Genomic DNA, 144,179 nt, shown 5'->3' with positions numbered 1-144,179 from the left:
GATTTTTTTTTTTAAGAATTAAAAACTTAAAATAAAACATGCTTAAAAGACTAGTACTCTTGCAATATTTTATTCATTTAACAAAATGACACCTCTTTGCTCTGAATTATTGCATCAAAATCTGGAGACAATGTGCTGCAGTAATCTTGAGTATGCTGTTCAGGTGTTGTTCAGGTGTGTATCTGTAAATTGCAAACCTACTTTTGAGTTATTGACATTCATTACAGAAATCTCATGGTAAATGCTTTGACCCTAAGACCCAGAGGAAAACATGAAATGGCTGGGCTTTGCGAGCTTTTGTACATAAATTGCTTCATGTTCTAGTCAGCTAATGGGGAAAACAGCAGCTTTGCTCTGTAGCTCCTGGATGATTGAACAAGCCTGGCAAAGCGAGCTGTGAAATAGAAGGAAGCAAGAGGATAAAGAAGCAAATGGCAGTAAATTGCTTGCAGGCCTGAGAGGAACCTTCCAAGGGCCAGATCTGGCCAATGGGCCATAGATTTGACACCCCTGGCTTAGAGGGACCACTGGTGATATGCATGTGTGGATAAGCCTGCATGCCAGATCAAACAGCAAAAGAACTTGCAAGTCACCTTACACTCTCTCATACACAATGCTTTTCGAAAGAATTAGTTCACATTTAATTAAAGGTCACCAAGTGATGTACCTACATTGCAACACCAATACTTAGTTTAACAAAGAAAATAAAAACAAAGTTTTATTTATTTGAACTTTTGTTTAAGGCAGCGATGTATGATTACAATTTTTCTACTTGCCATTGCTTTTACTGTTTCCTACAACTGGGCTGTTTTGTGGCTTTAATGTCTCTGTTGCTTGCTTGGTAGACTTTTGTAAAACAACTTAAGCCACCATACATGGTGGAAAAAGCAGGACACAGATATTTTAATAAATAAAATACTTAAGAGTCAAAATGATTTGATAGCACTACAAGCGGCTGACTTTTAATATCACAACCAAATTATGGCAACCCCATAAGCTTCTCAAGACAGAAGACATTCAGGCATGGTAATAACACTAGACTATTTCGGTAGTCTCCCATCCATATACTGACCACAGCTGACCCTGCTTAGTTTCCAAGAGCAGATGAGACTGAGTCAGCCTGGGCCATCCACATGATTGCCCCCTCTGGGCTGGGAAACACCTGGAGATTTGGGAGGTGAAGCCTGAGGAGGGTGGGATTTGGGGAGGGGGCCTCATCAGGGTATAATGCCATAGAGTCCACCCTGCAAAGCAGCCATTTTCTCCAGAGGAACTAATTTCAGTTGTAATAGCAGGAAGTCTTCAGGCCTAGCTATCCAATACTTGTGAAGTCAGTTCAACAGACTAAATGGGCTGGCCTGGCAAAATGATTCCTTCAAATACTTGGATAAATTCTAGCTAATTTTTTCTAAAACAGACCATTGGGATAGACTCACAAAATAATTTGACGGTCCAGCAGGGGATTGTCATAACATGGGTCAGTGACAGAACACATGATTGCACACATAAATTCTAGGTCCAATCCCTGGCATCTCCTGTTGCAAGATGTTGAAAAGACCTTTCTCTGTCTGAGACTCTGGCAAGGTGTTGCCAGTGAAAGCAGGTAGCCAAACAACATCTGGCCCATTTCAGATTTTCATCCAAACCTCAAGCAGCCTAAGAATTTTGCTCCATGGTATTGCCATGAAGCCGTGATTTCTTTGATGCAAGCTCTGCCCATGGTGGACATAATCTGTGATTTGATGGTAAGCATGGGGTGACCCAATGCAAAACTATGATGATCCAGGAGGATCTGTGCTTCAAACAGCACCACCCCAAGGGTGTGTGGTGCCACAGACAGGTGGCCCACCACCGCCCCCCACCCTACGCCCCCCCTGCAGTGCTGCAACACAGCACCACACTCCATTGCACCCACCCCCATGCTGCGAGGCAGCACCCCTTCCCTTTGCTCCCCCCCCCACGCGCATTCACAGCCCGCCACACCTGGACTCTTTCGGGCCATGAATCTTATCTTTAGAATGACGAGGCTGAGCAGGAGCCAAGCCTTCACTTCAGCTCCGTCGTTCTAAAGATAAGATTCACACCGCATCGGGCCCGGCAGAGCCCAGGTGTGGCGGGCTTTGAACATGCTGGTGGGGGAGGGAAGGGGTTGCCGCCAGTCTCGCTGCATGGCGCACTGTGATCGTGGCAGCGGGACGGCAAAGGGAAGGGAAAGGAAGGGTGGGTGGGTGGCAGTGAGGGGGATGCGAAGGGAAGGGAAAGGGGGCAGGCAGCGGTGATGGCAGGTGGCAGTAGCAGGGAGGCAAACTAGGCACTTGCCTGGGACATCTGGAGGGGGGAGCCCAATTTGGCACCCCCACCCTCCCAGTGCCCTAGGTAACCACCTAGTTTGCCTAGTGGGCGAGCTGGTCCTGGCTTCAAAACCATGTTTTGACTCCATGGTGTTGCCATGGATCCATGATTTCTGAGGTGTATGGTTTGCCCATGGACATAATATGTGATTTGAAAGTGAGGTTGGGGTGACCCAATGCAAAAATCATGAGGATCCATGCTTTGGAACCTTATTTTTGCTCCATGGTGTTGCCTGAAGCTGTGGATCCATGATTTTTTGAGTGCAAGCTCTGCCCATGGACATGATATAAGATCTGATGTTGAGCTTGAGGGGATCCAAAGCAAAAATCATAAGGATCCATGAGGTGCTGCCTAAGACATGGTCTACACCATGATGGTGTTTTAAATTCATTTCAGTGTAAAGATCATATGACTTCATGAGGATCCATGCTTTGGAATAATGTTTTTGTTGCATGTCACCAGAATCCATGGAGGCATGATTTCTGTGGTGTCAGCTGTAGCTGTATACATAATGTGTGATTTGATGCTGAATTTGGGATGATCTGATGCAACATGAGAATCTATGAGGATCTGCGGTTTGGAACCATGTTTTTGCAGCATGGCATTGCCACAAAGCCATGGCTGTGTGATTTTTGTGGTGCAAGCTGTGGCCCTGGACATAATATGTGATTTGATGGTGATATTGGGGGGACCCAATGCAAAAACTGTGAGAATCCATATGGATCTGTGCTTTGGATTCATATTTTTGCTCTGTTATGGTGCCATGAATCTGTGGATGCATGATTTTTGTGGTGCTGCTGATAGTCTAGCTCTAGCACATGCCCTACAGTGTGCTGGTTTTATTTCACTTCAGCAAAAAAATTATATGAATTCATGAGGATCCGTGGTTTGGAACTGTGTTTTTGCTGCAAGGCATTGCCACGAATCCATGGAGGTGTGATTTCTGTGGTGCTGCTTATAGTCTCAGACAAGATCTACAGTATGATGGTGGTTTTATTTCATTTCAATGTAAAAATCATATGAATTAATGAGGATCTGTGTAGATCCAAATATTACTCCCCTCCCATGGGACAACTACCATACCCAGATGTGATCCTCAAGCAAAAAAATAATCTGCCCATCCCTGGAGAAGGCAATGTGAGTTTGAAGAAACAACAGGCCTCATATTGGCAGCTTCGTATATTCATCTGCAAGACTTATTTACAACACCCATTAAGAACAGCACTTGATAAAAGTCAACTGCTATTAAACCGTTGCAGCTGCAAGCAAAGAAATAAGACAATTTTCACATAACCCACCACTGAAAGGATTAGAACTAATTTATATATTTGTCTCTTATTTTCTCCAGCAAAGCAGAACTCAGAACAGCTTACAAAACCAAAAAAACAACAGCAGTTTAAAATTACAATACATCCAACCCTAATGAAAAGCAGCAAGGAGGTGCTGAGCACGTGTAAGCCCATGGTGGAATGTTCTTTTCCCTGCCCTTCGCCAAGCAGCTAGTCAAAAAGCACAGAAGTAAAACTACCACCCAAACCCGACACAGCCGATTCATTTTAGCACAGCTGTACAGAAGCGTCCTTTTGCATCGCAAAAACAGCAAAAGCAGGACAAAAATTCCTACTTGCGAAGAATGATCTATGTAACACAACAGCTGGTTCTGAAAAGTTAAGAGCCCTCAGGATTCTGAATTCAATATGTGTTCCTGTATACACTTCGAGGGAAACGACCAAGCGAAAGAAAATAGCAGCAGGTCATCCTAACCCATGGGCTTCCGAGAGGCACACCTGGGTCAACTTCTGGCACAGCCGGTTTGCGGCAAACCTGCTCTTTATACCACGCTATTTTAATCGCTCTCCCGCATTGGCCGTTCGGGCTACATGACGGCACAATCGCGCCCAGGGCAAAGTTCCAGGCCTTCCCCTGCTACTGAAACTAGGCGGGGGAGAGGCGGTCATCGAGCACAGGCGGAACTGGAACTGGGAGGCGCTGCTGCCAACGCACCACTTCCCGGGACCCTGCCCTTATGGCTGAGAGTGGGGTGCGGCAGGCCCCCACAGCAGAGTTTCCGATGTTACACAAGGATCCGGGGTTCCCTCCTCCCTCCCCCCGCAAAATTGTCGCAGCTGTCACCGCCTTGTTGATCAAAGAGTTTACCGGAAGAGATAGAAGGAACGTCTGTCTTTGGCTTTAGTTAGAGAATAGTTATTCTTGCTCTATATAGCACAGCAAGGGGTTTTTTTTCCTTGCAAACAGCCGCACGAAGCCTTTACTGGACAGGAGAGCGGGGAAACAGATTTTGATTACCAGAGGTAACGAGCCTGGGGGCTTGAAATCACCAAATCTAGACTCAAGCAGATATTTGATCACCATTTCCTATCTAAAACAATATTTTATCTGCGCAACTAGGCTAACTTCATTGGTGAGCATCAATAACGGCTCCCTCTTGCCGTGTTGCTTCGTATACCTGCACTCTAATAGCCCCCTTTAGTTGTACTTCTCGTTTTCCTGAAACTGCCACTGCCTTCTCCCTCCTCCACGGTTGTCGTACTTATACGTTGTTGACTCTGAAGAGGAGTCCTGCTGCTCCTTTTGTGTTCTGCAAAGCAATACATAGCACGCTGTTGGCTAAATATTAAATGCATAGCCATTACAACCTTCACACGTCGGTATAAGTTTTTCCCCTTACGCCCCTAAAATGGCAGCATGTGCAGGGGCGTCAAACATGCGGCCCGGGGGCCGTATCAGACCCCCGAACTACTATCATTTGCTTCCCTCTCCCATGCATCCTTCTACATAACAGCTTGCTTTGTAAGGCTTGCTCAATTGCATGGGAGCTACAGATCAAAACCTCTATTTTCTCCATTAGCTAAGGCTCCTTCCTTGAGGAGGAATGGGGCAGGCAGAGCTTTCTCAATCCCACAGCAGAGCCAAGGCTCTCTTCCTTCTATTGACTGAGGCTCCTCCCCCTCCTGGTCCCCTGGGGAAGGAAGGAAAGAGTCAGAGTTTCCTTTGCCCAGTTCAGTTCCCTGGATCCCATTGGAGAAATACAAAGAAAGCACCTTTAAGAGCAACAAGTTCTCAAGGTTTAAGCATGTTTTATTTTAAGGGTTTTTTTAAAAAAAAAAACTTTAATTGTGTTTGTGTCCTTTATAAAGTTTATGCTACCTAATCTTAAATAGGTACACACATGGCATGGCCGGGGCTGACAAGGTCTGGCCCTCATAACAAAGGAGTTCAACTCCCCTGGTCTATAGATTATAATGTCATTATGAGGTAGGCTGAGACAGGCCCCACATATTTTACATCTGAGGAAATTGTCCGTTGTCTAGCTTTTCTTCATAGAATTTACACCAGGTTTTTCTTTCAGACAAACTGAAAGGATTGGATTTATGAGGAGGAAAAACAGGCTGTGAAGTGGATGTAATTTAAACCTCTGAGGAGCCAAGCCAATCCCTTTCAGCTACTGTGCCTTTAACTGCTGCAAGATGGGAGGGGGTCTGCAGTAGCAATGGAAGAAGCCAGAAATCTTTGTATGCCCTAAAAGACAGAAGAACTTGTTTCAAATCCAAACGTAATACAATTCCCTCCCTTGATCACTCTTGTCCTCAAAGAGAGCCAGCATATTGCAGTGGTTAAAGTGTCAGACTAGGATGTCAGAAACCCAGGTTCAAATACTTTGCCATGGAAGATTGCTGGGTGACCTTGGGCTAGTCACAAGCTCTCAGTGAGCTACCTCACAGATTTGTTGTTTGGGTAAAATGGAGGACAGGAGAATGATGGAAGCTGCTTTAGGTCCTGCTAGGGAGAAAAGTGGGATATAATGATATTTTTTTGCCTTTTAAAATTTACTGCAGCACATCCACAAAATTTATAAATTAACATACAACACAGATTATATACACATTTTAACTATATACACATTTTAAAATATATATCTGTTGGAATTTACAGATTATACCAACTGCAGCCTCAATACAGTACAAAATAGGAGGCCAACATCTGGCCATGTTTGGGGCCAGGTTTTTTCTAACCAGAAATAAAACAGCCTAGCCACCCCTAGAATTTTAATAAGTGGTAATCAGCTGGCAAGGTTTTTAATGGCATTATCACCTTGTAACCGCTGTAAATCAGGGATGGCTTCAGAAATGGTATATTCAGTGTTGCTTTTAAGACATGTTACAGAAATGTCTTAAAATACAAAACAGGGAGAGGGGATTGATCAAGCTAATTTATAAAATATGCTTTAACTCAATGTTTTGATAGCTGTTGCTAACCAACCTTGTATAGAACTTTTTTGTTTACCTTTTGTACCATGAGTCATAGCTAACTCCTCCACAGTTGTGTACCTCAGACTAGGTGTGTCATAAGGAGGCCATGAATAACCCATTTGTTTTAGATTACCACAGCCTCTTGTGCTATCAGGTGAGGAGGAATCTTTATCATTTTCTCTGTCCTTCCCTATGTGGTGGTAAAAGCCATCAAATCACAGCTGACTTATGGTGACCCCATAGAATTTTCAAGGCAAGAGACATTCAGAGGTGGTTTGTCATTGCCTGCCTCTATGTCATGATCCTGATGTTCCTTGGAGGTCTCCCATCCAAACTCTAGCCAGGGCTAACCCTGCTTTGTTTCTGAGATCAGGCGAGAATGAGTTATCCTGGGCTATCCAGGTCAGGGCACATCCTTCTCCACAGCTACACACGTTTTCCTGGTGGCTCTATTTGCTGTTTTAAAAAGCACCTCCCCTAGGAAGAAAACTAGATTAAAAAACAAAATACCTTTATAAATGCTGGAAATTGCTTGGGCACTGAATGTGAGATGTGTTCCTCCTTATTCTCACTGTGATGTCATGAACGCTGTCTGGTGAGAATCCCTGCAGTGTGACTGAAATGCAATGAAGATAGTTTTAGAGAGTAGCCATGTTTGCCTACTGTAGAACAGCTAGCAAATCTTGTTGGTCTCTAAGTTACTTCTGCACTTGAATCTAGCTGAAATAAGAATGGAAAGGGGTTATATTTAACCTTCAAATTGCATTAGATAAACTGCAGAGAGAACTCTTCATGAATCTCAGGAAAATAAACAGGAACCTACTAAGAGGTTTACTAATCTTATAAAAATCATTTGGGCTTTGTTTGAAATCACTCAGATGCTTTGCCATGGTGAAGTTCAGTGGGAGCTCTATAAGGAATAATCTTCACCCAGGGCTGGCCCTAGACTGTCTGGCACCCTAGGTAAAGCTAATTTCTGGTGCCCCCCTTTGCAGTGATAATGCCACCGAGTCACATGAGGGCACCCAATTTGGCACCCCCAGAAGGCCAGTGCCCTAGGCAATCCCCTAGTTTGCCTAGTGGCAGGGCCAGCCCCGTTTTTACCATACATTAAATCAGAGTTGTCTTAAAAGAAAGGATCATACAAACATACTTTGATATTCCTTTGTGAATTTGAAACCATTGCAGAGGAGGTATATATTGTGCAGTCTTTTTAGGTCTGTTAGAAAGGAAGAACTTGTGGCTCAGTCCCCTCACCCCTTGTGCTAGCAATATTTCTATATTAGCTTATTTACCGAGTACATGGGAAAAACTGGATTCTTTAAGTGTAGAATGGAGCTGCCTGCAGAAGAACAAATAATTGCTAAAGGAGAAGCAAGAAGTATTAGCTCTTACAGGCAGAAGCAAAGGGATGGCTTAAAATAAAAGGTAAATAAAAGTAGTATTAATGATGATGCCCATGTTGGCTTGTGAAAGGATGTACTCATATGCTTTAACAGAAGTTCCTGACTTTTTAATTAGTGGAGACCATATGTTTCTGTCCACTGCATAACAAGCAGAAATTAGAAACCATTCCCAGCATGAAGTAGACAAAGTTTCATCTGCTGCTTTCTGCTTGCTCCATGGCTGCTAAAGGCTAGGGAGTGGTACTCCACAAAGGAGATGGCAGCACTTAGGAACATTAGTAAAAAATATGGGAGTGCATAATATTGACCAAAGAAAGGGAAGATTTCAGTTTAACTCAGCCATTTGGCATTCCACTTGTAATGTGATCTTAATATTAAGATGTTGGAATGAAATTTGGTAGATGCATTTGGGGCACAATCCCATGTTTTGGGTTTGACTGAATATCAACTTAGTCCTGACAAAGGGTGTTTGACAAATGTGTGGAAGACAGTTGTATCACTGACTATTAGCCATGATTATTGAATTGAGGCTCTGAGTTCAAAGGCATTCTGCTTCTGTTAGGAAGTAGCCAGGAGGTAAAGGCTGTTGCCAACAGGCCCTGCTTGTAGTTTTACCTGTTGCTACTGAATGGTTGCTTTTGGAAATGAGGAGATTGACTATGGCATGATCCTATACTTATATAATCTTCTTATGATGTATGCATGCACCAAAATGAGGTAGCAGAATCCATAGACGATAGGATGAAATGAACTACAGTATGAAGTACAGTGTTAATTAAGCAGGGAAACTGACTGCCTAGAGTGGTGGCGAGTTCCCCCTTGAGATACTTCAAGCAACGGCTGGACAAACACTTGACAGGGATGCTCTAGGCTGATCCTGCAGTGAACAGGGAGTTGAACTAAATGGCCTGAATGGTCCTTTCCAACTCTACTATTCTAAGACTCTATGTAATAGAAAGATTACCAAATGCTGTCCTATGCTTCAAAAAACCTTCTCGGCACATAAAAACCTAACACAGCTTCACATTTTAAATTGCTCCCCTATGGCCAGAAATAAAAACTCTTACAGAGCAATCCTAAATAAAACTACACCCTTCTAAATCTATTGAAGCTGATGGGCTTAGAGGGGCATAACCCTTTTGAGGATCGTCCTGCTCAAATACTAGCAGGCAGTAGGCCTGAACTATAATTTTTCTCCTGGATGTATTAATTTTTTGATTTCCACTTCTTAATGTATGGCAGTATTCAATAATGGCACCTGTAGAGTTGCCAGCTCAGGGTTAGGCAATACCTGGAGGTATTGAGGATGGAGCCAGAGGAGGGGATGGTTTGGAGTATAATGCCATAAAGTCCACCTTCCAAAGCTGCCATTTTCTCCAAGTGAAGTTGTCTCTATTACCTGGAGACCAGTTGTAATTCTGGGAGATCTCTAGCCACCACTTAGAGCAGGGATGTCAAACATACAGTTCGAATCAGACCCCTGGAGGGCTCCTATCAGGCCCCCGAGCAACTGGCTGTCATCTGCTTCCATCTCCCTATCTTCCTTCTGCATAACAGCTTGCTTTGCAAGGCTTGCACAATTTTACAGGAGCTACAGAGCAAACCCTCTATTTTCTCCATTGGCTGAGGCTCCTCCCTTGGGGAGAAAAGGGGGAGGAATAGCTTGCTTTGCCGGGCTCTCTTAATTGCACAGAGCTACTGAGCCAAGTCTCTTTTCCTTCTGTTGACTGAGCCCCCCCCCCCCAGACCCCTGGGGAAGGAAGGAAAGAGCCAGAGCTTCCTTTGCGCAGTTCCCTGGATTCCATGGGAGAAATATAAAGAAAACATCTTTAAGACCAATGAGTGCTAACATTTTAAGCATGTTTTAAGTTTTTAAACATATATGTGTGTGTGTTCTTTGTAAAATTTGTATCTCTGCTACCTAATTTTAAATAAGTATATACATGGTCCAGCCCAACCTGGCTCAGCCCAACCTGACATGGCTCGGCCTAACAAGGTTTCATTTATGTCAGTTCCATCCCTCATAACAAATGAGTTTGACACCCCTGACCTAGAGGTTGGCAACCCTAGGTGTCTCCCACCTGAAGTCTGAAGAGAGACAGTTTTTAATGTCTGTATTCTAACACATAATTCAGTTGTGTGCATGTAGTGCAGCCTATCCTGACCAGACTTTGGACACTGGGATGGAGTTGATACACAAGTTTAGGGCAACAGTCTTTGTTTCCACAATGAATCCTAGTTTAATCCCCACACTTGCTTCGAGGAATCAAGAAAGATACAAAAGACAACACAGTGTGACATCTGCCTTGAAGACATAGCTATCAGAAAGGAGGTTGACAAACCCACAGCCATACTAGATTTAAAGATGGACAAGAAATATGCCAAGTACAATACAACTTTTATTTATTTATTATTGCCATCTTATAGATGGCAACAGTGTAGAATTTTGAATGACAAATGCTTGCATATTTTATAACATGGCTTCACTTTTTGGCTTCAGAAAAAATATTGTTTTAAATTTTCTGTTGTTACCTCCTTGTGTCTAAAATTAAAGACAGGCTTTCAAAAATGGTCCTCATGAGAGCAGAAAGGTGAGATATAAATTTTGTAAAAAATAAATCAATGGATATATTTTAAAGAAATCTATCCCAGTAGAGCTCATGGAGGCTTGGGAGACACCATGCAACATTTCAGGGACATACAACAGCTTGACCTCCACACCCATTTTTAAGAGGATGGGGAGCAAATGAGGCCTCTCAAACGACATTGATTTATTGTTAAGCCTTTTTTATCTTGGGATCTCATTTTTCCATCCTCAGAAGCCCTCTGGCTTCAGGGAAATTGGATCACTAAGTCTTTACAGCATTCAAGGAAAAGAACCAGAAAGCTAGATGTTGCAACTTCTCTGTTTCGGTAGCACTGCCCCTGCTTACACCAGGCCTAAATTTAGCAAGCTTCCAGTATCAGGCAACAAACAGTATCTCTTTTGGGTAGGTGTATTCTTGAACCTACCTCTCATTTAGTACTTTACTCATAGTGCACAAAGGTTAATTATCTAGAACTGGAAACACCTATTGAGAAATGAATGTGCAACTCCCAATGTGATCTAATGCAATGTACATTTCAGGATAGTATTTTGCACTATCAATCCTTTCCTTTTCTCCGCTAGATTTGATTCTAGTAGCATCTTAAAGACCATCAAAATTTGGGTGTGTAAGCTTTCGAAAGTCAAAGCTCCTTTTGTCAGATATGAGACATAGCTAATGAAAGGAGCTTTGTACTATATAATGCTTATGCTTCCCAAAATCTTTTTGGTCTCTGAGGTGCTACTGGACTCCAATCTACCTGTTCTGCAGACCAACATGGCTGCCTTCTGAAATGTCCTTTTCTCTGCTTTGCTGAAAGGTGATTACATGCTGAATGTGATAGAGTAACAATATAGAATGTACTTATTTCATTCTTTGTACTTAAAGTGCCATCAAGTCACAGCTGACTTGCAGCAACCCCAATGAGGAGCTTGCAAGGCAAGTGAGAAGTAGAGGTGGTTTGCTATTGCTTTCCTCTGCACAGCCTTTCTTGGTGGTCTTCTTTCCATGTACCAACAATGCTTAGCTTCCAAGATCTGATGAGATCAGGATATACCATGCTGCCTTCCCTACCCATCATTTCACTACTTCTTGGTTTAATCTTTCTGACTCATTTGTTAATTTAAATGATTAGGGGGCGGGGGTGGATAGGCACCAAAATTAATTAGCCATCTTAGTTTCAAATTTTAAAATATTTTCTCTTAATCATTACTCATGTTCAGAATCTTTTACACTTAGCTTTTTTAATTATTATTTTTATGAGTAAAAAAAAATTCCTCCCAACTATTTGGATGAATCTTTTTTTGCCCCTTGGCGAAAGAATCCTCCCTATGAAATTGAAAGCTAATAAAATACCGAAATTATACTTTATTGTTCTTAAAGGTGCCATTGGTTCAAACCTTGTTCTTGTGTCCTTGGGCGGTGAAAGAGAGCAAATACTTTGCACTTTTCTGTTGGCTGTTCCCTTTGTCCACTTTTCTCCACCCTCTGGCCCCTCAACCTGGCAATGGGTTCCCCCCCCACCTCACTGGTCTTACACCTGGATGATTTGATCCTGCTCTAGTTTTTCTCCCTTGCCAAATTTGTGCCTTCCTAGAGCTGGTAACTTAGTGATGGATGGGGACATTAGGGTTCCCAGCTTTGGGTTAGAAAATACCTGGAGATTTTTGGAATGTTGCCTGGGAAGGGTGGTCTTTGGTGAGGGACCTCAGCAGGGTATAATGCCATACAGTCCACCCTCCAAAGCAGTCATTTTCTCCAGGAGAACTGGTCTTGGTCATCTAGATACCAATTGTAATAGCTGTGGTTGGCAACCATAGGGGACATAGACATTCCCCATAGTAATTGTATGTTTCCCTTATGGTGGAAATAGCATCAGTGGGCAAATAAGATTACAAAAATGGCATGAAGGGAAGGAGCTAACCTGTCTCCCTCTACCTCCCTCCACCGCATTGTGGCCCCAATCTGAATCACAATTTATACCAAGTAGAAAAATAGAAGATGATTTAAGTTCAGTTTTTGAGGTTATAAATGAGTCTTCCCTTTCACACACCAGATTACAGTACACAAATCAAACACAGAGTTTCAAAAAAGTATAAATATGCTACGTAAAACATTTTAGTTCCACTGACTTCAGACAAAGGATTTATGCTTACTTTTACAAGGCTATACCTCCATACAAACCCACGAGTACTCATATACGCAAGGTCAGGTTGCAGGGGCAAAACATTAAATTATTATGTACTTTATAAACATAAAATAAGTGGCACTTCCTTTTCCCAAAGGCAGTCTATAAAAAATAATTATGCCACAAGGGAACTCCTGTGTCTTTATATTATCAGATGAGTGAAGTAAGGCTCCAGTTTAACTTGTAGAATATTGTAAGTTTGTAATTTTATATTTTATTGCAAATTGTATCCCACCCTTCCTTCAAGGAAATCAAGCAGCACACATAATATATTTCCAATTCTGCTTTCACAACAACCATGTGAAGTAGGTTGGGTTCAGTACAATGACCTGCCCAAAGTTACCTAAAGAATTAGTGGGAATTGAAACTGTGCCTCCCAAGTCTTACTACACTTAATGAAGACAAACCAATAAACCTTGGAATGAATGCAATTACTTTATTAATAAGATATAAAAGCAACTATTTCATAACTAACGACTTCATCGTATTGCTATAAATTAGATCTCTATAGATCTAAAGTCCTGTCCTTTCCTCAATTCCCAGATTTTTCAACAGAGATGTCACCAGAAAATAATACTAAAATTCTTTGTCACTTCTGTGCTGTTTTCTGGCAATCACCAGTTCGTATTTGTTTCCTTCTTATTTTCTGTTCCTTTGTGCCTATTTCACAAATTAGTTGCCTGCAGGCAGTACCTGTCTATGTTTTTATTTCTATGCATAGTAAATTCTGGGTCCTCTGGAAACAAACATATTATTATTAATAATAGTAATCTCTCCCCTTTCCCAAGATATACTGGAATATTTTAATGTCAGCATCATGTTTCCATGAAGTGTTCTGAGGATACCATACAAAGATTCTACTGTGAAAAATGTGCATGTGCATGTACACACACACACACTCTATACAGGGGAGGAGGAGGGGTCACAGCTCAGTGGTAGAGGACACGTTATGTGTGGTAGTTCCCAGGTCCACATGGTGTGAAGCCACCATGGTATAATGGTCAGTGTCTGACAAAGATCTAGGAGACCTAGTTTCAAATTTCCATGCTGTTATGGGTGACTGGGTGACCTTAGGACAGTCATACTCCCTCAGCCTAATCTAACTCACAGAGTCCAACTCCAGCATCTTTGGCCAAACAATTTCAGGAAACAGGTTCTGGGGAAAGACCCTGCCCTGTTTAAGACTTCAGAGAGTTAGTAACAGCCAGAATAAAGCAACACTAAGCTACATGAACCAATGGCCTAAATTAGTGAAAGGCAGGTTAATACATGCTCAGGGATTTGAAATGGTTTAGCATAGCCTGATTTTGTCAGATCCCATAAGCTAAACTGGGTCAGTACTTGGATGGGAGACCACCAATGAAGCCTTTGCAGAGGAAGGCAATAGCAAACCACATGGATGACTCCTTGGACTCACTGGTATGATGGTTTTGAATGGCAGACCAGCTCTGCTTAATCACTTGCCTTTAAAACTTTATGAAGTAGCCCTAAGTTGGCTGCAACTTGATGCCATTTCACACATACACACATGTATAGGCAGACAGGCTTGACAAACAGGCATCTTGACAGACAGACATCTCTGGGCTCAATCCTTGACCTCTGATTTCTGCCTAAGGGGGAATAAACTTCAAAGACATCTTGTTTATTGCATCTTCTGCATTTATATGGAACTTGCATTTTTATTTAACCAGTATGTCACCAACATGTGAAGGCATTAATTGATTCAAATTATGTTCTGCAATGCCTTGTTTGGAATAATACATGGCAGCAGATGGAAAGAGAAAATCAGGACATAGCTGAGAAGCATTCAGATGTGCATTCCCTTGATCAGCTAATCCATGTGATCAGGACTTAATCAGCTGTTTCACAGGATCTCTAGTAAGCAGAGAGAATGCAATTGTCAAGGGCTTATGTTCTCTGCAAAGATCTTCAGGTGACAGTAGGCAGCTGCTATATTTCAGCCCAACAAGGAGCTATATGCTTGCAGTTACCCACACTGATAGATGCCCTTTAAAAGTTATTCATTAATATAAACAAAAATGTTAGAAAACGAATGGAAGCACTTCACACCTCTACTACCAACTGATAAGATAAATGCTTCAGTGACATAGATGACTCCTTGGACTCACTGGTCTGATACTTTTGAATGAAATGGTACAAACTCCCAATGTCTACTCAGAGCTTGGAAAATCTGAATTTTATTACAGAAAGTTTAAGATGTCAGTCACTGGACTGACTGGTCAACAGGAATGCAAACTTGAGACAATTTTTCTTACTCTCTCAGCTTAAAAGCTAGCTTTGTTTTTTTCTAGCAACAAGCACAATCAGTGAAAGATATCTATACCTGCTCTGAAGTTTCATTGCTAGCTTAATAAGAGTGCACACCAAAGAAACCAGCCCTATTGTGGGTGTTATTCTCAATATTTTCCTTCCATGAATCTGCCAATCACCCTTCCTCCTTTTTCCTATGTAACAGAACATGCCCTTATACTTATTTACAGCCAGTCCTTTCATTTCAACTGTGATAGTACCTATCATTCTCACATGGCTAGGGCCAAGCTAGACAAGATGGAAGCAGCCACATTTATTCATTCATTATCATCTCTGTTAATATATAAAGGTAGGAGTGTAGGTCTATTTAACATGAACATAACAGCCCTTCTGAATTAGTCCTAGTAATCCATCTAGCCCAGCATCCTGTCTCACACAGTGGTCAAACCAGTTGCCCTGCAAGGCCAGCAAGGTACAGAGACCAAGGCCTTCCTCTGATGTTGCCTCCTATCACTGGTATTCAGAGGATTCCTGCCTCTGCCACTTTAGTTATTGAGAAGAGGCACTGAAAAATGGAAAGAAGAATGTGAGGGAGGGGCTGAATTGTTCCCCAACTCACTTTCCAGGCACCCATCCCTACAACATCCCTCATAGCATGGGTCAATTCTACTATTGGCCAGACCAATAGAAAAAGGGAATTCTGAGGAGAGTTCATCTTGCCTTACCAGCACTCTGTTTTTGATGTTAAAATCAGGCCCCTTCTCTCCTCCTGAATGGGGTTGATATGTGAGTGAAAAAATATAGCTGTCAGCAGCACATCTACTTTGGCAGTTAGGTGCCTCACTGTCTGCAGAGGCCAAATGGCAGAGATACTTGTCAACATTTCCTATGATACCTTGGCAAAAAAACAAATGCTCATCTGAAGCAACAACCTCTCGGGATAAGGAGCCTCTTTGTTTATTCATTATGGTCTCATTCATGAAGACTTTTCCATCATGGATGGCTGCTGCTGAGAATTCAGCTATCTAGTCTTGAAATAGTGTAAAATACTGGAGAGAGAAAAGCTGAGCTTAGATGTTGGTATGTAGGTAGGCATCTCAGATTTCATTCTGAACAACATGAGCAAGAAAATGAATTGCCAGAAACGGGCTGCTGTAGGATTGCCTAATCTGGGTTGGAAATCCTGGAGATTCTAGGGGTGAAGGCTGGGGAGGACCATAAAATGCACCTTCCCTTCCAAAGTAGCCATTTTCTTCAGGGAAACTGATATCTGTAACCTAGAGTCCAGTTGTTGTAAGTCCAGCAGTTCTCTAGCCCCCACCAGGAAACTAGCAATCCTAGCTGGGATGGGCATCCTCAGGTCTCCTTTGTAGGAGGTCTTTATGGCCTCAGTACTGGGAGAGAAGAGGTTAAACTCACACTGTATCCTTTCTCTCCCACAGTGGGCCTCTCCACAGTCTAGCAGGGAGAGTCCTGGCATATCCTCCTTGGCCTTTAGCTGACTCTCTTTTCAAAAGACTTACTGGAGCCCCACTCAACCAGGAAGTCCTGTGGGAGTGAATATTCCTGCAAGATTGGGGGGGGGGATTTATCCCTTGCAGGGAATTCCCCTGGGTCATCTAGATTCACATGGCTTTACTGGTGGGACATGACTGCTCTCTTTTTGAAGAGCTGTCACTTAGAGGAGGGCAGGGAGCTGTTCCTGTTGGCAGCAGAGGACTTGCAAGAATAGGTTTAAATTAAGGATGGGAAGGTATTGGCTAGATATTAGGAAAATCTTTCAGTAATTCTTGCTCAACAGTGGAATCAGCTACCTATGAACATATGAAGCTGCCTTATACTGAATCAGACCCTTGGTCCATCAAAGTCAGTATTGTCTACTCAGACTGGCAGCGGCTCTCCAGGGTCTCAAGCTGAGGTTTTTCACACCTATTTGCCTGGACCCTTTTTTGGAGATGCCAGGGATTGAACCTGGGACCTTCTGCTTCCCAAGCAGATGCTCTACCACTGAGCCACCGTCCTTCCCCCCTAGGGAGGTGAAGAGCTCCCCCTCACTGGCAGTCTTTAAGAAGTGGCTGACCAAACACTTGTCAGGGATGATTTAGGCCAGTGTTTCCCGTTTGCAGGGTCATGACCTGGTACTGGGCCACAGAAGCCTCACTACCGGGTCACAAGAAAAGCCAAAGCTAGCCCGCCACCAGCAAAGCTAGCTCCGCCACATCTCTGTGTTGTACAGAGAGGAGCTGGGCTGCCTCTCCTTCCTTCTCCCCCGCTCCCAGTGTTTGAGAGAAAAGCTAGCATCCACTGGCACTTTAGACCCATGAAGTGTTCTTCAAGGTATGAGCTTTCATGTGCCTTGCAGTATGTTCTTTTGGAGAGATTTCCCCGGGAGGCCTGGGCGGCAAAGAAGGCTGTGTGCGTTTTTTTCAGCTGGAAGAGGCGGGGAGTGGGCATTCCAGTAGCTTTTTTTTTTTACCAAACGAACCCTGGGCACAATTTTTGCTGACTGGGGTTAACTGGGGTTAGCTTTTTTTTCCTTTGCCCCCCCCCCCTTTTTCTTTCTTTCCCTGAAGTGATGCTCTGTCTGTATTCTTGGTGCTGGGGGGTGGGGAAAGCAACAGTGGGAGGGCTTCTAGTGCCCTGGCCCTACTGGTGGACATTCTGGTGCTTTTGGGACATTGTATGAGGGAATTTTGGACTGGATAGTCCACTGACCTGATCCAACATGGCTCCTCTTATGTTTATGTTCTTTCTTTCCATGTCTTTCTTTTACTTTACTTTCTTTCCCTTTCTTTCTTTCCTTCCATTTTTGCTGGATGAAACCTCTGTTCATCATACTGTTGTTGCAGACATAGGAGCTCTGCCAATGAAAAGTTGGCACCCCCTGTTGTAGCCAGGTGGCCTTCTATGAGATTTCTGTGTGAGTGAGTGAGAATAAGAGGTGTGGGGCAGAAAGAGAATATTGGAGATTACTGCGGTATATCCCAACAACACTGGAAGAGATGGTACTATGAACTTGGCACCATTTTACTGGTCCTGCTTTTAACAGTTGTCTGACACCAAAATTAAACTCCTCCTGTAGATATTAAAAAGGATGAAAGTAGTTCACTTGGCTAAGTATCTGCACAACAGGTTGCTTTTAAAGGCATAGGAAACACGGCCAGTAAAAAGCTGCAAGCCCCTCATAAATATCCTTTTTGGAATAACTGCAGAAAAGCTTGTATGAACTTCATATAACTTGAAATTAATTCATTAATTGCAGTACAATTCTCTGCTACCTTTCACAGCAATTTCACAATGTTTCAACCAAAGAAAAGTATGAAAAATAGCTGTCAAAAGATTTTCTTGAAACCAAGCAACCTTGGTTGTAGCTTGAGGCAGGGTTCCAGTAGTAGCAGCTGAAGGAAGGGCCTACTAAATGTGTCAGCATATTTTGAGGTAGAGCAACTGCCAGGGCCCAGTGTGGGTGGTACAATGCTGGCATTCCTGATGGCAATGGCAACAGCACTCCCAATTGCATACACTGGCCAGTGCTGTTGAGGAAGGGATGTGTAGGTGATGCAGGCAACTGAACATGGGCATTAGGAGTGCTTGCAAGCTTGGGAAAAATACACAAACAGATAGGTGCATGCAGATGTGGGGGTGAAAAGAGAGGACCGCCCACTTTCCACCCCCATTTTGGCTCAGCATGAGTTTCAGAGAGATTTTTCTTAAAATGAATTTACTTCCAAAGAAGAGGCAGGTTTGGGGGAGTGCCCTGGAAGTGACATCACAGGAAAAGGTGGAGTTTTGGTTCAGTGTGCCCCAGAAGTGACATCACTTGGTCCTTGACACCACAGGAAATGACATAATTTCTGTCTCCCGGCTCCACCCCCAAAGTCTCCTGGCTCCACCCCTCAAATTTTAGTGGGCCACGAAGGAGAAGTGTAAAAATAACCAGGCCATGGGAAAGAAAAGTTTGGGAAACCCTGCTCTAGGCTGATCCTGCACTGAGCGAGGGGTTGGACTAGATGGCCTGTATGGTCCCTTCCAACTCTATGATTCTACTGGTACTGCTGGCCTTTAGAGCACTGTTGCTGTTCCAAGGCTGCCAGCTTCTCTTTGGAGACCAGCAGGGCAGAACCATGTCACTGAACCTGCTGTTGGTCTTGGTAAGTTCCGAGGTGGGCTCCCCAGCCCTAGATACACATATACATTATTACCAGTGGAATATCCTTTATGTTCAAAATTTAAATATTCCCTGCCTAGCTAGTATCTCCATCTGTTTCACATGTTACAGGCTTCTTGGCAAATGGCCTAGTATGGCCCAAGGTATCCTTCCAAGGGTACAATACAACTTTTCTTGTCAGTGCTGCGTGTTCAGTATATTGGAGGATTCAAAGCATATGGAAGGAGGCTTGTTATGGCCCAGGGGACATCCTTTGACCTGTGATTACTGGTGTGTTGATGTCACCTCAGAATGCTGGAGGCCTAGAAACATATACATTGAAGCTTATGTGTGCTAAGTGAACCATGGGATCCATTCTGGAATTTTGATTAAATACAATAGATACATTTCGCTTTCTACCACAGTTTTATTAGAAAAGTTGTTCTAAGACCAGAAAATTGTTGTTACACAGTTCATATTAGTTACTGCCTTTGTCAACCTCAACAGTTAAGCAGATTGGTTTGGGAGGAGGTAGCCCTTCAAATAATGTGAACTGAAGCCATCTGGGGTTTTAAAGGTCAAAAACAGCCCTGAGAATTTAGCCTAGAAGCAAACTGAGAATCCTGTGCAGCAGAAAGAGAACAGGCTGTACGTGTTCATTATGACAAGTTCCAGTAAGGCCCTCAGATGCAGTAGTTTATACCAGCTGATTCTTCAGAACGTGTTAAAGTGCAGCCTTTATGTACAGCATATTGCAATATATTGCTCTTTTCCCTTTTTGCTCAGTAGCTGGCAGTCATTGTCTTGCTCAACATCAGGGATGCCCTTTTTGTAATCAGTGGCTTTAATTACAAGTCACATTAATTTTTACTTTTTACAGAATTGGTGTTTTGTGGAAACCAAGCTGATCCACATTAAAGACTAAACTGGGCATACACTTGGTGGTAGTAGAAAGTGCCATCAATTTGCAGCCAATTTATGGGAACCCTCTAGGGCAGGGGTGTCGAACTTATTTGTTATGAGGGCTGAATCTGACATAAATGAGACCTTGTCAGGCTGGACCTTATCAGGCCAGGCCATGTGTATGCGCATTTAAGATTAGGTAGCAGAGATATAAACTTTATAAAGGACATAGACACGCACAATTAAATAAAGCATGCTTAAAACATTAGCACTCGTTGATCATAAAGTTTCTTTCTTTGTATTTCTCCCATGGGATCCAGGAAATTGGGCAAAGGAAGCTTTGGCTCTTTCTTTCCTTCTCTAGGGGACCAGGAGAGGGAGGAGCCTCAGCCAACAGAAGGAAGAGAGGCTTGACTCAGTAGCTCTGGTGTGCAATTGAGAGAGTCTGGCAAAGCAAGCTATCCCTCCTCCCTCCCCAAGGGAGGAGCCTCAGCTAATGGAGAAAATAGAGGTTTTGCTCTGAAGCTCCTGTGCGATTGAGCAAGTCTTGCAAAGCAAGCTGTTATGCAGAAGGAAGCTAGTGAGAGAGAGAAGGAAGCAGATGACAGCCAGTTGCTGGGGGAGGGGTGATAGGAGCCCTCTGGGGGCCTGATTCGCCCCCCAGGCTGCATGTTTGACACCTGTGCTCTAGGCAAGAGATGAACAGAGGTGGTTTGCTGTTGGAGCATGCACTTAGCAAGGTATAAAGAAAGAAGTGAAAAAACTCCTGTCATTATCTGAATTAGTTGCCCCTATGCTTGGGGTGAATTAGAGTAGGAGGCAGGACACATGAAGCACATGAACACATAAAGCGGCCTTATACTGAATCAGACTATTGGTCCATCAAGCTGATGGACTATTGGTCCATCAAGCTGATGGACTATTGGTCCATCAAGGTCAGTATTGTTCTACTCAAACTGGCAGCAGCTCTCCAGGCTCTCCAGGAGAGGTCTTTCACATTATTTTCTACATCATCCTTTAAACAAGAGAAGCTGGGGATCGAACTTGAGACCTTCTGCATGCCAAGTGGATGCTCTACCACTGAACCATGGTTCATTCCCAATAAGGAATAAGTCTGTTAATGTTTTTAAACTGAAGATACGATGGATATCATTTAGTTTCTAGAAGGGCCAACGTGACATTATCTATACAAGCTTCTGGTGATGACAGCAGTTAAAATTTCTGTTTGGAGTTCATGCATAGAACAAAGTTAGTGAAGTGAACTCTTCATCAAGGGCTGTTTAACTGGCAACTACATTTGATCTGATTGCTGAATGCCGTAATGAATGCATTCATTCTATGGGTCAGCAATCATATGCATGCTAAGTAAGGAGCAAGTGGGGCTTTCAGTGTGCATTCAGTGGGGCTAAGTACAAGCATAGAATTGAGCTAAGAGTCTCCTAAAAATTTCACTCTGGTAATTGCAATATTATGCCTGCTTACCCAGGAACTATCCATGGACGACTAGTAGATACTATGCAATGAATCTCGTTCTACATTAATTTTACTGAATGTTGCCAGAAAGACCTGATGTGAAGGAGAGAGATGTGATGTGCATACATCATTTGGAATTAGGGCCTCAGTGCTCAGTTTGTAAAATGGATAGCAATAAGTGACCTATCAGATGAGCCACTCTGAGAACAAACCACGTATTGCCTCCCATTGAGAAGAGTGCAACTGGGAAATCTGTGGACAGCACTGGGGAACTTTTGTTTTGTCTCCCTGAATAGCAGCATATTGTGGTTAAAACAATTTTATTTGGTAACATATGGTAACAAATTATATTTCTTGTATCATTAATAACTTCTTTTATCTATCCCATATATTACTTTCTACCCACCCCTCCCCCCATTACTTGACCCCCGCCAGTGTTACTTACTTAAAGTACTAATGTTTATAGGTACCCTTAACTAATAAAAACAAAAAATAATATTCTTTTTTTTAAGACTTAATCATTATCAAAAATTGTCCAATGTCCTTTTATTTTTCACTCTTTTTCTACATATCTTCTGAACTTTTTCCACTCCATCTTAAAAACTTCTAAATCATAGTCTCTTAAAATTCTTGCTAATTTGTCCATTTCACTCCATGTCATAACTTTTACAATCCAATCCCATTTCTCTGGTATTTTTTCTTGCTTCCACAACTGTGCATATGATGTCCTAGTAGCTGAAAGCAAGTACCAGATTATAGTTCTATCTTCTTTTGAAATTTTTTCCATTTGTAATCCCAACAGAAAAGTCTCTGCAACTTTCTTAAATTTATATCCCAAGATCCTAGAAATTTCTTGAATCATCTGCCAATACTTTTTTGCTCTTTCACAAGTCCACCACATATGGTAGAAAGAACCTTCATGTTTTTTACATTTCCAACATCTGTCTGGCATCTTATTATTCATCTTTGCCAATTTCTTAGGAGTCATATACCATCTATACATCATTTAAAAACAGTTCTCTTTAATACTATGACACGTCGAAAGCTTCATAGAGTTCTTCCACAAATATTCCCAAGTTTCCATCTGTATTTCTTTATTTACATTAATTGCCCACTTAATCATTTGAGATTTCACTACTTCATCTTCCGTAGACCATTTTAAAAGTAATTTATATAATTAATTTTTCGTTGTCTCCAAGCAGAACTTTTTTCATTTCTGTTTGCTCTTTTCTTATTCCTTCAGTTTTAATGTCATTCTCCACCAAGCTCTTTATTTGTTGCATTTGAAACCAATCATATTTATTATTCAGCTCTTCAGCAGTTTTCAATTCTATTTTGCCACTTTGCATTTTTAATAGTTGATTATATGACAAACACTTTTCTTCACCCGTTTCAGCTGTTATTTTTATCACTTCGGCTGGCACTATCCATAACAATTTTCTCTCATCTCCAGATTTCTTATATTTCATCCATGTATTTAGCAAGCTGTTTCTTATATAATGGTGAGAGAAAAAGCCGTCTATCTTTTTTCCCCCATAATACATATAAGCGTGCCAGCCAAATTTATTTCCATGACCTTCCAACGCTAAGAGTTTTTTGTTTAACAACATTATCCATTCTTTTATCCATACTAAGCAAACTGCTTCATGATATAATTTTAAGTCTGGTAATTGAAATCTGCCTCTCTCTTTTGCATCTGTTAAAATTTTCATTTTAATTCTTGGTTTCTTCCCCGCCCACACAAACGCTGAAATTTTTCTTTGCCATCTATTAAATTGTTTACTGTCTTTCACAATCGGAATAGTTTGAAACAAATACATTATTCTTGGTAGAATATTCATTTTAATTATGGCTATTCTACCCAACAGTGACAAATTAAGTTTACTTCACTTTAACATATTTTCATCCATTTTACGCCATAGCTTCTCATAATTATTTTTGAACAAATCAATATTCTTCATTGTTATCTCCACACCCAGATATTTTACCTTGGAGGTAACTTAACAGCCAATTAGTCTCTGCAATTCTTGTTGCTTATTTATTTGTTAGAATGTTGTTTGTGGATTTTAGCTCTGCTTTTAATACAATATCACCCCATAGATTGTTGTTTAAGCTTAAGGATTTGAAGCTGTCGGACTCTATATGTGAGTGGATTTTGAACTTTTTATCAGGTCGTTCACAAAGGGTTAAAATGGACGGATATACTTCTTCCGTGAAGATCTTAAACACTGGCACTCCCCAGGGATGTGTCTTGAGTCCACTTCTTTTCACTATTTACACGCCTGATTGTGTTTCTAGTAGTCTGAGCAATAAAATCATTAAGTATGCAGATGATACAACGTTAGTGGGACTCATCTCTGAGAATGATGAGTCTGCGTATAGGAGGGAAGTTCATCAGCTGTCCCTCTGGAGTAAAGCAAATAATCTTATTTTTAATGTAAATAAGACGAAGGAAATTATAGTGGATTATAGGAAGAGTAGTCTGGACATTCAGCCGTTGTTTATTGATGGGGTTATGGTAGAACAGGTGACAGAATGGAAGTTTTTGGGAATTACTATGAAACAGGATCTAACATGGGGAGCAAATACTTTAGCTCTAGAGAAAAAGGCCCAGCAATGACTATACTATTTAAGACTCTTAAGATCACAACAACTGTCAGGGAGTCTGCTGGTTGCCCTTTATCGTAGTTCCATTGAGAGCATTTTATCTTATTGCCTCTGTGTGTGGTTTGGGAGCTGCACGGAAGCAGAGAGAAGGGTGCTCCAAAGAGTGATGGTGAGAGCACAGAAGATTTGCGGATGTTCTCTCCCCTCATTGGTGGATCTGTATGATATGGGATGTAGAAGGAAGATACAAATGATCTTAAGGGACCCTTCACATCCGGGCCACTTGCTATTTGAGATTTTACTGTCAGGTAGGCGATATAGAGTGTTGAAGGCAAAGACAAATAGATTCAAGGGCAGCTTCTATCCAAGTGCCGTGGTTAAGCTAAATGCAGGGTTATGAATGGTTATGTGTTTTTAGATGCATTTAAATGGTCTATGTATATGTCCTTTTGTGGGTGTTGATATGTTGGTATGTTTGTGGAAGAGCACCTCATTTCATTGCTCTCATTTTCTTTTTTGAGAACAATGACAATAAATTATCTATCTATTTATTTACATATTTTTACATAGAAGTTTTGATTTTTCTTTATTAATACAAAGTTCTGCCAACTCCCCATATTCTTGTATTTTGGCTAACAACAAAGGTGTGTCTTGTATGGAGTTTTCATTTATAAACATTATATCATCTGCAAATCCTTTTACTTTTAATCCTTCTATTTCTTTATCTTCTTGAATTTGCATCAGTAATATTTCAAGATTCATTATAAACAACAGTGGGGAAAGTGGACAACCTTGTCTTATACCTTTACTAATTATCATGTCTTCTGTAAGATCAGCATTTATACATAGCCTTGCACGTTGTTCAGTATATATTGCTTTTATCATTCTTATAAAGCTTTCTCCCAGCTCCATTTTCTCCATTACTGCAAACATAAGATCCCAATTTAAATTGTCAAATGCTTTCCTTGCGTCCGCAAAGAATAATGCTACTTCCTTTTCTGGATGTCTTTCATAATATTCTACAATATTTACAACAGTTCTGATATTGTCTCTTATTTGCCTTTTGGGAAGAAACCCCACTTGATCTTCCTTTATAAAATTTATCAAATATTGTTTAAACCGTTATGCCAAAATTCTTGTATATATTTTATAGTCATTATTTAATAATGGAATTGGTCTATATTTTTTTACGTTCGTAACATCTCTATCTTCCTTTGGAATCAACAAAATAACAGCTTCCTTCCACATATTTGCTATTTTCCCTTTTGTTCTTATCATATTCATCAATTTCTGAAGTTTCGGGATTAACTCCTCTTTGAGGGTTTTAAAAAATTTAGCTGTATATCCATCTGGCCCAGGTGCTTTTCCATTTTTCATTGCATTAATTGCTGCTTCAATTTCTATTTTTTCAATTGGATTGTTCAAAACTTTTCGCATATTTTCTGCTAAGGATGCTATTTTTATCTTTTGTATCCATCTTTTCTTTCCTTATTTTAACACCTTTAAATAACTTGGCATAATACTTAAAGAATTCTCTTTTTATTCCTTCTTGATCTACCACCTCTCTTCCATCCACCACAATTTTATTAATAATTTTACTTTCTCTCTTTTTCTTCAGTTGCCAGGCCAAATATTTTCCGGGTTTGTTTGCTCCCTCAAAAGATTTCTGCTGCAATCTTTTCAGATTCCATTCCAGTTCTTTATTTAACAAATGTCTCATTTATGTTTGTAATATTGTAATCTCCCTTATAATTTTCTTTTTCCCTGGCCTTTTTCTCAGTTCTTCTTTTTTCTTTATTTCATTTTGAATGTCCAGCATCTGTTTTCCTTTTGCCCTCTTATCTTTGTTATTCCTCTCATTAGTGCTTTATAAGCATCCTAGACCATCTGAAATTCTATAGCCTCTTTATCGTTTATTTGGAAGAAAGCTTTAGTTTCATTTTCTAGAGATGTCACTATTTCTTTATTTTGTAGCAAATCTTCATTCAATCTCCATCTTCTCAACTTCTTAGACAATTTTGTAATCTACATTATTGGGTTATGGTCAGCTCCAATTTTAGGTAAAATCTCTATTTTCTTTGTTATAAGGCCTAAGTCTTTAGTGCCCTACAACATGTCAATTCTGGAAAAAGTTTTATGTCTTGCTGAAAAAAAGGTATAGTCCCACACTTCATGATTACATTTCCTCCATATATCCTCCAAATTTTCTTGTTTGACCAATTCAAAAAAAGACTTTGGCAATTTTCCTTCCTTATTTTTTTTTTTTTACCCCCAGACCTATCCAGTGTGTTCTTAATTGTTCCATTAAAGTCCCCCATTATCAAAACTTGGTCATAAGTCAGTTCATCAAATTGTTGTGTAATGTCTTTTAAAAAAGCATCCTCTGCACCATTTGGTGCATACAGTCCCAATAACGGGTTTTTTGCATTTAATATTATTTCTACCGCTACAAATCTTCCATCTTTATCTTTAAACACTAATTTCGGCTCCAATTCTTGTTTAATATAAAAATCACTCCCCTTTTCTTCTGTTCAACCAATAAATAAAATTCTAGTCCCAGTTGTTTATTCCATAAAATTTGTAATCCTTTTGTTTGATATGCACTTCTTGTAAACAAACTATATTACAATTTTGCTTTTTAATCCAATGAAACGTTGCCTTTCTTTTTGTGGTGAATTTAGTCCATTTACATTCCAAGATAATAATTTGTAATCCATCATGGTGCAAATTCTTTATGTTCTTCATAAAACCTACGCAGTTCCCGTGTGCTTGTAATTGTAATCCTTTTTCTTTGCACCTCAAAGCTCAGCCCTTCAGGTATTATCCATCTATACCTCATTTCATTTCCTGTAGTTTTTCTGTCAACTTTTTGTATGCTTTTCTGTCATTTATCACTTGTCTTGGCAATTCTTTCATGATTCTTACTCTGCTGCTCCCACTATCAATGTCTTTTCAAAATTTTTATTCAAGATTTTTCCCACCATATCTTTTGTCATATATCTTATAACCACATCTCTTGGTAGATTATTTTTCTTGGCATATAGTGAGTTCACTCTATACATATAGTCATACATGCTTCTAGTTCCTTCAGGATCTTCCTCCAAAAATTCTACAATTATTATTATATATCCTTTCAAATCAGTCTCTTCATCCTCAGGTACTCCTCTCAGACGTATCTGGGTTTCCATCAATTTGCAGTCATGAATTGCCACCTTTTCTTGCATTTTTAGCAAGGTTGAATCATGTACTTTCACTCTCCCTTCCACCTCTTGCACTTTCTTTGATGTTACCACAGTCTCATTTCTGAGATCTATATCTTTCCTTACCTCTTCAATGTCTTTTCTGATTTTTTTTTTTTTAGAAGCAGTTATCATGTCTCTTACCCCTTTCATCATCCTGGTTTCCATTGCTTCTAATTGCTCTTGCATTTTCTCCATTGAGGCAGTCCTTGCACAGGTTAACTTATGCTCTGACATTTAAAAAAACACCAAAAAGTTTGACTCCAAATTAAATTTAAACTATCAGGTTTGATAGAGTAAGGCTTGCCCTTTTCAATAAGTCTAATTTCGCCATCCTCAGAGTCTCCTGGGCTCAGATATTAATTTTTAAAGTTTTTATTTCTTCCAAAATGTTGGTCGCGACTTTCTGCTTCCCTTTAAAAAAAATTTCCTTCAAAAGGCTTCTAAAATAATTATCAGCAATAATGTCCAATAGTATTTACCTTATAATTGTCACCTCTGTCAGCTTCACCAATTTTTAATGTCCCGAACACTTTAAAAACTTTGTTTAAATTTTGACCTCCTAGCAATGGCCGCCAATGTTTTTCTATGATATTATAGTCCTAGAGTAGGCTAGCTGCTTCAATGATTTCCCTTTTCCATTCGACACTTCCTGCTTTTCTTGCCACCAAATCCTGTTTTCACTGGTAAAAAGATCTCACGGTGTTTGACGTATTTCCTGTGTTGACTGTGAGAGCTGCAAATCTGTGACGATGGGGCTTTTTCACCAAAACCGCAAGTAGACAAAACAATAAATTCCTTTCCACTTTTTAGCACTGTCCTTTAAATTTACAAAGTTCAAATTTCACCCCTTCTCCCCTTCTTCTTCCAAGCTTTCTGAATCTCTATTTCCCATCTTCTGATTTTATTTTGTTTAACTTTAAATAGTCCCGGAATGAAGATAAGTCATCAGTACCTTTTTCTGCAGTTATCCAGATCCAACACCGGTCTTATATAGCTTTAGATGTTTAGCAGTCTCAAAAAAGGTTAGGATCCTGTCGAGCTTATGTCAAATAAATGACTCTGGAAACTTCTGCAGATGATGAATATGCAACTCATCTCCGGAGACCCCTCAAAGCCTCAAAGGAGCCCCCCCCCCCCAGGACTCCCTTTTAGCCAAGATAAATCTCCTCAGTTTCCTGTGCATATCTTGGACTGATCTCTGACTGAGAAAAGTAGGCAGTAGGCATTAAATTGCCCTCCACTACCCCAAACAGAAGCCCCAGCCTGCTCCCCTTCTGAGAAGCAATTCAGCTTGGCATATTCCAACCCCGGAAGTCCCCTGAATAGCAGCATATTGAAGTGTGACACAAATTAAGAAACTTGTTTCCTTTTTTAAAAGAGAAAAAGAAAACAGCTTGAGGTTTGTGTTGGGGTAACAGCTGTTTAGAAAAGCAAACCACCATGACTCCTGCATACACAATCCCTTCTATGTGTGACTAAGAGTGCACTGGATCAGGGCCAAAGACTATCAAGCATGTTAGACATTTTAAAAGTACAATATGAATAATTCATAATTATTGAAGGCTTCAGCTAAATGTTTCCTTTTCTTTGTGGTGGTAGTTGAACTGATTGCCAACTTGGCACCGTTTACAAAAGCTGCTTTTCACTGGGATTGTATTTAAATACATCCTAAGTTTTGAAAGCTAATAGATAAAAGAGAGGCCTTTTCTCCTTTCATTCTCCATCTGGTTGCTTATATTCAACCCCGACACACTTCCAGTCACTATCATTTATGGCATTTATTGCTTTGATATTAGGACTTTCAAACATTCCCAAAGAAAGCTTTCCCATCCTGATCACACAGCAGCCATCAGCCAGCCTCTCACAGATGAGACTCCTTTGACTGGGCAGCAGACAAATGACTGCTGTCTTTTCACACACCTGAAAGTGAGCCAGTCACTAATAGCAACTCTGAGAAGGACCAAGCAAGGCCCCTGGTGAGAGTTAAGGGATCCTGTTTCCAAAGTCAGAAGAGGCAAGGCAGTTTTCAGCCTACTCAGCTCATCTGAATCTATGCCAAAGGGAATGTGTGCACGGGATGTCTTTGAAGGGGTGTTTTTTTAAAAACATTGCTTTAAATATTTTAATTATTTTCCATGCATATTTTACATTTTATTTTACCATTATCCACTTTAGGTCAGGAAAAAGATGTGCATATAAATATTTTATCAAATTTCACAAGGAAAATAAAGGAAGGAACAGCAAGATCATTGCTTATAGTAATCTGAATGCAAGCTTCAGAATATTTTTTACACAGAAGTGATTCCAGCATAGGAAATGTGTAATGTTGAAGTGGCCCTCAACCCTATCATAGATTAGAGACACAGCTCTTCTACCCACATCTTCCTCCAGCTGCTGCTTTCAGAGTTTCCTTTTGAGGTCTTAGAGGCCTAGGCTACCCAAACAAAAGAAAATAAGGCAGCAAAAAGTGAGGCAATAGAATGGACAGCACTGTGACTGGTTCCAATTTGGAATGTTCTTCCATGTGAATGGAAACAGAAAACTGAAATAGCAGTTAGGATTATTCCATCCTAGCCATTTGCCTTGTTCCTCATTTGCTCTAAAGTGGTACAATCCATTCTGCTATCTCAGCTCTTGACCATCACATTTTGCCACATGTATGGATTAAGCCAGAACAAAAACCTCAGCAGCAGTTCTCTTCCACTAGCAATGAATCATTTCAAGGGTCATGGGCATCCATTGTAGGAATGCTGTAAAATTCAGAGAGAATGCATTCAACAATGTCAGTTAATGTTACTCAGTTTGATGGCTGCAATCAAGGTGAGTTGATCACTAGACTTCCTGGGTTTGGTGGCGAACTGCTCAAACAACTTGTGAACAAGTTTGTGGCTGCATACTAGTTGCTTGCTAGTGCCTAATTGCTTGCACACATAAAAGCAGCCAATCAGAGCAGCCCTTGCTCATGACACAACTGTGTTACTGCTCCATTTGTAAATCTATGCTACCACATATTCAAGTGACTAGAACCCTGTAGCCAGCCTTGACTTCCTGACTTGTGTACCTATATAATACACATATTGCAAACATACATTTGTTGTGTATATACCTTACAATTTTGTAGAACAGTTTGCTCTCCATTACAGGGATTGCACAGCAGGTTCTTGCTCAGAACAATGAGGTAAGATGTGCTGGCTTTAAAACATCCTTTTCTCTTTTTGGGGTGCTTCTCACTGCTGAATTTTGCCAGTGGTTTATATGTTGACTGATGTTTTTGATTGTGGAACAAAGCAGTGTGCAACAATGACTTGGATAGGAACAGAGCCCCATCACGCCATATGACCACATGCATGCTTGAACTTCAATCATGCTATATTGTCCTGTCCTGGGATGGAGCATAGAAACCCTCTGAACAGCTGAGAATGAGTTGTCAAACAAATCACAGAAAAAAACTGGCTACCTGATCAGGACATGATTCAAACTGGCTGGTGTTAAAGCATCCCTAATCCGTAGTCTGATAACCTAGGTGTAATCATAAGCAGCTGTATAAACATAAGCTACTATTTGGCTTGAATGTCAGATGACAGGGTGCCAAAAATGACAGATAGTTTTCATCAAGTTGGTTGCAAATTTTCTACTCTGATTAAGTAAATCTGGTTCATATGAAAGTACCAAGGAAATGAATACAGTGATAACAAGTCTTCTCAATTCTTTTTATTCATCCATGGCCTCAAAGGACCAGCCTGGCAGAGAGAAGGAAAAGGAGGATTACATTAATGAATAGCTATCTGGCAATGAAGTATCAAACAAACAAAAGTAATAATTTTTCTGCGAAGTCTTTGTAATTTTGCTTCATTCATGCAACTTTACAATGTAGCAATATTTTCAAAGAGCATCAGTGGTGAAATAAATATGCATGGAATAAAATAGTTTCTGACTGTTTATTTATCTGGCATGTCTTTAATAATTAAATGTGACAAAATCTTAATATGGAGACTGGAACTCAATCCGCTACTATGACATTCGAATTAATATGACAGTAAACGTGATGTATTGCAGTGGTCATCAACCTGTTGGCGGATCACAGAGACCCACCTTATGGGTCAGAATCCCCTGTAGAAGAGCCATTTTAGGCTGCTTTTTGGAAAAATCAGCTTCTAGTATACATGAGTACATTGCAAAGGCACCATATCCCTTGCTTCCTTTTGCATGCATACCAGAACAGTGAGGCAAGCTCACCCAGGAATTCCTTTTTGTAAATGCAAGTTTAGAGATTCTGACTCTTGCTCTTTTTTGGTCATGTCTTTAACTGCTTTGAGTGCATGACAGCAACATGGTACAAAAATACTTTAAATAAATAAATGTGACTGTGATGCCATGCAACTCCCTGTCACAAACTCAGTGGGTCACATGCTACTGTTTTGGCAGTTAAAAGCTGGGTCCCATACTTGCAAATGTTGAAGAACACTAGTGCAGTGGTCAGAATTATGTTAAAGTTGGAGCAACCAACTGATAGCCTACCAAGCTAAACACTTCCACGAGCCATGTGCGGAATAACGCAGGCTGATTATCTCAGTTTGCATTCACAGGCTGAGCAGGCTTGAACTAGACCTATATGATTTGAATTCCCTGCTCACCAGGGAAAGTCACTAGGTGATGTAAAGGTAAAATGGGATATAAATATGATATGTAATAGTACAAGTATACATACCTCAGAAGATATCTATACGGCGGGCCTTTTCTCCTTTCAGTTCAAGCACTTTAGCACAAAGCCAATAATTTGAGAAAAAGATGCCCAAAGAGAAACAAGGGAACATATTGTGCCAGCAGCACAAAACAGGCTGTGGGGGAGCACTCTTTGTGCTCATTATGAGTTAGATCCAGTCTAAAGTGGCAATTTCCACCAATTCCCTCTTCCCACTGCAGGCCTCCCTTCATGACATTCTTCAGGGTCCCCTCTCCCATAGGAGCAGCATTTTGTGGGGATCCGTGGGCTGTAGTGGGAGAGGGGAGGCAGGAAAGTTCCATTGTGCTATTGGAAAATTTAGTCTGGATCCAACCCTATTAATTCTTTCTGCTCTGCAGATGAATTTAATAGGACAGCTTCAGTTGAGGAGGAGTATTTCTTTGGCAGATTATGCTACAATTATACACATGTGTATATCCAGTCCCAGAAAAGAAAAAGCAATGGCACTCCTCACACTGAGAGCCACCACACATCCTGGCAAATGAAAGTTGTTCTTAGTAACGCTTGAAGAACATTTGCACATCCAAAAAATACATGGCAAGCATGCAACTGGGCTGAGGCCCAGTATGGGTAGTCTTTCATAATTTCATACATGCAAATACCCTTCAAACAATACAGAAAAAAGATGCAGCTGGATGGTAATGCAAATAGAAGAAACTTATGCTACTGTACATTAAGGTAAAGATAAAAGTAAGCGGCCCCGTGGCGCAGAGTGGTAAAGCAGAAGTACTGCAGTGCTGTGGGTCTGAACTCTTTGCTCATGACCAGAGTTCGATTTCGGCGGAAGCTGGATTCAGGTAGCTGGCTCTAGGTTGACTCAGCCTTCCATCCTTCCGAGGTCGGTAGAATGAGTACCCAGCTTGCTGGGGGAAAGTGTAGATGACTGGGGAAGGCAATGGCAAACCACCCCGTAAAACGTCTGCCATGAAAATGTTGTGAAAGCAATGTCACCGCAAGGTCAAAAATGACTGGTGCTTGCACAGGGGACTACCTTTTGGAAATGAAAGGTCCCCTGTGCAAGTACCAGTCGTTTTCGACTCTGCGGTGACGTTGCTTTCACAACGTTTCCATGGCAGACTTTTTATGGGGTGGTTTGCCATTGTCTTCCCCAGTCATCTACACTTTCCCCCAGCAAGCTGGGTACTCATTCTACCAACCTCGGAAGGATAGAAGGCTGAGTCAACCTGGAGCCAGCTACCTGAACCAGCTTCTGCTGGGATCAAACTCAGGCCATGAGCAGAGTACTCCGACTGCAGGTTTCCCCTGATATTTCTCCTATGAAATGGACTATCTAGAGCCTTAGAGAAAAGTAGGATTTATACATCACTCTTCAGAGTGGCTTACAATCACCTTCCCTTCTCTTCCCACACCCTGTGAGGTAGATGGAGCTGAGAAAACTGAGAGAACAGTTCTGAGAGAACTGTAACTGACCCAAGGTCACACCAGCAGCTGCATGTGGAGGAGTAGGGAATCAAAACTGGTTCTCCAGATTAGAGTCCGTCGCTCTTAACCACTACATCAATCTGTGGGTGCATTCACAATATACTAAATAATAATGCATTTTGCAACTGGATTTTTACTGTGTAAGAGTTGCAAAAATCCAGTTGCAAAACACATTACTTCATGTAATGTGAATGCACCCTGTGTCTAGCCCCTTTCAGTCTGGAGGGATAAGGAAAAAGGCATACTTTTAAAAAAGAGAGAGAGAGAGCTGGGAAGTCAGAGACCTGATAGATACATTGTTGTAATGTTATAACAATTCTCAGTTACTGATTTAAACAAAAGTCCACCAGTTTGTGGTAGGTGGCCACAGGGACTGGAACAGGGAAAATGGTTGTCATGTGGGCAGGACTGAGAAGATCTGAAATTTCTCTCAGTCACAAAGCAGCTAACAAGGCTTTGCTGAGGTCTTTCCCAATACTATAGAGCAAAGCAGCCACAGGAAAGATTGGAGAACAGCCAGGGGAAACTCTGGGAAATCCACAAATTGACTTCAGTGTTGTGGGGACACAGTGGGGCAGTGGCGGACTGGCCAGGGAGTCAACTTGTCCAATGGCAAGTGGGCCCCTAATGAAGTGGGCCTCTTTAAACATTAGACAACATGTTTAAAATGTTTATTTCCTTTTAGTAGCTTGGAAATAACAGAAGTTCCAATATTATTACTGTAATGCAACTAAAATTTACATTGTATTTAGGGTTACTTACCAGCCTCCAGGTGGGCCCTGGGGATCTCCTGCTTTTACAAGTGATCTCCAGCTGGCAGAGATCAGCTCCCCTGGAGAAAATGCAATCTGTATTTACATTTAATATCTACTGCATACTGCCAGTAAAATGTACAATATATGTACACTGTAATTACATATACACACACACATTTATTTCGCAAAAGTTTTAATTGTACCCTTTTCCCACATGTATTTTTTGAAAATTTTATTTATTTCTTATAAAAATTAAATGATAGCCTTATAGGTGGCCCCCTTTGTCTCTTGGCAACTAATATTTTTAGACCCAGTCCACCACTGCAGTGGGGAAGGGCCCACTTCCCAACAGTGCTGAACCCAGAGCATATAATCTGTATAGAAATTGTCATGACTTCTTCCCTCTCCTGGAACTGCATAACTGTTTGTTCCTGTCCAACTTCATCACTGGCAGTAGTAGCAAGGATTGTAATCTGGTTTAGGAGGCAAAGAATGTAATCTTAAACAGATTTACATCCTAATAAAGCTATTGACTTCAATGGATTTTGAATTGTGTAACTCTGTTCAGGATGGCACTGTGAGAGTGCCTTTAAATTTAACAACTGCATTGCACACATAAGTCAGTGTAGTTTTATGCTAGGGAAAAATCTTCATTTGCAGATTTTCACCTGCTACTGTGTTGTGAAAGGAACAAGTGTATTTTTGTCCATTTTTTTTTAAGTCACAACCGTGGCCACAACATTTCAAGTAATTTGGGTGGCATGGGAAACAATGTGGGCATAACAGTAAGAATACCTTTATAAGGACCAACCAAAAATCACAACAGTGTGCATGCAGACTTTTAAATTCACCAGAAACAGTGGCTATGAAAACAACAACAGAACTTTAGGTGATATCTTCTTAATCAATTATCGCTTCTTGAGATTTGGGACCAGAGCTGAAGGCAGTGTTGTTATATAATTTATTTTACTACCCCCATATGATCCCCCTCCCGCCCAGTGGACAGGATTACCCACATTTTTTTCTTTCTCAATCCAAACCAAATTTGTTTAGTCTTTGGCCAGGTATCTGTACTGATTGTAACTTCAGATTTATTTGGTTGTTTTGTTCTCCCGGAGACTCCAGTTGCTAACGCAACGTGATCGTTGCACCCTCAGACGCCCTGCGAAGTAATTTCCAGGCGGGAAATTTTCCTGTGGAAATCACACAGGGTGGGAACCTAGAAAACAATCCAGACGAGGCTAGTCCTGCCCCAGTCGAGGGAGAGAGAGAAAGGCTAAAATTGTTCTTTCCCCCCAAGCAGTTAAGCCACTCTTAGCCCAGAGACCTATCCCTTTTCAATCACAGAGCTTCGCTACCTGGAACTCTCACCTTCTGTAAGCCTTTGGGGTCCGCCTCCTTCCCAGGTAAGCAGCCAAGCTGAGCCCTCGCCAGCAGGAAGGCACGGCCTCCGCGCCTCACTGGCTTGCTTTACGCGGGGGAGGCGGGGTGGAGGACAAGGCTAGAGTCCCGTGGCGCTTGCCCATTCCACAGTCAGCCATATTGCGGCCATCGGGGAAGGGCAGGCAGCGACGCCCACAGGACCAGAGAGCGGCTGGGGTCGACGCGCGGAGCTGCTACCGTTGCTTTGCTCTGCCGGACCCGAGGAACGCGCCAGCTAGGTAAGGGCTGTAGTCAAATCCCCGCAACCCTCGCCTCCGAAAGCTGGCGGGGACATCCAGAAAGCTCGGGCGGGACCCAGTGGCGCGAAGTTGCTCCGTGCTGCAGCGGTAGACGTGGCTTTGGCAACAGGTGTAGTGGAGGGTGTGAATGGTGCCCAGCTCTTTTCTTTGAAGAAGGGACTTGACTTGAGCACGTTCCTATAGAAGCAAGCTTTTTTATGTTCTCCCAGTGCAGCCAGAGAGGTGCGTTGCTTAGCACTGTAGTTTTAAGCAAGCTTTAGGCTTTCACAGGCTAACTTAAAGCGAAGTTCCCTGCCCTTTAATAGGCCCGATCCTTACCCAAAAAAGCGAGTTCCACTCCGCTCAGTTTGTTCCAAGTAAGTGTGTGGAGGATTTCAGTTTGGTAGCTTAATGCAGATTTGCTTACAAGGTAATCCTCCTAAATTTAGTGTGGTCGTCTTTTTATTATTCATTTTGGAAAACACCTGCTGAAGATTACTGAAGGTGGCTATACCCCTCTAGCAGTCCGAGTGGCGAAAGGGCGATTTCCCTTTTCGTGCGCTTGGCTACGAGTGGAGGGAGCCCGAAGCCACACAAAAGGTTGCAAAAGGGGAGCTGGGTGGTGGGAATGGACTAGGGGCTAATTAAGGCAGAGTAGCCATCTTGCGTGTGTGGCTTCGCGAGAGGGGTCTTCCCTCGGCAGTTTATTCGAAGGGCACAGGAAGCTTGCGATAGTTCCTGTCTGAGAATGAAAGATTGTATCAGACCTATCGGGAGAAACTATTTTGCACTTCTTAAGCTTCAAGGCGAGCCGAAACAATCGTTGCCTTCTTTGAAACAGTGAAGTTATCCCTCTGCCGTCTTCTGTGCTTTGTAGAATTTGCCAGTTTGCGGCTCGCTTCTTATCTAGAGTAATCTCATCAAAGTCTCATGGTTCTCTATCCGGGTAATAACGATTCTGTAGTAGTCACCGATATTCCGGGGGGTTCTCACTAGTGATTCTTAGAACACCCTCCCTCGCAGCCTCGTCCGTGATGTTACTTGGTTTGTGTATAGCTGTGAGATGACTCCCCCCTTCCTTCCCTTAAAAATTGAAATTATAGTTGTTCCTGTGGGCGTGGCAAGCCAAATAACCTTCTATACTTGGACTTAAAAAAAAAACCTGGGCGAGGCTGCCGGTTTTATGTTTTCTGTAAAGCTGTGGCGTTACTAAGTAATGATTGGTCATGAATGAATCATTCCTGCTTACTTAACCTTCTTTTTAATCTTTAAAACTCCTCTACCGTGCCCCTGTCTTAGTTAGTTATTACACAAATGTTAAACTAGTTGGGTTTTTTTTTCTGTTCAGGCTTCTCGAAGGAAAGAAAGAACACCAAAGGTTACTGCATGAATATTTGCTTTTGGACCAACAGAAACTCTTTGAGAATCAAAAATGCCAAAGCCAGTAAGTGATTTTCACCCCAACCCCATGACCTAGTTAAGAAAAAAATATATAGAATCATTGTAGAAACTGGGGGAACTCTAATTTGCAAATCTCAATCTTAACATTACCCAATTATTCTTCTGTAACAATGTCTGGATAGCAAAGATTTAATTGGGATTTTAACCTGCCATTTCCATCTTTCTGTTTATAAAACTCTAATATAGTTGCACATCTCTCCTCTACCAAAGACTTCAGCTTTTTCATGTGTTATGGTATGTGTAAGACTAAACAAGCTGAGTTTAAATGTGGCAACTGTTCTTTCCAATGTTTTTATAAGTTTCCATGTTTGTGTACTCTGACTTTTCTCTGGTTTGAATGCCCGCTGAATTTAGTTCTAAGTTGTCATTTTTCTGCTGTATTCAATGTCATGTTCAATCTAAAGCATGCTTAGTAGGTTTTCTGTCCCATTTAAGGGCTCCTATTTCCTAGAAAGCTTATTAGGACCCAGTCTTATTATCTTCATGTTTTGTAATTAACAGCTGTGGCTTTTCAGATATGCCTTGGGTAAGGCATGGCATCTCATCCTGTTAAAGCGTTTTGATTAGAATCATTGCTGGGGTCCCCTTTGAGTTCAGACCTTGGACTGTGTGTTCACACTGAACAGTGCTGTTTTGAATTACTTTTCACAGGTCACATGGAGATGAAAAGAATTTGCTTCTCTTGCAGAACTGGTATCTAAGAAGTGGTTTAATAATGAGCTTGAGTTGCAGATGGATGGCAGAGTTCAGTAGTATGATAAAAGGGAGTTCCTTCTAGAATGATACTAAACTGTTAATCAACAGCATTTGTGCTCAGTAAATGGGATATACCTGATGAATAAGTTATATCTAACTGCACAGAGAGGTCAATTGAGCATGTGGAATGTTCACAAATTCAGCTATATCTCTGTGAATGCTATACAAGTTCTTCATTGTAGTATGAAAAGCTCCACAAAGCACTGTATCAGTTATTGGGTGCCATATATGGTGAATTTTAAGGATCTCTGGCCCTCTTTAAGCTTTTCATCTTGTTCTCCTTGACCACCTCCTTAGCTATTTTAAAGCATTGTGTGTGAGAGAACTGAGAACTTAGAAAAATTGCTGTAATAAGGTACTGGTATTGCTCAAAATGGTGGACAGGGATTTTTTGAGCTAATGAACTTTTCTGTACTTGGAGTTTTTTCCGTGTTCTTGGAGAGCAAGTCCTCCTGAGCTTGGTGGCATGTACTTGTGAGTAAAAAGCATAGTGATTGGCACTACCAGTGCAATCCTAAACAGAGTTTCACCCTTCTAAGGGTTAGGCTAGACATGATAGTGTCCTTTGGCAACCAGGAGGATGCCACCACTATTTTAAATGATTTAAAATACTATGAGGACCAGATCCTGATCTGGCTTGTAGTGTGTCTCTCTTGTGCCCCCCTCACCACATGTCTTTTCAAGTGTCAAAACAGCTAGAGAGAGCAGCTGTTTTGGTACTTGATAAGGCATTGGGGGGGGGACAAGAGTGCCTCAGCCCACCATTCTATAGGCATGATTAGAATCAGGCCCTCACAGCATTTTTAAAGCACTTTAAAATGGTGACCATGAGGACACCATCATGTCTAGTTTTACTCTATGCCTGTTGAAGGTAGTGGATTTTGAAGGCTATAACTCTGCTTAGGTTTGCATTGTGAAAGTACTGGAGCCTTGTGCAGCTGGGATGTGGAAGCCCAGGGTGCTTAGAGGATTTAAAAGAGGGTCACATTTCTGTGAGAAAATTGAAGAAGAGAAAGTTGCAGTTCAAGATGCCATGTAAATTAAGTGCAGAAGTTTGTTTTTCTAAATAATTATGTAAAAAGATTATTTTCCCTAAAAACCGGTGGATGCTAATATTTTCTGTATATTTGATAGTATGCAGAAGACTGTAATGATATGCTTAGACTGATCTTTCCTCTCCCCCACAAAAAAGCTAAGTACATTTTGTGCTAAGTATTTACTGCCTCCAGTCTAGTTCTAGAAACATTGTTTCTGTTTTATTTGCTCACAGACAGTCCCCTTACTAAACTGGGCCTGTTCCATATTTTCTTGAATCTGAATGGGTTTAGTGAAAAATGTGTAAGTGTTCAGAGGGAAGTTCCAAATGTGAGCTCTCCTCTTTCCAAGGGGAGTGACTTCCACAAAATGCTGGAGAGATCCATCTTCTGCAGTTAGTTGTTTAACCAAGAACCAGTTATGTAATTTTGAACATCCTTTACAGGGCTAGCAGGTGTAGGTTAGAATGGTGTGCAGAATGTGTAGTAGCTGTTAGTTGTGGACCTTTTAGGGCTGTATAGCTGCACAGGTATGACTGGTTGGACCATGTGCCTCTGTGAATAACTAAAGCTGTAACTTGGGGAAAGGGAAGTTAATAAATATGTTCCTCAGTTGCTGATGACTTGAGTTGCCACCCTTGAAGAACCAGAGGTTGTTTAATTATATGTGCATGTGTGTGGTGAATACATTTCTGCTTAAGGCTAACTTGTGCTGCATTTTGATTAAATATGGTGGCCTGGAAACTGAATTTGCCAGTCTCTGAATCTTGTTTTGTTATGATACTGACATGTTAAACAATGGTTCCAAGGCATAAACTGTGTCATAGTCTTCAATTTTCTTGTCCTTGGAGCAGACCTCTGACAGAAGTTATGATTCCAATTTGATAGTTGGTGGACTGAAGTTGAGACAGTGAGCTTGCCCAGGGACATTCATTCAGTCTGCAGACGAGCAGGGCTTTTAATTGGTGTGCGCTCTTCATGACTCACCTTCAGATTGTAGAGAAGGCATTTTTACTTTCATCCTGTACATATTTATCCCACCCTTCCTTCAAGGATCTCAGAGTGGTGTATATGGTTCTCCATTCCTACTTTTATCCTCACATTACCCCTTTTAGGTAGATTGGTTAGGTTAAGAGGCAATGACTGGCCCAAGGTCACTCAGTTAGCTTAATGGTAGATGTGGGAGTTGAAACCAGATTCTAATCTGACATTTTGAGCACAGCTCCACATTGGGTCTTCCTTCCTGGTTTGTTGCACCAAGAGCAAAACAGGAATACTTGTTTTCAAGATCTGCCTCCAACACAAAGTATGCTTTCCCAGTGCTCCCCCAGTTTACTAGTGGATTTAATATCCATATCAGTCTTTTCAGCCTCCACTGCCGTAACTTGGCTTTAATCAGTCTCAAGTACGCCTATCGTGACTTTGGCTTCTTCCCTCGTGCTGTTGTTTTTTGCACCTTTGATATTACTGCAGTAATGCAAAAGGCCCTCTTTTTCTAATGCTTTCTACACCTTTCAATAAAAGCTTCGTGGATCAGTGAGGTGGATTTGGCAATCAAGCTCTGTAATATCGCCCATTCTCAATATGACCTCCTACATTCCAGTTAGTTACACAGAAATGTTCTGTTGGTTGAGGAAAAGTTCTTTCATCTCATCAACAAAAGCTGCTTACAATGATGTTCATAAATGTATCTGAACTGGGCTTGTCAGCTGGCACCAGAGCAATACCTAGCAGAGGTGAATGTGTTCCTCTTTCTTGTGCTGCTGACAAATGTCAGAGGGCCAAAATGCTGACTTACAGTGACTTGAGCCATGTGATTAGGCCAGGGATTTATAGATTCTGTTTCTACTAGTACAGGGCATGTTCTGCTTTCTACATAATCAGCATTTAAGTAGCTCTTTGGCTGGTAATAGTTACTAGGAAAGGAGATGAAGAATCCTATGGGGATTACCTGGCTTAAACATATATTCCTCACATACTGATTTCAGAAGAAAAGAGACTAGTTTTGCAATCCTCTAGCCTTGCCTTCCAGTCCTGCCTTCTCCCATTCCATTCCTGGTGTGGTTGAAAGAGAGGCGTATGATCATTGGCAGTGTATTGTGGTACATAAAATGCTATAGTTGCAGCACTAGAATCACATTGTACTCTTTAAAGTATTTTATGGTTATCCCAGCTTTGGTCCTGTGATATTGGTTGCTGTCTTTGGTTTATGGCTGGCGGAACAGAGGCTGCAAGCGACTTGCCTAATAGATTCAGTGAACCTGCGCTGTCAACAAGACCAAGCTTGCACCAACTAATTTAAATAAAATGTGAGTGGCAGATACTGAGGTTCTTATAATCTACTTTAATGTAAACACATGTGATGTAATCTGATCCTGTGCATACTTACTCAGAAGGAAGTCCCACTGTATGCAGGAGGGTTTATTATAAAGTAACTATATACACAGCTTTTCAAACAGCAAAAGACAACTTGGCCTTCAAGGCCTGAAAAAAGAGAGAGAGGTGAAAGACGACAAGAAACTAAATCCATGCAGTCTGGAAGACGGGCCTTCATTCCATTTGAACACTACTTCAAGAGTTGTGGCCATTGACAGAAATTGCTCTCTAGCATGTTCCCACCAATATGGCCACTCTCTTTTCTTGCCCTTCCCTGTGCAGAGGGAATCAGAGTCATGTATAGACCTGGCCATTCCTGCTTGACTCCATGTCCTTCTCTAATCTTATCCAGGACAAGCAGCTTGCCTCTGCTACTTATAGCAACAGAGTGAAGAGATTCCTATACTGGGTCACTTGCTTGCTGTAGCTTGGGCAACATGTGAATTTGGTGGTGAGTGGTCCATATGTCTAATAGAGGCACTGGAGTGACTGAATATTGACCCTTGATGTTTGGCAGATGGGAGCATTACTAGGCATGGGCTTAAAATTAGGGTAGAAAATAAATGGTTTTTCTCTAGTATCAGCAGAGTTGTAGCAGTCTTTAGCAGCCATTTTTTAAAATATACCCCACCTTTCCTGATTCAGCTTCATGCAGCCTTTGCAAACCCAAACCCAGCTGCTGGGGCAGAACATGAGTTGTAAGATATGCAGCCACCACCAGGCTTATATCTACCAAGAACATGTGAGGGCGGTATGTCCTACCCTTCTATGAATTACTAGCTTTAGTGTTTTTTTTAAGTTTCTAGCTCTTTTCTTACAGCGATATATGAAGAAATGTGCAGGCAGTTGCCCCAGTACTTTTAAAGAGGTGATGGAAGGAAAGCTGCAAGAATGTTGTGAAACTGGTTCTTGTCATGAGATAATTAAGCTTGTTGAATTAATTCATAATTGCATGTCCTGTTCCATAATGTTCTCCTCTACTGCTTTCCTCCTTTCATTTGCTTTCTCTCCCTCTTAATGTTACCAATGATGATTGAGAGGACAAGGCAGAAAATCTCAGTGAAATCTGTGCTACTGTGAATTGTTCTGTTTGCCAGGAAGAATTTATCATGGGAGTAGTTTGAACCATGGAAAAGGCAGGAGGAAAGAAGTGAGCTACCTGCCTTAGTTTGGTTATGTAATGTAAAAGAATGTTTATATCTGAATATATTCAGAATTCTTTGACTCATCAGCAAAAAACTATTGTCAAGTTCCTGTTCTACCTCCCCTAAAACCTTTGAGTATGGCAAAAGGACTGAAGAGCCATAATGCTCAAGTGGGTTTAAGTTCCAGAACCTCTCACTATAGCAAAAGAAATACTTAGCTGTTGAGTACTGTGGGCTGAGGGAGAAATTTTAAGATCTACCACTTATCTACGGAAACACACAATGTTTGGGATAATATTTCCTCTGAATGCTACACTATCATGTCATTATGTTTCCCTGGATAGCTGGTGGTATGCAATACTATGGATATTTTAGCTTCATAAACCACAAAATCTTTAGGATTTAAATGTGTTTATGTTTTTACATCATCAAATCACCACACCTTCTGTGTAAAAGTCAGACATGTTTTTTTAAAATAAAAACTCGCTAACAAAACATCAGATATTTCCCAAACAAAGCATGTAGCATTTTACAGACTGAATAATGTACAGCTGAATTATATTCCTAAATGCCAGATTGCTTTCTGTTCCTGTCACCCTCCTCTTCCTACCTGGTGCCACTGAAAACCTGAGTTCAAAGATGTCTTGTACGTCAAGGAATTTAAAACTGTGTGTTTCTACATTATTGCCCTTCCTGCCAAAGGCATCATGCAGCTTAACCCTATTAACATATAAATCCATCTAGTTCAGTGGGATTTACTCTCAAGTAAAAATAGATGGACTCTATTCCACAACAGCATATGTTATAGTAAGATTTTGTTAGTCTTTAACGTGGTACTAGAGTCTGTTTTGGTTTACTGCAACAGACTAACAAGGGTTTCCCCTCTGAATTGACACCCAAGTAAGTGTGCCTTGAATTGCAGGCTTAATCTGCTTTTCAGCCCTTGCACACTATTTATCACAACACAGTTTTTTGCATGGACACTACAGAGGAGGAGGGAGCCCACTTTCTTTCTTGCTTAAATTCCATTTGTCCATAGAAAGTCCTATGCAATATAAGCGTGTTTGTGTTTAACAGGTGCCACTAGAGCCTTTTTCGAGCAGGAACACACAGGAATGCAGTTCCAGCTGCCTTGGTGTTGGGGTGTGTGTCCTAATATGCAAATGAGTTCCCGCTGGGCTTTTTCTACAAAAAAAGCCCTGGGTGCTATGCACTTCAAAAAGAAATGGGGATCTCTCATGGCATTTAAAAGACTTGTGTAATCAATAAAGTTGGTATTTTGTGTTTTAGATTTGTATATTGTGAATCAGGTATTGATCCGGGTTGCACAATTTTGGAGAGGGCACCTAAATCCAGAACATTTGTCCAGGCCTGCCCTCATGTACCATTAAGTCAATATGGATGCCCATCTGTTTGTCTGGCTTTGGTTGCACCAATGACTTGGTTCCTGCTCCCTTGCTATCTATATCATGCACATCAGCACTGAAGAACTGAAAGTCTGGGGAGAGTTGTACAAAAAGCAGTATTCCAGAAAGAAGGTATCCCCTCCCCCATTGTTTTGTATTCAGTAGCCTTCAACCTTAGGTTCTGCATGCTCTGTGTCATTTGTAACAACTGCATCAAACACCTGCAGATAGCAGTCCAAAATATACTAGCTTCATATGTGCAAAGAGGCATCATACAATATTGGTGTGCTAACTGATGGGAATTAAGTCCTGGTCTTTTGAACATAGGTAGATCTAAGTACTTGGCTGCTTTTCTGTTCTGATAGAAAATTGTTTCTTCGTCATTAGAATAGTGCTTAAGCTGCTCAAAGGCTTGGAAAATGCATACATTGTTCACCACACTTAGATACATGTTTAACCCAAGATTTAAGGGTCAACCATGTTACATTTGACATGTGTCATGGGTGCCCAACATAACTCATAGTCAAACATTGCAGCAGGGACTAGCCTTTACAAAAGTCTTTTTCAAATGCTGCAGGGTAGAAGGAGGAGCTTAATTTTTTCCCCTCCAGTTTGGTTCTTGCCAGTGGAAGCAGCCATAGATGAGCCTGTTTGCCCCTTCCTATGGTTCTGTGTGTCCATTTCCAGGGCACGTGAAGCCAGAGGAAGGGGCAAACAGTCCCCTCATGGTCATTCCACTGAGCGAAATGGTACAGGAAGAAGCATGAAGCCCCTCTTTCCCCCTCACAGCATTTGGAGCCACACTGGGTGACACAAGTTTAAAAGTTAGTACCTGCTGTAATATTTGCCTACAAGTTAGGTCAGACACTCATGTCAAATGCATCAAATGTGACACGTATTTTGCCCCTCCTGTTGAGACCTCTCACTGAGTTGTATTTTGACCTGCCTTATTGCTTCCAGCTGTAGATACCAAGTTCCTGTGGCCCAGACTTGTTCTGCGTATAACAGTTTGAACAAGCAACAGAAGGCTAGAATATATGAGCTGTATTTGTCCCCTTCACCTTAATCTGCATGATAACATTTTGTGTCAATATTGTCACATTCTTGGGCGTGGAAGGTACTGCTGAGCTAGAGATGTAAATTATCAGGAACCTTCGAAGGCATGGGGGATGTCTTTTTTTTTCTTGGGAAAATTAACATTTGGGGGAACATTGAAGTATGCACAATACTTTCTTACCAAAATGAATTGTAATGCTGTAAGGGTATAAACTGTATCACAGCTTCATTAGTATGTAAAATTATACTTTTTGGCATCTAGATGAAGTCTAAGGTGTAAATGTTGTGTGTGTTAAGTGCTAACAAGTTGCTTTCGACTTACGGCAACTCTATCGATTCATGTATTTCAAAACATTCTATCATTAACAGCCTTGCTCAGATCTTGCAGACTTGAGGGCTGTAACTTCCTTGATTGAGCAAATTTGATTGAGCAGTTTGGTATTTTTGATATTTTGTTTGAATGTAAAGAACTATAGATTGGAGAAAGTAGATGGAGGGAGCTTTTGCTCCCTTTCCCATAATATTAGAGCTTAGGGGCACTCAGTTTAGTTGATGGACAGTAGACAGACAAAATAAAACAACAATCAATTAAATTGTGGAATTTACTGCTAGTAGAGGTAGTGATAGCCACAAGCATTAATGGCTTTAAAAGAGCAGTTTAAAAGTTTAATCGAGAATAGGCACCTCAATGGCAAATAGCCACGATGAGTAAAGGAAACTTCTGTATTCAGAAGCAGTATACTTTTGAACCCCAGTGCTAAGAGACAACATCAGGTGAAAGGCAAACTGGAGTGAAACAAGATGCTGGTCTAGATGGACCACTCGTCTGATCCACTTGAGCTCTTCTTGTGTTCTTATGAACTGCAAACTGCTACATTCTGTGCTACTTAAACACAAACACACACACGCACATCTTAGTTCTGTCCTTGTGATACGTAGGAGAAAATAAAAACCACAAAGGTGTATTATTTGGAGTTAGTTGTGACAGTATGAAGGCTGTTTGTATCTGTAACTTTAGATACTGAAATTAACATTGAGAACTACCTCTTGAATAATGTTTTCATTGTAATATGTAATATTGTGGAGAAAATCAGTCATTTAAGCAACAAATGTATCCTTGCAAAAGGGTCTATAATATAAAGTTTTTAGCATTTGAGTGGGTAAAACCCTGTCTTATAGTGTCTTATCCATTGTGAAAAAGAATATTTCATAAATATTTCATTTTTACAATAGAAAAGCCAAAGATAATGTTCTTGTGGGGGAACTATATTTTGGCTTTAATCCCCCCCAACCCCACACCCACTTTCACGTCTTTATGAAGTTTTTCCTTTTTTTATCTGTTGGTTACTCAGAGAAGGTAGAGGCTAACATGTTTACAGTGTTTATGGTATCTAGTCTAGACTATATGTTGCTTCTTCCCCTCAATACCATAAGCTGCCTTCCATATTATAACGTTTCCTAAATGAAGCTGAACATCTGTTATTATGGCATTATCATCTTGTTTGTTAATGAACTTTCTATTTGCATATAGCTGTTTTGTCAAAGCAGTCCACTTAGGGAGGAGTTTAGTACAAATGCCTTCTCATTCTCTTTGTATTTTTTAACCTTCTGTACAAAGATCCTGTTGTTCTCTTAACAGAATCTATGATACAAAGGCACATGAGTCACTTGTCACCCAAAATTATACAGTGCTAACTGAACTGTATAGATAAAAACATGAGCCTGCCTTATAATTTTCAGATGTCTTCATTAAGATTTTCATCCTCCATGACAATAAAAATTTAATATTTGAACAAGCTCTACAGATTTGTGGAGGGTTTTTTGTAAGTGCAAAAGTTTCGATGACTAGATCCCAATCTTGACTTCTCAAACAGAAAATGATCTTTTAGGCATCCTGTGACATTCCCAGACTTTGATCGTGCACCAAATCTTAAATGTGACAATGTTATGGCATCAGGAACTTTTTACAGGAGATCAAACACAAAGAGAATGAACAGACTCCTTTGGAGAAGCATCGGGTATGCACACAATTCTTAGCTTCAGATGGAGGACCATGAAGCAAGTGTTTCACTAAAAAGAAATCTTTATTTTTAAAAGTTGTTGGAATTGTTTACTGTTTGAAAGTGCCAGAAACAATAGTAAGATCAGTCATAGATTTAATTAAGATTTTTCAAGCTGCTATTCTGTTTTCTACCATTCTCAGGCTTTGCCTAAAATGGTAATTATCTGTCTACCCTCCACATAAGAGGATCAATGTTGAGACTAAATTGATTATAGGCACCTATTCTGTATTTGGGATTGGAACTGGTACAATTCCATAATCATGGTATGCTAACCTGTGATTAACATTATCACAGACTGGGTTCATTATTGTTGCAGGTACAAACAGACTAAGAGCACCGAAGCAGGAAGAAAGTTATAGGGAAATGAAGTGATGTTATGATGTAAAGTGCTTTTCTGTAGAGATTTAGAAGACAACAAAATTTAACATGCTGCCCTACTCTGGGCCTGCAATTTTTAGAATCCACAAACAACCCATTTAACCTTAACCACTCTTTACATTCTCCCACTGAAATAGCTGGAATGTGATTGTTCAGCTGCGTTGCACCCATCGATTGACCTGGGATGCTGCTCAGCATACAGATTTTTCATGTTAATATTTTGAAGTTGTTCTAAGCAGGAAAAAATATTGTAGTCCAGTGCTGTGTGCTTCATGGTCATGTTGTCATGGCCTTATCTGCATTTAGGCAAAGATTCTCTTTCTCTGTGTGTGTCTCTCTGTCTCTCATCAGTTTGCCATCTGCAAAGGAGCAAAATGCTGTCATCTTCTCGCTTCCTGTGTCCCCTCTGCCTTGCCTTAAATATTAAAAACAGTATCTGTTAAATTTATTGCATGATTTAGGGAACCAAAATAGTGGGAGAATGGCCTAAGGGCCTTCAGCTGTTCTATTGCTACCTTCTGAAATGAGTCCTAATTTCATTGAGACCATAAAAACAGTCACAAAAGAAGATATAAAAATCATATGAATTGATGAATGTAGGATAAGCTGGGACCAGAGAAGGACTTCCTGGGGTAGACTATGGTATGACTTGCTGGAATATTGGAGCCTAGCAAGAAACATGTCATCTGAAAGTTGTCAGAAACTATCCACCCACCACCCCCACACATACACACCATTTTAACCTTGTATAACATCTTAAATATTTGACTGGGTCCTGGATTACACTTTCTTTAATTGAGGACTCTTTTTATTTGAACCCTTGAAGGCATTCTGATACAGTTTAAAACCAAGGCAATAGTCGTCAAACAATGCCCTTTGAATATATATGTATGTATATGAGTATCCATGTGCCATAAGGTAGTTCCCAGTACAGTGAAAATGTAGAAGTCTATTCCATTTCTGAATGCATACAGCACAGAATGCTGACCTTTTTATTATTTTGATTTTTCTGGTTTTCAGCTCCTCCTAAAACTAAAGTAAATAAGATTCTGAAGTCAGATAGTGGAGCTTTCCTTCCTTGATGCCTGTTCATATATTTTTATATGACATTATAGAAGATGTTTACAACAATATCCACAGTTATAGTTGCATAGGGCTGAATGATGTTTGATTACAGAAGCCATAGAGATGAAGTGATAAGGCAAAGAGGAAATTGTCATGCCTTTAAATCTGTGGTCTGTCAGGGTCAGCTTTGTCTACTCTGACAGCTAGTCTGTCCTGTGTAGGTCTTTTCACATCCAGTTTAGCTGATTATTTTGATCAGAGATGCCAGCGATTTAACATGGAACTTTCTGTATACAGCTAGTCTGTAGCCCCATCTTTTCTTTTGTAATTTGCTTAAACAACTTGGTGTCCCTGAAATACTGAGATGTACATCTTTGTATTTTTAATGTGCATTCCTTACTTTTTATAAAGGAAATTAATATTATAAATATAGGACAGAATAAGCTGTATGATGAAGGAATTGGTTGGTCTCTTCAAGAAATGAAGAAAGCTATGACTTCCAGAATGTAAGGGGGGGGGGGGAAACACCACTTTTACAAACAATTAAAACTTGCTTAGCATGTCAAGGTTGCTACTTAATCCAGCCTTTAAAATAATTTAAGGGATAGACTGTTAATCCTAGGTAGAGATGTGAAGGCCTAAACAAATTTGGAAGAAGCTGTATGTTTTCTTCTATTTACTTGCAGAAAATATGGTATCACTACTTCAAGGTTGCATAGATAAGCCAAATAGTGCAGTTTTATATGCAAATTAAATAATCAATTTTATATTAAATCAGCAAAATGTTTAGTTTTGGTAAAAAGGTTACATAATGAAATTTTATCCTGTGATTTCAGTTTTTCTCTCAGTGGTTTCTGCACATCATTGGCATGCATCCCTGAACTTAAGTCATAATGTCCAGAGGTACTGCAGCTGTTCTGTTTGCAAAGGCAATAAGGAGAAGACAATAGCTGATAATCTCTTACAGCTGGTCCTTCACCTTCTTGTTCTCAGTATTGACTTGGAGTCTTAATAGGTAGCACGTGACATGGTTTGTTGTAATTTCAGTGGGGGTGTCAGCAGTTTTCATACTGTCTATCATTCTGTGTCCTCCATCACAGGATTAATTCCAATAACCCCTAACATAGAGAAGTTTGCAGCAAGTCTGGTACATCTAATAATGTGGTGCAGGTTATATGCTGAGCTTGTTCAGACTGAGTTGGTGGAAATGCTCCTGTTCAGGGGAATGTACTTTGTATGTATTTCTCATTCTCCTTCCACTCTCAAGCCAACAATAATTGGTAAGCTTAGAATAGGAAATCTTACAATTCAAATCACAGGCTTCATATTTTATCTTGCATAAGAATTTCATGACTTGTATGTTTAAGTCTGTGCATTTTAATTTGAAGGAAGAGTTCCATTACAGTGCTTATTTTGTGGAAAGATGTCATGGATTTAATAATCATTATAAGGCAGTTGCAAGTCTGTAAAGTATCTTGCTGACATTCTGTCTTTTGAGTTAGATGAGGTCTTTAAGAAAGGCACACCTAGTTATTCAGCCTAAGGGATCTACAGGCATGTGTTCCTAGAGCAATAGTCCTCCGTGCCACATGGCAAACTATTCTTTAAAGCAGACAAAAACATATGGGATGGGAATCCTCTGTTCATGGAGAAAGAACATAAGTCTCTGGATGCCAACCCATAAATTGGGTAGGAGAATAAAGATTCTAAAGAGGTATCTGCACAGCTACAAATGCGTTTCTCTGATTGGGGCATAATTTTGAGTGTCTAGAAATTGTTGATTGATCAGTTAAAACTACTCAGTATCAAGGAGGCAGTGAAACTTGCAAAGTAACAGATATTCCATGCATCAAGGACTACATTATTATCCTCACACTAAGATGGGAACTCCATTAAAGACTAAAATAAAGCCAGAACCTCAGGACAGAGTCCCAGTCCATTAGAACATTTGACTACAGTCATCTTACGCCCAAAATAAAAGTTTGTTGATTTTGTGCCACTGGACTCAAACTTTGTTCTGCTGCTTCAGACCAACACAGCTACCCACCTGAATCTGTTATCACTCTGTTAAAGAGTGGTAGGAAATATGGGTCATTTTGGGTCACACAATTGTTTTTTAAAAACATTCTGTGATCCCATGACAAAGCAACTGCAGACGATAGGAAGCCTTGCATTTATACTGCTCCTTTCCCCTGCCGCTTCCACAGTCAAGCTTCTTAGCATTAACTTTAACCTGCCCTGGGAAGACAGCCCACATAAAGCTCCTGATCTTGATGTAGCTTATAAAAGACAACTTCTGGTGATCCCAGACTAGCATAATCTACTGCATTGAAATAAAAGTCATGCTGCTAAGAAAATATCCCAGTAAACTATACCACATTAGTAACCCTGATAAGATCCATACAGAGATATTACCTAGCTGGTGTACTGCAAAATGTATTTCTTAGAATCTCTTACGGTACACCACTCACAGCCTGAACAAATCTGATCTCAGAAGCTAAGCAGGGCCAGGCCTGGTTAGTACTTTGATGGGAAATCTCTTATCACACAGGGCAAGATTACCATAGAGGAATAAATTATTTAAGAAATTCCACATGAGTGCTTGTAATACAGTTCAGTATGAGCAGTAATTCACCCCAAAGCCATCATGGACATGAATTAAATAGTATATTCTCTACCTCTGTGCTAAAAGTTAGTCTCACACATTGAATGTGCCTCCATTGAAAAACAAATTGTGGTAACCTGCTTTTCCTGCAGGTTCTGAGGAATTTGTATTGAGGAATGGCTTGTGAAAAGCTTTTGAAAGCACCACTTAAGTCGATGGAAGGCTCCTTAGGCTGAAGGAAAGTGCTAAATGTAGCTTAGTGTAGTGGTAGAATACCAACAGTTGGGTTTGAGGTGAAATATTAGGTAGCTTTCCTATTTGTTGGTACTGGAGAACAACTTGGGCCACTGTATCCCATGCTGAGTGGGAAAGTATGAAAGTTTTTCTGTGGTTAGTGTTTATTGGTAGTCTTATAACAAACTTCTAAGATAAGGAACATTTATTTTGTTTAAGTCCTTTCCCCACACAATTATGAAATGATGAATCCAAAACCTGTATTGGACCCAAAACACATTGCTTTTCTTTAGGGGAGATGTCTGTGTTGAAAAAGGCAGGACTTGCAGAAAAGTATGAAAGAAACATAGCTTCCCTAGCAACTAAGTGTAAATTTGCTTTATGTGGGTATTGGTTTTCACCAGGAAGGGTAAACAATATATGGGAGTTGCAGCTTTTGTGTTCTGCAAGGAATATAATTGCACATGTTCTTTGAGGAGAGGCTAGAACTAAATATCAACTTGATTATACCAGGTGGGGTTGGGAGGCAGATTTTCTTAACTGAAATAATACTTCAAGATTCATATTGAGGAATGGCTTGTTAAAAGCTTTTGGAGTAATTAAATCCAAACGCCACACTTTGCATAGATGTCCTTGGTTGGTAAACTGAGAGACATTGTATAAAGGGAGCACTGGGTATGTACTTCCACACTCTGTATGCTGGTGTTTGATATGGAAGAAGTAGGGTTGGGCACAAAATGAACCACATACCACAGTTTGAGCATGAACTGGACCAGTGCTTTGGGAGAGCATGCTTCCACAAACTCTTCCTGAACCTCCATGGAGGTTTGTGAAGTTCAGGGAGGGTTTGTATGGCCTCCAAAGGCATCTAAATACCTTCAGAGCCCAGTCAAGAGTAAGCTCCAAAAGGCAGTTAAATGCCATCGGAGCCCACCACCATCCCGAGCTCCCTGGGGCTGGGACGAACCACAAAATGAACCAGTTCATCTAGTGCAGGAGTTTGTTGGAGGTTTGTGGTTCCTGAAAATCCTGAACCACAAACCTCCATTTTCTCAGTTCATGCCTATCCCTAAGAAGTATTTTTAAAATTCAAACGTCTTTTAGCATTTCTCATGTTTTGCTTATCAAAAGTAAAGGACTATACACTAAGAATTCTAACCACAACTATCTGATTCTCATTAGTAAGAAATTGGTGCTCATGTTATAGAATGACACATAGCTTTTCCACTTCTGAGAGTAGTTCTTACTTTGCTGATTGTCTTCATGAAGGTATTTTGTAAGTAACCTGTGTGGCATAGTGTGTGTGTGAGAGAGAGAGTCGGTGGTTTGGATGCAGGCCTCATTTTGATAAGAGCTCACTGGAGCGGAGCTCTGGAACCTCTAAATTTTACTGTGCTCTTTCTTTCTTACCCCGCCCCCCTCCAAATACTTGCTTCTGGGTTCCATTGTTCACCACCACCACCACCCGTGAGAATTTTGCTGAACTCTTGATTTTTCTCTAAGATTTTCTTTCTAATATTTTTCCTCGCAAAAAATGCAGTGAAAAGCAGGCAGATGAAAATCTTTATCATGCCACTATGGCCACATAGGAAAAAGTAATTTTAAAAGTATGATGGAAGTAAGGTTTTATTATGACCGTTATAATTTAGGAAGCATTTTAAGGTAGATGCTGAGCTGATTTATTTTAGTACATCTTCCAGTGATGTCAGGGGTGTGTGGCATATACAAGTGAGTTATGCAAATGAGTTGTGCTAATGAGCTGTGGCACCTTTTTTTCTCTTAAATGACCCCTGCTTGGATGAAACTTGTTTCTGTTAAAGTAGAACATCTCTAGTGTTTCAGCAGAATATCTCTAATGTTTCTAAGATACTCTGTTACATAAGAACAAAGGTACATCCTTGTCTCTTACTTGATACCATGCAGCATCCACTACCCATAACTTCGGTGTTCGTGGCGGGTTGGTCTGTTGCCTCTGATAGCTAAATGGAATCTCCTATTCAGAAGAAATATACAAATGAGGAATGTAACTTTTATTTCCTGCTTGTACCTCCAGGATGACTATCAGAGACAGAACACTCTGGTATGTGGGCTTTGGTGTGATCTTCACAGTGCAGTCCTAAAAGTAACATGCTTGCCTCACTAGAGTGCTTCATTCTGCCACAAGAAAATAAATGGTCAGGCATTTGCAATGAAATGCAGCCATCTGAGTGTTATTACTGTATAATAGAACATTTTTGTCTAAGTGGATTGCAAAATATAAAAACATATGGTGTCAATTAGATATGACATCAGTAAGCAATGCAGTAGGACTGGGGTTGCAAATTAGGAAACAAAATATAAGAGAACATGAGAGAAGCCATGTTGGATCAGGCCAATGGCACACCCAGTCCAACACTGTGTCACACAGTAGCTAAAATCCAGGTGTCATCAGGAAGTCCACCAGGGAAGACCTCACTATTGCCCCCCAACCACGAAGAATACAGAGCATCACTGCCCCATCACTGTTCCATCTATACCTTGTTGCTAATAGGCACTGATGGATCTCTGATCCATATGTTTATCCAGCCCCCTCTTGAAGCTGTCTATGCCACCACTTCCTGTGGTAGTGAATTCTATGTGTTAATTAGAAGAAGACTGTATACCCCACTCTTCTCTTAATCAGAGCAGCTTACAATCTCCTTTATCTTCTTCCCCCACAACAGACACCCTGTGAGGTGAGTGGGGCTGTGAGAGTTCTCACAAAAGCTGCCATTTCAAGGACAACTCTTGCAAGAGCTATGGCTAACCCAAGGCCATTCCAGCAGCTGCAAGTGGACTGGGGAATCAAACCCTGTTCTCCCAGATAAGAGGCCGCACACTTAACCACTACACAAAACTTACTCTTTGGGTGAAGAAGTACTTCCTTTTATCTCTTCTAAGCCTACTCAATTTAATCCACTGGATGAATTTCATTGAGTACCCATGAATTTATATAGTGAGAAAGGGAGAAAAGTACTTCATTTGTAAACCTTTATCATGTCACCCTTCAGTCATAATTTCTCCAAACTAAAGAGCCCTCACCTCTTTAAACTTTCTTCATAGGGAAGGTGTTCCACCCCCTTAATAATTTTAGTTGCCGTTTTGTACACTTTCCTAATGCTTTAATATTTTTCTGAGATACAGTGACCAGAACTGTACACAGTATTCCAAATGAGACCATATCATAGATTTATACAGGGACATCATGATGCTGGCTGATTTGTTTTCAATCCCCTTCCTAATAATCCCCATTATAGCATTTGCCTTTTTTATTGCAGTCACACACTGAGTCAACATCTTCAGTGAATTATCTACCCAGGACTCCAAGGTCTTTCTCCTGGTCAGTGACCACCAGTTCAGACTCCATCAACATGTATTTATAGTTAGGATTTTTTTTACTCCATGCATATTACTTTGCACTTGCCCACATTGAACCTCTCTTGTCATGTTAACACCCACTTGACCAGCCTTGACAGAGCTCTCTAATTCTGTCTTTAATGACGGATTCCACCAACTTACCCAATATTGATGTTAGACTGACTGGCCTGTAATTTTCTGAATCTCCTCTGGAACTTTTCTCAAAGATGGGGGTTACATTAGCTACCTTCCAGTCCTCAGGAATGGAGGCAGATTTTAGAGATTGCATATTTTTGTCAAGAGATCCACAAGTTCACATTTGAGTTCTTTCAGAACTCTTGGATGTATGCCTTCTGGGCCTGGTGATTTGTCAGTTTTTAATTTGTCCATCAGTTGTAGGACTTCCTCTCTTGTTGCCTCAATATAACTCAGTTCTTTCAACTCTCCTCCTAAAATCAGCAGTTCTGGAGTAGGCAAGCAACCTCCCATCTTCCACAGTGGAGACAGAGACAAAAAAATGCATTCAGCTTCTCTGTCAGTTCCTGATAATCCTTTAGTAATCCTCTTACCCCTTGATCATCCAAGAGCTCTACTGCTTCCCTGATTGGTTTTTTGCTTCTAATGTATTTGAAGAAAATTTTATTCTTGGTCTTTGTTTTTTGCAATATATTTTTAATAGTCCCTTTTTGCCTATCTCATTACCAGCTTGCCTTTTAATTGCCCAAGTCTCTTTTATGTACCATACTCAGACTAGGCATCTGCTGCTTTAAAAATTCCCTCTTCCCTTTTACTTCTTCCATTTATTTGTTAACCATGCAGGCCTTTTAAAATACTTCTTTGTATCTTTCCTAACCTGTGGTATGCATTGTATCTGAGCTTCCTGTATTGTGGTTTTAAATAGTCTTCAAGCTTCCTAAAGGAATTTAACCTTCCTTACCTTTTCTTTCAGTTTCTTCTTCACAAGCCTCCTCATTTGAGAGAAGTTACCCCTTCTAAAGTTAAATGTGGTTGTTTTTATTGTTGGCCTTTATGTTTTTATGTGTATAGTGGTACCTACCATAAACAGTACAAAGGTAGAAGGATGGTATTGGAAAACCAAGATGATTCATATAATAATCATTACAGTAGACTACAATCCTATTCCTTTACAAAAGCACCCTCATGGACTGTTTCATTATACTGCAATTCTACTCCCCTTATAAAAATGCCCGTTCAACATTTCTGTTTGCACATTCTGTCTCAGTGAGAATGGTGTAATATAAATGAAGCAAATAAATAAAATCTCTTGTACTGAATTGGCTGTGCACATAGACTTCAATTGTTATCTTTAAGTTCATTGGAGTTCTACTGAAGGCAGAAAGAGGCAAGATAACAACACATGTTTATTGGATTAATGTTGATTGGCTTGGAGGAAGAATCTGCATCCTTTTACCTCCTTAAAATCCCAGAATAACTCCCACTCTTAATAAATCCAGGGGGGGAGGGTCTGCATTATGTGTTAAAAGCTTCCCTTTAATAAAGTGATTCCTTATCCTAATTCTCAAAGGATGCTAATGAAGATGTCATGGTCCTCACAAATAGCAATCCTGGTTCAGTATAACAGTGTGCTGTGGAATTAAAAATACCAAATAACAAAAAACTCAATCCAGTGTAACAATAAATTACAGCACTTGTGAAGCACTCTGGATAATGTTTGGTTCATTGCCCTTCATGAACGAAGCTGTAGGTATTGACTCTAAAGGAATGGGGTCTTGAAAGAAGTGTTATGGTCATGCTTCTTAAATGTTGTAATGGTCCTTAATATATTTTAATATCGCATTGTATTTTGAAAACGTGCAGATTTTATTCCCAAATGATAGAGCTGCAATCTGTGTGTAAATTACAGTGTGCTGTTTAATTCTTGAATTTGTGGTCCTGATTTCCTTATTTGTAACTTTCCTATCTCACTTTTAGGTGAATGTTCGTGTTATAACTATGGACGCAGAGCTGGAGTTTGCCATCCAGCCTAATACTACAGGCAAACAGCTGTTTGACCAGGTTAGTATGAGTGGGTGCAGTATTTTCTATAAAATTGTTGCACTTTTCTGCAAATGGCTGAAATACTTGTTTTGTAAAGAAGGGGGCAAGTTCTGAGTAGCTTCTTGATGATCTGCCTCCATACAAGTCAACAACAGAAAGCAAATATCCTTAACAAATTTTACTTTTGTGGGCACCTAAAACACTTTAGGGTAAAGTTAAGGGCCTTTAACTTCTGGAAAAAAGGAAGATGGAGGAACCATAGAAATGAAAACAAGAGATAAATTGGAATTGGTGACTTCTGGCATGCATCGTTTGGGGCTGTCAAGTCATTTTGTCAGATCAGAATTTCGTCAGTATAGGGCTACAACAAAGCTGTGCTATCTGAACCTTGTTAACCCAAATCAGTCCTGTGCCAGGTCTGTCATGCAAAGAGTATTCTCTGCAACTAGAATGCAACTATTAAGATTAAAAAGGAATCCTTTAAGTCTTGTTTATATATACATGGCTCCCAGCTTGACACAAAAATATTTTGTGGAGGTAAAGATGGAAGAGAGTCAGATGCTTAACCAGAAAGTAAATGTATTTACCTAACCAGGATACAGAATAGAAAAAGGGGGAGCAAGACAGCAGAGACTGAACTATTTAATGGCAACAATACAATAGCAGTTTACATCTGGCAATTTAATAGCAGTATTCACTGGGTATAATCCTAGTGTTCAATTCCGTTATAAGCTAAATGCCTAAATAGAGTTACTTTGAGTATAAATTGTGTTCCATGTGTCTAGTCTAGAGAAAATCAACCTGAGGACAGGAGACTTTGAAATGAAAAGAGCAGGACTCCCTAGCTTGGTTGGATGCTGTGGGAAGTGGCCAACTGGCTGTAAGACAGGTCAGTGGCAAAAGGAGATGCAAGAATAGGTAGAAAGACACAGAGGGTGAATTGTAGGAAGGGGAAGGAGAAAAGGAGGAGGAGAAAAATTACACTTTGCCTGTCTTGACAAGAAGGGATCAGTGATTGCAGCATCTAGTGATTGTGGGAGAAGTGGAAATCCTGTTATCTCAGAATTGGAAGATAGTCTGAGAACAAAATAATTATGAAATGGAGGGGTAGAAATGCCCTATATATACACTTTTCTATTTCAGATCCCTTCATGGGGTACTTGTGAACTAATGTTGTTGGCTAAGAACATCAGTGCTTTGTAATCCTGTGGAACATGAACAGATCAGGAGCTGAGCCTTCCTGATTGATCAAATGGTGGACTGATGGTTTTAATATGGTAGGCACACACTTCCCTAAAAATTAAGCACTTTGGGGAATCACAGGAAATGTGCCAAGGAATACTTCTGATGGCTAGGTAACTGAAGTCTGGGTGGCAGTTTTGTTTCTGATCTGCCACCTGCAGCTGGCTCTTCCTGGGTTTATGACTGAATAATAAGGCAAGAACTTTGACTATCATCCTACGAACATGGGTTGTTGCATTGTCCAAAAGAGTGTGCGGTGCTCTGTAAAGATCTATGATTGGTGTTCTTCTGGCATATTCAGGCAGTTGGCTACTTTCCCTTGAAAGCTCCCTGGGGACTTCATGCCTTTAATTAAAAGACCCTTCTGTAATATTTGACTAAATGCTTTTCCCTGCACCTAACACATCTGCAAACGAAACAGGCCTGTAATCTTTTAGAAGTGTGGGCCATATGTAATTTTCAATAGAGCTGTTTTGTTTTGGAGTGCAAGACTGGCGCTTTTGTACAATGGGTAGAAATGCTCCTGTGTAAAATTGTGTAGTATTTCTTTAGACATCTGTAACATTATTTTTGTGGGTTAATGTTTCTCCCCACCCCCACTGGCTTTTTAATGTAACAGAGTACTTAATTAATAAATATGTTTCTAGGTTAACTGGCTGCTAATGAATTATTGCTAGGGTTCAAGTACAGGTTCTGCTATGTTAAATCAACATGTGTAATTGTAGAAGTATGTATTAATCATACTTAATTACTTAGCACCTGTCATTGCTGTGGGATTACTGAGTTGAGAGAAGAAAATACCCTGTAATAAAAGGAAGTGATAATGTCCTAATGGTCTATATTCCAAAGGATGTTAATGTGTTTGCTGTGTATAATTGGAAGTAGGCTCCAATTTTTTTTTGTTTAGCAGAAGCAACATCACCAAATTTGTGAACAGTTTTTCATTATTCTACTTGATTAATTACATCAGAATCTCCTTCAGTTATTTTTTTGGTGATGTTAGTGATTTTAAAAAGAATATGGAATATTTATGAGGGAGTATAAACATTCCTTGAACACTATTAGAAGGTGGTGTAAATGATCCTCTTGATAAGGTGACCGTACACAGGAGTGGATGTTCTTCCACCTGCATTTACTTTGCTTTTCATTTCTACAGTGGGGCTCAGTTAATGAAGCAACACCCCTAAAAAAAAATTAGTGGGTCCACACCTGCAAGATATTGATGTATGCAGCTAAGCATACGTGGGGCCTTTGAATTGGAATGATATTACTAGTATAAATGTAGGAATGTCTGTCTCCACCAGCGAGAGCTGAAATTGTTTTGAGAGTTATAAAATCATAGTTTCCTTCCGAAATACAGAGGGGGAGGACGTTATTTTTTAAAAATTGCACTGAATTGTTTGAATTATTAGTTATAGAGCTTTAAATAGCTTTCAGAAGGGGAAGAAAATGGATTCTGTGAATAAATAACAACTGGGCGAGTTTCAGAGAGTACTTGCAGATACATTTGAATCTAGTAGAAACCAAAAGGATTTTCAGGATATGAGCTTTCAAAAGTGAAAGCTGTATTTGTCAGACACCCCAAAAATCTTTTTTGTCTCTAAGCTGCTTCTTGACACAAATGTAGCTGTTCAACTGGAATAGTTATTAGCTAGTAGTTCCCTATTGGCTCTAACCCTTTATAGCAGCAAGGCTTCTCTAACTCTCTCCAAAAATGAACCCCATAAGTGCTTGGATCCAGCAAATGCCAGTACCTTACATACCAGTGCGTGCATATTTTTCTCACGCTTCTCTCCTCTCAGTAGTCCCTTTAATTCTTCCTAAGATAAATGTATGGAGTAGTGAGACCTGCATAAACAAACAGGAGGGGGAATTGTTCCTTTTCCATTAATGGGGCTGTGTTGGTGGAAGAGGGGGCAACCTCCAACTGAAAATGTCAGAAACAATGGTTGAACAAATACATATCTGACACCAAAAAGAAAATACAGATTTCATAAAAGGCTAAAGCACAAGAAGAAAAATATAAATGACCAGCACGGTACTGGAGATTTATTTTAGAGGATGCATTAGGAAAGAGATGATGATAGCAATATTGGGTCATATTACCTAATGGTAGGACAGGAAACCTCTGGACCAACATGGCAACCTGTAACTTCTGCCTTTTTTGTACATACCTGCATTTAGCTGATAAAAGAGGTTTTCTTCCACTGCAGCAAAATGACCTTGGAAAATGTCTATGCGATTTCCATTGACTTTTTAATCTACTGCATCATAAAACGTTAATATCCACCAAATAAATAAGAATACTGCATATTTCCTCTGCTTGCAGCCTTTTAAAGAATGCATGCTTTTTGTTTGGTGTTAGAGAGGTGTTTTATGAACAACTTTTAAAAATCTTCAACTGGAGGCTGTCATTCTTCTTCTGCAGAAGACTAAAGTGCAACTTGATACCAACTCCACCCAGCACTGCTTTATCTATTCATATTTTTAAAGAGGGCACAGAGATTAAACTAAAGGTCAGAGCCTGCAACATTTCTCCCCTTTCTATTTTTTAACCTGATGGAGTTTTGTAGAACTTGCAAGTGTGTGCCACCATCGTGTGTCTTTTTGGTCATTTACACAAGATATTATATGGCTTTAGTCTTCAGTAACAGTTCTGGTGTCACACTTGTAAGTTTTCAAGGAGTAACAAATAGAATCCAGACTTGCATTAGATTGCTGAAATGCAACTTGGAAGATGGAAATATTACCTATCTAGAGAAGGTATAGTTTATAGTATTATTCTAACTTTCTTTCAGGGCTTCTGCCTAGCATCATTTGTTCTCTGCTGGCAATAACCAGTCTTGTAAACTTTGCCCTAAGGCTGTTAGGAGCAGTATAGTGAGACTGAAGGCTGCTTGACTAGGCACTAATGGTTGTACTTAAAGGTTTAACAAAGGCAGACTTTGATCTCAATCATGCTGAGTAATCTTGCCTCATAGCGAACATTCAAGTTTTTTTTCTGGAGATTATTAAACAACAGAAATGAATTCTAATGGAAACATTCTCAATATTTGACATACATAACACAGTATGCAGTGGTAGGGAAAGTTGGCTCACCACAAAGAAGATGAGGAGATGTAGTACAGGCTTCCACATATTTAAAATCAGTGCTGTGGTGGTCCTCACACAGTTAGGTATATTATAACTTTCCTCTTTCTGTGGAGGAATTGGAGGCTTGGAATGTGTCAGTCTTTTATTGCTTAGAAGAAGTTTGACATAAAATGTTCTGAAAATTCTGAAGTAACTTGCAGGGGTGAACATATTTGTAAAAAACTTTCAATTCAGGAATTTTTCATAGTTACCACATTTTTGATCTTGTCACATGTCTTGGAATCCTGCACTTGACAAAAGCTGGTTTAAATTGACATCTAACTTTCTATATGGCTCTTTTAAGATTGCCGTAGTGGTTTGAAGGAAAGAAGGATATAACTGGTGGTTCTTCAAAAAAGGCATTTTCTGTTTGATAAGCACTGATCTATGGGCAGTCTTTAAAACATTGTCCCTAATTTGCTAGACTTGAAACTATACCACAAGATCAGCTGAAGTGGTATCCCTTAACTTTGGAGCTTTGTTATGTAATTTTTAAATCAATATGGTGCTTTATCATGATGGATGAAGCAGTTACCATTCAAATAGGCTTCCCAACCCCCCGCCCTGGTGGGGGACCCCCGAATTTGCAGCCTCCTCCCCCGCTCTCCAAAAAATCCAGAAGCGGGGCGGGGGGGGGGGAGAACATGCATGTAGGCATCATGTCGTTGTAGAGCTCCTGCAGGTTTAGAAACCTGCAAACAGTTTTTAAAATGTGTGCCCCTTTAAGGCTGCACAGGAAACAGGAAGGGCTTCATGGGAAAGGGTCAGTAACAGTTTCCATGGAGAATGGCCCCTCCCTTTCTTTTGCTTTCGTTTTCACAGCAAGGAAAGTTCTGCAGGAAGAAGATCTAGTAAGTATCTGTGTGTGTGAGAGAGGGAGGGGGCAGGGATTCCCTGGTTTGGAGGTCCTCCCCCCTTTTAGAAAGCGGGGGGGGAGGGAAATATCTACTGGGCACTCTATTATTCCCTATGGAGAACGATTCCCATAGGGAATAATAGGGAATTGATCTGTGGGTATTGGGGACTCTGGGGGGGGCTATTTTTTGAGGTAGAGGCACCAAATTTTTACTATAGCATCTAGTGCCTCTCCCCAAAATACCCCCCCAAGTTTCAAAATGATTGGACTAGAGGGTCCAATTCTATGAGCCTCAAAAGATGGTGCCCCTATCCTTAATTATTTCCTATGGAAGAAAGGCATTTAAAAAGGTGTGCTGTCCCTTTAAATGTGATGGCCAGAACTCCCTTGGAGTTGAATTATGCTTGTCACACCCTTGTTCCTGGCTCCACCCCCAAAGTTTCCTGGCTTTGCCCCCATAGTCCCCAGATTTTTCTTTAATTGGACTTGGCAACCCTACATTCAAAGGAACCATTTTATCATTCCGTAAGCATAGTTATTTTATGGTAATGTGAAGAATTGTTAATTTGGTCACATTAGGCTGGATCATTTGCCAGCTTCAATACAGGGATTCAGCATGTCTTTATAAAAACTGGTATTATATATAAATTTATTTTTTGTTCATGTTTTTGTTCAAATTCACAGCAAGTCTTCCCAAGGTGAGCATGAAAAGGGGGATGATTGTCATGAAAATGGCTTTATCTTGCAGCAGTGCTGCGAGTAAGGCAAATATGTGAAACATATAGGGGGATGAGAAATTACAATAAACATGGAACAAGGCAAAGGACCTGAATAAGGACTCCTACATAGTCAGTATTTTTCAGTAGTATAGGTATTGTGTATGAGAAGGCCTTAGTCCTAGAAAAAGATGATTGGTTAAAAATAATTTTAGCAGATTCTGTCAATGGAGTCAGTTTCAGAGGAAGTTGACCTAAAACTGTTCTGTCTATATAACTAAGTTTATACTGTCATTTCAGCCAATTTTTTTTTTTTAAATGATAGTAGCATTCATGAAAGAACAACTAGATTTGGAAAGAATCGGTTAACCCATGTAACAAAAAAGGACTCCCTAATAATGCTGAAGCCATAATAGAGGACTGATTTAAATTTAATCTTGCTTTAACTTGGACTCCACATTATTATAATGCTTTAACTTGGACTCCACATTATTATAATGCTTTAACTTGGACTCCACATTATTAAGCCAGTGTCAGGAATTCAAATGCATTTGTGTGCAGAAAGTATTTGGAAGCAGGAGACTCTCGCAGAATTGGTAGTTCTAAATATAATCTTACCTTTCAGGGTCTTTTGCCATGTCTCTCTTAAAAGAGTTTGTGTTACAGAAAAAAGTGGATTTCTTATTGCCACCTTTATTTCTTGTAGGTATTGTATCACTTTTCTGCAACTGATAGGCCTCTGGCCCAGGATGTGTTAGATCAGTATTCTTTTTCCTGACAGAGTGATCTTTGGGCAAGTCTAGTGGCATTTTTAACACCAACAAAGTTTTATTCAAGGTATGAGCTTTCATGTGAGGAAGTTTGTATGCACACAAAAGCTTGTACCTTGAATAAAATTTGTTGGTCTTAAAGGTGTCACTGGACTCTAACTTTGTTCGTGTTGTTTCAGAACAACATTATTACACATCTGGATCTGTCTTTGGGCAAGTCTGTTTGCTTCTCAGTTTTGTTCCTGAGCCATGAACCTACCTAACCATGGTCACCAGTTATTGCTTTATTGAAGAGACTAAGCAGTGGTGGCCTTAAGAGAACTGGGTTTTTTATTACAAATTCATAGTTGTAAACTTAAACTAATTATTCTGTGTGTTTTTAACCTATTGTGCACTGCCCTGAGCCCTTTGAGGAAAGGTGGTCTATAAATTTAAATTAAGTAATAGAAATAATAAATACTCACTTTAATGTTCCCTTTTGTGAGAAAACTGTTCTCTTTTGATAATGAGCCAGACAGTGAATCAATCTATCCTTTGCTTAGCAAATCAGACCTGCTTTTTCTTTTACTATGTAAACAAAGCACTTGCCACTTTATTCCCTCTGTCCTTTGTTTATTTTGCACACTGGAATGGAATCAAATTCTGGAACTGGAATTCTTTGATGTCCAAAGCTGGCTTCAAGGTGACCTGCATGTTCTTGAGTGCATACAGTATAAGTGAATATGTTCAGTTTTTATGATTTGATTAGTCAGGTGTGGCAGGAATCTTGGACTAGTAGATATTTAATCCACTTTGAACTCTTCCCTTCTTTTCTTTCAGGTGGTCAAGACTATAGGCTTACGTGAAGTGTGGTACTTTGGTCTTCAGTATGTTGATAATAAAGGGTTTTCAACCTGGCTGAAGCTTGAAAAAAAGGTAAATGAAAATTGAAGTTAACTGATAAGGTTTTTGAAGGAGGATCTCTGCTTTGTAAGCATTTTTTCATTTGTATCCAGCTACAACTTAAAGATTTGTAGTGGGAAAAAAAATTCAAAGGTATGTTTTCAGTACTGATCAGCTGAAAATAGGTAATAGTGTACACTAAGTCCTTCCTAGCCATCTTGTCCTTGGCCTAATCTCAGTTGGGGGGTGCAGTTTGTTCCAGAAGATCTTAAGTCTTGGGCACTGGCAGAAAAAAAAAGTTACCACAGTTGTGTATCAACCACCTAGATTGAGTGTGGGACACAGTGTAATGGTTGGTGCCAGATTAGAACCTGGGAGATCCAAGTTCAGATCTCTGCACTGTTATAAAGCTTGCTGTATGACCCTGGATCCCATCATTACCTGTTACCGTCACAACCATGCTGTGATGTAGATTAGGCTAAAAAAACAGTTGGGGGGAGAACCATGCATGCAACTTGGAGTTATGTACGAACATATGACCATATGTACGAACATATGAAGCTGCCTTATACTGAATCAGACTCTCGGTCCATCAAAGTCAGTATTTGTCTACACAGACTGGCAGCGGCTCTCCAGGGTCTTGTGGAGGTTTTCCACACCTATTTGCCTGGACGCTTTTTAGTTGGAGATGCCGGGGATTGAACCTAGGACCTTCTGCATACCAAGAAGATGCTCTACCACTGAGCCACCGTCCCTCCCCTACTTAAAGGAAGGACAGGATCTTTAAAACATGAAATATTTTTGTGTGTCCTCGCTATCTAAATAAGCCACATAGCATTCTCAACAAGATGGTCAGTAATGGGGTGTGGAAGTAAAGAGCTATTAAAAACATTATATGTGGAACCAGGGCTTTGAGTTGTGCCTGGCAGTTGGTGGGAAGCCAGCTGTGTCAAGCATTCACTCTAGTAAGCTTAGCAGTTGCTTCTGAGAGGCTGACTTCCCCACTTGGTAAAGAATCTAAAAAACCCCCCAACAAAAACAGAAATGAAGATTTGTACCACTACGATGACTATGGCCTGGCGAACTGAATAGTCCCTTAATTTCTGTGCACTGCTACTGACAGCCTTAGTTGTTTGTACATAATTTTGTCTTAGCATGTCTTTTCCTGCTGGAATACACCTAACTATTGTTCTTATTTCAGCTAGCAGAACCTCTCAGTGTACACGGCTTAATCTTTTAAAGGTTTTATATGACTAGTTGCCAGGCAGTGTAGAATAGATTGTTCTCATAGATGAATTCTAGCAAAAATACTGGTCTAGACATATTGCATTTTCTAAAGGTGTGTGAACCAAGGATATCTCTGTTCTAGTTTATGGTGGCTGTTATAGTTAATACTATACTGAAAAATGATATTAAAGCATTTTATTGTGGCCCTCTCCATTGCTTGTTGAACAACACTATATTCATTGCTCCATTTCGTATTAGCTTTGGGAAATCCTGCCTACGATAATTTCTTTTATTTTCCCTTCTTGTAAACATTTAGTGTGAGCCATGGATAAAACTCAGCAGCTAGAATTCTGTTGTTTTGAATGGAGAAAAGTGATTGGAAATGTACTTTTGACAATTTACTTTAACCATTTCATAACGCATGAAAGCCATCTAGACAGTTACATTTAGGACAGATGTTAAGAATTGAATATGTGCTGGGTCCTGGGCAGAAACATCATTGCAGAATACATTTGTTGAAAGAAAAATCATCCACTGGCAAGCAAGACTAGTGGTCAGTAGAGGGAGGTTGTGATTGAGAGCATACATAAGATTGGCAGAGACCTCTATAGGGATAGCTTCTAAGAAATTGTTGAGAAATGTGTAGTAATCAAAATGTTTAAAAAGGTGTGTTTAAAAGGTGCTAAAAAGTAGGATACCCAGTTGTTTGAAACAGAGTTTTCCTGATCACACCTATGCCTAAATGAAGCCTTTGATTTTCAAATGAACCTTGTAAAGTGCAGAACTCTCTCTTTCAAAATGAGAGAAGACCCATAGTCAGAATTTCTGAAGTAAGCCTGGGTTAGTTGCAAGATTTTTTTAAAAAATGGTTTTGTAGAATTAATACCATTGTTTCAGCAAACTATTCACCATCATTGCTTCTCTTCTGCCTCCCCCACTTGCCTTCTCTATATCAGGTCTCTGCTCAAGATGTCAGGAAAGAGAACCCTCTGCAGTTCAAATTCCGTGCCAAGTTCTTCCCTGAGGATGTGCCTGAGGAGCTGATCCAGGATATCACGCAAAAGCTGTTTTTCCTGCAGGTGAAGGAGGGAATTCTTAGTGATGAGATCTACTGCCCACCTGAAACTGCAGTCCTCCTTGGATCTTATGCTGTGCAAGCCAAATTTGGAGACTACAATAAAGAAGTGCACAAGTCTGGATACCTCAGTTCTGAACGTCTGATTCCCCAAAGGTGAGACTTGGGATGGGGTGTGGGGGATGGCATCTCTGAGAATTCCTATGTCTATGTAACCAGATACAAAATGGAAAAGCTTAAAAACAGGATGTGCAACTTTCTCAGTATAGAGAACCAGTTTTATAAACTCTGCTATTCTACAATTAACTTGCTTTGTTTTGGGTGTGCATGTGTGTCCTTCAGATAAAACCAGCATAACTGGAACAAAGTAATAAGTATGTTATAATTCTTCCTTAGTGATCATTTTGGGATATGAAATAAAGGGGTGATACTTATAAAATTCTGGATGTTTCGTCACTGATGGATGCCCAGCAATTAACATGTTAACCAGCAAATAATTGCTTTGGAAAATAATGAATTGTTTTATTCAAAACAATGTCTGTCTTCTGCTGAAGATGGGGTGTTTTAACAGTGGAGTCTTCCTCAGATGGATTATTCCTTTCTCTGTTCAACCCAGTTCTGATTTCAGCAGCTCTAAAATCATCATTAACTGCTATGATGGAACCTGTCACTCTCCCACTGTGAGGCAGATTTTCCCGCCAAAAGTTCTGTTCCCTGTTGTGACTGATCAGCCCCAAGTAGCATGTTTGCAAAAGTCTGTTGGTACCACCCCAGCACAAAGAATGTAATTCAGCTTTTAGCCAGGAGCATGATGGGGGAAACAGGAGCCCTCTTGTTTTACCCATTGAGATGCCACTTGAGACGGTATAACAGTAGAACAGAATTCTTATTTAACAGGCAGGGAATGAATAGGTATAGCTAGGGGTTGGAAAAGCTGAGGTAAAACATTTCAAAGTACACTTCTTTTAACAAACAAAATAGTGATCTTGAAGCTTGTTGGCATATATTCTAGGCTCTGAATACTGAGAGATGTTTTACTTAGTAGTTTAGTTTCTGGAACAGTGTTTCTTCAGAGAGTTTCTTATGATCGTGCAGTTTTCCTGGAGTGGGTCTCTTTCTTTGAGCACCTAACTTGCTACTTCCTTGAAACTACAGTTTATGTCTCCTGAGTTGTCTAAAACAATTTTCCCTTCACTTCAAACCTGAGGGTCCTCCTCAGAGCCAACCCCCCAGAGAAACTGGGCAGGAATTAATTGTATTTTATTTTTTAAAAAATAGTTAATTTATATTCCACCCTTTACCTGTGAACGGGCTCATCTTCTCCCTGTTCCTTTTGGCTTGAAAGGGAATTTCAGTACACTACCCAATCACTCTTTCCAAATCACCATCCCAGTTCTCATGTCCATGTAAAGCATACTTCAGCATACATGGACACTTAGAGTCTGAATTCCATTAATGAACTTTTCTTCAGGATAGGAATACTATAGTTGACAAAGGAGTCTTTTTCCTTCACTGTAAAGATGACTCACTGACTTCAAACTCTGTCTGAAACCAACTGACAGAACCTCCAGAATTAAATTAACCAAACCCAAACTCAACTGAACTCTCTTCAACACTAGGCTGATCATATAGTTTTACTTAGCTTGTGCTGGCCAATCAGAGATGAGGAACAGCCTGTCATTCAAGCTCTCTATTCCATAAGAACATAAGAGAAGCCATGTTGGATCAAGCCAATGGCCCTTCCAGTTCAACACTCTGTGTCACACAGTGGCCAAAAAACCCAAGTGCCCATCAGGAGGTTTACCAATGGGACCAGGACACTAGAAGCCCTCCCACTGTGCCCCCTCCCAAGCACCAAGAATACAGAGCATCACTGCCCCGGACAGAGTGTTTCAATAATAAGCTGTGGCTAATAGCCACTGATGGACCTCTGCTCCATATGTTTATCCAATCCCCTCTACGCTCCTGTGGCAGTGAATTTCATGTGCTAATCACCCTTTGGGTGAAGAAGTACTTCCTTTTATTAGTTCTAACCTGAATTTCATTGAATGTCCATGAGTTCTCGTATTGTGAGAAAGGGAGAAAAGTACTTCTTTCTCTACCTTCTCTGTCCCATGCATTGTTTACCCCTTCAAAGAACTCTAACAAGATCTTCCCTTACAGAACCCGTGCTGAGTCTTCCTTAATAACTTGTGTTCATCAGTGTGCCTACTAATTCTCTCTTTGATAATGGTTTCCACCAACTTTCCCGGTATTGAAGTCAAACTGACTGGCGTGTAATTTCCTGGATTCCTCTGGAATGCTTTTTTTTAAGATGGAGGTGACATTAGCTACCTTCCAGTCCTCAAGAACGGAGGCAGATTTCAATGAAAGATTACATATTTTTGTCAGGAGATCCACAATTTCACCTTTGAGTTCTTTCAGAACCCTTGGATGTATGCCATCCGGGCCTAGTGACTTATCAGTTTTTAATGTATCTATCAGTCATAGGACCTTCTCTCTCATCACCTCAAACTGACTCAGGTCTTTCAGCACCCCTCCCAAAATCAGTGGTTCTGGAGTGGGCAAACACTTCTCGTCTTCCACAGTGAAGACGGAGGCAAAAAATGCATTTAGCTTCTCAGCCATTTCCCTGTCCTCCTTCAGAAATTCTTTTACTCCTTGGTCATCCAAGGGCCCCACTGCCTCCCTGGCTGGTTTCCTGCTTCTAATGTATTTGAAGAAATTTTTATTGTTGATCTTTATATTTTTTGCAGTATGCTCTTCAAAGTCCCTTTTTGCCTGCCTGATCACAGACTTGCATTTGGTTTGCCACAGCCTGTGTTCCCTTTTGTTAACCTCACTTGGACTAGCTTTCCACCGCTTAAAGGAATCCTTCTTAACTTTTACAGCTTCCATTGCTTTGTTTGTTAACCATGCAGGCTTTTTAAATACCTATATGTGCCTTTCCTGACTTGTGGTATGTATATTTATCTGAGCTTCTAGGATTGTAGTTTTAAATAGCCTCCAAACTTCCCCGAGGGTTTTGACATTATTTACCTTTCCTTTCAGTTTCCTCTTCACATGTCTCCTCATCTCAGAGAATTTGTGTTGGTCTTTTGGGGCAACTCCCTATTTATAAAAATGGTGAAATCAACAACATTGTGGTCACTGCTCCCAAGTGATACAATCACTTTTACATCTCTCACCAGGTCTTGGGTGTTACTTAGGAAAAAGTCCAGGATCACCCCACCCCTGGTAGGTTCTGTGACCATCTGCTCCATAACACAGTCATTGAGAGTGTCTAGAAACTCAATCTCTTTCTCCCGACCAGAACACATATCGACCCAATCAATCTGTAGGTAGTTAAAATCTCCTATTATGACATAGTTTTTAAGTTTAGCCACTCTTTAATTTTTTCATAATTTTCTAATCATCCTTTAACTTTTGATCCAGTGGGTGATAACAAACTCCCAGAATTAAACTTCCTTTTGGGCCCAGTATTTCAACCCAAAGCATTTCTAGAAGGGAATCTAATTCTCTGACCTTCTCAAACTTAATGGACTGTATACCCTCTCTGACATACAGAGCCACCCCATCTCCAACCCTTCCCTCTCTGTCCTTCCAATATAATTTATATCCAGGAATCACCATGTCCCGCTGATTCTTCTCATTCCATCAAGTTTCTGAAATACCCACAATGTCTATATTTTCCCCCAACACTAAGCATTTTACCTCGGACACTTCTAGCATTTGTATATAAACATCTATAATTTTCCAGGCAAGTTATGCCCGCAACCTTCCTCCTGCTGCCTTGAAACTTTGGCAGGCAGTCACCATCTCAATGGACAACTCTAATCCATTTCCCGGTAGAAAAGTAACAGCTAACCCGTCATCTCTTTGAGATGAGTCATCCTAAACCAGAGACATTTTATCTCCCTATCGGCTTTCCCCCAAGATTCAATTTAAAAACTTCTCTGCCACCTTTTTTATTTTAAGCACCAGTAGCCTGGTTTCTTCTGGGGATAAGTGGAGACTGTCTCTTTTGTACAGCTCCTGCTTGTTCCAAAAAGCATCCCAGTGCCTAACAAACTTGAACCCTTCCTCCCTACACCATCGTCTCATCCACGCATTGAGACTCCTAATTTGTTCCTGTCTCTCCAGCCCTGCACATGACCAAGTCTGAGAAGGCTACCTTGGAGGTCCTGGCCTTGAGTCTCCTTTCTATCAGCCTAAATTTTTCCTCCAGGACCTCATAACTGCATTTCCCCACATTGTTGGTGCTAACATGTACCATGACCACTGGCTCCTCCCCAGCACCATCTGTCAGCCTATCTACAACATGCATAATGTCCACTACCTTCACACCAGGCAGGCAAGTCACCATATAGTCAGTACATGGTTTTCCCACCCAGCTATCTACTTGTCTAAGGATCAAATCACCAACTACCAAGACTCCCCCCCCCTTCCCTGCCCAGGGATGGTTCCTTGGTGCAAAAGGATACCTGCTCACCAACTGAAGAAAAGGTCCCTTCTGAGGGTGCATTCCCCTTATCCTCAGCATGGTGCCCTGTTCCCTTTTGACCCTCATGCTTCCTAGCAGCAACGGGGCTGCCATGTTTGGAGTGGGGCTCATCTAACAAGTCCCCAAGAGTCTTCTCCAAGTGCTTAACTGACTATCTCTGCTTCTCCAGGTCAGCCATCTCAGCCTCAAGGGTGCAAACCCATTCCCTGAGGATCAGGAGCTCATTGCACTGAGCAAACACCCAAGACTTCTGTCCAGTGGGTAGATAGTCATACATGTGACACTCAGTGCAAAACACTGGAAAGCTTTCACCCCTCTGCAGGCATTCTGCCTTTATAATAGCTTCTTAAATACACAATCCTCCCTTTAAATCCTTTTATGTTTATATGGCTCTCCTTGTGGAAAGTCTATTTACGTTATTGGGAACAGAAGGAGACTAGGGCTCCCACTTCCTGGTTCTTCTGGCTTCTTTCAGAGCCCCCAGGCCAAGAGCCCTTTAGCTCTTGCCTTTGGCAAGGTGCAGCCTTATAAATGCAAAGAGGGTGGGGCCAGCAGTCAGCCCCAGGCAACACAGACACTCCCAATCAGCAACAATCACCTACAGCCCACTCAAAACAAACAGCAGTTCCCCAGCAACCACACAGACTCTCTCTTCCAGAGAGCAGCACTCAGCAACTCCCCCCCCCCGCTGTTTAAAAAAGGAAGTTAAAAAAGGCAAACACTCACCCTTTCAGCAGCACACCTTTCCCACTCTTTCCCAAAGCTCAGCTGCCCAATGGGTATTAACCCTTCACCTCCGAAATATCTGATTCTGCTGCACTAGGAACCTGGTTTTGAAATCCATCACACGATTTTAGAAATCATAATGTTTGATGCCTTAATAAAATGATCCATTTAACCTAGATGGCATTCCTCCACGGTCATGAGGAATTAAAACCCTTTAATTCAGTGTTTTAATTTTGATGTCAAATTCTTTTAGTGGTGTCAGGTGGGAGGCATTCCCCATTCCATACAGATCAAAATCTGGGTCATCTGGCATGAACTAAAACTGATGGCTACCATACTTCTGGAAATCTTGTGTGGAAGTAAAGTTGCTTCCTAGTCCATCACTCTTGTGCAAGAAAGGCCTTCCATAACTTTGTCATTGAAAATCCTGGTGTTCTCTCACCACTCCCTACAGCTAATCAATGTTGAATAAAAATTCCAGATTTCACATTTAAATGTGCAGCCTCCATAGCCAGGATTATGCAAACCTGAATTACTGGTGTAGAACTGCCTAATACAACCAACTTGCCAATTTGGGGATATATGTACATGGAGAGAACAGGATTTTGATGTAAAATTCATGAGATGATGTTCCTGTGAAATTATGCTGTGGAGCCAGGCCTCATCAGCCTGCACCAAAATGTCAGTGGCAAGGGCTAGAGCAGGGATGTCACACTTGTTTGTTATGAGGGCCAGATCTGACATAAATGAGACCTGGTTGGGCCGGGCCATGTCAGGCTGGGCTGTGTGTGTACCTATTTAAGATTAGGTAGCATAGATATAAATTTTATACAGAACACAGACAAACACAAATATATTTTTAAAAAACTTCAAACATGCTTAAAACATTAGCACTCATTGGTGTATAGGTGCTCTCTTTGAATTTCTCCCATGGGATCCAGGGAACTGAGCAAAGGAAGCTCTGGCTCTTTCCTTCCTTCCCCAGGAGACTAGGAAGGAGCCTTAACCAATAGAAGGAAGAGAGGCTTGACTCACTAGCTCTGCTGTGCAATTGAGAGAGCCTGGCACAGCAAGCTATTACTCCCCCTTCTTCCCCAAGGGAGGAGCCTCAGCCATTAGAGAAAATAGAGGTTTTGCTCTGTAGCTCCTGTGCAGTTGAGCAAGCCTTGCAAAGCAAGCTGTTATGCAGAAGGAAGCAAGAGATAGGGAGAAGGAAGCAGCCAGTTGCTCAGCAGCCTAATAGGAGCCCTCCGGGGGCCTAATTCAGCCCCCAAACTGCATGTTTGACATCCCTGGGCTAGCACATAAGAGCATTTTCAGAGCTTTAGTTCATCTTTAAAAAGCAATAATGACACAATCTATGGAGCGAATATTCCCGACTCAATTCAGCATATATTGCTTGATTGTTCCATATCATAATCTCCATAAAGAACTATTTTGCAACTAGTTGCAAAGCACTATTTCTTTGTCCCCAGATTTGTCTACTCTGCCACCCTGTCATTATTTACTGAATGATACTAAGGTTACTGAGGCCATGGCAAAAATTTTGGCTGACATTCTTAAATTTAAATCTGACCATGTATGAATGCATATGTAATCTCTTTCTTTTTTAATTTTATTGCCAACATTTAAACTTTTACATTCTGTATATTCTCATTTGCAATTGTTATGCCATTAAAGGTTTGGTATGGTATGACACAATCTTTTTTTCCCCTGCTACAAACCTGTAAGAGTAAAAATCTTATAGGCAATTTGCTCTTTCTGCTAAACTTTGCTAATAAAGTGGGTTTTATGTTACGCAGAGTGTGAGAACATTTAAATGCTAATAATGAGGTTCCCTAGAGGAATTTTGAATCTCACAGTGTTTCTTTTCTCTTTGTTAGAGTTATGGACCAGCACAAACTGTCTAGAGAACAGTGGGAAGAACGGATCCAGGTCTGGCATGCTGAGCATGGTGGAATGCTCAAGTGAGTTATGATCCTGAAATACGTGGTTGCTTAATATCCTCAAGTGCTTTCTATTGTGTTTGGCTTTTTTAAGGAAGGAAGAAAGAAAGGAGAAAGAAAGAAAGCCATTTCCAAGACTCTTAACAAGCCACAAGCTTGCAACTTCTCATATAACTGCACCCTAAGAAAGTAAACAGAACAGTTCAGAGCTCTTATAATTTTTGCCTTTATGTTAAAGCATGGAATGTAAAGTTGACCCATGCAGATATGCCAGTATCATGCATACAATGTGGCTGCAGGAGATCGACTGTAGTTGCTGAGGTGATCTCAAGAGCACAGCAAATGAACAACATTTATTATTTGGTGTAGAATGAAGTGCCTGTATGATTTTTGTCAGGTTGTTTCCTCTATATCTGTGAGTGCCATTGGCCTTTGGGCCAATCTTAGAGCATTTGGTAAACTTTTTGCATGTGATTTCTCTATCAACCAGAGAGAATGCCATGCTGGAATACCTGAAGATTGCCCAGGATCTAGAGATGTATGGAATCAACTATTTTGAAATCAAGAACAAAAAAGGGACAGAACTCTGGCTAGGGGTAGATGCACTTGGGCTGAATATTTATGAGAAGGATGACAAGTAAGTTGGGGTATTATTGTTACTTTGTGAATCTGAAGAACAAACACTAGTGCCAAAGAATCTAGGTATTTCTGTAACAGTCTTATTGGTGCAAGTCACCTTGCATTTCAAAATAACCACTGAATGCATGCAGTTGTGCTGGGACAGAAGTGTGCCAAAGTGACATGTCTTTGCCTATCTCCAAACTATGACTGGATTTTGCCCTTGAGCTCATGTACTAGCATGCTACATTGGAAGGGCAGACAAGGGTCAAAGAAAAGAATCTGTATGTGTTGGCAAAGGTAAACTAATGATAGGTTTGGGAGAAACTCCAGAGGCCATGAAGTCCATCTCCAGTGCCAAAACATTACACAAAGGCAAGATTAATGATCTCTGGCAGATATTTTACAAAATGTGCAATTAAAGAGGAAATGGGTAGTATGCAAAGAGGTAGCTGGAAGGCCATGGAGAACCATTTCAGGAATGGGAGTCAAGTGATAGTGCAGATCTTGTCCTTTATACAGTATATCTCTACCATATGCCTGTTCTGCCTAGGATGGTGCTACATTGCAGCGTGACAAACTTTCTCTGATTTATTATAAAATTTGTGTTTTTTTTTTATTTTCAACTTCTATTTTTCCTGCCTCTCTGATGAAAAAACTAAGGTGCATGTGCAAAAACAGGATGGGGTACAGCAGTTTGCAGCCCTTTCTTGAGCACTGGGTATATTTGCAGTTTTGCATGTAAGAAAAGTCCTATCCTATGCAAAATTAATCCAGTCTAAAGATATGAAATCAATGGGCTTAGACTGCAGTAATACCATGTAAGATTTCATTCTAAGGCATTTCTACTCTTTAATATGCTAAAAATCGTACAATTGATAAGAACACATTTTACGCACATTTCAGTTTATTCAAAAATTTCTGGTTTTTCCTGGAAAACATCCCCCCCTCCAAAAAAAATCTGACAACTCTTAATTGTGGAGAAAGGTTTAAATTGTTTTAATGTGTTCCAATTCCTAGCTGGCAAAGTGGGCATTAACCTGGAACCTAATTAGGCTGCATCCTTTGTGCATGGATTTGCAATTGATCTTTTTAGTAAGTAGTTAAGAGGTCTAAATTATGACAGAGGTAAGGAAATGGTTTGAGAATCAGAAAGCAAAAGAGAAGAAATGTCACAAGAACCAAATGTAAAAAGAAACATTTCCTGTACACGTTTGAGTATCAGAAAGGGAGCTCTGAATCAGGGGCTGAAGTGAGGTATAGAAGATACATGGCATGCAGACAATTACTTGCTCATTCTGACTTCACTTTTATCATTTGTATCACATGCAAGCTTTAAGCCATGTAGTCACACAAGCAGGAGTCTGGCATGTAGAAGTGATTTCTAAAGGTTGAAAAGAGGATCGGCTAGTTCCTAGTATTGTCTTAAATAGAGATTGCATTGAGGTGCCCATTGAAACTATGAAGTACGAGTCTGATTCTGTTCTGAAATAGTAATATGCTCTGTTGCCCAGAAAACAAGGAGTGTCACTCTAGTTATTGCGTGAGTGAAACTGCTTCTAGCTGTTTGAATGACGAGCCTCTTTATGTAGCCACAGTCACACAAACAGGTTTTGCAAGCTGCATATAATGCCAGTAGAATGGGACCTTGGCCTCAAAAATAAAATGAAGGGAAATGTGTCCTTTAACAAACTAAATATTGGTAAGTTTAATTATTCGTGTTCTTAAAATGAAGTGGCAGGTGACTTTCTCCCATCTCTATACATTTATTTCTGGGATTCATTTCTGAGCTGGGATGTACTAGGAGAGCAGAACAGGGCAAATCACATCTGTGGCAACCCAGTATTTAATATAACAATATTTGTGCTTTGCTTTTCATAATGAAAACAAATTCTTGCCCTCCCACATTTAATTATTATGCTAGTATTTCAAGATGGAGCAAGATTACTAAATTATAGCTATAACATAGTAATTGTAGATTACCTTTTCCATATCAGAACAATGGGGATATGTTGATTTCTCTTCCTCCTCCCCTGTAGTGTACTTCCAAATAAAGCATATAAGCTAATGGTTATGTCTGAAACCTCTGAGTGCACAGAATACAATAAAGATAAATACATAATAGGTGCTGTATTTTTAATTTTGATAGATAGGTCATTAGATGCAAATGTGCTTTTATTTAACTTATTCACTCCATGAATAGCATACATAGACTACAAAATGGCATAGCACAACACAAAGTTCAGTAAGGAGTAGTAAAAATGACACAGAAGAAAAATATAATTTCAATAATTATTGTAGCCAACTAGTCAAGTTCCAACAGCTGAGTATTAGTGATATATTAGCAAAATAATAGTGTAGATACATTTTCAAAACATTGACATGCCACTGAAGTGTAATATTATCATCAGTATTCAACATTAATGATACCAGGGTGGTTTACTACCTACTATCAGACCCCAAGTTACATATTTTAACATGATGCTAATGCAAAAAGCATGGAACAGTTGAAAACATTTCATAACTGGTCACTCCAAATGTGTCTTGATTGTCTGTCTTTCAGTAAATGGATTATTTGCTCATTTGTCCATTGAGAGGTCACGCTAGAATGGTGGCCAGATCGTCCCGGTTGCCCGGGAAAGTCCTGCCGCCGCCCCCAAATTCCCGCCTCCCGGGCTGGCTATCCCGGGACCATTAAAAGTCCCGGTTTAGCCAGCTCCTGGAGCTAGCGAGCGCGCGGGCGGGAAAGGCGGCGACAAGCGAGCGCCTGTCCGGAGGGGAGGCTGGGAGCTTCCTCCCTGCGCGCGCTCTGCGCATGCGCAGGGCCAGGAGAGTGGGCGGCGTGGCGGAGGAGGTGGCGGGATAATGGCGGCGGCCGGAGCGGGAGGCGGGCCAGCGGCAGCGTGACGGGAGGCCCCAGGTCGGTGGGCTCGGCCGCCTCCTCCTCAGCCGCCGCCAGCAGCGCCAGCCACCGCTGCGCCTCCTGGCCAGCCCGCCCGCCCGGAGGGGAGGCCGAGGCCACCACCCGCGCCCTGGGAGAAGGTAAGCCCCCCCCCGAAGCAGGCAGGGAGGGAGGGGGCCAAAAGCGGGGAGGCGGCTGGCGGGAGGGGGCAGCCGGCCTTCCTTCCTTCCCTCCCTCCCTCCCTCCTTCCTCCCTTCCCTCCCTCCATCCCTCCTTCCTCCCTTCCCTCCCTCCTCCCTTCCTTCCCTCCATCCCTCCTTCCTCCCTTCCCTCCCTCCCTCCTCCCTTCCTTCCCTCCCTCCTTCCTTCCTTTCTTCCTTCCTCCCTCCTTCCCTCCTTCCTTCCCTCCCTCCCTCCTTCCTTCCTTCCCTCCTTCCTTTCTTCCTTCCCTCCTTCCTTTCTTCCTTCTTCCCTCCTTCCTCAGACCCCCTCCCCCCTCGGCGGGGCAGCCGCAGCCAGGCCGCCGGCTCAAGCTCGGAGGCCGAGGCGCCCCGCCCCGTCCTCCCTGCAGGCCACGTGGCCTGGCTGCGGCCTCCCTGCCGAGGGGGGACGGGGTCCGAGCGGCGAGGAGGCCGAGGCGCCCCGTCCCGCCCTCCCTGCAGGCCTGGCGGGAGTGGGAGGCCCCGGGTCGGTGGGCTCGGCCGCCTCCTGGCCAGCCCGCCCGCCCAGAGGGGAGGCCGCCACCCGCTCCCTGGGAGAAGGTAAGCCCCCCTCGAGGCAGGCAGGGAGGGAGGGGGCCGAAAGCGGGGGACGGCTGGCGGGAGGGGACGGCCGGCCTTCCTTCCCTCCCTCCTTCCTCCCTTCCCTCCTTCCCTCCCTCCCTCCTCCCTTCCTTCCCTCCCTCCCTTCCTTCCCTCCCTCCCTCCTCCCTTCCTTCCCTCCCTCCCTCCTTCCTTCCTTCCTCCTTCCTTTCTTCCTTCCTCCCTCCTTCCTTCCTTCCTTCCCTCCCTACTCCCTCCTTCCTTCCTTCCTTCCCTCCTTCCTTCCTTCCTTCCTTCCTTCCTTCCTTCCTTCCTTCCTTCCTTCCTTCCCTCCCTCCTTCCTCCCTTCCCTCCCTCCTTCCTTCTATCTGTGCCACCTTCATCACTTTCGGGGTGTGGATCCCCCAGTGGGGTGGGCTCCCGACTCCCTCCGCCGGCTGTTTCTGATAGCCCTGCGCCCCCTCTTTCATTTGATATGTGTCCCGTGCAGGTCCCACCGGGAGATCTCACAAAATGAGCCCCCTTGAGGCTTATGGCGGCAGGGCTCGGGGGAAGCGAGTGAGACTGCTGTTCTTTTGAGGGGTTATAGAGTGTTTCGAGCCCGTCCCTGTGGCATCGGTCCCATCGTTGTGGGACCCAGGGGGCCGGCGCAGCGGCCCGCCAAAGCAGCCTGTCACTAATAACACAGGTCGAGATGCAGGACAGGAACCCGGAAGTGACCGACAGGCTGCTTCAGCGGGCCGCTGCGCCGGCCCCCTGGGTCCCACAACGATGTGACGTCACACACGCATCATTCCCCCCCTCGAGGTGTCCCTGGCTGGCCTGCAGATATTATGGCCACCCTACGCTAGATAATGTCGCAAATTCAGTAGAACCATTCTAAAATAGGCCAATAGTCTTTCCAAAAATATTCAGTTATCAACTTCTGTTAGGAGTTCCATCATAATTTCCATTTCTGTCTTTTCAACAAGATTTGCCACTAGCGATGTCCAAAAAACTTTCCAATCTGATCACAATAGTATAGTGTTCCAGAATATGCAAGCAATATTTTAAAGTAATTTTCTTTTTAAAAATTTAGAACAATAGGTTGAATACAACAGATGTGTTTCTCTAACATCTTCCTCTGACAAAAGAGACTCTCTATTAGCATAACAGATCCATGGGATCCAACCTGTTGGTTTTAATACAGTACTATATAGACAAAGGAATTTCCTCACCTAGATCTTTAACCCACTTTTCATGTATAGAACTGCTCTGCTAATAAGTCTTATAAATTAGTTCTATAAACCCTCTTCCAGTCAACTGACAGATATGCATTTCAATTTGAGTTATTTTACCATTTTTGTGATAAAACATTCATTGAATGACTAAGTACTAGAACAAATGCCATATGCTGTTTTGAAGTCTCTTAATTCTAAACATGAAAACTATTATCCACATCAGTGAGATCTTTTAATAAAAACTGCCTTCCCTTTTCTCCCCAAAGAACCCATCCTTTACATTGTGATACCAGCCATCTATTAATAGTTGTATATGGAGAAAGCCCTGGCTCCAATATTTACTTACTTAAATCATTTTTGTGCCACACATGGCTGTTGAAAAGCATGAAGAACAAGATGGAACCTTGCAAAACCCCAGACCAATAGCAGAGCAAGAGTCATGCAGCACCATACTCTGAAGCCTACCTTTGAAGTAGGACTAGAACCACTGTAGATTAGTGCCTCTCAGTCCCATGGTACTCCAGAAGGGTACCATGATCTATAGCAGGGGTCCTCAACCTTTTTAAATAGGGGGCCAGTTCACTGTCCCTCAGACTGTTGGAGGGCCGGACTGCCGTTACTGTACAAGGCCGCGGGCCGTCAGTTCTCCGTCTTCTGCATCTCTCTCCCTTCCCCACACCACACACCCTGCCCTGGGAACTCACCTCACCTCGGTATCACCTCACACTCTGTCTCCGCTGCCTCAGCCCAGTGCCGGAAGTGTGTGTTGCTAACGCAAGTTTAGGTCGAACGTCACTTCCGGTCTGATTTTGCCATAACCCGGCGGGCCGCATAGACGTCCTCAGCGGGCCGCATCTGGCCCGCGGGCCGTAGGTTGAGGACCCCTGATCTATAGTATTAAAAGCTGCCTTGAAGATCAGAAGAGTTAACAGGATGACACTCCCTTTGTCCATTTCCCAGTGCATGTCATCCACCAGGGTGACCAAGGCCATCTCAGACTAGACTGAAATGGATTTGAAACAGTCCAGTTTACTTTCTCTCATATATTGATTCGTACACGCAGTGTGCAGGATTTCATGAAGAAATCCAGAAAGGTCATACCACCTTAAAGTGATGATTTACATAAAGCAGGGAAGGTTATTCTATCCAACTTTCTATGCAATTATAAATAAATATATCCTGCCAGTTATCCCTATATTATTTATAACTGCTGGGATATTAATCAGGAAACAATTCCAGGAATTATATTAATCTTTATAAATGATATTTTACAAATCCATGGTTACTGTAATTTAGACTGTTTCTCCAGATCTTTGGTTATAAAATTAACTTTACGGTGGCTAAGATCTGGTGTCTTATCTACATTTTACCAACCAGTTTCCCATATATTTAGCTACTGAATTTGTCCACAGAATCCAATGTTGCCCATTCAATTTTAACCCTAATATTAATCCTAATCCAATGTGATTTTAGATTTTTAAAAATATTCTGAGATCTTTCTTAAGCACAGTGTAGGAGTGCCTGTATTATATAAAGTTAGTGCTATGTCATTAGCAAATAAATCATGTTTATATTTCCTGTTTCCTACTTCCATGTCTGTAACCAATTAAGTCTTCTGACTTTAATAGGCAGAGGTTCTCTACACAGAATAAACAGAAAAGGAGACAAGGGACAGCCCAGTCGGGTGTATTACATAAAGTCATCTGTGATGTGTCTGAATACTTGATCTGGCTATTTGCCCTTTTTAAGTAGTCTTTATACATTCTGTAAACACATCCCAGATAGGCTTGCCAATCCCCAGGTCCCAGCGGGGGTTCTTCTGCTTTCCCAGACTCCTTCCTGCCCCCAGTCAGCTGGCCGGTGGGGGGAAGCCCCGCCCCCAGAGGACCATTTGCCTTTCTACCTCAGGAGGCTTCGGTCTCCGATTGAAAGGCTTCCTCTTGGGATGGTGTGTCTGTGTTACTTTGAAGAAGTTGGCAGCAACTTGTGAGTAGAGAGGCCAATCCCTCGCCTCAGAGTCGCCAGAAACACGTGGGGGGGGGAGGGAAATTTCTTCTGAGCACTTCATTATTCCCTATGTGAAGATCGATTCTCATTGGGTATAATGGGGAATTGATCTGGAGGTTTCGGGGGCTCTGGGGGAGCTGTTTTTTGAGGTAGAGGCACCAAAGTTTCAGTATAGTATCTAATGACTCTCCTCAAAGTACCCCCCAAGTTTCAAAACGATTGGGCCAGGGGTCCAATTCTATGAACCCCAAAAGAAGGTGCCCCTATCCTTTATTTCCTATGGAAGGAAGACATTTAAAAAGGTGTGCTGTCCCTTTAAATGTGATGGCCAGAACTCCCTTGGAGTTCTATTATGCTTGTCACACCCTTGTTCCTGGCTCCACTCCCAAAGTCTCCTGGCTCCACCCCCAAAGTCCCCAGATATTTCTTGAATTGGATTTGGCAACCCTAATCCCAGGAAACTAGTGAGTAATTATGGGAGAACACTGGAGCTTCAAAAGCAGAATCAATGTACATACCAACTACAATAAGTTCTCATTAAATTTATTAAAAACTGTTAAGTCTGGTTGTTCACCTATATCCTTCCTTCAGTTTTTAAATACTATCCTGGGAACACTTTCCTGGAAATAATCCCCATTGAATAGATTTGTGTAGGATTTTTTTGTTGATCTGTTTAGGATTGTTCTCTGTGTAAGTTTTGTTACGTGGATGATTCACCTGAAAAGTCTTTCCTTTTATTTAAAAAATGTGATTAATAATTTCTGGAATGCATAACAGCAAAGAGTTAAGTTGAATTGGAAGGACCTTTTAAAAAGTTGGTTCTGAACTTGGTGGAATTGCAGTTATTTGCTTATCTAGCTCTATGTCTATGTTTACTGGTGGTAGTTCTTCCTGGACTGAACCTGGGGTCTTTTGAATGCAAAACAAGTAAACCATTGAGCCACCAGTCAGGTTTAGATTCTTACTACTAGGCCTGTGGGAAATGGAAATAGTTACCTTTTGCGACTGTCTGCCCAGAAGCGATCAAACAATATACTATAGAAAGATGATACTTCTGGTGTTATATAATCAAGGATTCATTTACTAGTCATGTCTGTTTTGAATCTGAACAACAGTGGTAATAATAATTCTGATTCCAGATTGACCCCCAAAATTGGCTTCCCTTGGAGTGAGATTAGGAATATCTCTTTCAATGATAAGAAGTTTGTTATAAAACCTATTGACAAGAAAGCACCAGTAAGTATAACTGCTGATATTTGAATTTATCAGGAATGCTTAATGTCTTCATTACTGCATCCATGTACTGAATTGTGATCATCTTAGGCCTTTCAGAGGGAACTTATTTCTGCACACAGGCTGTTGAGGATATTTTTACTGACATGTCAGCAAAGAAAACTGGGATGAAATGGAATATTATTTCATCATAACTAGACTCTTACATCTTCGCTTATGTGGGTCTGTCTTCTGTATGGGAAAAAAAGATTTCCTCCAAGACATTTAAATAACATAAACCACAAGCCAACTGCTGGAAATAATTTGTGTTTGTAAACTGCTTTGATCACTATTGATATTTCCTTATGTGTGTCAGACCTTTCTAATGACTACTACATTAACATTTTTTTTAAGTGTCATCAGGCAAATTGATAGATATAGGTACTTTGTTCTGTGCTCCGATGGCCATCTGTATATGCAAGAGAGGGGGATTGCTGTGGAAGAGCATTTGGAAGGTGTCCTTTATGAATAGCTGCCGTGGATCAGAGCAATACTGGTTAGCAAAGCTGCCTGACCCATCAAACTATATGGAGTACCTCCCAAAACTAGACAGTACTATCAACAGCCATTTATTTCCATGAGAGCAGAAAAAGTCCAGAATGTTCCCTTTCCTCTTTGTACACATAAACCATCCATGCCATGCTAATCAATGTGGAAATATTCTGTCATTACAGGATACTCTTCATGCAGAATACTTGTGAATCCTGAGTATAGCTTCTTTCTGCCCCATCCTGTGCAAGGTGGAATGCTCATTTTAAAAACCCCAATAACTTGCCCAACATACAGTTACAGCAAGTGGCTTTGTTCGCATTGATCATTTATACATGTCACCTTTTTAAAATTGCTATAAAATGCTGATGTGGCCCTGTGCACAGAAACAGGTCTGTCTTACTGTTGGCAGCTCTACAAGATACCAGGTTGTGTGCTTTCAGGGTTCTACTTTGCAGCCAACCTCCAGAAATTTGAAAGAAGCCAAGGTTCTCATTTCTTGCCCCTCTTGAATATAATACTTTATAACAGTTCACTGACTTTAGAAGACCATTCAATCTTCTGTTATCTACATAAAATGAACATCTGTCTCAGAAATATATTCCTTTGCTTTAAAAGCAATCTATACTGCTTTGAATCATTACTTTGTTACAAAGCTAATGAATTCTTAAAACTATTAAAAGACTAAAGGAGAGCCAGTGTGGCCTAGTGGACTGGAGGTTAGACCAAGCCTGTGGAAGCCTGGCTTCAAATCCCTCACTTATAAAACTTGCTGGGTAATCTTGGGCAAATCAATATCCCCCTCAGTCTAAATTTGTTTAGGTTTATTTTGAGAGTAAAACAAGATAATGTTACAGCATCCAGAAGTACACATAGCAACCTGAGTATACCCTGTGAAGGCTTCTGTCCCCCACAGACTTAGAAGAATACAGAAAGACCCTGAGACAGAATCCTTCACAGGGTATACACAGGTTGCTGTGCACTTTGAAAAGGGCTTGCCTGGTGTGTAACATGGGCAGGCAAAAGAGGAAGGGGGGCTTTTAAAAAAAATCAAAACACTGGTTCTTGTATTAAGTATGAAAACAGTTGGCATAGTCAATATTTTTTATAATTAGAAGCAACATTTCTAGATGATGCCCTCTTGAACAGATCAGCTATAAGTGTGGGGAGGAGCTGCTTTTTGTTTCCTTCTCCTGCATGGATGGATAAACTACTTAAAGCAGTGCTGCTATTTAAGAATATATTTCCTGTGCTTTTAAATATTGACAGTATAGCATGTGGCTTGAAAGAAAAACAGTCATTTTTAGATTGGTACTTAATGCTTTAAAAATTAAAATACTATTGGCAGAATAGACCTCCCCCTTCTCATTGCCTCTTCACCATTAAAATCATATGCTGCTGTATTGTATCCCTTATCTTGCACAACCAGGTATGTTTCATGTCCAATGGCTAAATCATGGCTTTCTGCTATGTGAAGAGCCTGGGAGATTCTCACATTCTCATAACTCTCCTCTCCCTTCATACATTGCCAGTTAATTAGTTATCTCTGCTTTTGTGGCAAGCTCTGGTTTGTCACTGCATCCACTGCAACAAGGTGCAGTTTGGATATAATGATAAACTGTGGTTTGCATCAAAACCAAAACCAAATTGTTAGCTTACTATAAGCAAGGAAAGGAAGGAGTGCATGGTCTTTGGTTCTTCATCATAGCGTAGCACATAAGTTATTGGTAACGTTAGTGCTTCAGTTTTCACTTACAAAGAATGAAGAGATTTCTACAAAAATTGGCAGATAAGAGTGTTTATAAGAAGCCCAGGTATGTCTGAGTTTTAACCAGTTTGCATTTTTTTCCCTCCCAGGATTTTGTGTTTTATGCTCCTCGTCTTAGAATTAACAAGAGGATCCTGCAGCTGTGTATGGGAAACCATGAGTTGTATATGCGTCGTAGGAAGCCTGACACCATTGAGGTCCAGCAGATGAAAGCCCAGGCCCGTGAAGAAAAGCACCAGAAACAGCTGGAAAGGTGAGGGGGAGAAAGGGGGAAAATGGCTCACTTGAATGCAGAGAAGCAGCTGGACCTAATATATCTAATGTACATTGAAAAAGGAAGGGTTTTTTTGGTTAAAATAGAACGCCATAAAAAACAAAACTATAAGTGAGAATAATTCAGATGCCTTTTAGTTTGTTTCACTACTGGTATATGTGACACACCCTGACCCAGGTAGTCCAATTTGGTCACATCTTGGAAGCTAAGCAGGCCCTGTTTAGTATTTGGATGGGAGGCCATCAAGGAAGTTCAGGGCCTCTATGCAGAGTCAGGCAATGCCAAACCACTTCTGAATGTCTCTTGCCTTGAAAACCATAAATCAGTTGTGAGTGCATGGCAAAACAAAAGTGACACAGAGCAATGAAGATGTGGCATAGCAATTGTATGAGATTACAATAATGATTTGTCAGATATAGTACCTTCTGGCCTAGAATGGCCATAGCCAGAAGTTTCAGAGAATCTTGTAAGAAATCCTGCCACTTTTATGGTATATAACTAGGGACTGTATATGCAAACTAAATTGCTGCATATTACTCACCACCAGTTTGCCATGAACAATGTAGCTTGTTTTATTTCAGTAGCTTTACATTGCTGTGTATTCTGAGGTCGAGATTAATGGACATCATAGCTACAGCCTGGTGTAGCTGAGTTGGTAGATTTCTGCATCTTTTGTAACATGTTCTGGGTTACACAGTAAAGCTTAGGATGTTTAAGTGTTTCTGGCTTCCTGAATCATTAGAAATGCAGCCACTGTTGCTACATGCAGTATTGCCTATTTAAAGGCATATCTGGCTACCACACATCTAGCATCCTTCTACCTCAGTAACAGTTGAGTGCTGCACACTACTTGAAAATTGCTACTGTTCCAGAACCTTCTTTTATTCCCTCTCCAGCCATGGTTTAAAGTGGACAGACTTGTAATTTGGATTTTTTAATGTTAAATCCTAAAAGGCAACAACTAGAAAATGAAAAAAAGAAGAGAGAGACTATTGAGAAGGAAAAAGAGCAGATGTTAAAGGAGAAAGAAGAGCTAATAGTGAGACTGCAAGAGTATGAACAGAAGACACAGAAAGCAGAAAAAGGTATAACTTGGGCTCAACTATAACATTTCCACTCTGTGTGTTTGATATGCAGCCTAGCAATGTGTTTATAACTCTTTTAAAATTACTACTTTGATTTGTCATGGGCTGTCTTGTCCATTAGAAGTATGTCAGCATAGAAATATGAAATACAGGTGGTAAGATTTTAATAGCACCACCTTCTTAATTTTTGTCTTGGTTATAATGCCTTTTCTGTAAATGCAAATTGCATTGCTGCTACTAATACTACACAAATAATGAGTGAGCCAAACAATATCACAAAAGAGCTTTTACGTTTTTCATCAACTCTACTACCTAGCAGACAGACTTCATTAATCAAATTAATGTACCCCTGAACTTTACCAAGGCTTCAGAAATCATACACAGGAAAGCTGCATTTGAAAAGTCAATGCAAGATCCAGTATCCTGTGTGAATTTTTTGTGTGAATCCAGTATCCAGTATCCTATGTGAATCCAGTATCCTATGTGAATTTTTTGACTGACAGGAGATTTTCACTATGTCTCAGCTCACTATGTTCTCAGTTTCTCTAGCAGGATAGCAGTTCAGTTTGAAATGGTACTGTCATATTTTCTTTACATCTGATGTTGATGAGCCACTGTCTGTGGATTAGATCAAAAAGGAGTATCATTCCATAGTTCTCCCTTAAGGCTGTACCATTCTAACCCTTTAGAATCAGCAACAACAAGTACTATAAGAAGAGCCTTTGGCTTAATATTAGTTTTTAAAGGTTGTTCTAGATGACTAAAATGTTCTGGTCAATGACTGTAATAATAATAATAAACTGAACTGAATATTAGTTTTATTTTGGATTGAGAATGGTTTATTTATTGCATTTTTTTGAGACAGTGTTGCATTTTTTGGGGAAAACTGTGTAGATAAAATACCGTATTTTTCGGACTATAAGACGCACTTCCCCCCCCCCAAAAAAAAGTGGGGGGGGAAGTGTGTGCGTCTTATAGTCCGAAGGTACGTACCTTCGGGGGGGGGGGCGATCTGCTGCCTCTTCCTCCGATCCGGCGCTTCCCCGCGCCTGCCTGCCTGGCTCCATCTTCTTCAGGCAAGCGCTGGGATCGCTCCACGTGGCCCCAGCGCTTTGCAAGCGCCGGCTGCGGAGGGGGCAGCGTGCTTCCTACTTGCCTGTGTCCCTGCCTTCAGCTGTGATGTTTAAAGCAAGCGCTGGGATCGCTCCCTCCCCCCTCCGATCCCAGTGCTTGCTTTAAACATCACAGCTGAAGGCAGGAACACAGGCAAGTAGGAAGCACTCGCCCCCTCCGCAAACGCAGCGCTTTGCGAGCGCCGGCTGTGGCGAGGGCAGCATGCTTCCTACTTCCCTGTGTTTTTGCCTTATGGGGCAAAAATACGGTATATAAATATAAAGATGCAACTATTTAGCTTGCCATATGAAAAAGCTCAGAAAGTACTGAGACAACCCTTTCTTCCTTTCTTATGTTATACATAACTATTTTTAAAGCAGGTATTTTACCACAAAAGAAGATGACAAAGGTTCATTGTGCCTGTGAGTGTGTGATTTCTTTCCTTGCAGAGCTGTCTGACCAAATCCAAAAAGCAATGCTGCTTGAGGACGAAAGGAAAAGGGCTCAGGAGGAATCTGAACGTCTGGAGAATGAGCGTTTGGCTGCACTGCAAGCTAAGGAAGAACTAGAGAGGCAAGCTGCTGACCAGATGAAGAGCCAGGAGCAGCTGGTATGAATTGAAGAGATTTTGGAGATAAACCTGAGAAACAGATAATACCTCAGTGCTGTATCAGGGGACAGGAAGAAATTATTGTTCTGACCACTGGTGCAGTTACTGGAAACAGATATCACCTGAAAAAGCTTAAATGGGGAAATAGAACATAAACCTTAGGGAACTGCAGAATTTGTGTTTCTAAACTTTTTTACTTAAGAATGGGTGGGAGGGAATCAAAAGTGCTGAAAAGACTGCCTCTTGTCAAACAGGCTACAGAACTTGCAGAATACACAGCAAGGATCGCACTTCTGGAAGAGGCAAGAAAACGCAAGGAGAGTGAAGTGGAAGAATGGCAGCACAGGGTAAGAATTGAGTTTGTCTAGGGTTATAGATCTATCTGTCTTATTCAGAGGCTTGGCAGCCTTTGGACTTTGCAAGTGCATCCATGGATCACAAAGTCTTGTAGAACAGTAGCTTTTGCTACTCTTGTGGCTCTACACATAACCACAGTGGGGAATGGAGCCACACATTGTCATTGTAAACCAACTGATATTGCAGTCTGGTGTGATGACATTAGACTAATGTGGGCAGGACTGCTGTTTGCTTCCTGATACTTACTTAGCATGTACATGCATAGTTATTTGTAAGTAGCTGAATATTTGAAACTGTGCTAAATATAATCATGCTTATATAATTGGTGCCTCAAGCATTATAACCAATTTCCTTGAATACAAAAATGCACTCAAATACCATGTTTTTATTGCTAAACAATCTATTTATATCTTGCTGTCTTCTGGTGTGTTCCTACTTAGGAGCACAAGTAGATTCATATGCCCCAGTACACTGTAGGAATTTGGTTCCTGGTTCCACTTTTACAGGCTAAAGAAGCCCAAGAAGATCTTGTAAAAACAAAAGAGGAGCTACACTTAGTGATGACTGCTCCACCACCACCTCCTCCACCAGTGTATGAGCCAGTGAACTATCATGTCCATGATAATCTTCAAGATGAAGGAATGGAGACATCTGGCTACAGTGCAGAATTCTCAAGTGAAGGCATATTAGATGATCGCAATGAAGAAAAGCGTATTACTGAAGCTGAAAAGAATGAGCGTGTTCAGAGGCAGCTGAAGGTTTGTATTCTCAGCAACAACCATGCTGTCAGGGGTATCATGGGTAGCTGGCCATACAGATGCACTGAACTATCCATGTTTTCAGGTATTCAGAAATGTTTCCTAAGTTAGGAGAAAGCCACATGTATAAATACTTTATTTTTTTTACCCCCCCCCCCAAAAAAAAATCCTCCAAAAATGTCAGAGTAAGCTTAGAGAAGGGTATTTCAAACTCGCAGAAAAAAAAAACACATTCTCTGGTTTCACTGTTGCTTGACTTTACTTTCCTTCTACACAGGCTACTCTTAAGGGGCCTAATTCTTGGCTTTAATTTTGCTGTGATAGGTAGTGCTCAGATTTGAGAAGTTCACGAATATTTAAAGTGAACTTAAACTGGTTATCTAGCTTTTCCCTCTGGCAATCTTTGTTGTGAAGGCTAAGTGGACTCATTAGGAGTAGAACAACAAGAGGTTTTGAGATATTTTTGAGCTGAACTTTCCTGTGCTAGTGGAAAACACAATCCCTAGTTTTAAGAGTGCTCCAACTCCCAGGATTCCATGTTTGCATGTTCAGCCCTATTAATGTTCACATATTTGCAGAAGACTCTCTCCAAAAGTATTTGTACATCCTGTTAACACTCTGTTACTATTGTAGACACTGACTGATGAACTTGCCCAAGCAAGAGATGAGAACAAGAAAACCCAAAATGACATCATCCATACCGAGAACATGCGGCAAGGGCGTGACAAGTACAAAACACTGAGACAGATTCGACAAGGCAATACCAAACAGAGAATTGATGAATTTGAAGCTATGTAAAAGCACCAAGAAGGCAAGACTCTGGGAAATGCAGATCTTGAATACAGACTTTTCTTTCTGAAAGGTCACTGAACAGACACACCAAATAATATCCCCACATCCTATTTCTCTCAAATGCTACCTGAATTTAGCAAACATCAACTTCAACTTTAATAAGTGTATAAGGTTTGTTGCCAGAGAATATCAGTCAAATCTTAGAAACTTCACATTTGGCCATATCCTGGTGCCAAAAGGTCTTTCTGATGTCCATGTTTAAGATTTGTGTGCTGCTTGTTAACACTCTTAACAGGCACTTGCACTATGGCAGATACATCAAGACTAAAAAATAAATAATAAATCTACTGTTAGCGTGGTGTGCCATGTTTCTTATTGTTAACCATTACAAAAAATTGGACTGACTACACAGGATATAGGGCTATAAAATACTTCAAGGCTGCCATGTAATCCCCACCCCCCAGTTGCAGAAATGAGTACGTCTGAGAGAAGTTAAATTACCACCATTTAATCTGGAGACATCCACAATGACCACTTCTATATTGGTACACTTGGATGACTGCCTCCTTGTGTAAGAAGTGGTCAGGAATATTGTCAGCCTTCTGCCTGATTGAAATGTGGTTCTCCAGCTTAACCAATCAGCTGTAGTGTAGTATTTATATATAGATATTAAAATGTAAGTGCAAATATGAATTATAATTCTAGTTTGAAAAGAGAGGATAAAAGTTTTTGCTTTGTATATTTTGTTACCTCTTTCAGATTTAATATTAAAAGAATAACATGTTAGAAATAATTATTCTTTACTGCAAAGGAGTGTAGGAAACTGATTACTATCTAGAACACATTTGTAAAGGTGATTTTTTTACTTTAAAGAAAATTGTGATACATGCCTATGATTCAGTATATGCAATTTCACTGTACCTATTTTTTCTAACAATTTTTGATTTTTTTAAAAAATGGTATCATTTGAGACTCCAAACATGAAGGGAACTTCTGACAGCTTTTTATTCTCTATTAAAGAGTGTTTCTATGGATTTTCTCCACCACTTTTCCCATATTAGTCTTCATCTCCAAAACAATTCCTTCTTAAAACTCTGGAAATCTGCTAGAACACCAGAGTATGGTATTAGTTTGGTTCTACATAAAACTCCTTATGATGCTTTGTACCCTTAAAGTTTAAACCTTCATATCATGGGATTTGTTTGCAATTCACCAACAAATAAAAAAATCTGGAATGCAACAGGATTTTGAAGTTGTGGTTTCTTCCTACCCTGAGAGAATTTTTCAGATTATTGTACTACATTTACCGTTTTTGCACACAGCTTACCTCGCAGTCACAATCCTGTTCCCTCCGCAGCGTCCGGTCGGATTTCCCACCATAGCAAACGAAAACTGGGTTTTAGCGGTTTACGTTTGCTACGCAAAAGCCGCAGCACTTCCTGTAACTCCGGCGCAGATGGTACTAAATCCGACCGGACACTGCGGTGGGAACAGGATTGTGACTGCGAGGTTAGCTGTGTGCAAAAACGGTCATTATAAATAATGACAATATTTAGGAGAGGGGAAATAGTAAATGACAAAATCCATCTTACCATCTTAAAGGGAGAATGAGTAGAGTGGCTGATCAAGAACAATCTTTAGTAAGGAAGGGCAGTTCTTAAAGCCCTTTACTGGCACCTGTCAAAGAAACTGGTGAACTCAAAAGATCGACTTTCCAAAAGTTAATGGGTAGGTACAGGTATGCTGTTAACGTGCCAGAATGTTTGGCTAAACTTAGATGAAACATTTGTAAATGTCGGTACATTGTTTTACAAATTTAAGATTCACGCTTATATAAATGAATAGCAGTACTGTGTCTTATCTGAATTCCAGGTTGATCAATAAAAACGCTGCAAATACTATAGAAATACAAAGGAAAAGTGTAGTATTAAAGAAAGGAGCAAGCAACTGGAATAAAATAATGGTCTGGACTACAGTTGCCTGTCATATTTGCATACCAGGCTTGAGATGAGATTGACCCATTTGCACAGTTTTGTCCTCTACTAGGTTTAATTCAGGAAGGCAATGTGTTTTCTAGTAGAACATCAAATGACAATATTTGTGTTAAGAACATCCTCTCTGAATTCCCAAGCTAGCACTATTCTCTTAACAGAAGTAGGAAATCTTTCTACCAAAATTGACAAAGTTACCCAATCAGTTGTCGTAAGAAATTTAGTGATTTGTAATGGATATTCTGTTAACCACTTCTAAGAACATAAGAACATAAGAGAAGCCATGTTGGATCAGGCCAACGGCCCATCAAGTCCAACACTCTGTGTCACACAGTGGCAAAAATGTTATATACACACATACACTGTGGCTAATAGCCACTGATGGACCTGTGCTCCATATTTTTATCTAAACCCCTCTTGAAGGTGGCTATACTTGTGGCCGCCACCACCTCCTGTGGCAGTGAATTCCACATGTTAATCACCCTTTGGGTGAAGAAGTACTTCCTTTTATCCGTTTTAACCTGTCTGCTCAGCAATTTCATCGAATGCCCACGAGTTCTTGTATTGTGAGAAAGGGAGAAAAGTACTTCTTTCTCTACTTTCTCCATTCCATGGAGAAAACCTTTCTCCATTCCATGGAGAAAACCTCCATTCCATCTTGTAAACCTCTATCATGTCACCCCGCAGTCGACGTTTCTCCAAGCTAAAGAGTCCCAAGCGTTTCAACCTTTCTTCATAGGGAAAGTGCTCCAGCCCTTTAATCATTCTAGTTGCCCTTCTCTGCACCTTCTCTAAAGCTATAATATCCTTTTTGAGGTGCGGCGACCAGAACTGCACACAGTACTCCAAATGAGACCGCACCATCAATTTATACAGGGGCATCTAGTATATAGATGCACCATATCATCACTTAAAACTTCAGACTTTTAGAAGGAGAACTGTTTTTTGAAGAACTAGATAACCATATTCTTTTATTTCTTGGGCTCAAATAACAAACAGATAACACCAGTTATTTTATTTATTATATTTATATAATACCACCTTTCCCAAATGGGCTTAGGGTGAGTAACATCAAAATATATAACAATAAATTCAGTCAAGATATATAGTTATTAAGAAAGATAAAACAACAATAAAAAGATGGTAAAGTAAATAGCATAGTCTTAATTTCAAATTTCCCCATGAACTTTGCAAATGATAACAGGGTGTCATTCTAGCTTATATCACATCAAGACTTCATATATACAGATGGTCAAGGCAGCTTCTGTACAGGGAGGCCAACTAGCTGGGCATCCACTGCCTCAACCAAAAGCCTGGTGGAACAGCTCTGTTTTGCAAGCCCTGCAGAACTGCAGTAAGTTCTGCAAGGCCCTGATCTCATATGGGAGCCCATCCCACCAGGTGGGGGCCAGGACAGAGAAAACGCTGGCCCTGGTTGTGGCTACATGGGCCAGGGACAACCAGTAGAGTTCCTGTATGAAAACTTATATTTGATGGATTCTGTATTTATTGCTTGGGTTATTGTCTATTCTGTGACTATTGTTATGCCAATAAAGATATATGATGATGATAAGCAAAGTGCTAGGCTCTCGGGGGGGGGGGGGGGTATACAGGGAGAGACAACCTCTACAATACGCTAGTCCCAAACCGCTCAGATTTAGAAGATTAATACCAGCACCTTGAAGTGGATCCAGTACTCTACTGGTAGCCAGTGCAACTGGCAGAACATCAGCTGAATATGTGCCTGCATAGGTGTCACCGTCAGCACATGAACTGCTGTGTTTTGCACCAGCTGGAGTTTCCAGGTCAGGTTCAAGAGTAAGTCTGCATAGACCAAATTACAGTAATCTAATCTGGAAGTGGCCATTGCATGCATCACTGTAGCCATGTCATGAGCAGAGAGGTACAGAACCAACTGCCTGGCCTACCAAAGATGATAAAAAGGCAGATCTGGCAATAGAGAAGACCTGGGCCTCCATAGAAATTGAAGCATCCAAGATCACCCCTGAGCCCTTAACCCTCAGCACAGTTACACAAGGATTGATGCTACAAAAATAGCTTTCTGTCTACCGCAGCTGGAGGAGACAGTCTGAAAATGATTCAGAAGTTAAACGCATGAGCACTAGACTGTAGGGTAAGTATTATATCTGTCCATTCATTTGGGCTGCTGAGTACTTTTTGCCATGGAAGACATGCTTGAGAGGTTGCATCTGAGGTTCTGGTTTGAGATGCTGCAAATATTAAAAAACAAACAAACCAAGATTACCCACTTTGACTCTTTTGTCCTTTAGCTTTCTTACAGGGTGCAGCTGAATGAGTAACAAGCATTAGGAGTGCACATTGTCTTATTTAGGACTGCATGTATCAAGATAACAGGTTTTTAAAACTATTTTACCCATCACTTTCTATATTTATCTTTCATGCTGACATGCCAACCCTGAAGTACAGAAGCTGAGCAATAAAACAGCTATAAAGAGGACTTTGCAAACAACTTTCACTGCCCAATAGAACTAAGTGTGTTGGCTGTAAATGTTTTATTAGTTTCCCATGAAAACTGTCCTAATACATTTGAACCTAGCTGATGCCTGTATCACATATAACAGTTATCTTTCTTATCACAAAGTTCTAACTAATCAGCCAATACCTGTGCCTAACGTGGAACAAACATTGTACAATTACATTTTTAATACTGAAATCCAGGAAAAGGTTTTGAATCTGAGATTCTGCATAGTTTAATGTGCTTCCTGGGCTAGCAGTTACCTCTGCATGCTAGGCCCTCCTTCAAACACTATCTGCCCTGAGCATGCTTTTAAGAATCAGTCTTGCACTGCAAATCTTCACAGTCAATGGGTAGCTACCACCATCCAATAAACTTATTGACTGCATGTAAACTGTCTCAGCCTTTGTTCATGGAGCATCTACTAAATGGCCTCCTTTAGCCATTGATCTAGCTTCAAAATATTTAACTGCAGCCTCTGTAAAGCCTCTATGTCTGCCTTAATTGCATGAGTCTTTGGCACTGGAAAAAAAGAATAGTTTGCTGCAGGGAAAGCCTAACGGGACAAAGCAGGCAAAGAGCAGCTCCAATTAACATTGCTAAAGATGTGACGGTTTCACTTTTATCACTTTGTTTGCCAAAGGAGAAATTAGTAGTACAGGGAAATCCAGGGAACAATGAGAAATGCAATAGGTTAATTCAGCCTGCAACAACTAGGGCAATGGTTCTCTGTCGCTGGCCTTGAAAGGCAATGCAGGCAGCTGTCAGGAGAGAGCTGAAGTTCTCTTTTGACTCTCCTAGAATATGTAGCCTAGCCAGAGGCCAAGTATCCACATTCATTGTTAGTAGTCTAGGCTGGGATACCAGCTAGATTTTCCCAAACTTTTGCTCCTTGGTGTGTTTGGAGACCCATGTGCTCCACATCCATCCATTTCAAAATCTCTCATACAGAATGGAGCCTTGGGGAGGTAGCCAAAGATCAGAGAGCTGATTCCCATGAAGTGTATTGTACACTTTCTCTCCTATCCCAGCCTACCCCACCCCTTTTCAGAGGGAAACATGTAATATCACACAAAAGTATGATTGACAAAGAATCCAAGCATTGCCATGGATGCCCCTGCTCATATATTATTTCCCCTCATGTGGCGATGGTGGGAAACAACAGGAACAGTGACTCATATTTCCTCTCCTTGTATGCGAGAGGGGAGAGAAATCTTGCAACTTGAAGACCTATGGGATAGTTCGAGAATCTTAGAACTAATATGCGCCCGTTTTGCATAAATCTTCAAGGCTGTAGATCTAATGAAAAGAAATCTACATATGCCTTTAGAAGCATTAATGGACGGCTTTTTTGTAGAAAAAGCACAGCAGAAACTCATTTGCATGTTAGGCCACAGCCCCTGGTGCCAAACAGCCAGAACTGTGTTCCTGTGCACGCCTGATTTTTTTTTAAAAAAAAAGCCCTGTTAATGGAGATTTTTCAGTATAACAGACTGCAGTCTTAGGTACTCTACACCATTTGCTTTAATTTAATCCAACCAACATGTCACAAATTTGCTTTATTTTAATTCAACCAACATTGCACAAACTGGCTATATGGACTGCAGTCTCCATCTATTACACAGAAATTAATAGTGCTGTCTACCCTACAGGGTCGTTGTAAGGGTTACAACAAGATAGCATATGAGCATCACTTTGAATACTCTCAACTAATATGTACATGCTGGTTATTTATTTGGATAGTTCAAAGTGCAGAATTAAGATATGGGTAACCAACTCTGTAAAATAAATAATTTAATGCTAACTCCTGGCTAAGCCAATGAGTAGGCTCTACATGGATATGTAAGCTGCCAAAAGGGCTCCAGTCACAGCTATAATTTTAGAGTTCTGTACACATGGGGAACTCAAGCTAATCTTGGGGATAGGGCCCCTGATATTGATGGTGATGTGACTATCAAGCCCCTCCCCAAATCACTAGAGTTCAGGTGGCATTCCGAGCTGCAATAGCACCAGGAGGAGGCAGCAAGGGGGAGGGGAAGTCAGCCCAGTGCTGGACAGAGGCAAGCCAGAGCCACAAAAGGCAGCAAGATAGAAAATTGAACTTCTTTTCCTTGTGGGCCCCCTCATATGTTTAGTACTTTCTCCTAAAGCATTTCACATTCATATCTCAAATAATCCTTAATACTGGCACGGGAGGGCATAGAAGCTGCGAACGTGTGAATTTGTGGCTGAGATGTTTGAACAAGAGTTTTCCTGACTAGTAACCCATGCTCTCACTGTGCTATTGCAGGTGCAATGTCATGGCATTACTGTGATTTATGTTGTATTCCATATATCTGTTTCTTGACACCTGAGACTTCTTTGGGTTGTTTTGCTTTTTTACAGTAACTTACTTGTTCCAAGCCTTGCACCTCCCAAAAACTGATCACGTAAGCCAAAAGGTGTTTGATCCCAGACAGTTAAGTCCAGGCAAGACTGCTGCAGCTGAGATGTGGTAACCCCATTAAAGACAAACAAATGTTTCCATTGTGGATGGGCTTGTTTCTTCAGCACAGGAGTCCTTTGTTTCATGTCATGTTGCCCCAGGATGCGAAGGCAGCTTCCAAAAAGAGATTTAGAAAGCATGCAGTGAGTTTCAGAACAGAAGAAAGTTCAGGCACAAGCTGTTAGAGACTCTGAAAGTCTGTTTGATTTCAACAGGAGCATTGAGCACCCAAGTACCTCTCTCCCACTGAAAGCAACAGGATTGAAAAGTGTTTGATATAGGCTGAATTGTGCCCGTGTCTGACAGAATGAAAGCACTGTGGCACTGAGCACAGGTATATTTTATTGTGGCAGGAGCTTTTACATACAAAGGCACCAGGCTCCAGCCCATGCATCCCACAAATTGATCACTCATTCAGGTCCCATGTTGTCATGTTTTCTGTGACAGGCTAACATAGCTGTACTTAATCCCTTTAGCAAGGCATTATGTATACTTAATTTGTTCTTTAGTTTTATTTTAGCATAAATTCCCACAACTGAACCAAACAGTAGTCCATACCTTGTCTGGGGAAGAGTTTGTGTAACTTATGCCATACTTAAGCCCCCTTCCCCATACACCACAATCCTTAGTCAAATGAGGTTCCTGCATACCTGGTAATTTAGTTCTGAGCATGCAACACCCCTCTCAAAAAAAAAACCCTACATCTTTGGCAGGACACATGTATGGATCTGGGTACAGTGTATCATGCAGCTTTTGGGAAGACAACGCTTTGGAATATAGTACAATGTTCCCCAAAAGAGGTAAACTCCACACCCCAGTAGCAACCATTAGGAAATTACTTGTGTGTGTGCATATGCACAAGAGAGAAGTTCAGAATTTGAGTCCAGGAGCCATGAAGAGTTTACAGAACATATCTTTCTACTTTTTACCATCCTCTTGCAATCACCTATACAAATAATACCCAGCTGATGTAAAGAGCACTGCACTGAATACAGCACAGTGTTCTCATTAGTATGAGAGAGAACTAGCTGAAAATTCAGTCTAATGTTTAACTACTTAAGCTTTTGGTTCTAACTGTTTTCTGGATTTCTATCCTGTACTATCTCAAAAGCATGCTTAAACACAATATTAAACATTGTAATACTGCAGAAAAATCCCCATCCCAAGCACAATCGTAAGTTACCACTGTTGCTAGGAAAAGCTCTGACTACAAGGACTCCAGTCCTTCCAACACTAGTGAAGAGTACCCCAAGCAGCCCTCTTGACAAACAGTGTGCTGTTATACTCCCTCACCACAGTAGTCCTTTTTTCCATGTCATGTATACTCCCAGATACCTCCATTTTATCTGCTAGCTCTCAACCAGCTTGAATATTCAGATTGGTTCAACAATTGGCCACTCCTTTGGTGTGCCCTAAAACTAATACTGATTTGGTTCTTAGCTATGATTCATTTGAGACTTCTTTTTTTGCAGATAAAGTCTCTTAAGGTCTGTCTGGAGTTGGCTGCTGAATTTTATAACAGTAGTGGGATAGGGACTCCATCTGCACCATCTGGCTCTTTTTTGGACTTTTTTGGCCTGCTTGCCCTTGCAGATGTTGACAGGATCCTGACAGCTGTGAAGCCAAGTACCTGCTCCTTGGACCCTTCTCTCTCATGGCTGGTAAAATTATGCCATGAAGTGGTACGTGGCCCTTTTGAGACAAATGCTAAATTTGTCTCTCACAGGGCTGTTTCCTCAGCTCCTTTAAGGAGGCAGTTGTTAGACCTTTGCTAAAGAAACCCTCCTTAGATTAAAAAAAAAAACCTGGCTTAGTGTCTAATCCATCTTTTGGGGGGAAGGTAATTGTGCAAGCAGAGCAGCTCCATGTTTTCCTGGATGAGTCATCTGCCCTGGACCCTTTTCAATTGGGCTTCAGGCCTGGCTTTGGGATGGAGATAGCATTGGTCACTTGGTTGATGATCTCAATTTACATCTGGATAAAAGCATGCCAGCCATGTTGATCCTTCTGGATCCATCAGTGGCCTTTGATCATTTGGTCCTGATCAACTGCCTTGCCTCCCTTGGGTAAGGGGTACTATCCTTAGTTGGTTCTTTTTGTTCCTCCAGGGACACTCTCTGAGAGTTGCTACTGGGGAGGAGAGGTCTTCTCAACACGATCTGAATTGTGGGAATTTCTGCTAAAATAAAACTAAAGAACAAATGAAGTCTACCATCACAGCTTCTAGTGGCTCAACCAAGGGTAGGATTGCCAAACACCAGGTGGTGATTGGAGATCTTTTGGGATTACAACTGATCTCCAGGTGACAGCCTAATGGCAGTTAGCCCAGTTCACCTGGAGAAAATCACTGTTTTGGGAGGTGGATTCTATGGCTTTATACATCTCCTTCCCAAGCCGTGCCCTCCTCAGGCTCCACCCCCAAAATCTCCAGATATTGCCCAACACAGAGCTGGCAACCTTAGGTATCTTCTAAATTAAAAAACCCTCACATACTGTAGTAAGTCTGATATAAACACTGTCAACCATACCTTTTAACAAATGAATTCAGTAGGCCATCAGGTCTTATCACTGGCAAATTTTTGGCTTCAAGTACTATAACATGGAGCTGGTAATAAGGATATGTTTTGTCTTCCATTGCTGCAAGAAGAAACATTGCTTAAACTGAAAAGATAAAGGCTAGAAAACATTTAGGGTAAAATTTTCAGATGCTCTTCCTGAAGTGACTTTTCAAAAATCGCAGTAGTCATTAGTTGTATATGTGTCTCCAGACAATGGATTCATGTAAAAATAACAAAAATTGCTGTGATAGCTTCTAGAGGTGAACTGATTTGTGGCACAAGCAGAAAACCAAAAGCTCATACATAGGTTGCAACCACCCTAAGATGTGAAAACACCCTACCACTACCACCACAGCAGTAGCAAGTGGCAGAGGAACAGTGTCGTGTTCTCACACCATTTGCTCTACTGCCACCCCATACCTATTGCATTAGGTATGCACAGCCTGCAGGAATGGTTTCTTGAGTAGTTCCACCATGCTGTAGTGCCACAGACCAGCTAAAAAAAAAAAAAAAGTGGGAAAAGGTCTTTCAAGAGGCAGGAATGGAGGCACGCAGAGCTTAGCATAATTATTTTGAAGGCAGTGCACTCTACCCTCATTTGTATAGCAGTTGTGGGTCACCATCCAGATGGACACTGCACACATAGTCACTCTGTAGTTTTCCTTTTACTTCAGAGAAAATGAGGTGAGTGGCCCCTTATTCAGCCTAATGGCAGTTAGCCCTCTTCTGGGAACTTTGATCACTAATAGTGCTAAGAACATATCCAAATAACAGTAATAAAAGTTATGGAAGAGGTCTATGTTAATTCCATCCCATTTTTTACAAAGCTGTGAGAATCTGGAAAGTTCAAATATGCCAAACTGTTGTTGCCACTTCTATAAAGATGATTAGAGCTCAAAACCAAATGTGGAATGAAACTTTCAGAGTTTCAGAGAAGAGACAGGACTAGAAATTAACATGTGGAATTCACTGCCACAGGAGGTGGTGGCGGCTACAAGCATAGACAGCTTCAAGAGGGGGTTAGATAAAAATATGGAGCAGAGGTCCATCAGTCGCTATTAGCCACAGTGTATATATATATGTGTGTGTGTGTATGTGTGTGTATATATATATATATATATATAAATTTTTTTGCCACAGTGTGACACAGAGTGTTGGACTGGATGGGGCATTGGCCTGATCCAACATGGCTTCTCTTATGTTCTTAAATCTATTATTAGCTTACATGCTTTGCAATTCTATTGTACTGCGTACTTTTTCCCAATGGAAGCATCAAGAGTGTATGAGGCTTTGAACAGATACCGATTTTTTGCTTTTTAAAGGTTTTAAAAAGACTGACTCAGAATATTAACAGTAAAATAAATACATACAATGTTTTATATTTTCTTTCATCTGATCTTCATATTTAGAGTTGTTACACAGAGATGGTAAAACCAGTTTTGCACGCACCAGAAGTTCTCCACTGCAGTGAACCATGTTATCTTCAGACTTTTCAGCCTGAATCAAAGTTGAGAGAGGAACATGCATGAAAAGATTTGACAGCTTGTGAACATTCCATGCCCCCCTCATGATTTATTCACATGATCAACTGAGGTTATAAAGAGATTTTAAAAACCCCAAGATTGCAAGCTTACCTGTAACAATTACCGCAATTATATGAGATAATTGTCTGCATATTTGACCTGGCCTCAGCTGATCTACCTCTCAAACTGGAACTGCTAGTAGACTTCAATCTAGGTCAGACTGGGAGTACCAGTAATTGTATTTTAGCTAAGATCCCTTTCATGATGCAAAAGATGCCTTACCACTTTCACCGACATGACAATCTGCTTTCTTTCCTTCTTTCCACCAAGATTCAGGTACCTTTTCCCTCCCAACTAGGGGTGTGCACTTGTATTCAATTGTATTAATTCAGGTTTTAGAGCAGGAGTGCCTTTTGTTATTCCAAATATTTGAGACTCTCTTTACCATTCCAGGATTTTTTCCCCCAGGGTTTTTTGAGGTTTCAAAAATTCAGGACTATATTAGCATCTGTCTCCCAATCCCCACCACCACCCAGAAGCAACAGGAGCAGGGAAGGAGAAAGGGGGAAAGGTGGCCCAGCCAAATATCTGTTTGGCAGACATCCTTTAGAAATGTGCTTTCCAGTGTAGCCAGCCTGAATATATATATGAAAAGTACTTTATCAGTATTTTTTTCAGATCTATTCAGGTCTCTGGTTGGTATTTGAGATGTTCCTGGATACCAGGATATAGGTCCTGAAAATCACAGAAATATTCAGCAGTAACCAGGAATATTGGAAGCCAGCATTTTTGGGCTGTCAGAACCATTTTTTCTTTATTTGTTCTGTGTGTCTGTGTCTTCCTGAGGCTTGGTTACCACATTGGTTTGGCTTTTGATTCTGTTCTTTGAAACTGTTCTCTTTCCTTTTTTCTTACAAGATTGTATTCTTTGTGTGAGGTTTGTGGCTCAGATTCTCTAATTTCACATATATTGGCCTTGCAGTGCCACTCCTACTTGGTTTTGCTTGGATGATTCTCCAGTTTGACATTGGGATTGGAATCTCAGGTTGTACATTTGTTTTGTTAGACTTGCTATATTGCGTCATGCTTCTACCAGGGGTCCCTGGTTCTATATTGGTTCTATGAGCTTATTGGTTCTGTCTGCTTTGAGAGTGTGAGGACCTGCTTAGGTTCTGCCTCTGACCAATGGTAGCTGATAGAATGTTAGGGAAAGACAGTAGGAAAACACCAGTTGGGAGTTGGCAGCTTGGGAGTTAGAGAGTAGGGAGTTATGTCTGGCTGAGTGAAGTGGTAGTGTTACAGGCAGTGCTTTAAGTCTCTTATTTTGATGGGGAAATTAGCTAAGAGACTTGGTAGAGTGAATTAGGAGCGAAGATCTTTGCTTTCAATAATACAGAGTTCAGGTTTTCAGCCAAGAATAGATCGCACGTTTGTATCTTTTATAGCATTTACTTAGGATATATATATCAAGAGGATGTATACGCACAAACATATGTTGTACAAACAAACAAGAGTCTAAGAAAAATAAAGGTTACAGATAGAGGAATGCAAGGGTTGTTGAAGTGGGTAATATTCACCTGATCCAGAAGAAGAGACATCCGTCCAAAAGAAAAATACACGGAGAGGAACGTGAACGACCAGCATAACGCGTCCTATAGACCCAATTACAGGAGTAACGGGTGGTACAGACTGCAAATGGCGCCCTACAGAATGCACATCGAAGCGGGATTCTGATCCACACTTTATAGGGGTACGAGGGTGGGGGTTGGAAGTTACAAAAGGGTCTTTGATGTTCCGTAGATGGCTATCTTGAATCGCTATGTTGGGAAACTTCACACATTTTGCTAAGAAAAGTTTGGAGGAACTGCATAATTTGTTACCGGGCTTTGTCTGACACTCGCAAAGGGATCAAAGACTTAAAGGTAGGATCAATGAAGTTATGCATTAGATTGGATTTTAGCAAGGTAGAGGTGATAGACTGGAGGAAGAGACATTTGGCAAATTCCAGAAGATCAGAGTGAGAGTACTACTTACCCGTAGTTTCCATGTCATTATGCATCCCATTTGGGCGGCGATGCCAGAGGAGGAATGAGTGAGATTGTGCTGAGATGCAGAATGCAGGCACCAACCAAACCAGGCTCTCTACTGGGTCCACTCTACGCATTCTAGATGGAGTGTTGTCTTGGCCTGTCTTTGGTCGGACTCCATTTTGTTTACCAAGAATAGGAGACTCTCTGTATCTTTGCACTGGGGTACTCCATTTATATCAGGCAGCGCCTTTCAGTAACAGTAGCAAAAAACAGTTTACATCTAACTGGAAAGAAAAGTCAATTTGTAACAAAAGATTCCAAATGCTGGAATAGGGAAATGGTTCAAAAGTTCCATGGAAAAGAAATGTTGTAACCTTTAGTTTACTTTCTGCCAGGTTGTGTTCAAGCCATAATAAAAGTTAATTCCTTGTTTAACCCTGTGAGCTGCTTGTCTCAGAGAAAGTACCAGACATATAAGCTAAGATCTTGGTCGATATATATTCTAGAATATGAACAGTGGTGGTGTGTGAATGGAATAGTGTTTGAGTCCCCAACTTCAATGACTCTGTGAAGTGTTTGTGTGAGGAGAGAGTATTAAAGGGAGATGGGCTACCTGTCTGCTGCTGTCTCTGTGAGTGAGGACTGAAATATGAAGTGGTCAGGGTGGGCTCTCTGTATTGTAGAAGAGACAAGAAGGGTAGTAGTGAGACACAGCCTGACCTACATGTAACCCTGAACCTGTGTGAGAGAGATTGTGGAGAGTAGTAGGCACTCTGTGTGAGTGGGAAAAAGCAGTCCCAGAGAGGCTTTTAGCCAGGGATTGTTTTGCTTGCTCTTGTGTCTTTGGCTATTCTTTGTTCTGGAGAAAGCACAGAATTATACCCCCCTCATAGCAAACAATGGAAGATGGCTGGGGTGGGGGGTACCTTTTGGTCCAATTCACTTGAAAGGGACTATTTAAAGGACAGATACTAGCAAGTTTGCTGCAGTTAGCTTTTTTAAAAGCCCCTCCAAAAAGATTCCTGATAAAGAATAATGGAGCCAAATAATACTGGAATCATGGAGGGGAGGGGAGACCGTGGGTCCAAATGCCAAGCCAGTATTTGGAAACTGGATAACTGGGGATACTAATATTTTTCAGCTCCCTAATATCCATATATGAAAAATACCAATCCCTAATCTCCATTCCATTAAAATTTAAAGAACCATGATTTTCTATGGGAAGAATTGGCCTCTGAAATGGGGAGGTCAAGTATATCCCCACAGCAAATAATGGCCCTTTAAAATTTAAAGAGACTGGAGATCCCAACTAAAACTGATTTAGGTAAACTTGGGAGGCCAGCTTGACCACCCATTTTCTATGGACAGTATAGAGACCAAGTCTACAAAAAATAATAATAATGGTACTTCAAATTTCAAAGAGAGATGCTCCCAAACCGCTGCTAAGTGAGCTCAGCTTCCTCTCTCTTGCTCTTGGCTCCTAATGCCTTGAAACCTGAAACACTCCACTAGATAAATTTTTGTTACTCTCATCATTTTGAGTTTGGGAGATCATTCTGAATATCTGAGCTGATCAAAACCAGCTAATTTCAGATTTATTTTCAGCTCTGGTGTATCCAAATGCACACCCCTGTTCCCAACACTATCCTATTCCTATCATTATCTGCCCTGATTCCAACACTAGTGCACCAGCTCCTAATTTATGTATTTAATAAAAATGTATATCTACTACTTGAAAGCCTTCTGGGCTGAGAATAAAGCAATGACCAAGTCCCAGTGGAGCTGTGCTGGCAGCTCAAAGTCCTGGCTGAAGTGTTCAGAATGGTCGATTTTAAACCCACAAAGCACTTTGAATTCTTCAAGTGCAGTATCATTGGTTTGTGAATTAACAAAGTTATGTGAGGACCGAATGCAAGTTTTATCATTATTCCTATTTATAATTATTATTTGTATGTTTTAGCTACATTTATGGACAGAGTTGGAGTAGATAAGCCAAAGCCAAAGAATAAGGTCCTGATTCCCCATTGCTTACTTCAAGAGCAAGAAGGCAGGAAGGGGGTGGTGCTGAAATCTAGTTTATCTACTAGCATCTTTCTGTGCTACCCCTCTTCTCAAAGAATATAAAAATTGTTTTACTGAAATTTGTGTCAAAATGTTAGAAACTAAAGGCAAGTGTTGTACACATAAATATTAGGCTGGTTTGAATGTTTCACCTCTTGGAAGGAATAGAAACATACATAAGTAGTGTCTTGCTGGATCAGCCCTAATGGTCCATCTAATCCAAGCATCATGTCTCACACAGTGGCCAATTAGTTGTCCCAGAGGACCAAAAAACAGGGCACAGATGCCAAGGTCTTCTCCTGATGTTGCCTCCTTGCACTATTAATTCACAGTGTTACTGTCTGTGAAAGTGGAAGTTTCTTTTAGTCACCATGGTATATGCTCCAATAATCTGCTTTATCCCCTTTTGAAGTTATCTATGTAAGTGGCCATCAATACTTCTGCTGGCACTGAATTCCACAAGCTACTTGTTAAATGAAGCATCACTTCTTTTTTTGTTCTGGATCTACTGCTTATCAACTTCACTGGATACCCCTAATTCCTAATACAATAAAGGAACCTGTCAAAAGATCTTGAAAATCCAAGTATATAACATTAGATCACCCTTATCATATGCTTGTTAACCCTTGCAAAAAAACCCTGCAATGGTAAGACAAGACTTTCTTTTACTGAAGCCATGCTGATTTTCCCCCAGCAAGCTTTATTCCTTTATGTATTTAATAATTTTGTCTTTAATAACAGCTTCTAATTTACCTGGAACAGATGTTAGGCTAGCTGGCCTATAATTTTGTGGATTTCCTCAAGGCCCTTTTAAAAACATTTGTGTTACATTAGCTATTCTTCAATTTTCTGGTAAATAAACCAGTTTTAGCAAAGTTACATACATGGTTAGAAAGTTAAGTGGAAAGGCAGCATAGAAATCTTTGAAATAAACAAACTAATATTTTACACATTAAAAATATATAAGATCCTGGAAAAATTAAAGATAGCAGATTTAAAATAAAGCCCAAGACACCTTTGCTTTGAGTTGATACCAACTAAACAACTGATTTGACTTGTCTTCAAAATTCCAAGAAGCAAATGGTATGACCACTTCTCCAAGGAAAACTCGGCGTCTGAAAGTTCCAGAATGCCAGACAGACACCTGAAGTTGTCGCATTTCCAGCTGGGAGTATTCAATCTTGTACTGTAATGATAAATGGAACTGGTATAAGAATTATAAGAAATCTTCCATGTAATATAATGAATTAACTAATTTCTATTAACTGCACCTCCTCCCCAATGAGATCTATGGAAAATGAGAAATAAATCTTCCTCCCTGACTTGAAAAGACAATAAAGTAAACCCCCAGAAAAAAATCAATCTTAAGTACACTACAAACAGGATCACTTCAGCAACTTGTTGGGTCTCACCATTGCTTTCTGTGAACTCAGTGCACTTTAGAACAAATCCACCAACTTGTCATGGTTGTATATTTTGGAAGATTGTAAGTGTTGGGCAGGTTATCTTATACAGAAACTTTATGCTGTTTTGTAATTGGGAGACTCCATATAAGCTTCAGAGGAAATCCAGACTTGCTTGGAACATAGCTGACAGCTATACTAAAGGGATGAGTTGAGGATATTATATTGGCTGGAGGCAGTTTTGGAGCAGATATGTGCTAATAAACTGAAGCTTAATCCTTACAAGATGGAAGTGCTACTGGTCACTGGAAGGTCTGCTTTGGGATATAAAGGGGTCACCTGTTCTGGATGGGGTTGCACTCCTCTTGAAGGAAAGTCTACTGCTAGATAAGCAAGTGGCAGCTGTTGCCCAGAGTTCCTTTTACCAGCTTCAACTGGTTAAGTTAGACAGCTGCAGACTTTCTTGGACAGAAAAAATCTGGCCACTGTGCTGCATGCCTTGGTTACATCTAGACTGGATTACTGCAATGTGCTCCACACGCGGCTGCCCTTGGAAAGTGTTTGGAAATTTCAACTGCTACAGAATGCCGCAGCCAGGATGTTAACTGGAATGGGCTGTAGGGATGATATAACTACAGTGCTGGCCTGTCTATACCGGCTGCCATTCTATTTCCAGCCATAATTCAAGATTCAGGTCTTGACCTGCAAAGCTGTATATGGTTTGGGATATAAAGGGGTCACCTGTTCTGAATGTGGTTGCACTCCTCTTGAAGGAATGGGTTCATAGTCTTGGACCCAAGTCTACTGCTAGATAAGCAAGTGGCAGCTGTTGCCCAGAGTTTGGGACTGTATATGGTTTGGGACTAATGTATCTGAAGGACTGCCTAATCCCTTATGAACCTTCCTGACCATGAGCTTGTCAGGTAGGGACAAGTAATTTCAGCTACAGTTGGTTGAACTGTATCTTCTATTCAGTTATGAAAGAGAAAGGGGCTCTGAGCCATTCTGTCATCCCATCTTCAGGTCCAGCCCTAGACTATCTGGTACCCTAGGCAAGGCTAACTTCTGGCACCCCCTCCCCCCCACCCCTGCACTGATAACCATTTTTCAAAAACAGATAATTATGGGGAAAATGAAAAGCATAAAACCTGAAATTGCTCCCTGACCTGGATAGCCCAGGCAAGCCTGATCTTGTCACATCTCAGAAGCTGAGCAGAATCAACTCTGGCAAGTATATGGATGGGACACTTCCTTCATTGAGTCACATGGGGGCACCCAATTCAGCATCCCAGGCCAGCACCGTAGACAATTGCCTAGTTTGCCTAGAATCTTGATGGCTCAGTGAATACTCTGAGGGAGACCTCCCCAACAAACATTCATTCATTCATTCATTCATTCATTCATTCATTCATTCATTCATTCATGTTATTTTTATCCTACCCTTCCTGCCAAAGCAGGCTCAGGGTAGGTTATAAAATAAAATAATACAAGAAGATACATAATATAATAATTGTCTCTAAAAGTCTAAGACCACATCAATTTTAAAACTATTAAATAACATTAAGATGGCAGACTTGGTTTCCTTGGGTTAGATCTGTTCAGTGGTGATTTTTTGCCAATTTTAAGTAGACAATTTAAGGCAGTTTGAGCAGGAGGGGCAGATGCTATTAGATGTCCACTGCCTCAACTCGAAGCCTGGTGGAATAGCTCCATCTTACAGACCCTGTGGAACTGTAACAGGTCTGATCTCTATGGGGAGCTCATTCCACCAGGTTGGGGCCAGAACTGAAAAAGCAGGAAGATTGGCAAATAACCCCTCTGAGAGTTTTGCAAGATTTTCAAATGCAATATCCCTATGAAGTTAGGATGAAATGTCCCTAAACTCTGGACTGATGAGTCACAATAGTCAGTAAAACTGATATCTCCCAATGTCTTTTAATATGAACACCATAGGCATAAACTATGGGCAGGAACTGAGCCTCCCTTAGAAGAAGAAGAAGAATTGTAGATTTATACCCCGCCCTTCCTTCTGAATCAGAGACTCAGAGAGGCTTACAATCTCCCATATCTTTCCCCCCCACAACAGACACCCTGTGAGGTGGGTGGGGCTGAGAGGGCTCTCACAGCAGCTGCCCTTTCAAGGACAACCTCTGCCAGAGCTAATGGTTAATGGGGAAAGAGATTTTATAACATTCCTTACAACAGAAAGAAAAGATCTCTTGCAGCAGGATCCACCAGGGGAGGCAGACCTCTGACCTGAGGTCTAGGGAAAGTGTATATTTGTTTATTTGAAGATCTTAAAGTGACTGTTTTCTTAACTTTCTAGTTACAATTTTATTCTGCATTAATAAGAACATTTATTGGTAGCCTTTACTCAGATGTGCAGAATTCTATTCTAAAAGTAAATTTCAAAAACAGAACACAACAGAAGACCACTGAGATAACACGACAACCACTGGCCAGCTCCTACCTTTTCCTAGATTTGACCCAGCCAAGGGGTGTTTGTTAGGGGGGTTCCCAAGCCCCCCTAAATTTCTGGGGAGCTCCTCCCTAAATCAACCATAGCCCTGCCTCCATAGATAGTGACCATGGAGGCCCCTCCCTATGATGTCACTGGGCCCCAGATCTTTTAAGGACCTAGCACAGCAATGGCTCTGGGTCCAGCCTCAGTCCCTCCCCCAGAACTAGGAAATTCTCTGCCTCTGATGATCACTGAAGCATTGTATGTGTACAAGCCATCGTTACAGTGAAGAATGAGACACTGGCATTAGGAAGATGAAGTTTATATGGTGGACATTTACTCTTATTGGCTTAAGTATTCAAACAGCTACATGATTCATATATTAACACTGCATGAGACACAAGTGGAAGCTATCCTTTGTAAGACAGATAATCCATGTGTATTAATATTGTTCTCGACTAGATAGTACATTCTAGAAACTTATGGCTGCATCATCGATCAAGTAACATTCAATTTCTATGCTCTTTCTTAAGATTTGGCTGTCCTGAACAAGAACTGGCTTAAATATGCCTTTAACTGATCTTCCTTCACTGGAAATTTCCTGAAATAGCAAGGAAAATTTTGCTATGTGAGAAACAGAGTATGTAGGGAGGGAGATATTTGGATTATAACTATTGCTGCAATGTACCTTTAATGTTTCATGGAAAGCAGGATCCCTTGTGTTCTTTTTGATTGATGTCTTCCGTTTATTCTGAGGAGATTTACCAGGTAGCAAATAAGTCTTGACATACCTTGCAATTAGAGATGGAGACAGCAGTTAAGAGTAGTTAAAAGGAAGGAAGGCAGAAAATAAAGCCAATGTTTGCTACTCATTAATTTCTGCTACATTCGGTGGGTTTTGTTTTGTTCTCACAGCTTTCTGGGACAACCTGTTTATCATTTATTGTGCACATTTCTCACATTTCCCCTCAAGATTCTAGAGATACTGTATATTTCATTTGTGAGCATTCAAAACACAGTATTGCCTCCACAATAAATGGTGTTATGATTAGTGTGTGGAATATAGTCATGTGAGTGTTTGCCGCAGGTTTTCTTTGGGAGGCGATACAAGTAATCAAAATTCCACAGCACCACTGCTACCAGAATCATGTTGTGATTTTTCCAAAATCCTCACACACACACACCCTTCTTTGGAGGCTGTGTGCTCCAACCAACAGAATTCCAGCTCAAGAGAGCCTGTTCAGCTGCAGTTACATTTTAAGTGACAACTGTTTGCAAGGCTAACCCTCCTTATCCCCACTTGTTACTCAGAAATGCCCTAAAATTTTGAGAACCTCTTGCAAAGTTAGAATCAAATCAAATGAAATCAATCTCGTTTTTTACTGGGAAATATAGTCACATTTAAATGTTGATTATTTGTATGTATCAATTAGTTATTTACACCACGGTTAGATCTTTCTTATCATGATGTCAGTTTACACATTTAACTGCCAATCAACAAATTGGGGTGATGCATAGATTTATGCAAAACAGCCCTCCATCTGGTGCAAAGTTGATGTGCTCTGACCATTAGGGAGGATAAGAAAAAGAGAGGAGTGGCCATATTTTTTAAAACCTTTAATCTTCTTTAGGAAAATCTAGATTTACCAAATTTCTACCCAAACAGAGCAGTTAAAGGGGTTTAAACTCACTCTCTGTCAGGAGAAAGGAACTGTAGCTTATAGGAAGAAGGATAATTTAAGTTCAGAATAAGGACTGACACCCCACTGAATCAAACAGAAGTATTTGTCAAAATCAGTTTTTGACTATGGCTAGCATTCATTTCAATATAAAAGAATTTTACTCAAATTCCTAAAAAATGACATATGACACTGCTCTAAATCACACTTACTTTTGAAAAAATCTATGTCTAGGGAGGTACAATCAGTAACTTGGTTTCTTCCTAAACAACTCATTCTTTTGCCCCCTTCTGGCCAGTAAATGTTTGCAGCGAAATAAATTCCTGCAAATACACCACTGTATAACTGGAAGTTAAATAGATTATTTAAATTGGTTTGTGACCCACATTAGTTCCTGTAGATGAATGCACTGAACGGCTGCCTTCCCCCCTGCACATGCAAAACAAAAGAAACTTACGGATTGCACTTTTTCTTTCTCTCCTCTCCATATGCCAAATTCTTGCAGGCCTTAACACATATTTCTAAAATGCTAGTGTTGAAAATATATCTGATGGCAAGTTCTATTTCACCACTGACATCAACTTTCTCAAAGCTGCCAGCCTCACTGCAAGTACTGTTTATGCTATACAAACTATCCTGTAAAAAGACAAGGAAAAGAAATAATGTCAAAGCCATTATTCATGTTTCTCTGTTTAGACATTACTCCTATGCAACATAAAGTTTGAGAACACTACAGCCACCTTCAGTTCAGAAGAAGATTGTTGTGTTTCTGGCTTTCCTGGTAGCAATCTTATTTTTGCTTTCTTTGGTTAATGGAGCTGTTTACATCCACACACATGCCCTGCTGACAAGAACTGTAGAAAATCATAAATATAAGATGTCTGCAGTCTTATGATGGTTTGTAACACTCAGTATATTCTTGGTGAAGGGAATTGTCCATTGTTTGGTGAAAAGTAGCACAAGTGAATATTTAAGTTTCAATAATGTATTTCAGGAATCTATGTAGATACCTATTTAGAATCTATTTCCCTGCACTGGGAAGGAAACACAGGAGGAAAACACAATCAATACTCACTCGTTTTATGCCGGCAGAAAATATGCCACTTAGGGGACTGGATGAAGTGACCTTTTGAATGGAATCCCTTTCAGGAGTAATTCCACATTCCATTTGTGTTCCACTTGTAAGTCGCTGAAGACTTGGGGCCTGTTTAATCTGTAAACAAATTTTCATTCATTTGGTTGCTTGTTCTGTTACCACAGTGGACCCAATCCAACAATTTTCAGCCACTGCAAGAGTGTCATTCATATATGAAACTCTCCCACTCTAAAAGATCACTTTGTTCACACCACTGGAAGGCGCAGACCTGCATGTATTCTTTCCATAAAAGGTAACAGGGTGGTCCACACATGCAGGAACTTGTTATGCACACTGTGACCCCCTCCCAACACTCCTTCTCTAGTCTTAGCAGGAAAAAAACATAAATAAAAGACTTTCTAATTATACCAAACATGTTAATTGAACTAAGACCAGAAACATCACACTTATGTGACTATTAGCAGTTTTGAAAAGCTTTTCCAGTCTCAAGTTATGTTGGTCCGTCCCCTCCTGAAAAAAAGTACAACAGACCCGGCCGAATTGGCAAATTACCGACCGGTCTCTAATTTATCGTTCTTAGGTAAAATTATAGAGAGGGCAGTGGCGTTGCAGTTGCAGGGCTTTTTGGATGACGCTTCCATCCTAGACCCTTGCCAATCTGGCTTTCGCCCGGGCCACAGGACGGAGACAGTACTGGTCGCCCTGGTGGATGATCTTCAACGGCATCTGGATCGGGGTGGTGTGACAGTGCTGATGTTGTTAGACCTGTCAGCTGCATTCAATATGGTTGACCATCGGCTACTGACTCGCCGCCTCGTCGATGTGGGGGTTAGGGGGTCAGCCCTACAATGGCTTTCCTCCTTCCTTGAAGATCGGGGACAAAGGGTGGCAATCGGAGGCGAGCTGTCCCAGAGACGCACACTGGATTGTGGAGTGCCTCAGGGAGCAGTTTTCTCACCGATGTTATTTAATATCTACCTGCGCCCCCTTGCCCAGATTGCCAGGAGATATGGGCTTGGGTGCCACCAATATGCGGATGACACCCAGCTCTATCTACTAATGGACGGCCGGCCTGACTACGTCCCAGAGAACTTAGACCGGGCTCTGCAGGCTATGGCAACCTGGTTAAGGCAGAGTGGGCTGAAACTGAATCCAGCGAAGACAGAAGTCCTTTGCCTAGATCGGGGCGCCCGGGGAGGAGAAATACCTCTCCCGGTCTTCGACGGGGCGCCGCTGAAAGTTTTTTTTTTCCATCTGAGGCGGGCAAAGCAGCTGGCTCCCTTCCTAGAGCGCCAAGATCTGGCAACGGTGATTCATGCAACGGTCACCTCAAGACTAGACTACTGTAATGCCCTCTACATGGGGCTGCCTCTGTACCAAACCCAGAAGCTGCAGCTAGTGCAGAATGCGGCGGCTAGATTGCTGTTGGGGCTCCCAATGTGGGGGCACATACAGCCTGGGCTGCGCGAACTGCACTGGCTGCCAGTTGTATACCGGATTCATTACAAAGTGCTGGTTATTACCTTTAAAACCCTATATGGCCGAGGACCTGCCTACCTTAGGGACCGTCTCTCCCCATACGAACCCCAGAGAGCACTGAGGTCAGCCAGGAAAAACCTGCTGAACATTCCCGGGCCGAAAGAGGTGAAATTGCAAAGCACCCACAACCAAGCTTTCTCTACTATGGCTCCACGCCTATGGAACCAACTTCCAGAGGAAACGCGGGCCCTGCGGGACCTTGAACAGTTCCGCAGGGCCTGCAAGACTACCCTCTTCCGATTGGCCTTCACTGATTAAAAGGGAAACTGTTAAAGAACTCGCCATTGTAAACGTAAACGTAATCATAGCACTAGTATATTTTATTAATTTTAGAATTTTAATCAGAATTTTATTTAAACTGTCAATGTAGTTTTATTTAATATTTGTATGACCAATGTATGAAATTATGCTGTTAGCCGCCCTGAGCCTGCTCTGGCGGGGAGGGCGGGATACAAATAAAAATTGTTGTTGTTGTTGTTGTTGTTGTTGTTGTTGCAGAACCTGGTATTGCTTTCAGAAGTCAATGAGAAGTTCACTGGAGAAATTTGCTCTCTAAACTGCCCTTTAGAATCTGTGAAAAATACCCTGGTTCCAATATCAATGGCGGTATCAGACTGACTCCTCTTTTCTTTCCTTAGTTCCATCTCCTGTCCATAATCCGTCGTTAGAAGACATTTTTCAACTAGCATGTCATTCTGGGACTTGGAGATATCTAGAAAATAAAAGGAAGATGAAAAAAACAAACATATATAAACAATATTTTTAAAATTTATGCTGGGGTTTTGGTAATTCTGAGAAAGAAAAATTGTTCCATCTGGTGGGGTAGATTCAAACATCCTCCAGGAAGCCATCCTTCAATTGCATTTATCTATGTTTTTAAGATTAATCTTAAAGGAAAAGAATTAACTAAGTGCTGAGGGACGCATTATAAAACATGCATGCTTGCCACATACATAGCAGTGCTTGCTTGGATAAACAAAAGAGTGAAAGGCACGCCCAAACATGGGAGGGAGGGATACAATAATCTAAGCCAATAAGTACAGTTTTCTAGCAAAATGTCCAGTTCCTGACACATTTCATTATCTTCTGGGGGAATCTGTTCAACTGACAACAGGGCCAAACTAGACATAATGGCACAAATGGGACCAATCTGTGAGATTTAAAAATCAGGTTTAGGCCTTCAGTGCACCAATCTGAGGTACTCATGTCCCCTCCCCTTTGGACCTGAGTGCAGAAATGGCTGCACACACAGACCCCACAGCTGTTTCAGCTCTTGCAAAGGTGTGGAAGAGGAAACAAGTTGTTGGGTCTGGTTTCGAATGGCTGGACTAGTCAGGCAACTGTCCTTACCTTCACTTAGAGTGCTCTTTCTGAGTTTCAGCACAGCAGCATGACCTAGTCTAATAGTTACCATACTATCTCAAAAATTGTATAGAGAGCCTTTGCTTTAAGTTAAGAAACCAATACTGGTGGATTTATTCAGGGTTTTTTTTGTAGCAGAAACTCCTTTATATATTAGGCCACATACCCCTGAGGTAGCCAATCCTTCAAGAGCTTACAAGGCTAGCTTGCTCTATGGTGATTGTAGTCTTGGAGGACTGAACAAAAGACATCACCAGTCTGTTCTTCCAACACAAGGGCACCTCAGTTTGCTGCATTGTGGATCTAATTTTGATCTGGCCTTCACGGCATTTAAATCACATGCGTCAGACCCATGAGTGTAATAACAAAAATAATGAGGAGGAGGGGATTGGATTTACACTGCTCCCTTTACCCAGAGTCTCAGCGGGTTACAATCTCCTTTCCCGTCCCCTCTCCACAACAGACACCTTGTGAGGTAGGTGAGGCTGAGAGAGCTCTTGAGACAACTGCTCTTGAGAGAATAGCTTTGAGAGAACTGTGGCTGACCCAAGAACGCCCAGCAGGTGTATGTGGAGGAGTGGGGAATCAAACCAAGTTCTCCAGATTAGAGTTCACTGCTACTAACCACTACACCAAACTGTCTCTCTTCTGGGAGAATGTGTTCAACTAACAACTAGTTTGCCCTCGTGTCATTTTTAAAATCACTTTAAAATGGCAGCAACATCCACAGGTCAGGCTTGTAGATGTCATCACATCTATTTTGGCCCTCAAATGGTTCTTCTTGGAGAAATACATAGAGAAGCTGGGTTTTCAACAAGTTTTGTTCAGCACAATAAATTGAGAAAGGGAGATGTATGTCTACAAGCATGCTGTGGACCCAGGCAAGAGAGCTACAGTCAGGTGTGTCTCTTGACATGTGTCACTACAAATTTCTTCGGGTCACACACGTCTCCCCTTCTCACACCAAGGCAAGCACCAGCGCTTATGCATGAAACAATACTGCTACTTAAAACACAAGTAATTTCTCATTCATAAATCCGAACCTGATTTATGACACTGTGCAAAATATGAGAAGCATATTTACAAGATTGGACAGGAATTTATAACACCTTGGCAGTATCTATTTATGAAAAAAAAAAGATTTTGAGTCCAGTGATACCTTTAAGACCAAAAATAGTTTATTCAAGGTATGAGCTTTCATGCAGTCTTAAAGATGCAACTGAACTCTAAATCTGTTCTGCTGTTTCAGACCAACACAGCTGCCCACCTGGATCTATATTTTTGAAAAAATGATGGTAGTGTTACACAACAGAAATATAAAACATTGGAATTTTCTCTAGAACTACCCCATATGAATAAAGAAAACCATTATCTCATAATGTACAGCACACTCTATTTTAACAGAGAGTGTCTGAGGTTGTGCACCTTGCTGATGCCAAATGACAGTCTGAATCTTTTTAAATCCTTCCAAAGCCATTCCACTGCTCTTTATAAATATCAATCAATATTTGTTTATTGGCTATTTGCTTGCAGTAAACAAACTATGTGACACACATTAAAAGGCTCTGTCTGATCACCCCCTACAGGAACTACAGTTAGTCTGTTTAGCTATCAGATACACTCCACTCCATGCCCATAAAGAGGTCTAAACTAGGGTGAAAGCAGCTAATGAGGCACTACACCCCATGATCAGTTTCCAATATGGGTAATATCTACTACAAATTACATGTGGTTTTGTACTACCATCAGAGTATTCTAAGATTTTTAGCAACTTCTCTGTATCAGCAACTTCTCTATATCAAACCCAAAAAGCACATCCTAGAACATGTAATGAATAATTAAATTGTTAAATAGATAACAGTTTAAACATATTGTGCTCAAATATATTATGTGAAATTAGTTACAGATTAAAGGAATAATAGAGATATTACAGAAAACCAAACTGGTAATATGTGTTCTGTTGCCTGCAGGTGTATTTGCCTTACAAAGTTGTGAGCACATTATGGATGAGCAAGCTCCAATTCAGTGGGATACGCTTCCAAGACAGTGATCATTTATATTTCTGTAACTTGCTGGTGTGCAGTAGCTGTGCAAGATCATTTCTAACAATCTGCCTTGGACTAGTCTCTAAATCTATTTCACTGCCCCAGTAGCTTTTAACAAACCTGATATAACTACCACCACCCTGACAGTTTATTAAGAAGCTTCTGAAGATACTTCAAACCTGTAGAAGCCTAAGAGCACAGCCATTCCATTTGCCACACTTCTCAATACTGGTGACATTACCAGCAGGCCACCTTCAACAGGCACAGCCATCCTGCGGCTACAGAAAAAGATAATAAAGGAGGGCAAGCCAAGTTGGCTTGGGGGTGTGGGATTGGAAGAACAAGTCCTGGGCATCCACTTTAATGATTTGCACTTCTTCACTATTTCTGGATTGGGGAAGGGAGAAGAAAGTCAGCAGTGGGCAATGGAAGTAAGCAGCTATTAATAAGCTGTGACTGATGGGTAAAGGTTCTTCCCCTTTAAGGGAAGGGGCGGTGGCTCAGTGGTAGAGCATCTGCTTGGTAAGCGGAAGGTCCCAGGTTCAATCCCCAGCATCTCGAACTAAAAAGGGTCCAGGCAAATAGGCATGAAAAACCTCAGCTTGAGACCCTGGAGAGCTGCTGCCAGTCTGAGTAGACAATACTGACTCTAATGGACCGAGGGTCTGATTCAGTATAAGGCAGCTTCATATGTTCATATATGTTCTTATGTTCTGTCAGGCACCATTCCCTTGTATTCCTGTTTGGTGTATATATAGAGAGGGTAATTATGGTGGCTGAAGGAACCAAATGGGAGGGGAGTGAAAGAGTCACATACGTTACATTGTCAGCTCATGTCAGATAGGACTGGCACCTTCAGAGTGTTGGGTTAGACAGATCCTGCCTAAGGAGACTTTGTCTCAGAACCTGATTTGATAGTAAGCAGGCTAAAACAGTGGACGTTTTCAGGCATGGTTTGTGCCTTCAGAGGACTAGGAAGGAAGAAATCCTTTATCAGGAAATTTTGTATATCTCAGACCCTGGCTTTTGTGAGAAAGCAGGCAAATCTCAGTGAACAGCTGAAAGAGGAAACTAGGCTGCATCAGGGCTTGTTTTCAGGGGTAGTTCAGTAAGTGACTGGAATTTCCAGAAGGAGCTTACAGTTCACTGCTAGATTTCTAAAGCTAAGGAAAGGCCAAAGATTCAGCTTAAAAACCCAGGCTTGGCTGATAACAAAACAGAAGAACAAAGAACAGTTAACTGAGACCAGGAAATGCTGTGTGTTATATTTGTATATAGTTTTAAGCCTCTTTACTGAACAGCCTTATTCCATCCAAGAAGGTGACTAAAATTTTCTATTTTCCCTTGTTTACTTCATGCCTCAGTTGGAATTGCTGCTTTCAGATGCCTTAGGGCCTGTCTGTCAGGTGGAGTTTGGATTAGAGACCACACTGATCAAACCACAGAACACACTACCTTATTTTAAAAGGCATTTTAAACCCCAGTCTTGACAGAAGACCAGCCAGCCCATGCCAGAGGAGCTGATACTAGCCCAGATGCCAGCTGGCATAGGTAGCTTTTACCTGGACCCCATGTGATTTTCAAGGCAAGAGACATTCAGAGGTGGTTTGCAAATATCTGCTTCTGCATCATTCATGACCCTGGACTTCCTTGATATTCACTCATCCAGATACTGACCAGGACAGATTCTACTGAGATCTAACCATTCAGGTCAGATTTTAGAACAGTAAAAGTCAATGCAAACACTTACTCCTTATATGTGTGGTAAAAGACAGAAATAAATTCTCCACAGACCTATGGAAAGTTTTCCTCTGGTCATGTTCCTGTGAAATAGAAACAAAAAAGATAGAGAGATAAAATAAGGAGCTGTGTTATCAAAGCTTCTAGTATCACATGCCCTTAAAAACTGCAAAGGAAGTATGTGTGCAAGACTTGCAGACAGAGCTATAACTGCTGCAGCCAAGCAATAGTGGGCACAAGTCCTGGCAGGGATGGAATTACAAATGCTTGCAAAGGGCAAGAAAGCTCTGTCTAGTCCTTTGGCATCTACCAAAGCACTGGGAGTTTATAACAGCAGCAATGACAACAAAGAAACGCCTAAAATGCATGTACATAGAAGGATAAATGCCTAAATTCTACGTAAACTGATCTATGCACAAAATAAGAAACTGTATCCACAACTGCCATTAATCCATTGTTCTGCCCCTTACCATCAACTTTTAAATAACATTTAATTTTCTCCAGCTTGCCACCTCTGAAAGTATTCATATTCATCTAAAATATTAACTAATGAACCTCCTCCCTTCATCAAAAAAGTTTTTAAAATCAGTTTTTAAACCAAGATGGATCTTGACACAGTGCATGTCAGGCTGATAGATATGCTAAAATGTTGTTGCTCTGCTGTTTGTTACTGCTCCCTGTCCTATACCAAGTTTTAAAGTAGGGAGGAAGTACTTAGAAACTCTATGCCAGGGGTGGCCAAACTGTAGCTTGGGAGCCACATGTGGCTGTTTTACACATATTGTGCAGCTCTCAAAGCCCCCACTGCCCTGTTGGCTGGCTTGGAGAAGGTATTCGTCTCTTTAAAACTCTTATCTTAGCCAAGCCAGCTGGCAGCTTAGAGAATACATTTAAAGTTGCTTTCTTTCAATCTCTCCCTCCCCATTTATTTGCCCTTTCTTCCTCCCTCCCTCAAACATCGGACATTTATTCTATGTGGCTTACATTAAGCAAGTGTGGCCACCCCTGCTCTATGTCCTAATCTGATTCAGGCATTCTAAAAAGAAAAAGTGCAGAGTGCTGTCTAACTGTTTCCCCTAGGCTTCATTTTGCTTGAGATGTATTAATTAAATGAAACTATATTACGATGGAGAGACAGGGATGGAGGGAGTTAATTCTGAAAATGCAGTAAGGAAAGTAAGAAAAGAGGTAGAAACTATAAAGCTAAGACTGAAAAGTATGGTCAAAGAGGACAGAAACCTCTCAGTATTTCCATGCCAACCATGCCAACTATCATGTCAAGTATCACATAATGGCAGTGTTAAATTGGAGACTGGAAGAAGATGCAAATGTGAATGGCTGTGATTCTAATCTAAGCCCAGTGACAGAGGCAAACTACACATGATGCTTAAAACTACAATCATGTAGGCAGGAGGGGAATCCAGTTTAAGCAGTGAAAATGACTTACATCTCTAGTGCCTTCTCCCCAAAATCTCCTACCTGAGGTCACTTCCTATATCAGTCTGAAGGACAAGTAAAGTTGGAGACAAACTACAAGGAGATAATTTCAAAGGAAGGGTGAGTTCTTCCCCCATTCCATATATGTGCTTTATTGTGACAGATCTAGAGTTTAAACATATAGATCTGCCACTATCACATCTACTATGGCCCTCAGAAACTGACTTACATACACACAGTGTCACAATGTCATTCAGAAAAAAAAGATTAAAAGGGGGGAAAACTTGGGAAAAGACTGCACAAGGGAAATAACAGTTGACAATACTAAAAGCAGTATGTTTAGTTTAGCCAATTCAACTGAAAAACATAAGTATACTTTACCACAGTATTAAATCCACTTGTATTTTCAGAGAATGGAGGAGGAGTTGGAGGAACCACAGAAATGTTACTAAAGATGCAAGGAGAGGATAATAAAACAAAGATTAATAGATTTCTGCAGTGTTCTACTCATTATCATTCTCTCCTCCCACTTTTTTTACCATTGCAGTTTAAAATTCATCAGCCCAAGATGGTTCACGAAAAAATTATAATATGCAGTTTAAACAAACTACAAAACAATAGACACTGAGCAGTTATAAGACACTAGAGAGCAGATAACTGACTAGAGGAGGGAAATTTCCTCTAATGCCTAAAGGGATGGAGCAAGTGGATATATCAAGTTCTTACAGAAAGAATTCCATAACTGATTAGGGTTGCCAAGTCCAATTCAAGAAATATCTGGGGACTTTGGGGGTGGAGCCAGGAGACTTTGGGGGTGGAGCTAGGAGACATTAGGGGTGGAGCCAAGATCAAGGCTGTGACAAGCATAATTGAACTCCAAGGGAGTTCTGGCCATCACATTTAAAGGGACGGCACACCTTTTGAATGCCTTCCTCCCATAGGAAATAATGAAGGATAGGGGCACCTTCTTTTGGGGCTCATAGAATTGGACCCCCTGGTCCAATATTTTTGAAACTTGGGGGGTATTTTGGGGAGAGGCACTAGATGCTATGCTGAAAATTTGGTGCCTCTACCCCAAAAGACAGCCTCTCCAGAGCCCCAGATACTCGCGGATCAATTCTCCATGATTTTTTATGGGAATAAAACTCTATAGGGAATAATAGATTTCCCAGCAGACATTTCCCTCCCCTCCCCCCGCTTTCTGACGACCCTGAAGCGGGGGGAGGGCCTCCAAACCGAGGGATCCCCTGCCCCCACCTGGGGATTGGCAACCCTATAACTGATACAGCACAACTCAGGAGGGCCTACTCCAAGTCCCTAGCTTCCCAAATAGACTGGACCAACATAGGCTATCAACCTCATGCCAGCTGACTGAGATAAGTCAAAATTGTCAATTAAACACATGAGCATGTTACCTTGGGACAGGCAAAATGATCCATTTTGTCTTAAACAGCAGAATTTGATCTTTCTCAGCAATGGTGACCACAAACATACTAAAGAGGAAGTATCTCTTTAAAAGAGTACCTATGCTGATTTGTAGCTATCATTGCTGATGTTGTCAAACTTTGGTTAGGTGTTGCCGATCTTGTGAATGTGGATAGAATACAAAAGGGAGTCAGCGCATTTAACTTCTAGCTTCTGGATGTCCAGATTACTCACCCTTAGTATGATCATAAATAATTGTATACATAATGCACCCATCCTTACATTTGGCTGCAATTTTTTTTCTTTAAAGGCTCATTTCGAAGAGATTTTATTACTTCTATGTGTGAACTATTGTACTGGTACTTAGTATACAAAGAATAACTGAATACCAACAAGGGTAGCAATGTGTCAAATGAGACAAAAGCAGGGGAGGTCTCACAGGTGGTAATGGTAGTGGTGGTTAAAAAAAACTCTAAACAGATTGGGGCCATGGACTTACGATAAATCTTTTCCCCACACTGTTTTCCCAATTCAAATAGTTACAACTTGCCTGGGGGGGCACAGAATCATATAGGGTGTTTTCGCACTGACCTTAATCAGCAGCAACGCCCCTCTTCACCGCGCAGGATCGGCGCGGATTTCGCACTAATTGCCGCGGAGCACCCGGAAGAGCCGGAAAGTCCCGCGGCTTTTGCGGCGCAAATGGAAACCGCCAAAAACCAGTTTCCATTTGCGCCGCAAAAGCCGCGGGACTTTCCGGCTCTTCCGGGTGCTCCGCGGCAATTAGTGCGAAATCCGCACCGATCCTGTGCGGTGAAGAGGGGCGTCGCTGCTGATTAAGGTCAGTGCGAAAACGCCCATAGACACCTGTGGATTTTCCTTCATGGAGTAAATTGCAGAATGGGAAGAGTTATCGTTTAATATGTATCTGCTATCAAGTTGCAACTAAATCAACACCAGCCATGGGCTTTCAAGGCAGGTGAGAAGCAGAGGTGGCTTGCCATTGCCTTCTCCTCAGACTTTTCCTTCATAATCACCTATCCAATCACTGACCCTGCTTAGTTTCTGAGATTTGATGAGATTGAGCCATGCCATGCTGCCTTCCTTCCCAGGGGTATTTATTAGCATAGGGGAAATTATGCAGGAGCTGGTTTAGCTTCTGACTTCCAGATTGATGTGGTTCCAATCTTATCCCCCCCCCATGACTGTTTTTAAAGGGGGGGGGGGCTGCAGAAAGATCTGTGATCAGTGTCTCATCTTGTTCAGCACCAGCAGCCTTGGGAGTCAACGTCTTTATTCCATTTTTCTAATCTCTATCACTCTTGTAGTTAAGATGTCAGAACACAGGGTGACACAGTGCATGGTAACAGTAATTTAATCTGGATGTTTAAAATTACAGTCAGAAGGCTTTAAAAATATTTTAATAGATGTGAAATATAACTACTGTTATGTGACTGCTGAATATAATGAACCTTTAAAGAATGTGTAGCATTTTCATGCACCAAATCAAAATTTACTAGTGGGGTGGGAACGGGAACACACCAGATGTGCGTACAGATGAATGAAGGAAAATACAGCAAATCTCTTGATATAAATGATGGGTCTGAATTAGATACATGATTAAGTATTTTGCTGTAAAACAATCTTCAACAGTCATGCTTATTACTTCATAGTACATTTGCTTTCTATATCTTTTCCAGCAGTCTCAGTGTTTATGTTTAACTTTTACTGAATAGACAAGCTGCCTCTGAAAAGGTATTGAGCAAGAATTAGAATTATAGAATCCTAGAGCTGGAAAGGACCTCCAGGATCATCTAGTCCAACCGCCTGCACAATGCAGGAAACTCACAAATACTTCCCCCTAAATTCACAGAATCTTCATTGCTGTCAGATGGCCATCTAGCCTTTATTTAAAAACCTCCAAAGAAGGAGAGCCCACCACCTCCTGAGGAAGCCTGCTCCACTGAGGAACCGCTTTAAGGGTCAGGAAGTTCTTCCTAATGTTGAGCCGGAACTCTTTTGATTTAATTTCAACCCATTGGCTCTGGTCCTACCTTCTGGGGCCACAGAAAACAATTCTACACCATCCTCTAGATGACAGCCCTTCAAGTACTTGAAGATGGTGATCATATCACCTCTCAGCCACCTCCTCTCCAGGCTAAACATGCCCAGCTCCTTCAACCTTTCTTCATAGGACTTGGTCTCCAGATCCCTCACCATCTTCGTCACCCTCCTCTGGACATTCATGAATTTTTTGAACATTCTGAATTTATTGAACATTTATGAAAAATTAAGCTAGTTTGTATATCAGCAAGCACAACTGCTGACAGGATCAAGCTTAAGGGCTGTGCTGCTAATGAAAGGTCACATCTGGAGTCCCTTCCCAAATATACCATAGGTTCTGCAGTTTCCATTAGCACTGCTGAGTATGTGAGTGGCTAGAACAAGAGCCATCCTACAATGCTACATGGGGTATTTAGAGTTGGGAGTGAGCAGTGAAGTGGCCAAGTTTGCGGATGACACTAAATTGTTAGGGGTGGTGAGAACCAGAGAGGATTGTGAGGAACTCAAAAGGGATCTGTTGAGGCTGGGTGAGTGGGCATCGACATGGCAGATGCGGTTCAATGTGGCCAAGTGCAAAGTAATGCACATTGGGGCCAAGAATCCCAGCTACAAATACAAGTTGATGGGGTGTGAACTGGCAGAGACTGACCAAGAGAGAGATCTTGGGGTCGTGGTAGATAACTCACTGAAAATGTCAAGACAGTGTGCGTTTGCAATAAAAAAGGCCAACGCCATGCTGGGAATTATTAGGAAGGGAATTGAAAACAAATCAGCCAGTATCATAATGCCCCTGTATAAATCGATGGTGCGGTCTCATTTGGAGTACTGTGTGCAGTTCTGGTTGCCGCACCTCAAAAAGGATATTATAGCATTGGAGAAAGTCCAGAAAAGGGCAACTAGAATGATTAAAGGGCTGGAGCACTTTCCCTATGAAGAAAGGTTGAAACACTTGGGACTCTTTAGCTTGGAGAAACGTCGACTGCGGGGTGACATGATAGAGGTTTACAAGATAATGCATGGGATGGAGAAAGTAGAGAAAGAAGTACTTTTCTCCCTTTCTCACAATACAAGAACTCGTGGGCATTCGATGAAATTGCTGAGCAGACAGGTTAAAACGGATAAAAGGAAGTACTTCTTCACCCAAAGGGTGATTAACGTGTGGAATTCACTGCCACAGGAGGTGGTGGCGGCCACAAATATAGCCACCTTCAAGAGGGGTTTAGATAAAAATATGGAGCACAGGTCCATCAGTGGCTATTAGCCACAGTGTGTGTGTATATATAAAATTTTTTGCCACTGTGTGACACAGAGTGTTGGACTGGACGGGCCATTGGCCTGATCCAACATGACTTCTCTTATGTTCTTATGTTCTTATTTAAATATACTGCAATACTGGAGGCAGGGCAAAGAAGAGGCTGTGCTTTGGGTTGCCATGGCTGAAATTTATTACAAGGCCTCTCCAATCAAAGGAAAGCAGGTACAATTCTGTGCTGGTCTTCCCCAGGTATAAGGATTTGGGAGTGGAATTCTTCAAGATTGGCTTTCCAAGTGTCTGATTTTACACTAACTGTGATTAATGTGGGCTCATACAACTGAGTTGCCCATCCACTTAAAATGACAACAGAACTTTAGCACTAAAATATTACAGGGAAATAAGAGTCCCCATGAAATCAAAGCAAGAGACTTTTAAATAATGTATTTCAGAATGTAGGTAGGACTAGGTAGCAGACATTCTGCTATCTTAATCTGCTGCACTGCATCATTCAAGAATTTACTCAAGGATCTTTGCCATGTTGCAGAGGATGCTTGCAGTGGTTGGAGACTTTCCTATCATCCCTCACAAATTGTGTAAACCCTGCCCCTATAAACAGCCATTAATTGGGCTGCTAGAGTAATTAGGAAGCTGTTAAAAATAAATCATATGTATACAGTGTGTCAATTAAAGGATGGAATTAAATGTCACGATGAACATTTTTGATGGCAGCAACATGGAAAGATTCCCACCACTTCCCATTTAGCATAATTTGCCCCATGTTCTCATCTAAAACTGCCAATTTAATAATAATATGGATTGTGGTTTTGTTGGTTATTTAAATTAGATTGTTGATTATCAGCTAAACTGAGAAAAAATTTGAACTGTGGCAAATTAATTAGGGAAGTATATTTATTGGGAGGGTTTTTTTATAATTAATGAGCTTTTAGAACTAAATTAATTAGATTTTTAGCTAATGATTTTGTGGGAAGATTTAGGGTGGGGCTTTTGGTTAAATAGTTATTAGATTGATTGGCAGATTAGCTTTTTATAGATAGACCAGCTGGGAGGAGGAGGGTGGAGGAGAGGGCAACTTTAACCATCCCATCAGTCTAGGTGGACATTAACAGGAGATGACTGGCCTGGGGATTCCAGTACTCCTGGGGAGGGGAAGGTATGACGGTGGGACTAGGCAGAATTATAAGGGAAGGAGACCGAGACATAACAGTGCTCGACCCCCTTCCAGCCTCCGTCCCATCCCGACGGTGACAGGTAGCAGGGCCAGGTTAAATCACTTGCCTCCGTCACTGGTGTTATGCAATGCCAGGTCCATTAATAATAAGACCTCTATCCTTTGGGAGTTCCTGTCTGAACAGGATATGGACCTGGCATGCATGACTGAGACCTGGGTGCGCGAGGGGGAGACTGTAGCAAAGAAATCAAATCCACAAAGAAAGCATACTTTGCGGCCAAGATTGCGTCTGCAACTTCGCGCCCGGCACAACTGTTCAATATAATTCGAGGACTTACAACGCTGCCGCAAGGCAGACCAAATTCTATTGAATTGGAAATAGGCTGTGAGGCTTTTGTGAAATTTTTTGCGGATAAAATCGCGTCACTCCACCTCGACCTCCCTGCCAGTTTTGAGACAGTTAGCGAAACCGAGGCCCCGAGCCTGTCTTCGGATTATACTCTGGATGGTTTTAGCCCTCTCAGCCTGGAGGAAGTTGACAGGATTCTCTTATCTGCTCGCCCAACAACTTGTAAATTGGACCCATGCCCCTCCTGGCTTATTAAATCTTGCCAGAGGGACCTCAGATATCCTGTACGGGATATCATAAATAGATCCCTGATGGAAGGGCACTTTCCAACGCCGCTTAAAGAGGCAATGGTCCGTCCCCTCCTAAAAAAAACATCTTTAGACCCGGCCCAATTGGCACACTACCAGCCGGTTTCAAATTTGCCCTTTTTGGGCAAACTTATTGAGAGGGCAGTGGCGATGCAGTTACAGACTTTCATGGAGAACGCTTCCATCCTTGACCCATTTCAGTCCGGCTTTCGCCCGGGTCATGGGACGGAGACAGTGTTGGTTGCCCTGGTAGATGACCTTCAATGGCATCTGGATCAGGGTGGCTCGGCAGTGCTGATGTTGTTGGACCTATCGGCTGCGTTCGATACGGTCGACCATCGGTTACTGACGTGCCGCCTTGCCGACATGGGGATTCAGGGGTTGGCCTTACAGTGGCTTTCCTCTTTCCTTAAAGGTCGGGGACAAAGGGTCGCGATTGGGGGGGAGCTATCCTGGAGGTGCACACTTGACTGTGGTGTGCCCCAAGGGGCGGTTCTCTCCCCGATGTTATTCAACATCTATATGCAACCCCTTGCCCAGATTGCCCAAAGGTATGGGCTGGGATGTCACCAGTATGGTGATGACACCCAGCTCTATCTGCTTATGGACGACTGACCGGTCTGCGCCCTGGAAAATCTGGATCGGGCATTACAGGCCGTGGCTGAGTGGCTCAGACTGAGTGGACTGAGGCTAAATCCTGCGAAGATAGAGGTCCTTTGCTTGGGTCGTCGGGGACCGGGGGGGGAAATCCCCCTGCCAGTTTTTGACGGTGCACCGCTGATGGCGGCGGACAGGGTCAAGAGCCTGGGGGTACTATTGGAGCCTTCCTTAAAGATGGAGGCTCAGATAGCAGCCATTGCCAAGTCTGCGTTTTTTCATCTTAGGCGGGCAAGGCAGTTGGCTCCCTTCCTGGATCGCAACGACCTAGCAACAGTGATCCATGCTACGGTCACCTCGAGGTTGGACTACTGCAATGCCCTCTACATGGGGCTGCCCCTATGCCGAACTCGGAAATTGCAGCTGGTGCAGAATGCCGCGGCCCGGCTGTTATTGGGCCTCCCAAGATGGGGACACATTCGGCCGAGTCTTCAGACTCTGCACTGGCTTCCAGTAATGTACCGAGTTCGGTACAAGGTGCTGGTCATTACCTTTAAAGCCCTATATGGCCTGGGACCTGCCTACCTGAAGGACCGTCTCTCCCCACATGTTCCCCAGAGAGTACTGAGATCGGGAACCCAAAATCTTCTTGCTATCCCTGGGCCAAAAGAAGCCCGCCTAAAATCTACTAGGGACAGGGCCTTCTCTGTTATGGCCCCTACATGGTGGAATCAGCTGCCGGAGGAGGTGAGGGCCCTGCGGGACCTTGTTCAGTTCCGCAGGGCCTGTAAGACAACCCTCTTCCGGCTAGCCTACACTTAACTGATATGAGAAACTAAATGTAGCTTTGCCAGACTCCTGTTATACATACTGTTGTAATGTTTAATGTTTTTAAGGTTTTAAATGTTTTAAATGCTTATATATTTAAATACTTGTTTAATTTTATGTTTGACTATCTGTTGTGAGCCGCCCTGAGCCACTTTCGTGGGAAGGGCGGGAAATAAATAAATAAATCTCATTACACTATTCATCTCCCCACCTCAGCTCTGCATAACTAGCTGCTGTTGCTAGTGAAACATGCACATCAATGGCACCAGATGGCATACATTGTACTAGTAGTTACAGATAGCGAAGGAGGGGACTTGACACAAGGAAGCCCTTCTGGCAGCAGCCCAATGTTAATACCTGCTTATTCCCTATGTTATTCAGAAATTTAATCAAAAGCATCAGAACACAACTCTGCTTTTTAATGACAAGCTCATAAACACTGAAAATGTCACGAGACAATCTAGTCTGTTGTACAATACACTCCCTGTACTGCATCAGCTTCTCTAGGACACATTGTCCTTCTTATCCTTACCTTAGTTTTTGATAAGATTTCAGGAGCTTAGTGCCAGCTGTTTCATGCCTATCTATGAAACAAAAAGATCATTTGACACCAGTAAAACTGCACCCACACACTGTTGCACTGTTTACATTTCTGTTGTACTATTTACACTTTTTTTAAATTTTGCCCAACCTTAGAGATTCTCAGAAGATTTTGTGAGCAATTTAAAAGAAATGTGATTTTTTTAAATAAAGCACTCTATCAGATTTTCATTCAATGCATAATTGTGGATGGAAGAAGCGTAACTGGAGGCAGAAAATCAGTTATCGGTATGATTAAATGAAAAAAAAGATAATCAGAGAAAATCAACCATTACTCTGAACATTTATAACATTTAGAAACCCACATACAAGTATGAACAATAAATATTATCTTTCTGCTCACTAAACTTTGTCACTACAATTAGCTAAGCAATACTTGCAATTAAAGAGAGCCAAGTGGCCAATAACATGTAACAAATGAAGAAAGAACAGCACACACCAAAAGTACTAAGTATCAATAACCTGCAACAATCTCATTCTGCTATCACAGCTACTGACAAAGATAATCATTGTGCCTTAGATAAATTATTACCTAAAACAATACCAAAGGTAACTGTAACATTGGTGTAATCAGTTAAATAAGTTCAAGTTAGCCTTTATTGGCATAAAAATATCAGAACAAATTAGTTTAAAAAGGTAAAATGGAACCATCGTGTACATATACATCTGAGTGAGCATAAACATAAATTATTTCTATGAGATCTCTTGGTGTACCTTTAAAACAGAGTAAAGAAACGACACTTTCTCAGTGACATTAGATGAAGACTCGTTCAAAAGTCTATAGACCTTAAGTGCATCAGAACAATCCACCGTGCTAACTAAAACAGAATGTAAATGGTAATGATTACTTTCTCACATTAATCAACTACCTGATCTTCTATGCCAGGTTACATCACCAAAACTGGGAGTTGGGTGTGCATTGTACAAGAAATTAGAAAATAATTAGTGCTAACCATGATATATTTATGAAATACTAAATAAATTCTCTAAGTATTTGATAACTCAATTCAAGTATTGATTCTGCAAACAAGCTCACTCAAACACCTGCTTCATAGGCTTCCTCAGAGCAGAATACATGTAGACTCTGTGAAATCTTTTCCTGCTCAGCTTCCTCTCTGCATGTTCTCTCCCATAAGCTTAGATAGTGAGCCTGTCTGCAGAACTGTGACCTCTCATGCTATTTGTCTATAACTTAACACAAGTAAGAAAGTCACAAAGAATGTTAATTGACTATTGTACTTTATTTGTACTGGATGATGCTTGAGGTGGACCAAGCAGACTTCTGCAATAAAGAGCTTCAGATGACTGCACTGTGCTTATTAACACTGTAGAGAGATTCCTTGATGTTTATGCCTATGCGAATACACAGAAATATGCTAATCTTTGTCAAAGACTTGGAGAATTTATTTAGTCTTTTGTAAATATATCATGGTTAGTACTATTACTTTCTATTTTACACACTGCATGTGCATTTTGAAATGCTGATAGTATACTGTAAGACAGTTATGTCTTTCAGAAATATCCTAAACCAAAAGTTCTTAGCTTTCAAATCAGTAGAGGACAGGTATTGCATAGGGGGAAAATCCAGCATGCAGCAGATGGAATGGAAGAAACCCTTCAGCAATTTAAAATGGTGGTCAAAGGTACTTAGAAAATGGTTATTGCTATAAGAATTAGGGTGTGATATGTTAGAGTATTAAGCTTCTTAAACTTTTTCATATCTCCATCTAAGGGATGGAATGTACCCAGCTGGAATGTAGCCAAATACCCTGCCTATACAGCTGGTTCTCTCCACTTAATTTTTAGCTACATTTGTAGTGCTTCAAAAGGGTTGGGCTGTTCCATCAGCACAGACATATTGAATGCCCTCCTTATGATTCAATACAAACAGTTATCCATAGTAAAAATGTATGATCTAGATAGAATATATTCTACATAGCTAAAATACTTGACTTTTAATACAATCTAAGATCTCCAGGTTTGTAGCCAAAGAAAATTGCATTTTGCACTCTTATAGGCTTATGGGTTCATATGCCAGAAGATCCATAATTCCTGCAAAATAAAAACAATGTGAAGTGCAAAAATAAAAAGTAACAATATACCTTATATTCCTTTTAGCACCATATAATGATTTGCAGCTGTTTTTAATAATTACCTTCAGCTGGAAATTTCTTTGCTCGCTCCTCAAAAAACCATTTGCCTGCTTTTGCGTTAATATCTCTGCAAAGCAAACAAAAACATTCTATACAGACATTTTTACAAGTGATTTTCATAATCATGTATGGACATTTTAAAAACATCATTCTCAACATTTCAAGAAATAAAGGAACCTCAGTTACTGCTTAACCAGGGTTATAAATAAGGTTTAAGAGCCAACGTGATGTAGGGGCTTGCAATAGTCTGTTCATCCATGAATTTTACCTTGAATCTAGTCAAGTCCACCTTCCAAAACAGCCATTTTCTTCAGGGAAAGTGATTTTGTCCCCTGAAGAGCAATTATAATAGCAATTACAATTAACCTATCTCTTAACCTACCTCACAGGGTTGTTGTGAAGGCAAAAGGAGGAAGGAAGATTAGTTATTAGCTTTCACTACAGTGCAAATGTAATATCACACTATGCTCAGTGCTAATGCTTTATTTTTAAAATGGTTTAATTATCAGATTCAAAACAACAGAACAGGATTCAATGCAACTAACTTTTGCCAGTTTGTTCCCAAAAGTTTCCAATGCGTATTTCAAGTGGAAGCATCAGCTTACACACGCACACATGCTAGAAGAGAAGAAATTCTGGCAAAACAGAGATCCACAGAAGCCTGTGACATCTTCTTACTCTCTTAACCATGGTTGAGTTATTGGGAAATGTTATGTCTCTGAGAGGCTAATGGGTTTTTAAAAAAACTATCTGAAATGTTTTTTCTGTGCATTAAATATGTTTAAATTTAGTTAATTATTTCAAAGAATAGCAACATGGACTATACACTGCTGTTTGCAAAACAGACCTGTTTTGGGGAAAATATGCAATAGTGTAAAGGTATAACAACACCATTTAAACAATCCAAGAAAAGAATGAAATGACAGACGATAACTTTATCCAAATTTGGAAGCTAAGCAGGGTCAGCACTGGTTAGCATTTGGATGGAAGACCACCAAGGAATTCCAGGGTTGCTACACAGAAACAGGCAACAGAAACCACCTCTTTTCCTCTCTTTCCTTGATAACCCTGTGACTTGATGGCATTTTCCACCACCAACTTTTAATTATTCACTATTGGCCATCAGATTTCCCAACTCCAAACCGTGGCATGGGATTCTCCTAGAATTACAATGGATCTCCAGACCACAGATAAAATTTCCTTAGAAGGAAATGGCAACTTTGGAAAGCAGACTTTCTATCACTCCATAGAGTCTATCACTCCATAGAAATCCTAGAGTGCTACAGAGGGTGGATGCGCTACCCTGTCTTTTTTAGGGTTGCCAATCTCCAGGTGGCACCTGGAAATCTCCTGCTGTTATCCTTGATCTCCAGGGGACAAAAATCACTTTCCCTGAAGAAAATGGCTGTTTTGGAAGGTGGACTCTATGAGATTATACCCCACTGAGGTTCCTCCCCTTCCCAAACCCCACCCTTCTCAGGGTCCACTCCCATGTCTCCAGGAATTTCTCAAGCAGGAGTTGGCAACACTAGGTATACTATGGAGACTCTATGCTACTCCACAGGGGAAACTGATTGTCATCTGTAAAGACATTAAATGCCAGAAGCAGTCTAAGGACTGAGACAAGAATGGGATTGCTGCTGGTTGGCATCCTGACTGACAAAAAGGAGCTGGCTTCCCTCTTGGCAGTGATTAAATGAGAAAGCCTCGTGTGATTGGACCTCCCATGTGCTTTCATTACAGTTGTGCTGGATGACACCCAAGGCAAGTGGCTTCCATGCTGCAATTAATATTGTGCAGGAGGCCTGTCTCTTTCACTCCAAGCTGCAGAGGATTAATAAAAGAAGAGATACCACCATTATGCCTCCCCTGTGAGCCTGGCTGTTGAAGTTCGGAGCTAAATGACCCATTGATCTGATCATATGTTTTTAACACATCTATACTTAATGAAGCCTTTTGTTCACAGGCAGTGTCATGTGCAAATGTTCTCAGTTCTGCAACAGATTTTACGAATGAACAGAGAGAAGGCAATTTTTCATTCTACCATAAACACAGCAATATATGATCAGGGAATGACCCATTTCAGGCCTTTAAGCAGCAGTGTGGACAGGGATTCTAGACTCTCTTCCTTTCCCTTCTCCCAAGATTCTAACAATGCTTCTCTGTATTATTTTTTGGACCTATGCTATTTTCACTTCTTCCAATTCCCATACAAAACCCTTCCCTTGATCTTTCTTTCCAGCAGCTCCCATGGGCCTGATGCCTAAGACAAATTTCTGCCTGCCCAACAAATGTGCCCTCATTAGTTTCAGAAAACAAGCAACATATAACCACCAACAAATCTAATATTGTTGACCAATTGATGTAGAATTTCTCACTCGTGAGCGTAGCAGAGAGTGCATTTCCACATGTAGGGATTCAGAATGATGCGACATCCAGAGCATACTCGATGGCTGCACCCATTACAGACAGCACCTCTATTCATCAGCACCCCAAGAGCTTTCTGACAGCGGGCGCATGACTTCTCTGGGTATTTGTAGCTGCTGCTTTTTGACCCTTCCCACCGAAGTTGCTGCAGATGCATTTTTAGTTTCCTGTTCTCAAAAGGAAGAAATAGAAACATGCACATATATTTAAAAGGTAAAGGTAGTCCCCTGTGCAAGCACCAGTCGTTTCTGACTCTGGGGTGACATCTCATTATGACATTTTCACGGCAGACTTTTTACAGGGTGGTTTGCCATTGCCTTCCGCAGTCATCGACACTTTCCCCCCAGCAAGCTGGGTACTCATTTTACCAACCTCAGAAGGATGGCACACATATTTACAGACTAGCAACTGCAATAATATAAATGCTTCTGGACAATTATCAACAGTGCAATCTCTGTCTGGATAATTCCTTGAAACCATTTTAGGAAGTAATTCACTTTACTTGGCATAGGGAATATAGACCAAGTGCATATGAGGGTCAATCCATAATTCATTTTCCCACAGTATCTACATACTATAATGTTATGCTGCAATACTGGCTAACCTCAGGGGATGTGAGACTGGATTTGCTTCTTTGCTGCTAACACACAGCCAAATTAGATGAGATGACACTTCTACTTTTTTTTTTCTCAAATGTTAAAAGCAGTCATGGCCCCTCCAGTAGGATTGGCACTGTGGCATGACAGGACAGGGAGTTTAATCTTTTCCCTTATGTAATTTTTCCAATTTAAATCATTTCCCCCAAGCTGCTATTGCCCTATGGTGGGAAACATACAAATTCCCATGTAACTACATGTTCTACCTCATGCAGCGCTCTAGATGGGTTGTATAAATCAAGAAAATGATAGCAGGAGAAGTTAAATTCATTCTCTGTATGCTGTAAGCCATCCAATGAAGGGTCCCCAAGGCTGCTTTTAACATTTAACATTGCAAATGGCAAAGTTTATTGTCATGGTTGTTAAGATATAAAGTTAAAACAATCTCTTGATGTTTTAGTCCTAGTGATGAAAAGTTTTATTATGACAAGTAATTTTTGTTACGGTGCTGCCATTTAATATTATGGAAGATTTTATATTTTTATTATGGTTGTGGCTTTTATATTATAGCTGACAATATAACTATTTGTGTTGTGATTTCATGATTTTGTGTTTGTTGTCTGCTATGACTTTGTACCAATGCAATAAAAGTACCTGAGTTTTAAACATTGGAGGGGGGGAGGACTTTGGGAGTTCCATGTGATCTCACTTCATTTGGCCCAGAAATAACTCAAGTTTTTTTGAGAAATTTACTAGAGAACTGTACTGAAAAATCACAATTAGTTTCTTTGAAAAGCACTCACATAACTGAAGTTATAGAAACCTGGAGTAAACAAATCCAATAAATTGGTCCCTATATACTTTCTGTGAAAGAGATAACGAAGAGAGGGGGTTTGTACGCATTCGTTAACTAAGCCGGCTGTGTGCTCATCCTCCCCTTCGAACTGGAATTTTAAATAGCTCAAAAGAATGTAAATAGCTCTTTGGCAAGTCTATTTGAAGAACGAGCTTACTTACGAAGGTCTGAAGATCATAAGAATTCCTTTCTGGGGTCCCAGAGGGTAAGACAACAACTTTTACTATCAAATTAACGAGGCAACGCCCTGGTTAATTACTCAGCGGTCGTGGGTAACTCCGGAAAATAATCATCATGGCTAAGACAATTAAAGAATTATCTGAGCAGATATCAGCTTTCCAGACTTTAATAATGTCGTCCCAGGACCAGATGAGATCTGAAATTAAATCACTCAAGGAGGCTTTTACAGAGTTGAGTGCAGAGCTCAAGGACACACAGAACATTGCAATCTCTGCTAATGAGCTGGCCTTATCTAATAAACAAAAAATACTCCAGCTGAATTCGCAACTTACAGAGCTCTCTGATCGTAACAGAAGAGCGAATCTGATCCTGGGTGGAATTTCAGAGGAAATAAATAATAAGCTCCTGGAAGGAACCCTTATAGACTGGATGGGTGAGCAAGGAGTCACTCTGCAATCTCAGGATATTGAGAGAGCTCATAGACTGCAAAGGAGACAAGATGGGGGTGCCCCAAGGGAAGTCATAATTAAATTTTCAAGGGAAAAGACTCAGCAGACAGTTTTCAAGACTTTGAAAAAAAGGAAAGACCTTTCTTTTAGAGGAAGGAAAGTTTGGGTGAGAGAAGACTTCTGCCAGGAAACCATCAGAAAGAGAAGGCTAATGAGACCCTTTGGGCAAAAATTATATGACAACAAGATTAAATTCTCTTGGGGGTACCCCTCCTCAATAATTATTTTTAAAGACGAAAAAAGGCTGGTGGCCCGCAACCCTAAAGAAGCAAGAGATCTCCTCACTCGCCTGGGCATCGCCACAGACGACCTGAGAGACCCGAGAGAGGAAGAAGAAGAAACAGTGAGAAGGAAGCTCAAGTAGACAAGAGAAAAGGCCAAGAACGGACTACTAAAGGGAAGTATAAAATATTTTGAGCTAAATTTAGCTATAAGCTTGAAGGGGAGGGCGGGATGCGTGCCCCCTGGAAGGTGGAAGACAGGATGATGGTTTCATCCAGGAAGTTGTCTGTGCCACAGGGGAAGGGAATGGGGGGGGGGGGGTTCAGTAAGAAGTATAGAAAAATACCCTCAGCCATTAGGGCCCAAGTCTGTTACATATAAAGAGAATGGATAGATCTTTAAGAGTCCTTTCACTGAATGCAAATGGTCTAACATCAAATCTTAAGAGATTCAGAGTAATTAAAATGGCTAAAGAACAAAGAATAGATTTGTTGTGCCTACAGGAAACTCACAAAAAAATAAATGATAGAAAACCATTGATAAAAGATCTGAGGTGGCAAGTTTTAGCAGAAGCAAGAGGGTCTTCCAAAGCTAGAGGCGTGGCTACATTGATTTGTAAGGATATTAAGGTGGAAAACATGGAAAAATTAGTAGATAAGGAAGGTAGATACCTCTTAGTTAAGTTTAAGCTGGAAGCCATAAAAATCATTATAGTAAATGTTTATGCACCAAATAAAAGACAAAGGAAATTCTTAAACTTGGTTTTTAAGAAGATACAACAGTTTTCAGAGGGCGAACTAATTGTAGTGGGCGATCTAAATATGGACATAACCAAGAACAATAGTATTAAGCTAAGAGATTGGGGCTTGAAGGACGCTCATGAGTTCATCAATACGAGACCCAGCCCGACACATATTTCTTGTAGACATAAAACAGCATCCCACTTAGATTATATAATTTTGGAAAAAAATAATAATATGGTGGTTAAAGAGATCAAGACCCATCCAATTTTGATTTCTGACCATGCCCCTCTAAGTATTGAATTAGAATTAAATCTTCCCTCGAAAAATAGACCTTGAAGGTATAACAACTTGGTAATGACAAAAGAAGAGGATAGGGAATACTTAATGACACAGTTAAAATTATATTTTAAGGAAAATAGAGGAACTGTGTCAACTAATATATTGTGGGACGCTGCTAAAGCAGTAATAAGGGGACATTTGGTTAGAAAGGAAAAAGACATAAAAAGTGAATGGCATAAAAAAAGGCAAACAAAACTTAAGGAATTGGAGGAGTTACAAAAAGAAATAGTGGGAAAGTGTAATCCTAGTTTACAGATTAGAATTAAAGAGATTCAAAAACAGTTGGAGGCCCTAGATATGGCAACAATGTGGAAAAAGGAAATAATGGTTAAGAACGACTTCCAGAGGAATAGCATTAATACAGCAAAAAGATTAGCTAATTATTTGAAAGTTAAAAAGGCAAAACAATCAATTAGAACTATTAAAATTAATAATAGTACAACTCAAAACTCTAAGGAAATCACTAAGGCATTTGAAGACTTCTATAAAAATTTATATATGAAAAAGAATATAACAGAGGTGTGGGACGCACCTAAGCTAATCATAGAGGAGGAAGCAAAAGCCCCACTGGGTGCTGAGATTACACTCCAAGAGATAAAGGAAGTAATAAAAGCGCTCAAAAAGGGTAAATCACCAGGGCTGGATGGCTTTACTTCTGACTTTTATAAAGAAATGGTAGAAATTATAGCACCTGAATTGCAGGTAGTTTTTAACGAAGTCTTGGAAGGAAAGAAAGCCCCGGACTCATGGAAGGAAACAGAAATAATTTTGATATTAAAGCCCCAGAAAGATCCGGAAGAAGTAGGTTCATATAGGCCCATTAGTTTACTAAATCAAGATTATAAGATTTTTGCTAAGGTTTTAGCAAATAGACTTAAGAGAGTTATCCCGTCAATCATAAAAGGGGACCAATACGGTTTTATTGAGGGTAGATCTATTGCCCATCCTATTAGAAATATCTTAAATATATTGCACCATGGCCAAAAGAAAAAAATAGCTCTGTTAAAGTTGGATGTTTATAAAGCCTTTGATACTCTCTCACATGAATTCTTGTGGCAAATATGAAAGAAGATAGGTTTAGAGGAACGGTTCTTACACGCTATACAGGAAATATACAACGGAGGTAAGGCCAAAGTTAGAGTCAACACTGACCACTCACAAGCGTTCCCAATTCAAGGCGGGGTAAGACAAGGCTGTCCACTATCCCCGCTTATATTTATAATAGCTATAGAGCAACTAGCAGAGCGAATTAGGAATGCCGGGAGAATAGAGGGGTATAAGTCAGGTATTGAAGAAATGAAAATTAATTTATTTGCGGATGATATCATAGTAATTATGTCTAACCCAAAAGACGGAGTTAAAGAGATTAAGATAATTTTAGATGATTTTGAAAAGTGTTCAGGGCTCGGAGTGAATATGGCAAAATCAGAAATTCTATAACTTAATGTTAATAGAGAGGAAAAACAGGAAATAAATAGGATTACGAATATAGGAATGGGAGCCAAGAGATTAAAATATTTAGGGATAGTCCTGCAAAAAAATATGGACAAAATGATAAAGGAGAACTATGGTAAAATATGGAAGAAAATAGAGAGGGATATGAATAATTGGAATCATAAAATACTAGGGATATCATCTAGAATAAGATCTCTTAAAATGTTCATGATACCAAAGTTAATGTATTTATTCCAAACGTTACCCTTAGGTTTGAGGAAAAATCAAATTGAACAATGGAATAAAGCAATCAAAGTGTGGATTTTTAATAATAAAAACAGTAGGTTTCATAAGAGAATTCTATACAACCTTAAATCAGAATTAGGTTGGGGAATCCCAAATTTAAGTAAATATTATGAGGCCTTCCAACTAAGAGCGTTACTAGATTTGAGTGAGGATAAGGTACAGAAGTGGATTAATTTCGAGAATGCGGTCAACAGTGGCATTGGAAGATTTGGATTTTTTCCCACAGTGTCGACAAAAGATCTAAAATTAGCTATAGGGCCCAGAAGAGCAGCATTAGAAACCTGGATGAAATGGTACCCACAGTGGCTAGGGAACGTTTCAAGGTGGAGCCCCCTAGAAGCTATTGTTAAGGAGGTGCATGCTATAAAATGGTGGGAAAGGCTTAAAAACAAAGGCTATTTTAGAGTGGACGATATGTTTAGGGGTGGTAAGCTAAAACCCTTACAGGAAATTATAGAAGATTTAGGTAATCAATACTGGTTAAACATAGCAGGCTTGCATAAGAGAGTTAAGATGATCAGTGAAAAGGGAGAGCTTTGGTTAGACACTCCAATGGAAGAGATATATAAGGTAATGGCCAAACAAAGGAAGGGTCTAGTGGGGTTACTATACAGAAAAATGATTTCAAATAAAGATAAAATAATAGTACATTTACAAAAGATTTGGAGTCATGAAGGTCAGTTAACAGAGGGGTTGGCTGGGAAAATCTTGGATGGTCTAGAAAGGATTAAAGTAACCAAATTTAAAGAACTGGAATATAAATTTTTCACAAAATGGTACAAAACTCCCGCACAAATAGCCAATATATTCCCAGGAGTGAGCTCCAAGTGCTGGCATTGCAAACAATTTAAGGGTTGGTTTGCACATATGTGGTGGGAGTGTGAAGAGGTTAAACCCTTTTGGGGGGAAATTATTCAATTTATTAGAAAAGTCTGCAATGTACCATTAACCATTGGCTTTAATATGATGTTGTTAAGCACAATAGGAAGTCCGGCACTAAGTAGACCCATGCAAAACCTTGTCAAGGCAATGATACTAGCGGGGAAGGCGGTCATCGCTTTGGGGTGGAAAGATAAAAGTAAATGGTCAATAGAAAGCTGGCACAGCTATTTGTTTGATTACATACAGTCTGACATCGTGGCAACAATCAACAAGGATTCCACGTGGGAAGATAAAGTCAAGGAAATCGAGACCAGATGGAACCCTTATTTAGAGTGGATCTCAGGAGAAGCAAGGAAGGACATTCAGTGGAAGATCAGGACTCTGTGCCCTTGGCTGAGGGGAAAAGACTAAAAGAAGAAGGGGAGGGTTGGGGGGGGAGGGTTATTTGTAATTTCAACATCCATATGCTGTAATGGCCAATTGTACTAAAGTCAATAAAACATAAAAATATTTATTTAAAAAAAAGAAAGAAAGAGATAACGAAGTTCAATATAAATTCTTGTGCCTTGAGAAAGGCTTGCGGCAGTCTTTCCCGTACATATAGTCATGATTAAACACATTTAATAAATTGATTCCCTGAAAACTGTCAGCTGCAATTTCATCACTAGACTAATCCAGTTAAGAAGCTGGTAGAAGCAAGTATGTATCATGTAAGAAAAAGCCAAAAGGGGGGAAACCAAAAAAAGGAAGGGGGGATGACACATCATATTTTAGAATGGTAACATACCTTATTCTTTCTTCATCCATCTTTCTCAATATTTGGTCACGATACAAGACATCTAAAATAATCTCTTGTTCCCGTCCCTTCAGGAGGTTGAGGTTAAGTCCCTGTGACATTTTCTCACTTATTTTACTGTTTTTAGAGAATATTCAAGAACATCCCAAAAGTATAATGTTGCTAACATTTAGTGACAAGGTTCAGCAAATAAGAGACGTAAGAGTCCTTTTAGCAGCCAGTGTATTTTTTTCATTAGTGGCAGTTCTGTGTTGTATTGTACTCTTGAAGAAAAATTAAAATAACTTCTCTCTCTGCCAATCATTATTTCCCCATTCTCAGTGCCTGATGAGCATACTTATGCTGGCTCACTGCAATCTCTGTCTCCTGTAAACAGAGGGATACAAACTTTTAAGCCACTGTAAGTAGCCCCTAAAATTATAAAAAGGCACAGATCTAGTTCCAGATAGACAGTTCTGTCAAGAAAAAAGGGTCCTATTTCAAACTGCTATACAAAAGGAAGAAGCTGTGTACAGGTATGTGCAAGAATTTCATCTTACTTACCTTACTTTAACATGAGGAATTTTACATTAGGACCTGATTTTAAGGAGAAAGATTGAACTTTTCAGGACCTACAGGAAAACAGAAGTAACTATTAGTTCCCCAACATTGTCTCTCCCCCATCCTCAGCAATATACTTCCAGCTCTCAATTTTTTCCTGAAAAGATATACTATGCTAAGGTCCATTCATGAAGTTATTGGATAGTAGCTGAAATGTGCAATGTGGATAACTACAGTTTAGAAACTCATTTTGACAGACCCGGTTGCCTATCATAGTGCTTTTTAAAATTTGAAGCAACAACAAGGAGAATCTACTTAAACTGTCTACTTTGTATGACTAATCAAATAATTAATGAAAAAGGAAAATAAATTAAATCAACCAAAGGTGTGATAGAGCTTGGCAGTGTACCTGAACAGCTTAAAAGAAAAAGATACCTGGATTGGGATATATGAACCTCTTCTTGCTAGCTGATATTCTTTTCATCCTGTCAACTGAAATGTATAAAAACTGGTATGGGCATGAAAAAGAGATGCTCTAGTCTTTTTTAAAGCAATCAATTATTAATAGGCCTTCACAGCTAATGGCCTGTCTTCCGAATCAAGCCTAGCTTGTTTCTGTTGAGGTTAGATAAAAAGGTTCTGTACAAAATAGCTGTTATCACTGACAACACACATCCTATCCCAATCAAAAGGATGTCATTTTATTTTGGTCACTGTGCACTAACACCAGCTCCTGGGTTAGCTATGTGTGCAAAGTGCTATAGAGTCATAGCTGATTTATGGCGACCCTGCAGGGTTTTCATAGCAAGAGACTAATAGACATGGTTTGCCAATGCCTGCTTTTACATAGCAACCCTGGTACTCCTTGATGCCCCCCCTCTAAATACTAGCCAGGATTGAACCTGCTTAACTTCCAAGGTCTGAAGAGACTGAGTTCATCTGGGCCACCCAGTTCAGAGCCCTGGGTAGATAAAGACACACAAAAATTAGAAAGCCTCACGTGTATACATATAAACAACACACACAAAAAAAAAACTAGCAAGAAGTTAAATAAAAGCAAACCACAACCATGAACACATTTTGAAGAAACTGGCCATAAAAGGGGATAAACGTAGACTGCAACTGATTTAAAGATACTTATTCTCAGGGGTGGAATTCTAGCAGGAGTCTTTTGTATATTAGGCCACAGTTCCCTGATGTAGCCAATCATCCAAGAGCTTACAAGGCTCTTTTTTGTAAGTTCTTGGACAATTGGCTACATCAGGGGGGTGTGACCAAATATGCAAAGGCGCTCCTGCTAGAATTCCACCCCTGCTTATTCTTTATCTGGGACTCTGAGATCCAGAGGCAACCCTTCATCAAAAGCCATATCAGAGGCGTACAAATTTGTGGAGAAATGGTTATTTCCTGTGCATTCCAATAAAAGACAAAGTAAACCCCACCATCCTTCTCAATGCAATATATAGATGGATCACTGTGCCTTTACTGCAGAAGATAAAGACCAAATGAAGTCTTTGGTAGACTGCTTTCGGGGGGGGGGGGCGGCTCCAGAGGGCTTCTTCATGAGAAAATGTCAGTGTTTTTTAATTAAGCCATTATTTATTTATTTACATTATTTATCCTACCATTAACAGAACTACTAAAAACATGGCATACAAGACCCCATGGTTGATCATGGCACTGCACTGCAACTGCATTGTGTCAGCTAGTAAAGAGTTTGAGAATGCTCCTGGACCCAACCTTTCAGGTTTGATTAACAGCTAGAAGGATTTTCTTTAATCATCATCTTGTCTATAAGAAATCCTCCCTTCTAGAGTTAGCTCTCCTGGTTACATGAATCCAAACTTCTGTAACCTTTAGACAGGATTACTGTAATGCAGCGGTCCCCAACCTTTTTGGCATCAGGGCCCAGTTTTGTGGAAGATAATTTTTCCATGGACTGGGCTGGAAGGGGGTGGTGGTTTAAGGATGATACAATTGTGAACTTTATTTCTATTAGTTTGGTGTGGTGGTTAAGTGTGCAGACTCTTATCTAGGAGAACCGGGTTTGATTTCCCACTCCTCCACTTGCAGCTGCTGGAATGACCTTGGGTCAGCCATAGCTTTTACAGGAGTTCTTGAAAGGGCAGCTTCTCAGCCCCACCCACCTCACAGGGTATCTGTTGTGGGAGAGGAAGGTAAAGGAGATCATGAGCCACTTTGAAACTCTGAAATTTGAAGTGGAGGGCAGGATATAAATCCAATGTCTTCTCATTATTGTAATATATTATTGTAATATATAATGAAATAATTATATAGCTCATGGCCCGGTTGCTAACAGGCCACGGATAAGTCAAATCTACATGGCACAAGGAATGGCTATGCATCTTAACAAGTGTTTGAGGCAAATTATAAGCAACTATACAAAACAGTTAAGACAAATCTTACTACCTGGTCAAAGCTCCAACTTAACTTATTAGAGAAAATTGACTTGTTAAAAACCTTTGTTTTGCCCAAGTTTCTTTTTTTGTTTCAGAATATCCCTACAGAAGTCCCGGGAAGTGAAATAAAAATGTGGCAAAAGAATATATCCCTTTTTTTGTGGCAAAACAAAAAGCCAAGAATAGCATACCATCTGCTTGCCAAACCAACTGATAGGGGGGGGCTTAGGAGCACCAGTTTTGGAAAAATACCATATGGCAGCCCAGCTGAGAAATATTTTATTATACACCAGGAAAAGTTGTGATCTCCCATGGCTACAGATAGAGGCTGCAAGTATTCTTCCTGTAAAACTTAATGAGTTTGTTTGGAACAGTGAGACGGAAAGGAAAAGAACTGTATTAGCCAACCCTTATCTAAAATATACTTTGAAAATTTGGGACAAGTATAGATTCTTAGTGGTCCAACCATCGACGTCAGTAATGTCCTTTTTGGGGCAGACCTGGTTCCCGCCAGGCTTGCCTATTGAAAACTTCAAGAGCTGGAGGAAAGAAAATATTATTAGAATTTCAGACATTAGCTCAAAGGGGAGACTATTGACACGTGGTCAACTGGAAGCTAAGTTTAAGGTGGAAATTCCCTGGTATGAGTACCATCAAATACATAATGCTCTTAACAAAGTGATCCCTGTAATGCAATCTACTGGTCAGCTAAATGCCTTTGAGAAACTAATCTATGAGGAAGAAACTAAAATGAAAGGTGTAATTGCAAAGTTGTATTATTTATTAAATCAGAGAAATTGGACACAGCCCACATCTCAGCAGAATGCGTGGGGTAAAGATTGCAATTCACAATGGTCAGAAGAACAGTGGCACACAATTTGGACATCATCTGTATGCAAATCAAAATGCACTAACCTTAAGTTGCAACAATATAAATTACTTTCAAGGTGGTACTTAACCCCGCAAATTATAAGTCATGCGCACAAAAACTCTAGCTCTTTATGCTGGAAAGGGTGTGGTGCCTCTGCTTCTTTCATCCATTGTTGGTGGGCATGCCAAAAAGTGCAGAAATTTTGGAACACTTTAATAGAAAAAATTGAAGCAATTGTAAAGGTTACCATCCCACGCACC

At 40.9% G+C, this 144,179-nt stretch overlaps 2 protein-coding genes across 6 annotated transcripts; one reads left to right on the top strand and one right to left on the bottom strand.

The window, feature by feature from the left end:
* Positions 1-35,593: 35,593 nt before the first annotated feature.
* On the top strand, positions 35,594-91,363 carry EZR (ezrin). Of its 5 annotated transcripts, none has more exons than XM_060241584.1 (14): positions 35,594-35,793; positions 37,397-37,492; positions 56,956-57,039; positions 64,557-64,652; positions 66,803-67,077; positions 74,035-74,118; positions 74,588-74,734; positions 82,745-82,841; positions 85,224-85,387; positions 86,363-86,493; positions 88,056-88,216; positions 88,471-88,563; positions 89,080-89,331; positions 89,965-91,363. In XM_060241584.1, exons 2-14 carry the CDS (start codon positions 37,481-37,483, stop codon positions 90,127-90,129), a joined length of 1,761 nt encoding a protein of 586 aa, XP_060097567.1. In that variant the 5' UTR covers positions 35,594-35,793; positions 37,397-37,480; the 3' UTR covers positions 90,130-91,363. The 5 variants fall into 5 exon arrangements, with proteins under 5 accessions (XP_060097567.1, XP_060097530.1, XP_060097548.1 ...); XM_060241547.1 differs by having other exon boundaries at positions 35,748-36,048; XM_060241565.1 differs by lacking the exon at positions 35,594-35,793 and adding an exon at positions 36,294-36,478.
* A 2,783-nt stretch (positions 91,364-94,146) lies between these two features.
* On the bottom strand, positions 94,147-141,108 carry SYTL3 (synaptotagmin like 3). The gene is made up of 17 exons (XM_060241509.1): positions 141,064-141,108; positions 140,632-140,699; positions 140,080-140,454; positions 133,177-133,392; positions 130,801-130,865; positions 128,578-128,629; positions 120,412-120,478; positions 118,604-118,676; positions 114,031-114,158; positions 111,887-112,024; positions 111,269-111,447; positions 109,821-109,923; positions 106,284-106,454; positions 101,025-101,151; positions 99,625-99,733; positions 97,005-97,210; positions 94,147-94,345 (listed from the first exon to the last, which is right to left on the bottom strand). Exons 3-17 carry the CDS (start codon positions 140,187-140,189, stop codon positions 94,215-94,217), a joined length of 1,875 nt encoding a protein of 624 aa, XP_060097492.1. The 5' UTR covers positions 140,190-140,454; positions 140,632-140,699; positions 141,064-141,108; the 3' UTR covers positions 94,147-94,214.
* Positions 141,109-144,179: the final 3,071 nt, after the last annotated feature.

Source organism: Heteronotia binoei, chromosome 1 (genome assembly GCF_032191835.1).
Source record: "Heteronotia binoei isolate CCM8104 ecotype False Entrance Well chromosome 1, APGP_CSIRO_Hbin_v1, whole genome shotgun sequence".
NCBI classification, from domain to species: Eukaryota; Metazoa; Chordata; class Lepidosauria; order Squamata; family Gekkonidae; genus Heteronotia; species Heteronotia binoei.
This window is presented reverse-complemented; position numbering and strand designations above follow the sequence as displayed.

Bases quoted from the DNA above. Each gene is read 5' to 3' on its own strand.
- EZR (XM_060241584.1), top strand. The intron at 57,040-64,556 runs GTTAGTATGAGT...CTTTTCTTTCAG, and splicing joins GCAAACAGCTGTTTGACCAG to GTGGTCAAGACTATAGGCTT. The intron at 85,388-86,362 runs GTGAGGGGGAGA...AAATCCTAAAAG, and splicing joins CACCAGAAACAGCTGGAAAG to GCAACAACTAGAAAATGAAA.
- SYTL3 (XM_060241509.1), bottom strand. From the start codon at position 140,189: ATGTCACAGGGACTTAACCTCAACCTCCTGAAGGGACGGGAACAAGAG. The intron at 128,630-130,800 runs GTAATTATTAAA...TTTGTTTCATAG, and splicing joins AAAGAAATTTCCAGCTGAAG to ATAGGCATGAAACAGCTGGC. The intron at 111,448-111,886 runs GTGAGTATTGAT...GTCTTTTTACAG, and splicing joins TTTCTGCCGGCATAAAACGA to GATAGTTTGTATAGCATAAA.